Below are 136,776 nucleotides of genomic sequence, written 5' to 3'. Positions count from 1 at the left end.
TCTACAGACCCACAGCTAATAGAAAATCACCATGGTTTTCTCAGATACATGTCTCTGTCAAAACTGCTGCGGTTTATAGAGCACCTCCCATTCCCAGACTGGGACCGTGCAGTGATGGGCAGGGAGCAGTCTCACTCCCCTCCTGACCAAACAAACATTTGTGTCTCTCCAAAAATACCTAAAATCTACCCTATAGACCCTCAGCTAATAGTACATAACCATGGTTTTGTCATTATAAGTGTCTTTGTTAAAGTTGCTGGGGTTTAGAACACCACCTGCTGTTCCCAGACTGGGACGGTGCAATGATGGACAGGGAGTGGTCTCACTCCCCTCCCAACCAAACCAAAATTTGTGCCTCTTCAAAAATACCTCATATCTATTCTACAGACCCTTGGCTAATAGAAAATCACCGTGGTTTTCTCAGATTAGCATCTCTCTCAAAACTGCTGGGGTTTATATAGCACCTCCCATTCCCAGACTGGGACCGTGCAGCAATGGACAGGGAGTGGTCTCACTCCCCTCATGACCAAACAAACATTTGTGCCTCTCCAAAAGTGACTCAGATCTGTTCTACAGATCCTCAGTTAATAGTACATCACCGTGGTTTTGCCAGATGAGCGTCCTTTGCCAATATTGCTGGGGTTTATAGGGGCCTTTTAGTGGCCGATACTAGATTTGTTTCGAAGGGCATGTTATCGCAATGTGGGCATTGTTAACATTTCACCAGTGGATCATCCTTTCTGGTTTGAAATAAAGTGTCAATTTCACACTTTTTTATTAGAGTGTATTGAAACAGCCAAAATATTGAATAGGCCTTCAATGGTGATGTGTCTTTCCTGGGAAGGTGGCTCTGCCACAGACATGGTATGGAGCCTTTTTTATTTGACTGGTAGTGTGGAAACGATGGCTCACATGTTGCCCAAGTACCAGTTGATAATTGATTCCCCCCATGCGTTCCGATAGACTGGGAAGTAAAGATGCCTTGCAGGTGTTCTGCATCAAAACACTACAGACTTTCTCTTAAATCAGATCAGCTTTTATTATTTTGAGTGTAGAACTACTCAGACAGCATTCAAACGCTGCTTTAGCTGTCTGGCCTATTATCCTTTGGACACATACATTCTGCACAGCACAGGGGGGAGGAAAACCCTCATTTAACTGCAAGAAAACCTCTGGGAGTCCACAGCATGGGAGTTCAATTTTGGATGATAGAAGTTTCGTAAGAAATTCTCTAATATTAGATTCTATGTCAATTTTACCTGGTTCTGCATCTACTGGTACTTTTGGAAATCTGAACAGCTTTAGATCCCAGAAGGGTCTTGAAAGTCTTGTGTGTTGTTACAAGTAGGGCTGTCTGTTTCTTTGTCACTGATTGCAAGCTACCCAAATATTCTTTAAGTGCCTCTTTACTATGCAGTAGAGTTAATATGTAACTCTTCAGTAGCTCCAGATTTTTTTGTGTTTCATGAGTATTGGCATTCTCAACTGTGAATACATGGTTTGACCAACATATGTCTCTGTCTGATGTCTCCTTTATTTCTAGAAAACAAACACAACATTAGTTTAGTCTATGCTATGTGTTGGCTGTGTTGTGATGTTTTGATCATTTGGGAATCTGAATCACAATAGTTTGTTGACAAGAGCTAAATTGTTGCTTCCAGACCACTGTTTGCTTACACTTTGAGCAATTCTGTGTGACTATGTTCTCTAGTAAAGACTTGTGTATGAGGGTCAATTAACTCATGAAAAACTCAGCTCTTTGTGCAAGCAAAAAATGACTAACCACATATTTCGGTATGCAAGAAACTACAGTTTCAGCAAAAGTCTACATGGGAAGTAATAAAGGTACTGTTTACTTGGCCACAAACAACCCAGGACATAAGGGGAATTATTAAATCAGCTGGGCCAATTTCTCTCTTGAAATCTATTGAAGATATCACTTCGCATATCTCATCTAACACTGGCTTTGAAAAGTAGCTGCTAGGATTGTTGATGGCAGGTTTGACAAAATGTGTGATGGATGCACTACATGCAATATTACTTTCCACTTCTATGTCACCATTTACTGTAGCTTGACCTCCCTATCCTGGGAAACCATCTGTTTATTGTCTGTCTTACCACAATAAGCCCCCAAAATGAGATAATCCAGCGCTGTTTGAGCACCAATGCTGACGTGATACATCAATTTTACTTTTTTTTTGGTTACATCTAATTTATTATGCATTACACTGCTGATTGCTTCACATTTGTTCATGAAACTGAACCCAGTTTTTAATGCCGTGGCTTTAACATCACAATTTTCTGAGCAACACAGAAACCCTACAGATTCAATATATTTGTCATTCTGTGTCATACCTACTTAAACAAAGTTAATTTGCTCATTGCAAGCATCGCACTCCATCTTTGTTTTTTTTGGCTGATGGGTGGTTAACAGATGCATTATGGTTTTTGCCCTTTCAAAACATTGCCAGTCATCCACTCTATTACTAAGAATGGTTACTCCGTGTCACAGCTATGGTTTTGGTCGCAATACTATGATCTTCAGTGTCAGCATTACTTTGGTTGGGATCACGGTTGTTGTTTACACTTTTCCCTGTCCAACACTGCACAGTCCCAGTCTGGGAACAGCAAGCGATCCTATAAACCCCAGCAACTTTAGCAAAGACACTTATCTGACAAACCATGGTTATGTACTATTAGCTGAGGGTCTTTAGAGTAGATCTGAGGTATTTTTGAAGAGGCACAAATTTTGTTTTGTTCGGGAGGGGAGTGAGACCACTCCCTGTCCATCACTGCACGGTCCCAGTCTGGGAACAGCAAGTGGTTTTATAAACCCCAGCAACTTTAACAAAGACACTTATATGACAAAACCATGGTTATGTAATAATAATAATAATAATAATAATAATAAAAAACTTTATTTTATATAGCGCCTTTAAAGGTGGCTTCTCAAAGCGCTTTACAGGATGACAATAACAATAAATAAGAGAATACAACAATAAATAAGAAGAATACACAAGATAAAACACAATTACAATATATAGAGGAGACCGTGGATGGTGGTACTAAGAAGAGCAGAGGGGTGAAGAATGGAACGTTAAGTAAAGACTTTTCTGAAGAAGAGGGTTTTGAGTCTGGATTTGAAGGAGTTTAGAGAAGGTGACTCTCTGATATCCTTGGGCAGAGAGTTCCAGAGCTTGGGGGCATAACAGGAGAAGGCCCTGTCACCCATACATTGTAGACGGGCTTGGGGGACAGTAAGGAGAGCAGAATTAGAAGAGTGAAGGTTGCGAGGTGGGGAGTTGGGCGATAATAGTTCAGACAGGTACTGAGGTGCCAAGCCATGCAGAGCCTTATAGGTGAGCATGAGGATTTTAAAGTCTACACGGAATTTGACCGGAAGCCGGAAGACCAGAAGCTAATGTACTATTAGCTGAGTGTCTGTAGAGTAGATCTTAGGTATTCTTGGAGACGCACAAATTTTTGTTTGGTCGGGAGGGGAATTAGACCACTCCCTGTCCATCACTGCATGATCCCAGTCTGGGAACGGCAGGTGTTCTTATCAACCCCAGCAACATTAGCAAAGACACTTATCTGAAAAAATACAGTTATTTTCTTTTAGCCAAGGGTCTGTAGAATAGATCTGAGGTATTTTTGAAGAGGCACAAATTGTTCTTTGGTCGGGAGGGGACTGAGACCACTCCCTGTTCATCACTACATGGTCCCAGTCTGGGAATGGGAGGTGCTCTATAAACTCCAGCAGTTTTGACAGAGACACTTATCTGACAATGGGAGGTGCTCTATAAACCCCAGCAGCTTTAGAAAAGACCCTTATCTGACAAAAACATGGTGATTTACTATTAGCTGAGGATCTGTAGAATAGATTTGAGGGATTTCTGGAGAGGCACAAATTTTGGTTTGGTCGGGAGGAGAGTTAGACCACTCCCTGCACCATCACTGCATGGTCCCAGTCTGGGAATGGGAGGTGCTCTATAAACCCCAGCAGTTTTGACAGAGACACTTATCTGACAAAAACAAGGTGATTTTCTATTAGATTTCTATTATGCAATAGATTCCATCCACCTTTGGAGAGGCACAAATTTTCCCCATCCAATTCTGCACTGAAGTTTTTCTAGAGGGGATCCACCCAGACCAACAATATTAATAAAGACTTAAAACTGAATGAAGAAGGGTGATTTGCTATTGGCTGACTGTCTTAAAACTGTATGTTTCACCACTTTTTATGGTGCAAAAAATATGTTTTTGTCCCCGGTTATAGTTTAAAAAACTGATTGAATTAAATATAATAGAGAATTTGATTTAATTAGAAATTTCAGATACAGCTCCTTTAAAAGCTTGCATTTTAAATCTTTTTTCATTGAACAGACAAAAAACATTTATATGAAAAAATGTAGCAATGACAATTTTTACAGTAGTATAAATGGAAGAAATGTGCTGTAAAATTAATAAAAACTTCTAATAATCTGAGATTATCAAATTGGAGATTAGTGCAGGCGATTTAAAATTAAAAAGGACCCTCTCAAATTTTGGCAGAATGTTCAAGGAATTACATTTAACCACGAAGAAACAACAAAGCAGGTGTTTCAGCTGCTTGTCACTTCGCTTAATGTTGCTACAGTATACTCCTCATACGCTACTGTGGAAGCTGGAAACTTTTATTTTGATTGAAATTCGGCTATTTACATACACTTCCGGATCATTCATGTCGCTTAGTGTAACTAGCTTCACGCTACTAACAAGAGCACAGCTCCTTCTCACCCGGACGAAATTACCGGCTGTACCCAAACATGAACATGCGTAGTCCGATTGTTCCCCAGTTCCGGTTCATTGGTGGCGAAACCGCAGTTCGAGACGCTGGGTCGCAGCTTTGTGAGTCCTCGCAGGACTGCACACACCGGTTTAGTATGTCAGGAAAATAAAGTGGCATCCCTTGCAGCTCTATAAGCTGTATGTTGCAACTTTCTTTAGGGGAGAGTATTTCGCTGCGTATGACCAAACGTATAGAGCGACTTTCCTGTTTACATGAACCTAAAGCGCTGTACAAATAAACAGCATAAAATATCAACACTTAAATGAAAACAGAATGTAGTAAACACCAGAAATACAACGATAGGTTGTGAATGCTGGTTTCCCCACTGCCTACATTTCAATAAAGCAAAACTGAAGCCCGGATGACTCACAGTACTGTAAGGCTCTGTTAAAGCTGTGCAGAACTGTGCTAATGCAACTCATTGTTCCAGTTAAGTTTATGAAGTGCATGATACATCAGATGAATGATATTACATTTACATCTACAATGGCCTTGTTCGACCTATGGGTGTGTTCTGCTGCTAAAATTGATTACTTTTTAACGTTCTTATTGGATGCTCAGTTAAAATCTCACAAAGAACAAATATATAAGAAGTGCTCATTCACCCTATTCCTTTAACCTATTGAGGAGCTCCAGTCAAACATACTATACTACTGTAGGTACTTGAGTATAAAAGGATTCTTTATGTGGACAGCATGGTGGTGCAGTGGTTAACATTGCTGCATTGCAGTGCTGGGGCCCTGGCTTCAGGTCTGGATCTGGGGTGCTATCTGTGAAGAGTTTCTATGTTCTCCCAATGTTTGCATGGGTTTCCTCCAGGTGCTCTGGTTTCCTCCCACAGTCCAAGGACAGGTAAGGATAGGTTAAGTGGCTTCTGTGATAATTGGCCCTAAGTGTGAGTGTATGTGTTTGCCATGTGTTGGACTGAAGCCCTGCCTTGTGTCTGTTGCTTGCTGAGATGTCCCTGCCCCTGTTACCCAGAATTGGAAGAACCAGTTTGAAGATGGATGGATACTTTATTATGGCATGTTATTATCATCAAAAGAAGATTTTGATCCTCTGGATTCAAACCAAAGCAAGTGACAAGGTTTTGAACCTTTTTAGTTGTGAACAGGAAAGACTATGAGGGGACCTGATTCAAGTATTCAAAATCCTACATCAGTGACAAAGTCAAAGTGAATGTCTTTTGAATCTGCAATAGAACACATTTCAGACATCACAAGAGAAAATTATGGAGAAGTGCTTTTTAAAACTGAAAATAGGAAACATTCCTTAACAGAACAGGTGTAGGTTAGGTGTAGGTGCCTGGAATAAGCTAAATGAAGCTTTCATTTAAAAAAAGGCTGGATAAGATTCTCCAATCAAATAGTAACTAGCAACCACAGGAGCTTAATAGCCTTATTAAGCCATAATGTTCTTATGTTCTTTTGTTGTTGGCTTCACCTTGGGCAAAACCTGTTTTTAGCTACTGAGTTTTGTTTTATTTGGAAGGCTATGGAAATATGTAATGTATATATTATTATTATTATTATTATTATTATTATTATTATTATTATTATTATTATTATATCACTCACTGTACTTTGCATTATACATGTTAAAACTTTTATTGACATTGTAAATATATGTTGAAATAAGGTTTAATCATACAAAACCATCAGTTAACAAAAAATCGGTTAATAAGCAGTGAGTTTATAAATACTGTCTAGAACTCGGGAGTAGTGGCTCAAGAATATATATGGAAATATAATGATAATAATAATAAAATAATAATTCTTAAATTCACCAAAATGTAACCAGATTCCTCTGAAAACTTTTTAGTGAAATTTATTCTTAATTTTAACACAATGAGCAACTGACAACCTTGTGTATTAATTATATATTATATAATATATTATCTATATTGTGTTATTAATTTGATATTGGTATTTTTTCATATGAATAATTAATATGTTCATTGCAAACCATAGTCAACACTGAATGAGGTGCTATACACCTTTATCCTAAAATGATAATGTTTTTTATATCCTACCTTTTGATTTATAAAGATACAGTAGTAAGAGTTTTAAAGAAAGCCGAAGAGCTGTACTCTGAAACAGGTAGATACTGTATAAATCTTGTCATCAAACAGCCTTTATTTTTCAATCTGACCCTTTCTCTATCATCATAACTCCGTCACATTTTTCAGTGATAATGTGCAAAATTACTGTACTAAGGCATTAATGTTTAACGCTGCGCAGTTTTTTTTAATATACTGTTATCAATCTCTGACGGCACCAGATGCACACTAAAACTTAAAATACATTGATGATTGCTGGTGCTTTTATCTTATTCAGATTCTGTTTAACAAAGTCCTAGGTATAAAAGTCTTTATGAGATTAAGTTTGCTACCGGTACAATAACGTCTTTCACAGGTCGATGTCGGTCAAAAATATAATCTGAAATTATGCAAATATGGTTATTTGTTAATTGTTTGATCTGGCCACCTGCTTCATATAGCGTAGAAGTGAATATATACTGTACAGTGAGGTCGTAAAGGAAGCTGTATTTGCTATTCAAATTTACGACAAATATATCAGCTGTGTGTGAATAAAGACATTGTCAAAAGAAATAACGCACAAAATTAACAGTATAACGTATTTTTTAATTCGAAATTATTCATTAATCGAAAACAAACCTAAAAACAAATGTCAAATGGTATAAGAAGCACTCTGGTTTTGTGTAAGAACAAAACAGCAATTCAACCTAAGATCACATTTAAACGATTGCATTGTTCAAAGAAAAAAAAAGTAATGGATTTAGGTTTGGTTTACTTTCTAGTTAAGAATACTATTGCCCTAAAGGGATCTGCGTTTAGTTGTAAATGCAAATTGTAAAAAGCAAAACAGTGATCCGTAATCCCCACCTCCAGAATTCTCTCCCGTTGAGTGTCATACTTAAGCGGATATACAGTACTGGAGATCGTTCACTGGTTCCTGGCATTTGGGTGGACCGTAAATGCGTCTTTTTGTGTACTGATTAAGCCAGTTCCTCTTTAGTCACACAGTGTATTCTTTGGTGGCGCTCTCAAAGAGTGAAGGACGTGAAAACCTAAGAAACAGCTGTTATTTTGTAGGAGACGGCTTTGGAGAATTTGACCAATGCTAACTCAGTTATGAACATTATTTGTGGAAATGCTTATTCATATTCTTAATGTTTTAAGATGTGCCTATTTTCAGAACCTTGCGACTTGAGTTTTATTTTATACTGCATTTGGAAAAAAAAAACGAATCGGAAGATTTTACCAAGGTAAAGGTCTATTTAAGAGCTCTGGCAATATTACCTTTCAAGTTTAAACTGTACTTTTCTGTTTATGACACATCGAAGCAGACTGTGGTCTGTGAAGTACAAGGAAATATTCCAAGAAAAAACGCCTTCGAAAGTATGTGCGTAGTACAGTAATTACATTTGTGTTAAAAATTTTAAAGAAACAAAATAATATTTTAGTTCTATTCATATTTTCTTTAATATATATAGGTTACACAGAGAGAAAATGTTTAATCATATTAGACGACTATCGAACAATTTTAGACACGTCATATTTAGTTTCGTAATTTCCAAGACTCAGAGGTTCCCACAGAACTGCACTCGTTTAAACTGAATATTCGGTTAAGCAACATCGAAAATAAATACATAAAACTGTAGCTCAAAAGGAAGACATGTTTATACAGTAGGGGTACATGTTATTAGTGGTTCGTTAAATAATTATCCATTTTAACTTGTTTTTTATTTTGTAGACTTCGGGAAATAACATTTGTGCGGCTTTCCCTTGAGAAATTGTAACCTACTCTGCAAACATGAATTATATGGTTTTAGCGATTTTGATTCAGCTCACATACAGCCTGGTTCATGGTAAGAGGATTTATTTTTTAAAATACAGCGTGATGTAAAAAATGGGATGTGTAGTGATGTGTTGACCATGTCGTGGTAAGAAACTTTAGTGGATTCAATGTGGTAATAGTTTGCTTCATTACCTCTTGTATTTCTTCTAAACTTTGGGAGATTGTGCCTGTCTTGTATGTGTTACGGTTTCAGTTGGGTAATACTGTATGTGGTTAACACTACAACAATGAATCAACAAAGACAATCATCCGTGGACAATTGTACACGGACATGTTGGGTTTCCCCAGAATAATGTATGATTCTGCATGCATTTTATCTGAGGTGTGGTACATGTTTACTGTACTATATAGGGTTGTTTTAACCTACAGTATATTAGAATTATTGTTTGATATGGTAATTTTCTAAAATCTTTATGTCTCCAGAAGCAAGTTAACTTTCATTCTATTGAATTACTGTATGATAGTAAACACATTTCCTAGAAGAGTGCCAAATCTGTACTTATTAACCAACAGATGAGCTAATCATGTTTATGTACACAGATTTTTGTCTGTGTTAGGTGTTGTTGTTTTTAGTTACTTTGAAATTTGAAAGAAGTGGGGGTACTGTACAGTATAAACTGTGTGATTTTTTAATTATGAATTCACTTAAGAAATGTAGTGTCCCTATATTTCTATGTTTGGTTTGATTTAAATGAAACCATTTAATCGTTTGACTAAAATGTGTTATCAAGGATTTACACAGCTGAAAGAAACAATTGAATGTATTTGACTGATTTGCCTGTAGCACAAGAGAAGTGATTATACTAATTTATATGCATCTCTTCATTCATGTGTTGTATTTAACTCCTTACCCTATGATTTACAGAAGACATTTGTTGAATCTGTGTCTCATATTTTGTTGTCTGTTCTTTTAGCTGAACTGGATACAGAGAGCCTGAAGTGTCACAATGACTATGAGACAACAATGATTTGTGAGATTGACGCAGAAGGGCCTGAGGACTGTAACAATAGTTCTGCTTTAGTTTTTTCAGGAACTAATTCTGAAAAGTAAATGCATGTTGCTTTTTAAATAATTCTTTTTGTGTCCTTTGCTGTTAATGAGTAAGGGCATAGAGTATATAAATAAAAAATATAATAACACCAATCCATCCTGTGTTTTTACCTCTGTTTTCTTTTTTAATGATTAGTGAAGAACAGAGTACATGTATAACTTAATTTTAGGTCATTTTAATTAACTTATTCTAATAAAAGCTCTTAAGTGATATGTGATATGATACATGATATGTCTTTAATTCAATGAATAATGTTTAAACTTCTGTTTTCAGAAACTATACATGCACTCTGGTGTATAAAAATGCAGACTTCAGCTCCTTAAAAACACATTGTTGGTGCAAAACTCAGATGCCACGATTTGTTTATAATGACAATTATACGGTATACCTATTGACTGGGAAAATAAGTTCACGCTTAAAGAATATAATTCCCCGCAACAACAGTAAGTATGAACACAGCCTGAATGGAATTCATGTATTCTTGTAGTTTAAAATATTATTAAAAAATTCCTAGTAGTATACATTTGTGAAATAAAAACATATGTTTCTGTTTAGTGTGTAAATGTCTGGTATCTTTGGCTATATGAAAGTACCATTTAAATGACAACAAAATAATTAGTATAATAAAATATTTCTTTAATTGTATTAACTTAAAGCTTAGTTTCACAGATAAAATGTTTTTATCTGCATAGTGTCAGCAGAAACCGAATGACTTCTCATAGTTCTAAACAAATACATTTTGCACCTGTTATGACAAGTCTATCACTATAATTTTTAATTCACAATGACAAAACACATGATAAAGAGCACTTAAAATACCAGTGTAGATTCCAACAAAAACAATGTGTATACACACTTTAATGAGATAATTAATGGAAGTTGTGTGTAGTATCAAAAGACACAAACTCACTTTACTGATTTATAAGTGTTTATTGTTTTTCTATATAACAGAGTGCATATGGGCATTTAAAAAATACACTTTACAGTATGATTTTCAATTGAGGAAGTTCATGATAGCAATACAATATCAGTAAAGCAGAGGTATGTTTATTGATCTCCAAACCTCAAATATCAACTAAATTAAGACTGGCTTTCTGTTCACTGTAGTCAAACCAAGAGCTCCCCATATACTGAATGTGAAACAAGGAGAGAATGGAAATTTCCAAGTCACCTGGGAAAATAATTACTCTAATGAAAGCTTCTTATATGATAGCCTGAATTTGCAGCTGAGCTACTGGATAAAAGAGAAAGGAGATGAAGTAAGTGAGTGCTTAATTATTTTAAAAAACAAGTACTATAGCTTTATTGGACAAAGATAGCATTATTTTTAGTAGAGGTGCACCAGGTCTATTAAAGACAAATAATACTTAATAATTAGGGAATAACAGTAATCAGTACCTAACAAGGTGCATGTGAAGTGGCTGCTACTACCTCAGTTTTGGGGTTTGAGTGCAGGTTTGTGGAGTTTGCACATTCATCCTTTGTGCAGATTTTCAGGTGTTCTGGTTCATTCCCGTCCATGTGTGTCCTGTGAACTCACTCAGGAAGCAGATCTGTGTTATTCCAATATACTGTAGGCCTGGTCTGTCAATCACTTGGTGGAATCGAGCACCTTTTTGACAATGGATGGATGTTAACACCTAACAAAGTTGTACAGTATATGATGTCTGTTAATGATTCTTGTACTTATTAATCAAAATAATTTATAAAAACATTCATAGTGTGTGAATACTCATAGTAAATAATGATCCAACAATGATAATTCTTCTTCCAAAACAGGTTGCAACAGTATTAAATGTCAGTGATTTCTTCTATGAGATTTTAAAGAGCAGCCTAAACCCTGGGCGTGATTATGTTGTGAAAGTGAGGTCATACTCAAGCAAATACAAAACACAGTTCAGTGACTGGAGTCAGGAGCTGGAGTGGCACAACTGTGAGTCATATATATATAAACTGCATTAAAAAAAACCTGTCTGAGAGTCTGCCATTGTAAGCCTGTGTGGTGAAACCAGATCCTGATTCTTATCCATACAGTTAGCTCAATTAAGAACAGTTGTAGAAGGAAAGCCAGAGCATTCTAGCTCTTGAGTACTGGAGTTGTTCCATTCCTTTATTTCAGTATATTTAAAAGTCTGGCTTTTAGATTTCAGAGACTTTTTCAACCTGTATTAGAAGGTCTTTCTTCTTACCCCTTTACTTATTACTCTTAAAGTAATGCCCCATACTTCTCCTGAGTTGTCTGAGCTACAGGACTTACTTCATTATGTCCAAATTATAATAGAATCCATTGTGTGTCCAGGCAGGGGCAACATTGACATTGACCTGTATTTGGACTAAACATGAAACTCTCTGCTTACATCTGGTTTTTCCTGTTTACAACTGTTTTTTGTGCAATGTATTTTTATATTTATAATGTGCAATACAACTTTTTTTTTGTATATTCTGTACTGTGAGCAACTTTTTTTAAGTGCACTTCTTACTGACTGTACTGATGGTATTGTACATATTGTATTGTTGTATTATTTCATTACACTGTGCTGTGTTGACTGTGCTAAGCTGCTGTTGCACTGCAATTTCCCTCATGGGATCAATAAAGTATCCGTCCATCTAGAATAGTACAAGTACTTGTAGGAGTTTTCTGTATTTTTAAACTTGCTCCTGTCACACCTCTGTAAAACACATATAATATATAACTGTAAATGTATGAGATAAATCTAGACTAATATGCTATTAACTATAACTATAAAATAAATTATTTTAGTCATATGTAGAGTAACCTGCCAGTATATACTTTAGATTGTCTCAGAAACTAGAAACTGACACACATACAGTATGTCTAGAAGTTTTATTTTTCTAGAAGCATTCTACCAACAGGTAGTTTTCAAAGCTGCATACTTAAACGTTTGGTAGAAATATTACACAGTAAATGAGAAACCATTTTTCTAATTTCTCTGTTAGCTGTTACAGTATATAACTTTATTATGTTGTCCAGCTATGACTGTCCCTGACATACTGAAGGTGGGAATCCCAGTTCTTTGTATACTGCTTATTATCACCATTGTTTCTTCTTATCGATTCTACACTAGGTAAGTTTGATTTAAGTATCCCCTAATTTAAATAGTACTTTATAATATTAAGAAAACTGTTGGAAAACTAGAAACTTCTTCCCCTAATTAAATTCTAGAAAATAAAGATCAATGCTACAGTGGGTATAGAAAGTCACCACCCCTTTCTAGTTTTATTTACAAATTGTACCTTGCAGCATCCAAGTGAAAAAAGAAAGCAACATTTCTGAAAAAATAACAATAAAAAAGTAGAATAACTGGGTTGGATAAGAGAACACCTTTTGGTTGAATTACAGCCTTGAGTCTGTTTGGATACATCTCTACCAACTTTGCACACCTAGAGGGAAGGATATTTGCCCATTCCTCCTTACAGAATTGTTCAAGCTCAGTCAAACTAAGCGTCTTGGGGCAACCTTGTTGTGAAAGGGGCTATATAAAAATACATTGAATTGAAACTGCATGGTGACCGTTGTTGGACTGCCCTCTTAAACTCATTTCAAAGATCTTCAATAGAATTTAGGTCAGCACTCTGACTAGGCTACTCAAGGACACTCATGTTCTTGTCCTTCAGCCACTGTACAGTTGCTTTGGCGGTGTGCTTTGGGGCATTATCATGTTGAAAGGGGAACCATCTTCCCATTTTCAACTTCCTGGCTGAGGGCTGCAGGTTTTCTTTGCCTGTATTTTGCACCATCCATCTTCACTTCCATCCTGACAAGTGCCCCAGTTCTAGCTGAAGAGAAACACCCCCACAACATGATAATGCCACCACCATGCTTTACTGTAGGAATGGAGTTCTTTGGATGGTAAGATGTATTGGGTTTTCTCCAGACGTACCGTTTTGCATTTTGGCCAAAAAATTTGATTTTGGTCTCATCTGACCACAGCACCTTTTGACACTTGGCCACAGAATCTTTAAGGTGCTTTTTAGCAAAACATAAATGAGACTTGATATGGCTTTTTTTAAGGAGTGGCTCTTTTCTTGCCACTCTCTCATACAGGCCAGATTTGTGAAGCACTTGTGATAGCTGTCACATGCACACAATGGCCAGTCTTTGCCATAAAGGCCTGTAGCTCGTTCAAAGTCAATATCAGCCTCTTGGTAGTGTCTCTGATCAGTCTCCTTCTTGCTCAGTCATCCAGTTTGGAGGGATGGCCTGATCTAGGCAAGGTCTGGGTGGTGCCATACACCTTCCACTTCTTAATGATGGTCTTCACTGTGCTCCATGGGATACTTAAAGCCTTTGAAATCTTTTTATACCCATCTCCTGACTTGTGTCTTTCCACAACTTTATCTCAAAGTTCTTCTGAAAGCACCTTTCTGCCCATAGTGGGTTCTTTGCTTTGAAATGCACTTCCAAGCAGTGGAATCCTTTAGAAACAGCTTCTTTTATTCTGAACTAATCAAAATCACTGCAGTTGATCACAGGTGGGAACCAATTAGTTTGCTGTGTGATCTATAAGGTGATTTGTTATACCTGAGCAAGTTTACAAGTGCAATTGTAAGGGGGTGTTCACTTATCCAAATAAGGTATTTTACTGTTGTAATATCAATTAATTTTTAGAATGTTTTAGAATTTTATTTTCACTTGTCTAGTGTAGGTTACTGTGTGTAAATAAAAATGGAGGAAGCCTAATTTAATTTTTTATTTTCAGAGTGTCATAAAACAAAAGGTACAAATTGTGAAAGGGGGTGGTGTCTTTCTATACCCACTGTTTAAATCATTAACTTTATTTTACACAGTGCCTTTAAAAGTGGGTTCACAAAGCCCTTTTTAAGAAGAAAATCTAATTAGAGGAGGTAGCAGAATTGCACATGTTTGGAATACATGTTTGGGGTTTGGAATACAGTAGGAAAGCAAAGGGGCATACACAGAATCAGTTAAATGGCCTGTGACCTGTAGAGTGTAGACAGGCTTGGGGGACAGACAGGAGATAAGAATTAGTTGAACGAAGGTTGCATGGTGGGCAACAGGATGATAGTAACTTAGACAGGAACTGAAGTGCCAAGCCATGGCAGAGCCTTATAGATGGGCATGAGAAGTCGACACAAAACGTGAAGCCAGTACAAGGACTCCAGGATAGGAGTAATGTGATTACTTGCACTGGACCTGGTCTGGATTCTGGCTGCCGAATTCTGAACATATTGAAGTTTATTCAGAGTGGATTTAGGTACCCCAGTGAGTAGGGCATTATAGTAATCAGTTTGAGAGAAAACAAAAGTGTTGTACAGCTTTTCAGCAACAGTTAGTGACAACATAGAAAGTACTCTGGTAATATTTCTGAGGTGGAAAAATGATGTTTTTACAATATAATATTGTATTATTATAATCCTTGTCTTATTGTCATCGTAATATTTTTTCCTTTTGTTCCCAGACTGAAAAAGTCATGGTGGGATAAAATCCCCAGCCCTGGTAACAGTCGCATAAACCATGTGTACTCTGCAAATACCAAGGTACAGTAATTAAATCATCATTCGTGTTAAGTATTCTTTCCAAAAGAACGTGTCCAGAATGTCATGATTAAAATTCTGCAGTGGTGAGGCCTTTCCAAACTCGGAAAATAATAGTTCAACAGCAGTTAAGCTGTTAAGTGTATTAAAATCATAAACCTGGAGTGCAAAGCACTGAAGGAAACAAATACTTAAGCATACAAGTTAAAGTTTTAAGTCTAAGTTGCTAATCACAAATCGCAGTCACAAAATCTCAAATTGTGAAATGACCAGAGTCAGAGCACCGGCCTGTGTAGCTGGTGCAGATGTAAATAGTATAGTAAAGCCTGTGGCTTTCCCTGTGGCTGTGGCTTTCCCATTCCTTATGTAATGTACAGACCATGTACAAAATGTACAGACCATGAGTATATGATATACAGCAAGCCAGCTTACTGCTTTCAGCAGTTTTTCAGCTGTTTTTCAAACAAGCTGAAAATCCTGGATGGGGATGTGAAAGGTGGTGCACCAATGCTTTAAAATTCTGTGAAAGAAAACTCATATTCAAGGAAAACCTGTCTGACAGGTTTCTCACAGCAAATTTCTAAAATAAGGCATTGTGTTTGTCATAGTTAAATTAATAGAGTTCTGTTTAATTCTTCATTTTAAATTTCACTCTGGCAAAGTTAATTCAGCATTGTTGAATATGCAACAGTATAAAAGCATTTTAACATCTATTTTCTATCATTGTGACCAAAAATTAAAAGACTTTGGAATGCTCAATTTAAGAACAAGACCTGAATTAAATCAAAATGTTGTCCCACCTGTTCATTGCAAATTAAGCAGTAAATTTACAGACATCTTAGCTTGTTTCCACTAGGGTGAAGCAAAAGGCTATCAATATTTCTATTAAACATTAACACATTTGTTTTGGTAAGCTATCAGCTTCTACTTCTTTAGTACAATGTCTATATAGGCATTAAAAAAAGTGTGATATACCTGGGTGCTAGTAAAACATTAAATTAGTCTTTATTAGCAAAGATATCTATGGCCTTCATTACATGTGTTACCATTAGCATAGACAGATGTGTTTAAGTCTGATGTTACTGAGAACATCCTGGCTATACTCTGTATCAGTTTGCTACTGTTTTTAGAATTTGTATCTTTTTAAAATGTTGTATCATTGATTTTTGTTTTACATTTTCAGTTGGTGCTTTCCCCACTTTATTGCAAACCTATCATCAACAATTTAACACTGGACGTGCAGACATCTGGAATAATTGAAAAGCTATGGTGAGCCCTTTAAAATAAAGATTATACATTCAGAGAGGACTAGGTCATGTTTTGCTGGATTATTGATCACCATATCATATACCTACCTCGAGCAACTAAACCCTTCTGTTTTGTATTATATGTTTGAACTATAAAGTCACTTCTCACAGTTCATTTTTTATAATTACCAGGTTTTTACAGTTTTTCTAGTAGAGCTTTCTTGCATATTTTAACTCATAGCTGCCTTATATAAATTACATGGAATAATATTGTAAAGGAATGAAATGTAAAAGATTTGCTGTCTTATATGTGAGTGTTGGAATTCTTTGCATGTATTCTTATATAGACTAAACCAATTGTAATATATTTCCTGGACAGGCCAGCATTACTTGATGGAGATGCCACATTGGAAAAATGTAACTCTGTTATAAGCAAGACTGTTGAAGAAGACCAAAAAGTGGTTGTAACAGAATCTCCTTATCATGGCTGCTCCAGTTCGTGTGAGGCTGACTACCCTGATACAATCACCACCTATTCCCTGACTAAAGAGAGGGACACAGCTAACTCAGAGGTCATCACACAAACTCAGAATGCACTGCGTGCACTGTTTTGCCAGCATGATATATTTCACAGCCACCATTCTAAAGCCTTCATACCCACAAGTGTGCTACACAATAGCATGGATGTATGCAATGCATATAGTGGCAGTGACAACTGTGCATTAATGAAGAATAAGAATCTTGGATGTGGAGAGCTTAATGTTCTGCCTTTTACTACTGATGGCCAAGCTCAACATTTCCGGAGCTCTGTGAGCTCAACAGGTTCTTCAGAATCAGGGTACAAAAGCATTCCGTACTCTTGGATATCTCTTAAGGAGTATCCTGTTTTCAAAATGGAAAGTTCAAAAGAATTAGTTTTGAGTGAAAGACCACCAATGACTGCTCAGCCAGTGGTGTGGTGTGATCCTAGCTATCAAGGCCTCTGTCTAAACACATGCCTAAATAATAATGAGAAATGTCTTCTCTCCTCCATGAACACGGACTCTCTGAAAGGTCCTTTCTTACCAACACCTGTGCAAACCATCTCAGAGTATCAGTCCTATGATGGCAATGGAACCCTATTAACCAATGGAACAACAGTTTTGCTCTCTTCCAGATCTCTGCTTTGTGGAGCTGGTAATTTGCTGTCATCTCCAGGAGCTCTTCAATTAGCAGATGGGTATCAGAGCTTAAATGACACTAGAACCAAAAGGAACTCGGATGTAACTAATTTCAGTGTTGCAACTACAGAACAGACCCTTACAGACATTGATTGGCAACTTGAAACAAAGCTTATCTGCAATGTCAACCCTGCCTATGCAGATCTGAAAATCTCTGCCAGTAGTACATCATCTTGTGTAGAAGGATACCAACCTTTTCAAACCATGGTTGAAAAGATTGCTATTGATAAGCCACCTGTTCAACATTTAGAGCATGTTGTATCATCAAAGAGTTTGCAGGATTTACAGTTAAGCCGTTTCTCAGGCTTGAATCTCACAGAGATCCCAAAAGATGGACCCACCATATGTGTTTCAGATTACCATGGTCTGCAAAACCCACACACCAGAATTAATCCAGATAAAGACTCTCATCCTGGCTCTGTTATAGTTATTCCAGACATGACAATAATGCCTATAGATTCTACTTATAAAAAACTGTAAAAAAAATCCAAATAAAACAGATAACAAGTAATACATATGAATGCTGTAGATCCTATTAAGATGCATGTTTTATTGGAATGGTATCAAGTGACATATCGAGAAGGGAAAACTGGGGGCTCTCTGCATTCATAGGCTAACCTCTACAAACTGTGGGTCCATGTCACCAGCTGACTTTGACCAGGATGCCACATGAGTGTCATAGCAGTGCTGTGGGCATGGCTGAGATTAGTCAGCAGAGTCATTTTTATCTCCCAGTGACAACAGTGACTTCCCACCTCCACTTCCTGGTGACTGCAGGCATGCAGTGACATTGCTCTGGGATGCACCACTCAGGCATCCTGCATTAAAGCCTCCAGTACATCACGCCAGACCTTGTAGTGTATAGAAAGATAAATGACTTGATAATTAACTTTCTCTTTCTCCTCTCTGGAAGCTGAGACACAAAAACACAATTGGTAATTCCAGATTGGGTAGGTTTAGAAAAAAACATTTAAAGATTCTACATTTCAGAAAGAAAATAATGAAAGACTAAAGAAACATACCTTAATTAAAAATGTAAAAATAATGCTGAGTTATATTAAAAAAGAGAGATGACTCTTTCTCCTTTCTGCAAGCTGAGACACAAAGACACAAATGGCAGAGTGGCAGAAGTTGGCAGGTGGGATCCTCTTTTAAGGTTACCTTTCTTTATGTGGTTGGGAACTACCCCTACACCAGAATTTCAGACAGAGAAAATGTGCTCACTCCTTGTTTGCTAATTGTAACTTAAATCATAGTTTACAAGGCAGAAGGCCTTGTAAACTATGATTAAGGCAATATTGTAAAAGACTTGCCCATAACTATGAAAAAAATGTATATTTTTAATTGCAAGAAAGATAATGTTAATGTTAATCTCTATTTTCTATACTGTAAATAAATTCATTTTTTTGTTTGCTTACTTACCAGTGGAAAAACATGTTTAGAAGTCTGCAGCTTTTCCATATATGAAAATCATCCTCTGTGTATGTTAAGTGAAGTTTAATACTAAAAAATAAGGATACACAGTTTATGTGATCATGTCTTTATAAATCATTGTAAAAAATTGACAAAAAATCATGTCTTTATGAATCATTGTACAAATATGCTTGGTGGACTGTTCCATACACTGATATTTTTCACTTAATCATTTATTTTTAATTAGCTTGGAAGTGCTGTGTTTGCTGTCAGCTTTAGATATAAACTGTTGGTTTCATTGTGTTTCATTGTCTGATTTTGAAGATTTTGCATTTACCACCAAAATTGCATTTTTTGTAATTTGATTTATATATGAGCCATATCCAATTCATGTCAGTCACTTGTACTATAATTGCAGTGGTTTGGGGTGTTTCTTTAATGTAACTGTGGTCATTATACAATGGTTTGAAATGCACAGTTCAGTAAACATTTGCAGCTTTCTCAGTCTGTTGCTGTATTTTTATTTCTGTAATGGTTTGTGGTAATATTATCATGATTCTGAGAATTTCTGCAGATGAACACAGCTAAACAACACACTGTCACAAAGCGTAACTTCTTGATTACAAAACAATTGTTTCTCTTTACCGAACCACGTTTTGAATTCACAGTAAAAATATTTATTTTCCATAATACAGGATGTTAACATTCTGTTAAGTGAAACATTACTAACACTGTACTTCAGATTTATGGTTTATGACATTAGGCACAGTCTAACTTTTTTATGACTTAGGAGTTAATTCTCAGCTGAGGGAAGAGTGAGCATAATTCCAAGAAACTGCAGTAGTTCATAAACATTAACTGACACACTCTTTCAGATTCCAGTAATCTGAAGCAAGGGGAGGGAACAACAGGACCAAACTTGGTCTTGGAATGCATGTTTGCTTAAGCAAATATAAACATTTTTAAAGCTGTAGGTCATGAATGTTGTAGAAAGACACAATAAAAAATAGAATGAGAACATATTTGAGGTTTGAATATAACAAAATAAGAGTCTGTCTGGAATATTTAAAAACAAAATGCAAAGAAAGGATAGAAACAAGAAAAGACCATTCTAACTCACTGGGTTTCTAGTAGCTAAGTTATCAGAGAATTTCATTCAGGAATTTCTGACATTAGGGTATCAGCTTCAACAACATGGCTGGGTAGCTTGTTTCATTATACATAACATACTTCACAGCCATACCATAACCATATTCAGATCATAGATCTCTAATGGTTCACTTTTCCTTTCCTTATTCTATCTTGATTATTTGATAGAAATAGACTCCCTCTTTAGGTGCTTTGAGTAACAAAGCAGTTATTAGCCACGTCTATTGATTTTATCTGTTGATGACCCTGATAGGTTTTCCCAATCAACAGAAAATTTAAATAACCCAAGATAACCACTTTTTCCTTTAAACATGTATTCCTGGATTCACTGTAGTAGACAGCAATACAGTATATTTATACTCCCAACACTAAGCCTTTTGCATGTTTTTACTACAGACTCAATCACATGCTGTGCCAGCTATGTTCTGTTTTAAATTAGCTGAGTTTATGAACAAACTGCTCTTACACAAAATGTTAGAAAAAACTTTCACAAAACATTTTTTTTGTGTTGTGCTACCAAACTGACAGGGCACAGCAAAGGCTGAAAGAAAGTATAAGGAAATACAGTAAAGTTTCCGTTTGATCATAATTGTGAAAGGAGACAGACGTGGGCGTTGAACTATTGACGCAACTTACTTGGAACTTGTCTGATAAATGTCATAGGAAGCTTTTTTTTTAAAGCAGTGTTGAGCATACTTCAAGATTTGAATGCTTACATCATTATAGGGTCTGAAAGTGGTCTCTTCTTTTTATGAAAGATCACTGAGGAAAAACAAGAAGCTCCTGTTATCACTTAATCTTCTCCACCTTATGTGGTTTACCATAATGTGATAATCTTATAATGCGTTGTATTGTACAGTACCAGATGCATGTGTTTGTTCTTCGCAGTAGGGTGGAGTGATGTTGAATAAGAATTTACATTCTGTTTATGTGGCTGAAAGGGAGGATTAGTGAGTTGAGTTACATGGATGTTTCTTTTTATTTCCTGTCTTCAATGTTTGTAAGGAGTGAATTTACATACTAAAATTTTAACTTTATTATGCAATATATAATTAATAAACAGCAATATTAAAATCAGCAAACATCCTGATTAGTTTACAACTTTATAGAAATCCATGTGATACACGAGCCTTTGAAAAACTTTAGTCATAATAACCACCAGCATGGATCACAGGAGTTCCATGGATTGTGGAGATATTCCCGTACTGTAGTGTAACTAATCTGCGTTGTGTCCTGTCATTTTTCATAACATCCGTCCTGTTTATCCCAATTTAACTCTGTGGATAACTGATTAAGATATATGTTTGGAGGACATTCTGCAGTCTCTTGTTGCCTGGATATTTTTAAGTAATCGTGTTACTGTACAACGAAACCCTTATTTGTAAGTGGATAGTCACATGCAATGGTTTGTTCAGTACAGAAGCTCATTAGCGCCACGGAGAAAAAAATATTCTGTTTTTGGAGATAATTATTGCATTTAAGATAGAAAATTATTGCGACACTTTATTACTGCATATTACTATATTACTATTATTGAGATACTGTAGCTAACACATACTGTATGTGCAAAAAGGACTGCTTCATAACTGTGATTGTACTCTGTTGGCTAAAGCAGCATTTAGTGTTACATTCTGCAGTTGTTTCCTGGATTCTGAGGGTTGCATTCCCTTAAGCGTTTTCCACAGTACTTTCATTCTTTGTTGCCCATTTCATTATACACTGTAGATTAAAGGGAAAGCCCTTTTCAAAAACAACACAAAAAATAAGACATTTGTCTCTGCTTGACTCATCTAACTGTCGTAAGGTTTATTTTCACTCTTGGTACTTTGCCAAAAGGCTTAGGATTTCCATAGAACTATGGAAAATACCGTTGCGAATTCAATATTTTTCGTGGAAATCAACATCTCACGTGAGTCATATAGTGTGTTCTAGAACTCATGTAGTCTGGTGCATTACACGCAAGATACAGGTCTAAGCCATTCACCGTGGATTGGATTTGGGTGAAGGTATTCGACTGTACTTAATAGGATGCATGTCATTACATTCATGTGTAATGTTGTACAGTAGTTTCTGCTCAATTCACATTATGTTTCTTGTCTTTTGTTGTGTAAATTCAAGGTAAAATTCGATATTCGAATTTTTCGATAAGCATAGGCTGAAAGCGTGTGTTTTCATGATTAAATACTGTATACAACAATCGACTGTAAACCAGTAGTAGGCGAATGTCTTACTGTTAAATCTTCCTAATTGCTCAATGTTTAAAAATTAGGCAACAACTTGTCTACAAGTTACTGCTGTTGCACACACAAGGAAACCCGTGTCTTTTCTGCTTTACACAAAAATTGTGAAAATGATTTGTTAAACTCAAGAATGCTTAATTATAACGTTATAGTAGACCTAAACCCCCATTGTTAAGGAACATGTTCTACAGAACACAACTGAAAATGTAGATTTAAAAGTATAGAAAAATAAACTTATAAATATAATGATAAGTGTATACTGGTGTTAGTATTTCTTCTACTTGCTTGCTTACGCTTTTTCTTTTGCTGCACTCAACCATTTGTTTTAAGAAACTTCTCATGATAGGTAGTTTTAACAAACTCTCTTATGTTTCAGTTAGTCTAGTTATTGTGAGACACTCCCTAGAGTAAACTAGAATGTTAGAATTTGGCTGACCTGTAAATGGACACATTATAACGGTTTTAGTAAAAGTTACATCGCTTTTCCTGGTGTTATGTTCAACTGTGTTTAAGTTATATATAAAATAACCAAAAAAACACGACATGGTGTCAGAAGCGGTGCAGTTGAAGTAAACGTGTGGAGGAAATAATTGCTACAAACTAAAAAAAAAAAGAAATAGCTGTCTGATATGCCAAATCCACTAGATGGCGCTCCCTCTTACATCGCGCTGTCTCTTAGTTCCTGCCAGTTAATTTCAGCATTCTGCGCATGGGCAGTAGGGACTAGGAAGCAGTTACAGTTTAAAAAAATCCGAAATTGCTGCAGAGTTGTAACGGTAAATACTGTGTTGTTTTCCTATTTACACCCTAAATGAGGTCTGAAATCAAAAGTATTAACGAGTATAAAGGGGTATTTCATAGGATTAAGACAAGATTGGCAAGATGAATATTAGATTTTAACCGAGTGGACTGAGGCCGTAGCCAGTTTCTAGACATCTACTCGGGCTAGGAATATCTGTTTACTCATTTGTAAGTAATGTGTTTCACATGTTCCTTGTATTTTAAGTTCCTTTATTCTTTACAGAGACTTATGTTTAGTTGTGAAATTGGTATAGCACCATTTGTTGAGTGTATGCAATTGTAAGTATTGTACTAATTATTGTTGTAATTGTAGCATCCTCTCACGAGGCACCAGTAATGTAGGGGTTGTGCATTTACTGGGACAATTCTTAATTGTAGCAGTAAGTCACAAAATGATTCTTTTGATGGTATTAGAATCCAACTCTGCGGGATAACTCAAACAATGCACACACACAGGTACTAATACGTGAAAATACATTTATTAATACATAAAATGTGCATATAAACATAGCAGATCTTATCGTGAGGGTTAGCAGAATACAACAGGTATATTCATTCAGTCACGAAGAGTTACAAATACCAGGAGGGACATACATTCAGTATATCATTCATTTAGACCGTTTCTAAATGAACTTAGTTACAACTTCTACGCTAGATACTCAAAAGCAAGTACATCACTCATAGGAATTAAATTGATATCAACTCAGGTTGAGGTAACAATTGAATTGTTGATTGTTGAATACTCATCCAATTTCTGTGGATTCAGCTCTCCTGCGGACACAAAGAAGCAGTGGCAGGCTTGTTGCTGTCCAATTGGCGCTCTCTGGCTCGGTGCCAGGCAGTGGTGTTGCGGCGTGCGACGTGGTGGAGATTCCTGCGGCGATTCGCTACTGATGCTCTCTGAAAACCAGCTAGTTAGTGTTGGCTGAAACTAGCAAAGTTTTTGCACAGGAGAAAAGTGACTGCGGGTCCCAGCAGGTCAGGAAGAAGACCGGTTCGTTCCTGATGAAGCGCTAGTCCTGAATACTGATTCAGCTGTCCACAGTTCCGACCTGTTTACGAGGCTTGCTGCTGATGCTAACCTCGGGTGGGTCCTCTGGTTACGCGCTGGCTTCCTCCGTTCTCGACTCTTAGAACAAAGGAAAGTCCTGCATTCGGATACACTGGCCGTTACGTGGTGGTCCGGGCTGAGTCTGAGGATATTCAGGAGGAGCCCTGAGGCTGAATGTCCAGCAGGCGCGCTGCGAAAATGTCCTGCGCTTGGGAACTGTGTTCCACCCTTCGGAACTGTTCTGCAGGCGCTCTGTGTTGCCTGTTTTTACCTGGAGGAACTGCAGGTCGTTCATTGGTTAAAAGTTTCATGGGCATCAGAGACCCACGTGAGGTTAACCTGCCCTACCAGTTCCTGATTGGCTGATGATGAGTAACCATGCACTCTGACCTTAGGGTTGTAAACCAACTTTGAATTGAATAACACTTTCCCTTGGAATCTCCCAGACTTTGAGGCGCCAGATGACCATTTATTAAAGTTGCTGGAGAATATCAGCATTGGGAGTTGCTCCTTCTCAGGACACTCTATCAGCTAGAAAAACACCTTAGATGTGAACCAAATGGAATGGCCTCTCTGTATCAGGCACCACTGAGATGAAGGAGAGAGGGACTGGCAAGGGAACAGAAAGCTTAATTCCTGTATTTTAATAAGCCTCGCCGCTGCACAATGTAGTTCTCAGTGAGGGTAGAGCTTAGAGGTGACCTGCGCAGCCTGTGAGCGGCCTATTTCTGCATGCGCTGCGTGTTGTGTTGTTTAAATTTAAACTGTAATGTAATTTATTTTTTGTTCAGTATAGATACGATTTTGTAACGGTTAGATGGAATGTTGAAACCGTAAAACTAAAATGTGTTTTTTTATGTTTTCCCTCATGGTAGGAAGAGCCACTACTGTATTTTGTGTAGGCAAAAATATAATTATATGTCATTTCTTTTGTTTTTTTGTTATTTTCCAAACTAACAAAACAGGTCAGACACCATACTTACCTGGAAATAAAGAACCCCAAAAATATATTTGTGTCCTGTGCTGGTTATTCTTTGCCAGGCTACAGAAAGAAAAAAGAAAATGCCGGTGAAAATGGAGAAGTTACAGCCACCCCCAGTCTCCAGTTCTCAGGTAATCTTGCTGAAAACTGGAAGCGATTTAAACAGCGATTCAAAGTATATTTATCTGCAATAGGTGCGGATGTAAAAAGCGATACAACGAAAGCATCCATTTTATTACATATAATTGGAGAGGAAGTGCTGGAAATTTATAACAACTTTTAGTTCGAACCCGGAGAATATGTGAAGTTAGATGTTGTTATACTGGATAAATTTGCAAGATGCTGCATTCCGAAACTAAATGTGACTTATGAAGGACACAGATTCTTCACTTGTACGTGTACATAAACCAGGTGAAATGGTTGATCAATATCTTACTGAGTTACAAACACGGAGTAAAACATGAATTTGGAGAGTTAAGAGAATCCCTAAGAAAAGATAGGATTGTCTGCGGTATTCCAGATAACGCACTTAGGGAAAGGTTGCTAAGAGCAAGATTTGGATTTGGAAAAAGCAGTAAGTAGCGTGAACTAAAGCTGTAGAATATGCAAGGCAGCGGAAACAATAAAAACGCAAGTAAAAGAGAAAACTGTACACTTGGTGAACAAAAAAGAGAATAACAAAATGTGTGCAATTACTGAGAAAAATAAAAATGGAAATAAACACATAGCACAAAGCGTGCTTTTGGACGCTGTGGATCACAGCACGCTCCTAGAGAATGTCCAGCATATGGAAAAATTTGTAAAGAAATGTGGAACGAACATCCAATTTACACCCTGCTGTAAATTGCAAGGAAAACTAAGCCAGGTGCATATTGTAGTAGAGGAACCTGAAGTTGAGTAATTTTATGTAGATACATTGACTGAAGCGAAAGAAAGAGTGGATTCTCCTGGTACAAGTGAACAATACAGTAATTTCATTTAAACTAGATACAGGAGCACAAGTGAATATCATGCCTGAAAATGAATTTAGAAAACTGCAGCCCAGACCTACATGAAGCAAAAGTAAGTCACTGGATATTCAGGAGTGGAAATACCTTTTAAAAGGGCTAGTGTTCTGTATAAAAACAAAAAATACCCACTATCATTTGTAGTTGTGCCAAAAGATGTACAGGCAATTTTATGTTTGTCTGCATGTGAGAAAATGAACTTGATTGAGAGAGTGCTTACTATATTAATGTAGAGAGCAATGCAGAGTATGAATCACTGCTGCAAAAATATAGTATTCTATTTAAAGGACTCAGTTGTCTTCCCGGGGAGCAGAAGATAAGCATAGACAAAAATGTAACTCCTGTCATCTACCCCTGCTAAAAGGTTCCTTTCGCCCTAAAGGACAAACTGAAAGAGGAACTGGACAAAATGGAAAGCATGAATGTGATCAAGAAAGTTGAGGAACCAACTGAATAGGTGAGCTCTCTGGTTATTGTAGAAAAGAAGAATGGTAAATTAAGAATATGTTTAGATCCCAGAGACCTGAATCTAGCCATTAAGAGGGAACATTTTAAACTGCCAACAAGGGAAGAAATTATGGCACAGTTTGCAAATGCAAAATATTTCAGTAAATTAGATGCATCTTCTGAATTTTGGCAACTAAAATTAGTTCCAAGTTGTACACGTTTAATAATCCTTTTGGCAGATATCGATTTCTGAGATTGCCTTTTGGAATAGCATCAGCCCCAGAGGTCTACCACAAAACAATACATATGATTTTTGAACATCTGGATGGAGTTGACACATCCATAGATGACATCATTGTGTGGGGATCTTCAAAAGAAGAGCATGATGAAAGGCTGAAAAAAGTTCTGGATGCTACAAGAGCAGCAAATTTGAAGTTAAAGAAAATGTATGATAGGAGTAAAGGAACTGACAGTCATAGTTTTTCTGAGCAGTGAAGGAGTTCGTCCTGATAAAACAAAAGTATCTGCTATTGAAAATATACCACAATAAGGCCACAGTGCAAGAAATATGTGCAGAGATTCATGGGTTTGGTTAATTTTCTTGCAAAATGTATTCCTAATCTATCAGAAATATTAGCACCTCTTAGACAACTGACTGAGAAAAATGCTGAATGGAGTTGTAACCCTGAGCAAGAGATCTTCCTGACCCAGATGTTCTACAATCCACATAAGCCAATCAAGATTTCATCAGATGCCTCACAATATGGATTAGGAGCTGTACTATTACAAAACCATGAAGAAACATGGCAGCCAGTAGGATATGCATCTAGATCTCTTACTGGCGCAGAGACAAGATATGTGCAAATAGAAAAAGAATTATTGAGCATCACTTTCACTTGTGTAAGGTTTCATCCATTTGTGTTGGGATAAGCTGTGATGGTTGAAACAGACCACAAACCATTGATAGTTTTGTTTAAAAAACCTCTCAATGACTGCCACTATGTATTCAACACATGATGATTAAACTTCAGAGATACACCCTATATACCCTACACTCCAGGCAGATGGATGTTTACGACCGACACGCTGTCAAGGGCAGTAGATAAAAAATATAGACATCAAGAGAAGATCTCAGAGGCAGTAGAACCATATGTGGACATGCCAGTCCACATGCCAGTAACAGCGATACCAGTGTCAGCAAAACACAGCTTATCTGGAAAAAGAAAGGAGAAGACGAAGCAATGAAAAGGCTGAAAGAAGTAATCCTACAAGGATGGCCAGAAAACAAGCATACTGCCACCCACAAGTGACTGAGTACTGGAGCTGTCGGGCAGAACTGTTGTGGATGGAATCATATGCAAAAGTAGCAGAATTGTGATACCAATGTCATTAAGGAAGCAGATGCTACAGATAATTCATGAAGGGCATTTGGGAATTGAAAAGTGTAAGAAAAGGGCACGTGAGGTGATGTATTGGCCCAAGATTAATCAAGATATAACTAATGAAGTAGAAAGATGTACACTATGCTTGAAATATAGACCTTATAATGCTGCAGAGCCATTAAAACCACACCCTGTACCATGTAGGCCATATGAAAAAGTAGATATAGTTTTTTTTACTTGTCATGGAAAATAATTTTTGATTTCCTCAATCTAATGGACATGTAGAAAGATAAATTTAGACAATTAAACGTCTCATGAAAAAATCTAAAGAAAGTGGAGGTGATTTCTATAAGAGCCTTCTAATGTATCATAGTACACCACTTGAACATGGAGCTTCCCCAGCACAGCTGCTCATGGGAAACCAATTAAGATCAAACCTACCAATGAAGGAAGACCTGCTGAAGTCTGCAAAGGAAGAAGAAGTGCAAAGAAAATACAAAAATTAAAATAGTGACCTTGAATTGTAATAGACTGTAACAATTCTGATAGAGATCATTCAGATGTAATGGTAAACAGAATAACAACCCAACTATCTGACATTGTCAAATTTAAAAAATAACACAGCAAATCAAAATCAAAATACACTCTTATAACATTAATGGAAATAAATGGTGTTATTCAAAATTAAAATATGCAGAGTGACTGAGTTCAGTGGACTTTTCATTTAGTACCTCTTTTTTAGTTTACATCATGTCCATTACCCAAACACCAGACTTAAGGACAGCTAAAAACTCACTTTAAAATTCTGGATGACTTTGATAGTTCCAATGTGCACCCAAAGGTTTGAGATAGTGGACGTTGAGCTTGTCCTTCAAGTTTTGAGAATGTAATCTCAATCTGATCTATGTACAGTATAAACATGTACGGAATATCATCACCTGTGCAGGATCTGAAGAAAGAGGCCTAGTCTACATCATCTAGTCTCTCTACAAACTTCAGTAAGTAGCCAGACACATCTCTTTTTTTGCAGCAGCGATTCATACTCTGCAAGAACTTATGTACTCTTGAAAGCAAATTAGCTTCCTTACTTTTTTGGCATCTGGTGTAGAATCTTTATAAAGATAATTCTTGCCATGGTTTCCCACTTTAACTTTCCAAAATAATGACGCCGATGAAGCGATGAAGCTCCTTGAAGTTACCCCCCTACAGACAGCACAAACGATTAAACCCACCTCATTCTTTACTGCTACGTTTGTGCCAGTTTGTGCCGCTTTCATTTCCGAGATATAGCGCCTTGTTTTTTCGGGGTCGTGACATCACTCAGCCCCCCTACAATGTCTCAAGTTCAAGCGCTCTGTTACTGGTGCAAGAATAACAATTCTGCAGTTTTGTTTCTCTGTTTGCCCCGGTGGGTAGCAGCGGTTGATTTTGCTTTTAACACCAGTATCTTCTGTGCGTTTGTGTGAACAGGAAAATTTAAAATTGTCACTAATATCATACACTAATCAGAAGAGTTGCGGATGTAACCTTAAAAGGCAAACCTTAGCAAGCAGCAGCATGTTCTTACAAAGAGGCTTGAACAAGCACATCTCACTATTTAGTAGCTGTGTACTTAAAAATCTGAAGAAGTAATCGCTTGACCCAGGTAGCTCATAACTCAACTGCAAAACATTGGGAACTTTACTGTCTCACACATGCAGACCGTGGAATTTCTTTTTCAATTTTTATTTTATTTAAAATAACCGGACTCATCTAAGGTCTTAAAAGTCAGTCATTATCCATGTAGCGTTTTCAAGTTCTCACAGCACAAAGGACAAGTAGAGACGAGCTAGCAAAACAAGCAACTGCTTTTATTCTCCTATCAAAACCGCACAAAAACCAAACACAGGAGATACGTACACACTGTTAGGGTGGTAACTTGTTAACAACAGACTATACACTTTCAAAGCTACACAGGACACTAAAACTAATATAACACTATTTACATACGCAGGGTCAGCTGCTGGTCATCGTGCTGACCCTCAGACTCCCCCCTGGCTACAACTCCCAGCCTGCTTCGCGGTACCATGAGTGCCTAGGTGCGCTTCCTCCTCACCACCGGACGAGGGCGCTACATCCATGTCTTCTTATTTACAGTGGTCTTACATGCAAACATAACACGATTATGTCACAGTCCTTTTATTTGTGTATGTAACGCTCACGGCCACCATTGAGTGTGAAAGCCGGCTTACCAGAGCGGTGACGTCACTGCCCTTCCCTGTAATAGCAGGACCACAGCCGCTGGGCTGGGGGGAGATCTCTCTTTAGCTCACCAGGCTGGGTCCCTGTTGAGTGACACCGGAGGCCCGGGTTCGTGTCCCCGACGGTGGGGGGCCGACCTGTGTAGGCAGCAGGTGAGGGTGCCCACCTGAACCCTGAAGCGTTACATGTATTCCTGTACAATCCTTGGTGTAGAATATAGTGTGGGGTAGACCCTGACCTCTGAAGACACAGATTGAGTGCCTTTGTTAAGTCATCATATTTCTCCCAGCTGAAATCGTGTCTTTTGCAATGTGCAAAACTACCCAGGACGTGTTTGCTTGTCCGGCTCCGGGATCTCACCCCCTCAGCAAACAGCACAATTACTGAAACCCACTGCATCTGTTAGTGTTACGTCTGTGCAGGTTTGTGCTGTTGAAACTATCGTTTATGCTGCTTTCATTACCAAGATATAGCCCCTTGTTCTTTCGGGTGAGCACGTGACTGTCTACAAGAAAGTTTAAATGTACCAACCCACTTGGTACTTTTAATAACTCGATGTGATGAAAACAACAGGTGCAATTTGTTTCGGTGCAATCTTCTTCTCGCGATTTGCAATTGTGATCTATAGTTTTAAAATGTTCTCGACAAATGAAGTTTTCAAAGTGGTCTTTTTCTATATAGAAAATATATCAGAAATCAGTTCAACTCTGACGCTAGGGTCAACTTATCAAAGATCACATATGAAAGAGCTGGTGGTCTTTCTGTATTTACGTTATACTCTGAAAAGGGAGGAGCTATATTGAAATGCAAAACATCCACCTGTGTTGGTTAACTGCATGTCAGAAACAGTAGAGTTTCCAATGTTTTGCAGTTGCATTATGAACTACCTAGGTCAACTTAGTGCATAGTGCCCCCTTTAAAAAAATCCTGGTTCTGTTTCACATTTATTATTATTTTTTGCATAAGGAATATATTAAAACAATGGGCTTGTGATACAGGAAATTGCTAATCCTAACTTTTTTTAAAATATGTAGCTCGAAAGACGGTTTGAATCTTTAAGCGGCCCTTGATTTACATATTTAAAAACGACACAATGAGAAACCGATTACTTCTTCAGATTTTTAATAAAGGACACAGCTAAGAAATATTGAGACGTGTTAGTTAAAGCCTCTTTGTAAGCAGTATGCAGTTGCTTGCTAAGGTTCGCCTTTTAAGGCTACATCCGCAACTCTTCTGATTAGGGTATGATATTATTGGTAATTTTAATTTTCCTGTTTACACAAATGCACAGAAGATACTGGTATTAAAAGCAAAATCAACCACCGCCCCCAATCTGGGCAAACAGAGGAACAAAATTGCATAATTGTTACTCTCGCACCAGTAACAGAGCGCTTGAACTCACCAGACGGGGTCACTGGAGGTCAAAGTCACCGTGCATGGTCACGTGACCTCCCGAAAAACAAGGCGTTATACTGTATCTCAGGAACGAACACAGTACAAATGCTACTTTCAACAGCAAAAACCAGCACACACGTAGCACTAACGAATGAGGTGGTTTTAATCGTTTGTGCTGTTTGTAAGAGGGCCAACTTCACAGAGCTCGCAGACAAGGCGGCTTGTGGGTTTTCCGAAGTGTGCATCTGCTATAAAACTCCTACTAGACCTCTGCAATGTGTCTTGTCTTGTGAGACTCCACGCCGATTGTTTGCCTCAGGATCCCATTATTTATGACGTGTGGATGGTTTTCAAAAGCTTCCATCAGGTCATCCATTGCATTCCCACATTGTATCATAAGGTTGTGTTCAGTGAGACATGAGGGAGAGCTTGATGCTAAAGGAATGGTATCAGATAAATCATGTTTCATCAAAAACTTGATCACATTGCTGTCATTAAGCACTGATCAGGAAAATTTTTAGGCAATAAATCAGTATGTTATATTGGGACTTTCACAAGAAAACACAGAATAATTTTCTTCTCGCAACCAATTCTCACTTGATTTTGAAGTATGGGGGTTTTGATATATAGATACTTTATTGATCCCATGAGGGAAATTGCGGCTTAACACAGACAACACAGCAACAGTGTAATGAATGATACAATAATAATAATACAATACATACAATACAATCAGTACAGTGAGAAGTGCACTAAGAAGATCTTATCTGTTCTACTGGATCCCTCCTTTCATCTGTCAATGTGTGTGGACAGTCAGTTGTCCATGTCTCACAAGAAAGGTGCTCCTGATCAGGTGGGTCTCTTTTCTGCAGGTTTGTCACACCAAGTTACAAAATTACTGGATGCATCTTCTGAATCTGAAGATATTTCACATTGATTCTACATTCTGCAGGTAACAAGGTAAAACCCCAACATTGGAAGTTTTGTTCATTGGTATATTTGTGCAACACTTTCTCCCATTAAGGGGATTCTTTTGAAAATCAGTAACATAAAAAGTGAATTCATGCTCACATACACAAGCTGATTTTCCATTAGGTAAAAATATTTCCCTACCAGTCTTCAAAATTTCTGTATTCTTTGGAAACAGACAATCTGTCGCAGATGGCGTTAGGAGCACCAGGTTGGACCCTATTCGGCACTGAGACTCAAGGTGATTGAAACCAATTAGCATCTAAATTCCAAAAGGCAAAAGTTGAAACAAGAGAACTAAGTCAGGTAGCCAAAAGAGTCAGGTCAAGTGAATCCAAATCCAAGACGAGAAATGAGGTGAAGTCAAAGTAGGAAGAAACTAGGTCGGGTAGCCAAAAGTCAGGTCGAGAGTTATAGCACGCACCAGAGAAAGCCAAGGGTAATTCTCAATAGTGAGAGGGGACTGAATGGAGTGAGAGGGTATAGATAGGGAAGGGCGTGAGGAGGAATGACAATTGATTAATTAGTGTGTGGATGTTGGCAGTGAGAGGTGCTCCTAAATATGCGATTTGTGACATCCGGTATTGACATCAATATGGTCAGAAGGAGCACGTAAAAACGTTTCTGAAATAACCACATGTAAGACTTCGATGCTTAAAATGTTTAGGGAGAAATGGAATACTGGTGTGTATTTTTTGTTTAAACTACCAATACCAGCAATATACATTTTATATAATATGTATATATTCCTAAATTAATATCATTTATGAGCATGTGAAAGGCATGGTGAATCAGAGATTCTCAAAACTTACTTTGTATGATTGGAAACGAATATGTGATCGGATCAACAAAATGCTGTGGTGTTACTTTTTGTCAATGAAAAAATAAAGTATTTTCATTTACAAAGAATGTGAACTAGGGTAATACCTTGAGTTTACATCTTGTCCAAGGTCATTCATTATTAATACTATTAGTAATATCTTAGGTAAAGATTTTGATGCATAAAATATTTCTGCATAATTAAAATATGTATGATAAAGGTGGTAGGTTGTGTACTTTTATCCAACTGAGCAATCTTGCTTTCATAAAATATACCAACTTTTTAATGTATAATGATTAACATGCAGTAATACACAGTTTAAATTTAAAAGTCTAAGGAGCATGCAACTTAAATTCTTAATTGAATAAAGATTGTCCCTCAGCAGTGATCGGGATTTGAAACTGTGTTTTCTGATAACAGCTCAAATGCTGTACGAGAGGTTAAGCTTTATTAGATAGATAGATAAGACTTTATTAATCCAGTAGGGAAATTGATGTGTTACAGCAGTCCAGCCCAAGACAAGCAAAAACAGACATCAGAATAGTTATAAAAACAAAAGACAACAAAATAAACATAAAATACCTAAATAATAAATACATAGGTGTGTGCAAAATGTGATGACCATAGTCACTGTAGAAACAATAAAATTATGTGCAAAATAGGGCAGCGTTATACACCCTTACAGCCACTGGGAGGAAAGACCTGCGGAAACGTTCCCTTGAACACCGTAGCTGGAGCAGTCTGCTGCTAAAAGTGCTCCGCTGCCCAGTAACAGTCCCATGAAGCGGATGAGAGGCGTTGTTATGATGGCTGTGAGCTTGGTCAGCATTCTCCTCTCAGCCACCACCTCCAGGGGGTCAAGGTTCATCCCCAACACAGAGCCAGCCTTCTTGATAAGTTTATTGAGCCTATTTGCATCTTTTGTCATGATGCTGCTGCCCCAGCACACAACAGCGTAGAAGATGTCTGCCGCCACCACTGATTCATAAAAAATGTGTAGCAGTGTTCCACACACACCAAAGGACCTAAGCCTCCTAAGAAAATAGAGTTGGCTCTGACCTTTCTTGTACAGGACCACTCCATCTTATCATCCAGGTGTACCCCTAGTACTTGTAGGACTGTACCCCCTCTATGTCCTCACCATGGATGGAAACAGGGTTCACCAGAGACTTATTCCTTCGGAAGTCCAAGATCATTTCTTGGGTCTTGCTGGTGTTAAGCTGGAGATGGTTAAGATGACACCACTCCACAAAGTTGGTAATCAAGCTCCTATATTCCTCCTCCCTCCCCTCTCTAATACAGCCCACAATTGCAGAGTCATCCAAAAACTTCTGCAGATTACATGCCTCAGAGTTGTACCTGAAGTCAGAGGTGTAAAAGGTGAACAGGAATGGAGCAAGGACAGTCCCCTGTGGAGCCCCAGTACTGCTAACAACCTGTTCACTGTCCTGGTGGTCACTGGTTGCTGTAGTACAAGAGGCTTGTACAGAGGTAGGAGGTGAATAAGGTTGTGGTCAGATCTGCCAAGGGGGGAAAGTGATGTGGAGCTGTAGGCATTCTTGACATTAGTATACAGCATGTCCAAAGTCCACCTCCACCTGTTGGTTTCACAAGGTGATTCTGGATACTATTAACATTTAATTTTAAACATCTAATTTGCATTTGGTAAAACGCTGTAGGACGCAGCATACCCCGCTCGTTTTGAATGGCTGCATCTGTAGTTGTGTGTATTTATGTACATTAAACCCTGGCTGATATGTTAGTCCCCATTCGCTCCTAGACTGAGCCATTTTGAGGACATAACATGACCTTTTCCTGATTTTTTAAAAATCAGCCTTATCTCAAGGTGTTACACCTTGACTATTATTATAAAAACAGTATGAAATACTTTGAAAACAATTTTATGTGTAATATAATTGTTCAAATTTTAAAATAAGGAGATAAAATATCTGAGTGAGTACAAGACCATTTTTAATGGTGCAAGCATTTAAAATAACCACTATTACAGTAGAGGAGCGTTTCAACTGAAGCACGAGTATTTATTCTTTAAATGTATTTGAGCCATGACAGGCAACTAGTGGAAGATACTACATCATTGCTGTGGCTCTAGATATTAATTAAAAAGGTGTGAGCCTGGCCAGTACCTGGATGGTGGTGTTAGTGGGGCCAGTAGTGGGCGCTCATCCTGTGGTCTTTGTGGGTTCCAATGCCCCCAGCATAGTGATGGGGACACTATACTGTAAAAAGATGCTATCCTTCGGATGAGATGTAAAACCGAGGCCCTGACTCTCTGTGGTCATTAAAAATTCCAGGGCGTTTCTTGAAAAGTGTACGGGTGTTACCCCGGCATCCTCGCCAAAATTTCCCATTGGCCTTTACCAATCATGACCTCCTAATAATCCCCACCTCTGAATTGGCTTCATCACTCTGTTCTCCTCCCCACTGATAGCTGTTGTGTGGTGAGTATACTGGTGCACTATGGCTGCCGTCACATCATTGAGATGGGTGCTGCACATTTGTTGTGGAGGAGGGGAGTCTTCATTTCCTGTAAAGCCCTTTGAGTGTGGTGTCCAGTGCTATATAAGTGTAAGGAATTATCACTTTGCCAAATATCATAATTCTTAATTCAGATATATGATTTGTTGATGATTTTGATAGAAGTGTTACGGTTCCACCATCTCACCACCAGAGGGCACCCTAACCTCTAGCACCTACTCCAGCTGTGCAGCAGAGGTACAGGCCAAGCAGATGTCTGTAACCAGTCCCTAAGCCTAGTGTCCCTAGCTCACCATACCTCCCCTCCTCAGGCTTACAGTATTTAAACCCTGCTCTCTGACCATGATGTGTTTAATATTGTTTACTTCATATTGAGTGAGTGAACTCAAAAAAAAAAATCTTGTCTTTTTTTTAGTTTTTCCTAGTTATAGTATTTTCCCTCTTGTCTTGATTCCTTTCCTAGTTACCCTATTTCTTACTTTTGTTCTTTGGAATTGTTTCCTTTTTGCATATTTTTTTCCCCGTTTGTTGTTCTGTGCTTCTGGTGTTTTGTTTTTCTTCCTGGATTACTAACCTGGTTTTGGGATTTGGCCTGTTTCTCAACATTGTTTCTGGGTTGTGTTTTATTATCTTTCTGGATCTTCCTGGTTCTGGACTTTGGCTTGTTACAAGGGTGTGGATTGCACCTTATTTTCCTCATTTTGTTTGTGACAGTTGGAACACACATAGGGTCCATTTCTTGAATAGCTGAGCTGTCTGAGAGCCCTTACAAGAAGAGCACATAATATTCACCCTTTATGAACACTAACAAGAGGAGGTCATTTGTCCCATTTAGCTCAGATGTTTTTTAAGTTGTTAGTTGATTCAAAAATCTTATATAAATCTCATGAACTGACTTTTGCCACATTAATTTTAGTAGTACCTGATGAAACCACTGTTTAAGACCCTAAAAGAGCTTTAAAGAATGGTCATAGTAGATGGATACAGAAGGTACATAAAGGAAAACTAATAGTATGTGGAAGAACTACCCCCTGCTGGGAAATATGTATATTCTAGTTAAGGCTCTGGGCTGTACTTCAGTGTCCAATGCCTTCAAAACACCAGAAAAACAAAAACCTTGAATCAAGTTGCAGCCTGGCATTTTGGAAAGATGAAATTAGTACCGTATGTGGCTGCAGAACTAATAATTGCAAATTTAGTTAATATGCTGTAACTGCTTTTTGAATATTAACTTCAAACATTTTGGTCATTGTTGAAATATGTTTTTTAAACTTGTTAAGACTTATTTCTTACATAAATGTATCTTTAAAAACTGAAAAAAAGTTATTCACCCAAAGGAATTTCTTTTAGCATACACCAGCAAAGGTCAATTAGAACAACTCCAAACAAATGTTCAAAGAATTATGCTATCATCTCCATTTGATGTCTGCACAGAAGGAATAACAATTAGATTGTTTTATAAAGAAAACATGATACTTGTCAAGTGTGCATATGACAAAAAATAGTGAGAGTAGCGAAACGTTTCAGATACAGGAAATCAGTTGCTTTAGGCACCATCTGGGACTCCTGTATATACTCCTGTATATGTACATAAGTATGGAGTATTGTGTTGTGGTAATGATTATAAATATAAGATTTATAAATTCATAAAAATATTCATTTGATTATTTAAAATGAAATATTATGAAATCGCAAAACAGGTAGCACAGTTATCAGTAATTTTATTTTTCTGGTGGTATATCATTGAAAAATTGACCTATTCATAACATACAACAGTACGTATGAGTCATAACATATTAAATTGGGCAGAGCGGTGGCTCTGTGGCTAAGGATCTGTGCCTGTGGCTGATAGGGTGCTGGTTCAAATCCTGCAGCCAGCATAGGAATCCTACTCCGTTGGGCCCCTGAGCAAAGCCCTTAACCCAAACTGCTCCAGGGGCACTGTACAATGGCTGACCCTGTGCTCTGACCCCAAGCTTCTCTCTCTCTGTCTGTGTGTCTGTGTCTCATGGAGAGCAAGCTTGGGTATGCAGAAAGACAATCTCCTAATGCAAGAAATTGTATAGGGCTAATAAAGTGATGTTGCTGTTATGTTGTTAAACCAGCACTGTGTTTACTATTCCATACTGTACCTTATAGCCATAAGACCTGCATAAAAGACACCAGATATCAAACACAGAAAAGACAGACCAGAGGCTTACTTGATAACTATGTTTAATTAAGAACAACCACGCACGCACATTTTGTCAAGCAGACATCCTAAAAAAACTTTTTTTCTTAATTTCATGGGATTTGCACTGAGCCTACATCAGAGAGAAAAGCAGTGTAACCAGCTGATGTTATCAAAATGATAATAAAAAAGGGAACCTGGGAAGAGAAGCACAGGTAAAATGCAGAGTACAATATGCTTTGAGGTGATGTAAGGTTAAAGAAGCTGGAAAGTATACAGCTCAGTGCAGCAGTGAAACAACATAATTCTCAACATTTCTTTCTTAAAATACTTATGATGAATTCATAAATCATAATGTTACTTTAAATATGAGAGAATACAAACATCTAATCAGTGTGTGATGGTCCAGCTGTTTCAGACAGATTCTATGCAGGCAGCATAGCTCCTCCTGCAATCCTGCTCATTCTACAAACATTTCATTTAATGTCTGTATTATCCGTATTATCCTTTTATTGCACTTAAAATGCTATCCTTCCTTTTAATGCTAACATAATGTCCATGATTGTACGGCAGAGATACAGGCAGCATATGCTGTGTTCTTGCATATAATGATGTTTTGTATGCTGTGAGTATTGATAGAAAACAGAACATGATTACTTGCAGTTTGATCATTAATATTACATTTCCACCACTGTATTAATCAAATCACTGTAGCATTAGTTTGTATATCAATACAGAACTTTTTCAGACAAATTGTACTTGCCTAATCAAGCCCTGATCTTCTGCGATAACACAAATCTTTCATTGTTCTCAGGTGTGGGCACAGCAATTCTTATTCAATTTGATTAAAGACACTTCATAAGCATAAATAAAGACATCAGAAGCTACTGTCAAGGGATGTATCAATAGAAAAACAGCTGCTTCAGCTGAAGTGAGACAAGAGAATGGATTTTCACAACTGCCTGTACTTTGTAGCCAAAGAATAAACAGCAGTCATGAATTGAAAAGTGTCCTGCAGTTCTCCGTTTGCTGTATCACACCATAGACATAAATACTGTACATTGCTTTTCCAAGTTTCTCTTCCACTTGTTACCTCTGTAAGCACTAAACACAGACCTCACTGCACACGTTGCAAAACTGTCTCTGCTCACTGAGTGTCACACTTGCACATGGTAAGAATTTCCCCCTTCTGAGCAGTCCGAATCCAATTTAATAAGCCTCTTTCACATGCCTGTCCAGGAGCTCAAGTCAGGAAAGTTCTCTACCTCCCCCAGCTCACTCATCTTCTGGGTGCCATGAGTAAAGTTGAGCTTGTACCGTAATCGCACTTTACCCTGTAGGGAAAAAAGGCCATTAACGTTTTGACTGGAGAACACAACAACAGTAACAGATGTGGTTGACAGGTTTGATTGAGCTCTGTGATGACTGGTACAGAGCTACTGTGAACAAGTGTACAAGGTAGCAGAGACAAGAAACCTTCTATTTACAAAATGTAAGGTCTAAGACATTACCCACAGCTGTAGCTGCACTGAGGAAAAATCAAAATTCACTAGGAAAAAGTGAATTTAAAGGCAAAACCCAAATGTTAAATGATTATAATGTAACCTGTATTTATTATAGCTAAATAACCACAGTGCAAGGGCTACATGAGGTTAACCTTGCAAAACGTAAGACATGACATAATTTTCTTATCTAAAACTTGATTTAAAATGACTAAATTAAGTCACAGTAAAAACCTTCAAGAATATACTTCTGTTTATCCTGTTCAATGTTCAATGTTCATCCTGGCACTGTATTCTCAAAGTATTTCAGCACATATATACGTTCTGTGTGTATGACCAGAATCCTGGTATGGATTCAATGCATTTTAAGGACATGCCATTGCCCAGACAAGCAATAGAGATATCAAAAAGTCAGTCCTCTGATGCAGGAGGTCTGAAGGCTCTTGGGATCCTGGGAGAGTGACATCATTGCAACAGTCACAACTTTCACAAAGACACATGCAAGTGCATATAAAAAGCTGATTCTTAAATTATAATATGTGTTAAATGTTTGCTAAACATATTACAAGATACATGGAATGATTCAAAACTTATATCTGTGCTTCACCAGCACCAGCATTCAAATTCAGATAATGACATTACATTTTTTCTGACTTTCCCATTTAATATCCTTTAATACATCAAAATGTATTGACTATAAATCCTGAGAATACTGTTTAACTTCAATCTGACAGCCTGTAGAAATACATTGCTTATTTAATATGCACACGAAAATATATAGACTAGATTTACATAATTAACTTTTAATTGGCTCCCTATTGGTTTAGTTGTTATGTTAAAATAATATCAAAATTGTTTTGATATTGTTAACTACTGTTTTAAACCACCCCTGAATAGTTAATCAATTTATATGCTTTCAGAAGGGGAGAGAGGACTGTTCTGGAGGAGTTTTTCAGTGTTTCACCTGCAGGCTCATTTTGATTGGGATCTTCAGCTCATATCTGCACCCAGAAAAGCATTTTCTGCTTTTCCTTACTTGATAAAATAGAGTGTCTCATTCTATGTTTATCAACATTACAAATCCTTTAAAAGGGAAATCTGGTGCTAAACACAAGTCAAACAAACTATATAAACTGAATACAGAATATTGTTACCTACTGATTTGCTGGAAAACCGTTTAACTCTGTATGTGTTAAAGTTCAAAGCTGAGAGTTTGTCCTAATGGAAACATTCATTTGGCATCCTTAATAACTATACTGGGAAGACACAGTGTGGCATTAAAAACATGTTTGGGGAACACAATTACTGCATACTGTAATTATCTAATATTTTCTGATGTCCAATTTGGTGTAGCTTACTCTGCATCTTTGTTTTGCACTGGATTTCTGCTGTAAGAGCAGAATCATTGAAATAAGGCTCTAGTTAAAGGAACAGGAATCCATGCTGAATAACGAAGACTATTCAAGACAGCAGGTTGGTAAGGGGGCTCATTATGGCAATTCTGGCATGATCGAATCTAAATCTTGCCTTTGACAAATTCCACAATAATATGAATTCTATTTTGCTCTTGTAATAAACTCTTTGAATAAAGGTGTCAGCCAAATAAATAATAGTAGTGATATTGCAAAACTAACAACCAAAATCACAAAAAGGCCTCTTTTTGTCTGTAAACTTTCCAACATATTGATGTTCTAATAATAATTAAAGGATTTCTTTTTACAGTATGTCCTTTGAACTCATCTAAAAATATTGCTACATTTAAAGATCATATAGGTTAAGAATCACACCTGATCTACATAAGCTTCCAAAGGAAAGCCTACTCTTGTAAAGCAGAGAAATAAGTAAAGGATGTGTGCATAGTTGATACTCACTCTCTGTGGGTTGGACAGTAGCATGACCTGGGAGATCACAGCTGGGGGCAGAATGGGGTTATAGGCTGGAAGCTCAGATCCTGTTGCCGATTGCAACTTAACTCTCATTGTCTGAAAGACATGAGGGTGCTTTTAAAGACCAGGATGACCAAACCAAAGTGCAAACTGTATCATCATTTGGCGTCCAATATCATGAGCAAATTTTCTATTAAATAAACTGAACTACTGCACTGCAGATTTTATAGAACATATATTCTTCATTTAAAGGCCCTTTTAATTTTGTGGAAAGTAAAGAAAGACTGCATACTGGGACTGGCTCTGGTTCCCTCACGACCCTGTATTGGATGGATAAAGAAAAATCCTGAAAGAAAACCTGAAGGCAAGTCTAGCCAACTAGTTATATTTCCAATCTGCTCAACTAATATGCTTATTTATGTACCTGCTATTTAAAAGAATACTTTCATAATTAATACTAGTTAATAATTTCATAATGTATTTATTGTAGGTACTGCTAATTAGTGAGCTGGAGGAGTGCAATGTTGAAAAATCTGGTTTAGGGCACGCCTGGCTATATCAAAAGCCTCTGCCATGGAGGACTGCATTAAGTACATGAACTCCTATCAGTATAAACTCCTTGTGGCACATTTTGAAATGCAAACCTGACTGTCACCTCATTTTAAAACGTGAACTTCTTTCATTTCTCTAAAGAAATGCCCCAGACAGAGCCTAAAAGATTTAAACATATTTCTGGCTCATCTTTTTTTAAATTAATTTAAAGTATATGTTTTATTTAAGCTGTACTGATCTTGGTCTTGAAAGGCTATTTTCTCACCTTTGGTACAGCAGCTTGAAATACAATATCTTTCACGGGATAAGGGGAAGTGCTCAGCATGGAGATCACAATGAGAACAATATCTGGTCGTCCAACTGGCGCGTCTTTGGCAAAGTGAAGCATCACTCGCAATCCATTCTTATCGTAGGCAGTAAGTGGTGGAATATTACCTGTGCAACACAAGTCCCAACAATATTTTAAAATGCAGAATCAAATCTGATACTGTCACTGCATCCTAAACTGATATGACCTTGAGTGCTTAAATCCAATTTAAAATGCAAACTTCATGGCACAGATAATGGATTGACGCTTATTTATAAATTTTATATTTTTCACTTATGTAGCACACTACATCTTTCACAAAAAGTTCAAAATAACTTTTTAATACTGTTTACATCTCTTAAATAGCTGGAGAGCTCAAGTTATTTAGAAAATGTTGCAGCATCTCCACATTAAGAGCAGAAAAGTATTTAAACAGAGAAATTCCATTGATTATTAATTAAAACCTAATTTTAATTAAGACCACAACTGGAACAAAACCTAGAAGACAATGACGAAGAAGTGGGCTCAGAAAAACAAAAATGAAAACTATTTAAGATTAACTACCATATTTTTAAATTCTTTCAAATAATAGTCACAACATACAGTAAGTACGGTAGACTTACTTGGCGTTATAGAATCTAATGAGATAAAGATGTCTGAAAAGCTCATATCCTGAAGCTGGACTCCAGGACAGGGATGTGATCCTGAGTTCACAATGGGCTGATTCTCAGGAATCCTGGGGTGGAGAACTGACCTTTCATAGAAGGGAACTGTTTTAGTAAACTGCTAAACATGACAGGATTTGATACAGAAAGTAATAACTCGCATTTTTCTATGCAAAATAAGGGTTACAATAATCAAACTGTATATTCATTTTTCAGTGGGACATTCTGATTCTGTGAGATTTAATGACACATCTTTCCCTTTCTGTCCATTTGTATTGTATGAAGGTACTGATCAAATAAAAAATACTTTAAAATATCTTACATATGCATGTAAGTTAAAGTTATTTTCTTAGATTTCATTTAACCAGCTGAGAGACGTTGGCTTGCATCTCATTCTCTTACCAGTTGCTGTGTTGGGCTTCTGAAGTCAAAGATTTGGTTCTGTGGTCTCCCTGTCCCCTGGGTGCACTGTCTACATTGCAGCCTCTTGCAGTCAACATGCTGGCTGGTTTCCTCTTCTCCACCTTGTCATAGAACCTACCACACTGTTCCTGGAAGCTGAAAGCATCTTCCTTTAAAGGCTGGAAAAGACCATGAAAAAAAGAAAATGGACCTCTTAAATAAAACCTAGATACCACACCGGACAAAAAAGGACAAAAAAGATGATGAATGAAAGGGAGAACATTGAGCCATTTGTGCTTGCTAGGTTACTAGTAGCTATTTATATACTTTATATACTTTATTTATATACTTTTTGGACAATCAGTCTGTATAAACCTATGCACATTTTGCACATATTTTATTGCTTTTATAGTGACTATGATCATCACATTTTGCACACACCTATGTATTTATTTATTTTTTATTTATTTTTATTAATTTTGTTGTCTTTTGTTTTATAACTATTCTGATGTCTGTTTTTGCTTGTCTTGGGCTGGACTGCTGTAACACATCAATTTCCCTACGGGATTAATAAAGTCTGATCTATCTATCTATTTGAGCTTATTCTGCTCATTCTTGAAAGGTTTTTACACTGCTGAATGACCCGAATCTTGTGTACTGCTCAGGTTGTTGGAATAGATCATAAAGTTGCAAAACTATACAAACCAACTGATATCAAATACATTTACAAAAACATATTTTTTAATAGATAAAATGAAGACCCTACCTTAGCTAACTCCGTGCTGTTCGTTGTATGAATCTGTTGTGAAGTCTGTGGTACTGGTGGATCATTCAGCCCTACAAATAGCAGGATATAGGATGCATAGCAACATTAGAACATCTACAGCAATAATAAACCTGTAAATACCATATCACTTGCTTAACTAAACAGGACAGGCAGATGTTAGCATACACTAACAATGTACTCTCCTTTCAAGACGTCTGTGGGAGAATGTGCCTGACTAAATTTAGCATCACAAAATAATATTAACTACTGGAAAACTAGGTAAAGTTCCTTCAGACTAAAAGTAGCTTAGTATCCAACCTAAGGCATACTGAAGTGCAAGTCACAATCATTTAAACTTATTCTACATGTACTGATGACATAACAAAAATACCCAAATAAAACACCAACCTAATAACATAAATTCTTCATCCAGAAGTGACAAAGAGCTGCTCTCTTCCTGCCAAGAGCCTTTGTGTGGAGTGGAGCCAGTCTCCAGACAGTTTAGCTCATTGAAGTCTATAAGGTGATAACTTTTCATCTCTTTGGGGCCCTGAGGATCTGCACATGCCACAAGAAGTAGAAAGGAACAGAATTATGGAGGAATCCTTGTCGTAGAGATCCACTCTGGTTTGAAACCAGTCTGAACCGGAGCTCACAAGTGGCCCAGTCAATAATGCTGCAATAAACTCGTATGGACAGCATGTCCCATGGTCCAGATATCCTCAGTTCTTTCTGGTCCATGTCACTAGCTGTGACCAGGATTCCTAAGAGGTAGTGCACTGGCTGATGATGATGATAACAATAATACCCCCATCCACTTACAGGCCAGGCTTTGACCTACTAAGCTTCAGTGGGTCGCCTGCTGTTAATTGCAAGGTGATATAGCTACTGGCATACCCCGAATTGTTTGAATGGATGGACTGTGGCCAACAAAGGCATCCTTTTTCTAGGTCCTTCTTAGGTCCGTGTTTCCAGTTCCTGGGTCACTGGGACTTTAGTGCTGTGACCGTGTGCTCTTGCCAGAGAGAGATGTACCACTCCTCCAATTAGCACAATTACTCCTGCTATTGTGGAGATTGTAGCATGTACACTATGGCTAATGGCTGTGATACTGTAAGTGTGAGTGTCAGAGAAGTCCTCATTATGTCCAGGCCATGCAGGGAATCGACACTGAAAAATATCTGGTATAAGAATGTAAAAAAATTGACACACACTGCTTCATAAATTTGCTCCGGCAACATCTGTACAACATTGTTGTCAGTCAATGATTCATGTGATTAAAGAAGAGGACTGTAAGGTTGCAAAAGACACTTTGGATTATTTTAACCTCATTCAGTGCAGCGTATTTTAAGTTGATTTCTATTTGAGACATTAGATATGTATATGATTGATTTACTTCAGCAAGATGGAGCAATTTCAGTTGAACATCGGTTCAGGATTTGGTGAAATCCATTTCAATTTCTTTTAACACAAACTAACTCTTTTTTCCCCCATACATTCTGAAGAAAAATGCATACTGTACCTTTAACTCTGGAGTGCTCACTCAAGCTGTTTCCATTTAGTTCTTTTCTTTCCACTAGCTCTTGGTATGAATTTACCACCAAGGTCAGTTTATCGTTGGCTTGAAGAATCTCAGCTGGGAAAGAGGAAAAAAGAAATTCTAAATAAAACAAAATAAGTAGTAAATGCTTTGAATACCTAACATCTTGTAAAGTTTTACCCACTATTTTCCCATAGGTAATATGCACCAAATAAAATGAAAATAAAACTGTCGTGGAGGCTTGGTACACTCTTACTCTCTTGTTTTCCTAGAATTCAATTTATTTATCTCCTCCATAGCAACTACTGTAAAAGTGTAAATACAGTGAAGAATGTAGACCTAACTGGAAAAAAAATTAACTACATTTTAGGCCAAAACAGCCAAGTCCATAATTATCTATACATCATTCAAAAGCAGAATTTGTCCTTTAATGTTAATTGCAATTGTCTAATGCATAGCAAACTTAAAAAATAATTTTACTTTGTAATGAAAATTGAGTTGTATTTTAGGCATCTTAAAATTAGAAGAACTTGTAAATAATCTGCTGTTTGGGCTTCACTCTACGCAGTGATCATAATTCTCAAAAAACTTATTAAGACCCTTTAGTTCAGAGATCGCATGCTTACACTCTGTTATTGGATAATAATCCATCAATTAACATATAACACATTATTATAGATGGAATGAGTTACCTTCTGCAAAAACTCTTGGTTTAGGGTTAAGTTGGGTCTGATTAGGTTAGTTATTACATTTGTCATTCTATTAATACTTGACAGACCCAAATCTGAAGAGTTATATGCAAATATGGAATAATTAGTTACAAGTAAAAAATCCAACTTTTGCCTGACATCTGTACCTAATGCTTCATCATTATCAACAGTATCGCTGGCCAGACGAAAGAGGGTGGGTCTCAGTTTTTCACATTTCTCATACAGGTCCTGGAACAAAGCAGATTCAGATGCTTTATCTTCTTTTACAGTGAAACTTTCAAATTTGGAAAGCATTTAGATCTTTGGGCTCTGGCCTTGTCACTACATGACTGGAGACATTTCTTTTATATTGACCTTTTGTAACATAACATGTAGTTTTTGTAAAACCTCCTGTTTTCTTTTAGAAGTGTAACTATAAAAAGCATTTTTTTATTTGTATATATTGATTTTTTTTTCTGTTTTAAATCTGCAGCAGCCAATTCAATCTTTAGATCACTTATGAAACACTACTGTAAGCAAGACTGAGGAGCAGTGTGTGCCTGCATGTGTAATTGCTGAGTCTGCTTTCAGTTATCATTTTCATCAAGTCTTACAGAAATGGTGAACTTAGGTGGAAGAACTGTTGTGTTTTTCTAATGTGGCACAGGTAGCAAATACAGAGAAGAATTTCTACACTTAATGTTATGTGGGTGTGGATTACATTATAATTTCAGCATATCATAGTTCTAAAAAAAACTTAACTGGCTGGTCTTAGTTAGATAAAAGAATATGATCTCCTGTCAGCCTAAGGAACAAAAGTGAGTCACTCAAATAGTTACAATGTGTTTTTGTTGTAAATGGTTGGCAAATTTTTTATTGCTTTGACAAGACTGTAATTCACCTGCTTTGTCAATAAAGGTGAATTTGAATTTAAACAAAGTTAATCAACAAACCTCCAGAACTGTTTGTAATTTGTGATTAGTACATTTTCAGTTAATATAGGAACTCTAAACTGTGCATTTTGAAGTAAGCATATATTGGTTCTTATCTCCCTTAGCTCATCAGTTATCAGTTTCCGTTAACAGCAGAAGGTTATGTTCCAGAGTGAAGTTACAAGGGCGATTGTGAAATTCTACAAAGGCTTTAATATTCTTATTTTTAACTGGAGTTAAGGGCAATATTATCAAAGGTACTGTAATCTAATTTCATTCTAAACAGATCACACAGAGGGACAACACCCTCCACACAGGTCTGAGAATAGAGCAACTTATAAAAAAACTAAGAAGAGACTTTAGATATCCCAGCTACTGTTCAGTAATTATCAATCCATTAATTAGCAGCCATGAAGATCATCAAGTAGGTAGCTGTAGCTGTGTAGGTACCTGTAGGTGTGTAGGTAGCTGTGTCAGCATTCATAAGGTGCAAAGGAACAAGTCAGGTGCCACACCTGAAGAAGGCTCCACAGCCAAAATGTTGTGTTTTCTTTTCTTCTGTTTTCAGCATGGAATAAACTTTTACTTGTTCCTTTGAAGATCATCATACATTAAACACCCACAGCCTCTGTTGCTATTTCTTTTTTGATCCTCATTTCTCTTGTGTATATTCAACAGTTCTGCTACAATGTTGCTTATTCCTACAACATGCCTCTCAGGATGTACAGTACCTTCATGGTGTCTCTGTCGCTGCTTGACAATTGTTGCCTCCTGTAACTCTCCAGCAACTCTTTCAGAAGCTTTGTATTGTTCTCTACTTCTTCAATGGTAGCAATACGTTTAGATACTTTCTCCATCTTCTCTTGTTTCTGCAAAAAGTGAAACGATTAAAACTAAAAAGCACAGTGATTGCATTATCTAACTCTGAGGGGTGTTGCTTACTCAGGAACACGATTGTGACAAAACCAATTAGAAATTGGAGCTTTAGAAGATCAGCTTTTCATTTGAGCACTGAGATGCTCATGGAGAGTCTTAAGAGTCTGATATGATTAGCATCCTTGACATTTTTTCTTCATTTGGAACCTGGTTATTCTTTTTTATGCCCTTGTGACACCACAGGGGTGGCCTTGAGGATATTTAAAATAGGCAGGGTAAAGAGAAACACATGGAATCTGTCTCTTGTTCTGCACCCCAGCAAAGATCTGCTGTCTATACCTGCACTAAGAAATGTTAATCAGAATCCACAAGACAGCAACAAAACATACCCATTTTTGGAATAATATGTTTATGTTAGCAAAATAAATTGATGAATTGCCCAAGAACCCCCAGCAATTATATAAGATTTTTCCCTCATTTTGGTAGTGTACTCGATAGAACAGAAAACTGTTATCACATAGTAAATGATTCCTACTGGAACACCTGTAACTGTTTCAGTTGTAGAGGATGGTCCTGTAGCTGGGATTCGCCAGCAGCTCTGTGCATTCTCGAAGATCATTACTTTAGGCTATGTGCACCTGCTGTATAACAGCACAGACTCTCACACAGGCCTTCGGGAGGAAATGAGATTCCTAGCAGTTCCCAGAGGATAAAATGTTGTTGTGACACTAACAAATCCATTACTGGAGGCAGCTCTGAGCTATACCTATCCTCTAGTCCAATGAGACTTGAAAAACTAGAGTTCTGATGCTTTATATAATTTCAGTCAAGCATATTAATCAATGGCTAATTAACCAAAATCATATAGCGCTACACTGAATAAAAAAGAAGACAAAACTACAATGGAACCAAGGTATGGAACTTTTTTGTGATTTTTAACCACTCCATTTCAGCCAAGGAAGATGTCTAAATCCTGGACTTCTTCAGGGAATGGCTAGATGGAGTTTTATGTTCCTTTAGCCACTAAATTACTAAACAAGCTGGATGGGCCAGCCTGATGACCTCCTTCCATGTACAGCTTTTCTTTCGTTCTTATCTGCTATGAGACAAACCAAATGAACATAAGCCTGGCCATACAGCAATAAGGCCACCTAACAATGGAAGAGAAACATTCATGGGATAAATGGTGAGAACCTTCTACAGTCATTCCCTCTATCAGAGATCATACCTCTTTTATGGTGTTCTTAATAAGTCTGTTGGCTGCTTGGAGATCCTCAGGTTGTTTACTTGTCAGAAGCTTCTCCAGTAACTATAAAAATATCAGACCTTTTTAGCAAACTGTGGGTTGACACAGTTCTGGCAGATTCAGTTATGTTACTCACATGGTAAACCATCCCTGTGAAGCACGGTGAAACTTATCAATGGCTGTAAGGCAATTCTGTTGCAATTAAATTATCTTCCTCTGTAAACTATCAATGACTCCAGTGGAGACCTAAAAAGTAGGAAGAAGCTGAAGTGTTTTCTCCTTTCATATCATGCTCTGGCATTGGCAATATGAATTCCCAAACAGAACTGTTGTTGTTCCTCATGCCAGTTTCAAATTTGTTCATGTTGTTCTTAAGTCAACTAAGGCTGTATTTTCAAAAGGAACAGCTTCAATGATTAACTTTTAAGAAATAATTTCATCTTGAAAGTAAAAATCCTTTCTACTGTAATATATCACATGAACCTAAAGTTTAATTAAAACAATTCTTCTCCCAGGCCCTTTTCCAATTTCTTTTGTATGTGCTACCATAATCTACCTTGTGTGTAGGTTCCTTACCTCAGTCCACAGTGTGGAACCCTTAGGAACACATCTCTGTGCTTTGTTTTGGAAAAAAAATTACATAAAACCTTTTTCTAAAAAAGTGACTTCTTGACTTCTTCGTGTTTTAAGCGACAGTAGAGCAGAGTGAAATCTGTACCTTCAGCATACGCACTAATGTGTCGTAGGAGGATCAGCACAATTAAAAGGCAAGAGTGTGCAGCCACAGACTGAACACCTTCTATCTAAAAAGCAAGACAGCATTTTAAGGCTTATTGTCATTCTGGGAAGTGGTGCTCAACAAACCATACCAGTTTCACTACACAGATTGCAGACAACAGTAAACAGCAGTCTACCTACATGGCACACATGCAGACAAACCAACTAGAAAATAACATGTTTACTATATGTGTTACCAGGAATCCGGGCAGAAACAGGCTTCCATAGGGGGAATCAGATTCACTTAAAATCAATACCTTAATCAGGCAGTGTTATCTGCTGTGCTTGCCACTATATGTTTGTTAGCTAAAAATACCTTTGACTTGTCTTCGTCATCAAATACAGAGTCCTGTGCTCTTGGAGCAGGCGGTGGCATGACTATTTTGTCTGGTAACTTAGGATCCTTCTTTATAATGCCTGGGTGAGAGACACAAAATGCAAAGATTATTCATAGCACGTGATTCCTTTACTGAAACTTTAAACTATGTAAAAGTTAGCCTTTTCTTGTAGCTTAACTTCAAAAGTTTATCAGAGAGGTTTTTGATATGTAAGAAGTTGAATGACATCAAAATCTATTTAGAAATAAACAGAAATACATATACTTATGAATTTTCACTCATAGAGTTTTGCGTGGAGAACCCTCCATATTCAGCATTATTTATTTGTGGATACTACAAGAATACAGTAAACATTCTTATTAGATAACCAGATAACCTTAACAGTATGAATGAGTGCATGAATTGAACTACTTTAACACCTGAACCATTCTTGACTGCAGTGTCTGGGTTCTGAGAGACATTCAGGCTTAAACAGGACTTGCTGAAACTTTAGAAAGGACACTGCAACAGGAGGAAATCTCTCCCACAATCAAAAGGATAAGCTAATTCATTAAGTAAAGCAAATTCGATTAAACAGGAGACAGAAATCTGCTCATTGAATAACTTATTGTGCTCTACACACCTTGTTTCTTTAGCATGTGATAAGCCTCCTTCATCTTCACTTCATCAGGCAGCCACACGGTCCAGCCATATAAGACTTCTGCCACCCTGGACTTTACATTCTCTGCGCTGCACATTCCCAGATACTATCAGAGCAATGTACAAGAAGCGCCAAGAAAGAGAGAAAATATTTTAGCAAATGATACATGAAAAGCAGGGATAAGATACCACAATCCACAGTACGTAAAGTGCAGGAACACTTCAAGGATTTGCTTTGGGTTCAGGGATGATGTAGCCAAATGAGAAGGGCTCCTCATTATCCTGAATGTTGATTGAGTTTTGTTCTCCCAGCTGTAGAAGTTCAAGCTCAGCAAAACCACTTGTTTCTAGGGAGGAGTGGAGAAGACCGCTAAGTAATGATTCTTTTCTACTGGCCAAGCATCTTCAAGATTCCACTGGACACTGACACTGGAAACTGTATCAGTCCTCTAGCTGGCTCCTATGTCTCACTGTTCCTGTTCTGGACGTGAAATGTGCAGGGTGGAGTGACAGCAAAGGTCCTAAAGCAGAGATATTCACTCTTGGTCCACGAGGGCCACAGTACACTAGATTTTATTCTGCAGCTAACTTAAAATTAGCAGTGAGTGAAGATCTGGACTTCACTCCTGGTCCCAGAAGCACTGAGTAATCCAGACTGATGAAGTGAACAATGGATTCCAATCAAGTCGTGAAGGATCCATTGTAGAATGAAAAACAGAAGACAGGGTGACCCTATAGGACCAGGAGTGAATATCAGTGTTGTAAATTTATGTTTTCTTGGTCCTATGTGATCACTAATGCACTAAAGAGGTGTTGTACAGAACAGCAGAAGCCAATTCAAAATTAATTAAGGAACTGTAATTTCTGTTCTTTGGAAAAAAAAATAAAACCACATAAAATGTAGCAGAATTGCAAGAATGAATGTTATAGTAATAGAAGGCACTGCTGATCCCTCCAAAAAACTTTAAAAAGATGGATGACAACAACTGTTCATGATCCAGTTCAAACAACATCTGTATGTCTCTAATGTTACACTTTTAATTGATAGCTTTATTAGGACTTTCCAGCAAAACACTGATTATCCTACCTTTGGAGATAAAACTTTGATTAATTCATTCAGGAAACGGAACTTCCCAGCTTCATTGTGAAATCTCTTGCCACAGTTGTTCATGCAAGCCTCCAGCACCTAACAAGAATCGGAAATAAAATGGATTGGTTTGCACATAATTAATTACACGTATATCCTGACTCCCACATAAATACAAATAATGAAATTGCAATGGCAAGGTAGAGCTTAGAAATTCTACTGAGTTGCTTGATGAAACCTAGTGATACCTAGAAGGAGACTGTAAGAACAATTTTAAATAATTTATCTGTGACTTCCAGAAAAATCTCTTAGACTATATCTACTGCAGTGCTATTCCACATCTATATCTAAGAGAAGACATATTAGCTTATTAGCTATGCACAAACTCTGGTGCAGGAGGTGACTTAGGTGAAGAAGAACATTGCCCATTATCTGCATTAGGGAAAAAATAACTTTATTTACTCTTTAAACAGTTTCAGAGGTGAGGTTAGGTCTCAGAGAGTCTTTAAGCAAGAGACTATTATCCGTCTGTCTCATGTCAAGGAAGAATGTCCATCAAACAGTTCTGATTCTGCTCTGATTTCTGGTTAACAGTGGGCTGCTGGTAGGCATGGACTGTAATTAAAGAAACATTCCCATTTGCGCATCTCCCTGCTCTGTTCTGAAACCACAGATCAAAAAGATTCCTGTACTTCTGCACACTTGTATTTCTCTTCACTATGCACTCTTCATGCATTTTTCATTTTGGAGAATGTAAAACCAACACAAAAACTATACTCTCGTACTGGCTATACTCTGGTAGACTTGTTAGAAAACGTTTCTATTTTATAAAATATTCTGTTTCACATTTAGCAACTGAAATTCCCTATTCAACCAGGAAGTAACATTAGTCTCTCAAACAAAAAAGCTTTGTCGCAGCCAATGATTTTGGGCACTGTAGTTGGAGAAAACATGTGGGTTTTTGTCCTTCATGATTTTCCTTTATGTAGTACAATATGACAGAGGTCACAATGAGGTGGAACATTGACAAGTATGATATTGTGAGACCTCATGTAGTTTACTATACAGTACATGGTCTACAGCATATTCAAGAAAACATGCAACTCACATTTTCTTAAAATTCCATATTTGCTTCTTTCTTTTTAGTTCTCATTTCTTTCTCATTATTTTTTCTTGTTTGCATGTCGTATTCACACTGAAAGTTCTACTAAGAACATGAGAAGGGGTGGAGTCTTTCAAACCCTCTTGCTAATCTTATCCACTAGTTGCTATACAATATCAGACTCAAATCCAGCTGTATCTCGAAAGATTCCAGAGCATCCAATTCAGAGCTTTGGCTGGACAGCTTGTACCATATGCCTGTAAACAAAAAGTTTTGAATAGCTTATGCTAAACACCCCTGCTCTTAATTTTCACTTGTGACCTCGGGAAGTAATATATACTGTTTCGTGTCTAGATTTTAAGTCTATGCTTAATGCCATAGTTTCAGAAAAGCTTCCTTTAAGTTTGATTTCTTTGAAGAATTTTTCATTTTTCAATTCAAACAGCATTCTATTTTTTAAGTTTCAAATTGTGTATATTGTTGTTTAATATATACAGAATATGTTAATTCAGTGTATCAAATTCTATTTCAGATTCAAAGTTTGATCAAATAAAAAATAATCATTAAAATGTTGTATGTTTGTGTTTTAGCAGTGATTGAAAACTAGCTTTTGTGCTTTTTTATCTGTTCTTTTAAAATAAATGTAGCATTGTTGCTCTATATATACTGAGTAAGCCATCTTTTTTCTGTTTTAAATACTTTTGTTTGGGTGTTCATTTGTTTTTTTGTGTCTTGTGTACTTGTATCACACTCATATTGTCAGTTTACTGTATGTCCCTGATTATTGTACATGTCCATTCAAAACCCTCTCCCATATTATTGCTTTCAGGTACTGGTTTTTACTAGGAGTTACTAATAGATGGCATTTGTATGTCAGTCAAGATGCAGATACAGTACATCTTTGTCACAAAAGCTTCAATGCTCTACTTATGCCTTTCAGAACTTTGCTTTTCAGACTTTGATATTTCATTTAGTGCACAACAAATTTCACCGTCAGGGCCTGCAGGGCTTCCTTCTCCTGAGGAGACTGAATCTTGTGAGCCAAAAGCCGAAGAGCAATCTGTGGCCTGTGAGAAGAGAACATGCTATTAATTGCAGTTTTGCTCATTTCAGCTTTTGTCAAAATGCTTTCAAACCACTGTTAGACTTGCACCATACAACAAGACACTAAGAAAAACGAGATGAGTTATAAATCCTGAAACGTATTCTTACCCTGTGTTACCCTTCTTACCCTAAACTTTACAGACCTGCCTCAAAAAAAAAAACCAAAGAGAAAGGGCCCTATCCCAACATTTCAAATAATAATAAAATTATTATAACAAAAATAAAGCCATTCGATTCTGAATCAGTTCTTATACCATCCAGAGAAAAGCCTTTCAAAATATTATGACGAGCAATAACATGCAAGTATAGCAACTATTGGATTGATCTGAATTATTCTGATGTGACGTTTCTGAATAAGCACAAGAAGAATGACTTTCAATTTATCTTAGAACAATCTTTGCCAAAATGTCTTCTTTCTATTGTATACATTTGAAAGTACAGTAAGAGCACAGTGATCAATGTATTCAAGTCATGTCTACAGATGCTGTCTATCACATTGAATGAAGGTTGTAGTGAGTCAGAGCCTAGCTCTGAAGCACAGGCAGCAAGGTGGGACAGGACCACTGACAGTGCCCCCTCCCCCCCATCTGGTTGGGATACCAGTTCATTTCAGGACCATGGAAAAAGAGACAATTTAGAGAGCCTATAAAGGCTTTATGGGACACATGCAAACTACATACTGATCATGTTAGAACTACCTAATTATTTGGTGCTATTAAGTATCGGAAATCTGTAAAACTGTAACTCTCTCAGGATTAGATGAGAAACAGATCCTGTATGATTCTCTGTTATTGCTTTTGACGTGATTGTCAAATCTGCTGTAAAAGGGGGAACATAAAAACAGATCACAAATAAAGCTTCACAGGATGCACAATGGGTCCCTTATTCAATGGAGTTCATAACAAAAGTTTGGGAGGAATGACAACAACCAAGTTCAATTAGACTCATCTATCAGTAATTTGTAATCACTCCTGATGTCATTTCCTCACCTAAAACATTATAAATGCTGTATGTGTTTCCCTTCTCTCCCTCGCAAATGTCTTTTTGCATCCCACCTCTACCTTTGCAACTGCCTTGGTCACTCCTAACACTTCACGGGGGTCCCAGTCTCCTCATCCTATTAACATCGGGAGGTTAGCCCTCAGCTAAGCAGGTTGAGCCAAATTTTTGACTAAACACTCCATAATCCTTTTAGTACAGTTAATTCTTAGATGTTGTTAATCCTAGTGAAAAATTCTTAAGTGCTTAAATCCCCTTTGCTTCAGTGTTTTGAATATAGAACAATTAATGCTCATGATTTATCATTTTCTGTGTGTTTGTGGCCCGTCTTGGTGCAAGTTTTATCAGTGTCATTTGTTCCTGTTGAAATAATATGTCACATGTTGACTAACATCTCTGTGCTCTTATCTCCTTTCCTGATCAATGAAGCTGCAACCACCAGTTATGTTCTTTGAGACTTTTGTAAACATGGAAAAGCAGAAGTCTCGCATAAAACCTGTTTTAGGTTTTAGAAAACAGAGGAAATGATCAGGTGATCAGCAAACTGCTGTTGTTACAGAGCAACTGCCTTGCAGAGAGATCTTTCAGAAAATGTGGGGTACCCTACATGAGGATGTCTGACAGACAGTATTTTTATAGCACAATGACTAAAGCAAAGACAGCATGACAGTATACTGTATCTAAACACAGACAGAAAATTAAATCTGACAAACATTTCAAGAAAACACAATACCTTTTAATGTCCTGTTATACTTGTGATGCATAAACACAGAAAAATGCACCAGTACTATTGCAGTAATATTGTTGCCATTACATAAACATATATTCTAGAGTTCACTATTGATTTTAACATGTGCTCTAAGTATTTACTATCAGCAGGTGATTTATTGTTCTTTTATATACTCACCCTTCAAGTTCTTTGTTAATACTCTCATAAAATCCCTGTATACAGTCCCATCTCTCCCTCTCATTACTGGGGTTTGTGGCTTTATCTGGAAACAACGGAACACTCATGGGTTAAAATTTATATGGGCACAGACTGGCATTCTAAATCAAGATTAGGCAAGTGTTGCATACATAGTTTATTTGTGGCTGGTACAAAATCTGTCATCTCTCAGACATCTTCCAGACCCCTTAATCCGCACAGTGCACTAGCAGGAGAACTAATCCGGCGAATCCAAAGATTGGCAATGTAACCCAGTGGATCCGCAATGCTGTTCAAGCTCAAGCCATACAGGCATGCTCTAGTGTCCTCCCCAAAAGCACTATGTCTCACAAACTAAAGCTTGTAACCTGACAGGTCTTTGTATTTTTTATAACTCTGTAAAAAAGTAGCCTGCTTAACTGCCAAATCATGTACATGCAAATATCTAGCAACACTGTGTTATGGTAATAGAGTTCAGTGGCAAAGAACATACTGCAGATGTGATGTCACCCCCTTGAAACCCATACAATATGGAATTCTCCTACAGCAGAGGACCTGGGCTTTGAGTGTAGTAGGGTTCACTGCTGTCAAGGGTGTGGTGCTATGCATGCTCAGAACCCACCAGTGACTAAAGAACAGAGCAGAGCTGCACCAGTCACACTATCTAACAGACACATTTGAAGCAACAGGGCACAAGATCATCTTATCTACTGTATGCTCAAAAGATAAATGCCACAGTCATACATGATACTTTTTCTAAAAGCTTTACAAACAGTAGGTTACATTTTCACTGCAGCAATACATGAAAATTTCTCATCACGATCAGGCTAAAGGTTAGGTTGAGTAACACTTACTTTACAAATTGGAGTTTAACGATTCACAAGTATCTAACATTTTAAATACTCAAACTGTAAAAACTAAACAATATCGCAGCTTGAATGTAGAAATATGAAAGATGCAAAGACTAAGCAGGGACTAATTTCATGCTCAAAAGAAAAACAACCTAACATTACAGTTGTGGTGCCTTGTTCCTAAAGAAGAATCGCTGAAGAAGGATCCACAGCTGAAACATTGTGTTTTTTAAGCTTTATACTTTTCACAGTGGAACTGACCTCTACTTATTCCTTAACAAGACTCTCATTATAATACAGCATCCTTATAGCCACCGTCTTATACGGAACTGCTGTTGTATGGCTGAAGCGCTCTTTCATATATTGTTTTGCAGAGATCTCTCATTTTCCTGTGTTAACACGAAACAAAACTGCAGCCGGTACTGCAGCTCTGCAGTACTAACACCAATGAACATCAATAACTGGCAGTAATTTCTCCCATTAACACAAAAAAACATGTGCATAACGAAAACATAAATAATTAGCAGAGCGGTTGTCTTTGAGTTAACTACACTGATCCTTAATGTAACAAATCGAGTTTAAGAGGTTTTCCGCTTAGCCTGACCCAAAAATAAAGTATCAACGCATGACGACGTTTAGCGCAACAGCAGCAGGCTCTACTGTCTGCGGATACGAAGGGCTTTGCACAGACCCGTTTGAACACATGACAGCACCGTCTTTCTCTGAAACTTCCTGTTTTTGAAACTACACACTTTTTAATCTAAAGATGATACTAGAGTTTGCAATGGCAATCTTTATATTGTCATTGCGTGCTGTTATAAAATAAAAGCAGTTTTAACACACCACAAATCTCAATTCAACAGCGTAAACAATATGAAATAAACTTAAAAGCATTTATGAGATTCTACTGTCTCTATCTGAAAACATGAAAAAAATATAAATTTGAGACTGTAAACGACAGTAGTATTTAATTATAAATCTTCAGTTTTTAATTGTTGCTTTGACGTTTCCCAGCTGCATATTAATTTTTTAAAAGTTGGCATCGCACGTAAAACTGACATTACAAAAGGTAGGTTTCTCCGAGCAGGGACGTGCTCCACACACAACCCTTTGTTTTCAGTCACGTTAAAACTTACTGAGCCAAGATTCTAAAGTTTCTCCCCCTTCATCAGCCGCCATGTCCCTCACAGGCCACTGCTTACTGTGGACAAACCGTGCTGTACCTTTAATTCGGGCAGTGTCAGTTTGAACTCTAGAGACAGCCCGGAGGCACTTGACAGAACATGTGACGCTGAGTTCATACTTATCTAGTTGGGAAGTACCGGAAAAGCAATTTTTTCATATAAAAAAAAATCTTCGTTTGTTTGATGAAAGCTCTAATGGTTCTTGGCAATTTCTGTTGCTCGTAGGCATGAGGATGGATTTTAACACCTGTGTTGTGATGATAATGTGTGCAACAGCAATTATTTTTTAAAAAGAAAACCGTTCCCTTGATGATCTTTAAAGTGTGTAAAAGACAATGATAATACTATAAACGAGTCGCTTTCACACTGTTTTTGTCAGTTGTAAGTAGTGGAACAGGGTTTGAGTCTTAGACCACAGCGGGCATGTTTTTAAATTATGCAAATGACAACAAAAGACTCCAAAACTCACTAGGACTGCCCTAGCCACCCTCAGGATCTCCTAGTTCAGCTTCACTCATGGTCAGTCCAGGTCGGATGTATAAATCACTGACACCATTAATCCAGTGGAACTCTTTTGAATAAAACCGCAAAATACAAACCAGAGGTCACAAGTGGAAACTGCTGTATGTAGAAGTGTATATAAAACTAGGAATGTAAGGCACTTGTTTAACACAAAGGGTTTTGTAAGTGTGGAACAAGCTACCCAACCATATAGTTTAAGCCAAGACCCTGTCATCCTTCAAGAAACGGCTGGATGAGACCCTTAGCTCAATAATGTACTACCAAATGAGCTAAATGGGCCAAATGGCTTCCTCTCATTTGTTAACCATTCTTAAGACTTTTAAAAGCAACTGCCTATGGTCATATTCACCATTAAAAATGGGTTCCTTAGCAGACTATATCAAAAGAATAGTATCAAATGCCTTAATTTAGGTATTTGTAAAAAACAAAATTATTCTGTTATGCTTTAGTGTTCATAAAATATTTAATTCAAAATCTCAACAGCAAAAAATGCTGGGCATTAAGACTGCAGTTTATTTGCGGATATTATGGTTGCAAATTCACTGTCAAGCTGACCTTCTACTGAATGTAGGTTTACATGCTTGAGTATGACTGCTGTAACTGGTAAAACAGAGTACTGGCACACAGTTTTTGAAATACACAGAACTCAACCGCATTCATGAGCACAATCGTGTTTTTCTCTATAGTGATTTTTTTTAACAAACAACACAATCTGCATTTATTTTTCTTACAATTTTTATTTAAATACAGAAACTGGAGAATTTACATCTATTTACATCTTGTTATAATAAAAAATAAATTCAAAAGGAAATACTTGCAAAGCCTTACAGTATATACAGTATTAAACCAAAGGTGATGCTGTTAATCCATCCATCCATTTTCTAACTGCTTCATTCAGTTCATCTACCATGGCAGATACACACATAAAGACTCTTTCCAGAAGCCAATTAACGGACCAGTATGTTTTTGGACTGTGGGAGGAAACTTGAGCACCTCAACAAAACCAATGCAAATACTAACAGATGATATAGTCAGATACAAACTCCATTCAGCCAGCATCCTAGTCCAGGCTCCCAACGCTGTGAGGAAGCAATGCTAACCACTGTGCCACCATGCCGCCCATGAAGATGTTAATATTAATTCATTTTTGATGATACATACCCTGTATTATAAAAAAAAATCAAAGAGTACAAATTGATTTTTAATTCACACATTAATTTAATTTCAAAATGTCTGCAGAATTATTAAAAACTTCATAATACAAATCCCTTACATTAGGAGTTCAGTGCTTTCTGTAAACGGTGGCACACTTCTTTTGGTCCCAGAGAGACCATCATTTCAGCAACACTTGGTCCTTGCTACAAAAACATGGAACAAAGTATTGGAGAATTTACTCTCATTTTACAAGAAAAAATATATACAGATATTTACTGTATCACCAATATGAAATAATACATTTATTTAATCCAAGACACAAAAAACAACTTTGTTTTCAACTGCAATAGAAATCAGTAAAGCAGTGATTTTTCTAATGACAAACAAGAGGGCTTTTCCGACAATCATAACGAAACGTTTCATGCACCAAAACCAGTTCACTTGTTATTTAAACGTTGCCATGCTAAAAAAAACTTTCCAATATAAAATATAGCACTTTAAGTTAAGCTAACATTTACTCACACAGCCTGCTATGCACCAACACACTATAAAGCTACTGTATGGACTCAAAAATGAGCTACAGTACATATATACAGTGCCTTCCAGAATTATTGGCACCCTTGGTAAAGATGAGAAAAAAAGGCTATGAAAAAATGTCTTTTGTGTATCATCTTGATGTTACACTGAAAATATGAGAGAAATTTAACCTTTCAGAGAGGTAAAATTATTCAAAGAAAAAATTCCTTATAAAAAATAAACGTTTTTCTCAAAAACACGTCACAATTATTGGCACCCTCCCTTTGCCAAGATAACAGCACTGAGTCTTCCGTTATAATGATGAGGTGGGAGAACACATATAAAGGGATCTGAGACCATTCCTTCATACATACAGTAATCTCTCCAGATTCTTCAGAGTCCATGGTCCTCACTTGAGGACTCTCCTCTTCAGCTCACCCCACAGGTTTTCAATGGAGTTTAGGTCAGGGGACTGGGATGGCCACTGCAAAAACCTGATTATGTGGTTAGTGAAGAATTTTTGTGTGGATTTGGAGGTATGCTTTGGATCATTGTCCTGGTGCAAGGTCCAACCACGACCCAGTCTTAGCCTCCTGGTAAAGGCAGCCAGATTTTCATCTAAAATCCCTGGTATTTGATGGAGACCATGATGCCATGTATCCTAACAAGATTCCCAGGGCCTTTGGAAGAAAAACAGTCTCGCAACATAACAGATCCACGACCATACTTCACAGTGGGGATTAGGTTCTTTTCTGCAAGACCTTGACTCTTTTTACACCAAACCCACCTCTGGTGTTTGTTGCCAAAAAGCTCTATTTTTGTCTCATCTGACCATAGAACCCAGTTCCAATCCAAGTTCCAGTGATGTTTAGCGAACTGCAGTCGCTTACGTTTGTGTTTTGACGACAGCAGGGGCTTTCTTCTGGCAAGCCTTCCAAATAGTTTGTTGGCATGGAGGTGGCGTCTAATTGTTGTTTTGGAGACTTGGTGACCCCAGGATGCAACCAACTCCTGCAACTGTCCAACTGTGATCCTTGAAGAAAGTTTTGCCTCTCAAGCCATCCTTCTCACTGTGCGTGGGGGCAAAGTACACTTTCATCATAGCTCCAGTTGTTTGAAACTTCTTAATTATTGCCCTAATAGTGGAACTGGGTATTTTCAGGTGTGAAGCTTTTTGTTATAGCCATTGCCTGATTTATGAAGGTCAACAACCTTTTGTCTCATTTCATTTGTGTATTCTATGATCTTCACCATGTTGATGGATGACTAAGGGTGTTTGGCCTGTGTCTCACCTCATATTTACACTCCAGTGAAACAAGAAGTAATGAATTACAATTTAAGAGTTCCTAAAGACTCAGATGTGTTTAAAAAAGGTATAATATTAATGGGAATATATGTCAATTAGATTTTATTCATAGGAATTTCTAGGGGTGCCAATAATTGTGACACGTGTTTTTGAGAAAAAATGTTTATTTTTTCTTTGAATAATTTTACCTAATCTTTACCAAGGGTGCCAATAATTCTGGAGGGCACTGTATTTAGATTACATTTAAATATATATAAAAAAATATTATATATAAAATGTATTCTAAGTATGTTATCGATACCTTTTTAATAAATGGTTCACCAATACCTACACTAAAGATCAATTTATTAATAGAAACACCAGGTCACCTCGGGGAGATAATCAATAGAACATGCTTTTGAAATTACCTGTTGTCCACTAAGTGCTAGTCGGAGAAACTTCATCATAGCACTATATTTAGTTTCCTTTGTCCTTTTCTGCAATGCCTTCAATTCCAAGTTAAGGTGTTCTGGGCTAAAGTCTGCAGTCTGGTTCTGAATTAATCTGCCACAAAGCACAATACAGGAAACGCCACTTAACAGGATAGAAATGCAATAATACAGTAGAACTTTAAATTAACTGTGTGATAAAAGACCATCATTTTAATTCTTCAAACATGTTAATTTGAATAGAAGCCAGAAAAAACAATTTCTTCATAATCCATAAAACTACATTGATCTGAAAACATTTGATTACTGTTTATAAGCATTGTGTTGTTTGTTTTTTTCCACACTTCCTATTATTTATGTAATGTTTCCATCTAAGTGACGAATGGTTCTTAAAAGGCCCAGTTCACCAGTTTATAATACAAAAGAAAGGAAAGTTCCTGGGACAAACCAATCAATACTTAATTGCCTACAAGTGTACAAAATGACCAGCTAACTTTGTGGACTGGATTTCCTAATGCCCTGAGCAAACTTTTTCAGCTATTGACCTTATATTTTTGGATCCTAATGCTTCACTTAATAAAAATGTTATCTGTAGTGATGGAAGATTTCTAGAAATGGCACAACGTCACTGGAAGACAAAAATATTGCTCTGTCAGAAAGGAAAAGCAAGCAACAACTTTTAATCACCTCATTCATTTTTTGTAATTTGCACCAGCAAATACACTCAGAATCATCAGAATCAATTTTGTAGTTAAATTCCAAATAACTTTCAATAAAGAAGTTAAAACCTTTTATCCTGGAGGATACAAATAGGCAAAGTTTTAACACTATGCATGTGATTTGTCATGACCCAATGGAAGCACGCCACACATCCACAATGAGGCCATATAACACTTTAATAATGGCTGGCACTGTCAAACACTGACTGCTCCCTTCATACAACTGACCAATCTGAAAGAAGCCATTTGTTGAAAAAAGCCTAGATTACTGCATCAGGGTTTCATCTTGCTGCATGAGAATGCCAAGCCTGCCACTCCTCTGAATGTTAATGGCATTACAGATGGAAACTGTGGTGCCACCCACCTCACAGCCTGGATCTGATATTCACAAATGAAGGCAAAGTCTTGGCTCCAGGAGCTCGTTAAGGATTTCTGCCACGCTGGACTCAGGATGTTGGGGGTAATGGGACAAACAAGTGGAAGCCATGTGGATCTCTATCATTGTTTTTTTACTGGCTATACATGTAGCATACTATGATGTGTGCATGAACACATTTCCACCTCGTTACTCTGATTATTAAATAACTGTCATACAATTATTAAATAACTCAATAACAACTCTCATGCAATAGAATTATTGTAGGGTACAGCTCTGATTCCTGAAATTAAAGCCTGTGCTCGGGATCTGCTTTCTCATTCTATACTTACTCCAGAATTAGTGTGATAATACTTTCAGCTTCCACAGAAATACCCTGTAACTGTTCTCGTGAAACACAGGGCCGCAGCCACAGGTAGGAGTATGAGGGAGACACCAGGTCTTGAATACAGGTTATGTGTCCCTGAAAAAAATATAGAACAAAAAATATTGAATGATATTTATTTCTGAATATGAACATCACTGCTCAAACAAGCCTATTCACAAAGGCCTCATAACACATATCACTCAGAACAAACACATCACACAGAACAGGCAAGCATTAGACTGGTTCAAAATCCTAAAACCATCTCACAGATTCTTTGGAGGAACAGAATGGCAATAAATTGTTTTATCACTCCAAAGTAGCTTCTGTCTAAATCCTACAAATGTGGAGCTCCTCCTAAACACATGAGGAGGTTTCTAAGTTATGACAAGTGTATTATTACTACTTATGTAAGATATGCTGTAGGTACTTTTATGGAGCCTTTTAAAAGGCCATTTCTGAGGCTGTAATAGAAGCACAAATGAAAGTGCTTTGTTGCACAGACTTATGAAAATGAAGAAGTAACAGCAAAGATTGCAAATTGCTTCTCAGAGCATCCCTTCATCCATTTAAGAAAAACGTCTTTCAAACAATTAAAATGTACAGATTGCCCAATTTTCAACCAATGCAATATGTAGTGCAGAGTATATTAATATTAAAGTTTCATACATCTACTTAAACATTTTGATTTTGTCAAAGCTGTCTTCAATTGTCTTTCCCTACAGAAACAAAAGAAAACTAAAGGTCTGCATGCTTGAGAAGCCAAAACAAACTGTAGAATACTTAAAGGGCATCAGTGTAACTTTTTTTATAATGAAGAGGCAATGCTGCTTTTTATCATCTATTGTTAACTGTCAATAAAAACTACAGGGCTGGAAATGGTTCATGAAATACGTTCTTTACCTTCAGGTTCTCCGCCAGGATAAGGCTAGAAAAGGCATTTCAAAACAACTGAATAGAGCTCTGATGAAAACTCGAAAAAGAGCCTTTGTATTCACAATCAAGAGTCTTGGTACCAGTTATAACTACTGTGAAACTGTACTTCATTTTGGACTGAAAAACTGAAAAAGCAAATTCAGTACTGCTAGTACTGAATAGAAGAACTAAACATTCTTAATGCTGTGTCCACATTTATGTGCTGCACTTAATTACAAAAAAGCAGAAGCTAGCCTGTTAATCTCATGCTCATGATCTCATGATCTGATCTGTTCCCACATAGTAAGAAAAAAAATAATGAATTATAAAAACTACCACATTACATTGGAATGTTTTCTAAAAGCTAAAATACCACCAAAACAACTACAAATGGCCAGCAGCCATTTCACCCTGCAACTCACAACTAGCAGTCCATTGAAGCTAAGCAGGTGTGAGCCTGGTCAGTACCTGGATGGAGACCTCCTGGGAAAAACTAAGGTTGCTGCTGGAAGAGGTGTTAGTGGGGCCAGCAGGGGGCGCTCACCCTGCGGTCCATGTGGGTCCTAATGCCCCAGTATAGTGATGGGGACACTATACTGTAAACAGGCGCGTCCTTCGGATGAGACGTAAAACCGAGGTCCTGACTCTCTGTGTTCATTAAAAATCCCAGGGCGTTTCTCGAAAAGAGTAAGGGTGTAACCCCGGCATCCTGGCCAAATTTCCCAATGGCCCTTACCAATCACCTAATTATCCCCATCTATGAATTGGCTTCATTACTCAGCTCTCCTCCCCACTGATAGCTGGTGTGTGGTGAGCGTTCTGGCGCACTATGGCTGCTGTCACATCATCCAGGTGGATGCTGCACATTGGTGGTGGTAGAGGGGAGTCCGCATTACCTGTAAAGCGCTTTGAGTGGAGTGTCCAGAAAAGCGCTATATAAGTGTAAGCAATTATTATTATTATATTGCAAAGTAACTAACTCTGTCAGCCTTATGCACATGGCCTACATGTTGCTGACCACCTGACAAAAACTGCCCCCTGATTAATTTCACTAGACCAAGATTCTTGCTTCATTTAACTTTCGTTGATGCCTCTAATTATTAGTCATTATCACTCTAAAGCCTATTTTAATAAATAATATTTGTACTTTTGGTTGTTTATTTGCACACAGTTTCTTCAATGCATTATCAAGCATCAGCCCACTAACTTGCACAAGAGCCTAGGGCCCATAAAACTTTAAATGAATCAAAGTTCTGATGAATGGGATATATTTCAGATATGCTCATATTTAGTGAAAATAAGTCAATCACCTAAATACTGAAACAAAGTTCAATTTTCAAAGACTCACATGCCTGATCTGTTCTGTATTTGTATGCCACTACCTACTGTAATTTAAATCTCATCTTAGTCTGTTATCATTTGTGTCCTGGTAATTGCCAGTAACATCCCATGACTTTGTAAATTAAATCCAGAAATGTTCCAGAAAAGTTTTTCATTGCTATGAGGAATTCCCCAACAGCAGGCTACATTCTAAACCACTCTGTCACATTTGTAATTTGGTTTTATCAGAAAAGAAACAAATCTTTCACACCGCTTTCCAGAATTCAAAACTGTTTAACCGAATAATCTAAAAATATTAAAGCAATACTTAATAATATACTGTAACAACATATTAAAGCAAATAAAGGTTGTAAAAAGCTGTGCTGGAACTTTTCCACATAAAATCTACACCATTTCCCTTTTGTCATAGACAGCCACTGAATCATGAGACACAGCCCCCAGACTTAATTTCTGCAAAATGCAATTTCTCTGTTGCAGGCTTGTCCCTTCCAGGCATCTTTCTTTCCATTGTATATCTTGACCCAGAACTTTTTTTACTGTGATCGAAGACCTGAAGGAATCCTCTGTTTTTTCAGAGTTTATATTTAAAAAAATATAATTACAGTATGATTAAACACTAAAGACAACCAGACAGATTAAAAAAAAACCTTTCGCAACTGAAGAATGCGCTCAATGTATTCACTATCCAAAACATCCTTATCATGTATCTGCTCGCCATATGCCTGCATTAAGTAACTCTGTAGATCTTTAACAAGCTTGTGTTGCTTGTCATCATCACCGATTCTCCGGAACAGATGAATCCTGCAGAGAAAAAGGGAGAAATTTGTGGTTAAAATCAATTGTGAATGACCTAAATTATGAGGTATGCATTCTTTTCTCCAATGTGATACTGTATCAAAGTGATCAGGAGTCATGTATTACAAATTTAATTTATACAGTATCATGCAAATGCCATAGACATTTTGCATTGATCTGATCTTTTCACTGTTTGTCCTTCACGCAGAAATAATTCTCTGGTGATATAATGCAATTGTAGCCATTCAGTTTTAAGATAATTCTGATAGATCTATAATTTCTTTAGTACTAAGAATAACCTTTCATCTTTATGTATGTGTAGAAATAACTGACATTAATGATGGGTAACAAGAAATGTAGTGTCAGTTAGATCTGATTGGTTAATGTGATGGTTTAGCTTAAATAGGCTAAACACTTTATACAGGCTGCATGTGAACAGCTAACATTGAATTGTGATCAGATTTTTGAAGATTCTGTTAAATGTTCATTTACACACTACTGTGCAAAATCCATAGACATTCTACACTGATCTAATCTTCTCACTCACTGTGATGACTGTAATCTTTGATTAAATCAAGACTCCTAACTGACAAGCTTGTTTTTTTTATCCAAAAGTAAGATGTATTAATAACTGTCAAAGTCTTTACGTAAGTAGAAAATACTAGTGGAGACTTTTAGTAAACTGTTGATGGTCATGACACATAATGCCACCTATACTGTTATTCCTGACAATGTCTAAGACTTCAGCAGAATGATGAAACAATCTCACATACTTCTGGTAGTCCTCTATGAACACGAACAAGGTTTTAAAAGACCCTATATAAAACTTTTTTTGTTAAAAAGTGAATTAACTAATCCAAACAGTACACAAAAAGTGCAAGATAGCCATTTTAAATTTTAAGTCTCTGTAAAATGCATTATTAGTATTGAAAGACCCGATTACTAAATAAAATGTAGACAGTACTGTATGTACCTAACACAAAGAACTCAGGGTCAGATGGCACCTTGTTTTTAAATTAATGTTATTCCTCTCGCCAGAGGCCTTGAGAGATTGAGGCAGCAGTGTGGTCACACTTTTTTCCATCAAAAGCAGAAAGTAAGTTCTGATTCTTCTTTAAGTATCTATCACTGTTGAAATTAGCAATGCATTCACAGCAATTCTCATTTATAAACCATCCACACTGAAAATTAAATGGCGAAGTGTGTACTTTTAATAGCAGTAAAATATACTTGTCTAAATCCAACGATGCTACTCAACATTGCCGTCTACTTATCTCCTTGTTCATTACATGAGCATGGTTATCAATTCACTTTTGATTGAAGTTTGTACAGATTCTGCTGATGTAGTTCAAGTAGGTAGCTGCATCAGCAATACGTAGGCTGCAAAGGAACAAGTAAAGGTTTATTCCATGCTGAAAAGAGAAGAAAAAAAAACACTGGTGTATTTGACACCTGAAGAATGTTCCACAGCCGAAACAATGTTTCTTTTCTTCTCTTTTCAGCATGGAATAAAACTTTACAGATTCTGCTCATGTTGTCAATTTTTCTCACTAAATTTTAAATGAAAACATTAATAACATAAGCTCCTATTTGTACTCATTTTTTAACCAAAATTGCTATCTATAGTTTGATGTGAATGCTCTTAAAATATAAAGACCTACGGTGGAACAAGAATGGAGGAACACTGGGCATTTGAATGTGTGCGCCAAATATACTGCAACCAACTGCTCTTTTCTCACCACTTTCCCAGATTTACAAGATCCACCCAATCATTGAATATTGCTGTGGTATTGGGCCCTGTGCAATCTCAGTAAGGGCCTGTTTGGCACAAGGAGAAAAGTAAACATATAATAACGGAGCCCTGTGCTTGACTCCAGACAATGTTTGTTGCCCCTTTCATATGTACATTACATTTATAAACAATGTTATTGCATAGAAGGAATTTAACTGATACAATCAGTGTACATTTCTAAAGCAGAGAACTAAAGGAACGGAAAACTAGTAGCTTCCTCATCAATTCACACACCTATTAAATTCGGGAAGTTTCTCCAGATCCAGCAAAGCAGAATGGGTTGTTAGTTTTGTAGCATCAAATTCAGCAATCATTTCATCCAATGTTCTCCCCAGCCGATTTTCTGTAAAATCAGTAAGGAGATGGATAAAAATCTAAAAACTGAAGAAACTGCAAAGCTCTTTTAAAAAACTGTTTAGCTTTTCTAAAAGTATTACTACACCGCCTAGTGGCCAACCTGTAAGATGCAATTGGCTTAATTTTTAAATTCAAAATTATACATTATCCACTCCATTCCATACCATGTTACTTGCCACAAATATATATATATATTGTTATTAATATTACTAAATGTAATAATAATTGTATAACTGATTATGAATACTTACAATGCTTACAGATTGCATTCTATAAAAAGAAAAGCAGTTGAAAGATGGCACGTTTCTTAATCTAACATATTTCTTGCTACAAATTATGCATGAATTAAAAATGCAAAGTTGCGCAATTGAGAACTAAACCTTCTTCTCAAATGTGATTTTTTGTTGAATGTTTTTACTGCAGATTCTCAAGTAATAAAAATAATATATTCTACATCCAATGAGGAATAACATTTCACTACAGGCTAACTAGCATACCAAGGGTCACACTGTATAAAACTATGTGTCTTTCCTTTGGACAGATTACAGATCATAGAGAAAAACAAAATGGACGTACGCACAAATCCCGATCCACAATTTGTGATCATGTCAAGCAGAGCCTCAGGTAAATACCCTAACTTGGCAAAATGCTCTATAAAGATATCGCCCTGCCGCTTGGAGAGCTTGCTACCATCTTTGTTCAGCAGCAGAGGCAGGTGTGCAAAAGAAGGTGGCTCCCAGTTAAAAGCCTTGTAGAGCAGCAGATGTTTGGATGTGGAGATGAGCCACTCTGTCCCTCTCAGAATGTGGGTGATCATCATGTGATGGTCGTCCACTACATTGGCCAAATGGTAGGTGGGGAAGCCATCCGTTTTCAGGATCACCGGGTCCCCCTCCACGGCTGCTACCTCATGCCTGTTCCACCCAAACACCATGTCCTGGAAGGGCTCCACTCCCTCCTGCAGGCGGAACCTGATCACGTGAGGCTGCTTCTGCATAAGCTTTTCCTTTACCTGATCCGGATCCAGGTGTCTGCACCTGTTATCATACCTAAAACGAATACAAGCTATTACACAAGGCCTCCAAATATGCAGTCATTCCCAGCAGACCCACATGGATGCTACTAATATCCCATTCAGAATGTCCTGCTCTGATGTGCTCCTGTGCAAGGCAGTAGTACACACCCAAGCCTCACAGCTTCGCATCCCTGAGACCTAAAGAAACTCGTGGTCAATTTAAGGAATGCAATTCTTATGTTTTTGTTGATTTAAGGAGACTGATAAAACCTACTGTACTGTATTGCTTTCACAGCATCCGATATGCAATAAGCTACACTTACTTCTGTTAAACGTTTGACTTAACTGAAGCAAATGTAGCTTTGTACCATTTGATGAAATTAAAAAGATGTTGTTGGTGTCAGCTGCTCCAGCAAAAAACTGCACTTCAATTACCTCTGCATGTTTGTATTGTGATTTCTTCTTAAATAATATGCAGCGTCATTAATATAAATTCTTGTATATGAAGGGGGAAAAGATACATTTACATCCATTTCAAATTGCAGAAATTGCAAATAAAACTTTGTTGGTGAAAACGAAATGCCCTTATGGGGGGGTTATAAACCTTGTTCCCCATTTGTCTGCATTCATGTAAAGTAAAAGGTCCAGTTACCATTTCCCAATTACAGTATACAGTAGTTGTGGTATTTAGTAAGGAGATCATACATATGTATACAACCTTTGGGAGCAACATATGACAGACAAGAAGAATAGTGTCATATGGCGAGGGACTCCAAAAGTTCTCCAACATGGCTAAGTGTTCACAGGTGCTTATTCTTACTGTGCAGCACCCAAATGTCAAAGGTAAATCACTCCAAACTGGCGGATTAAGGTGATCAGAGGCCCCTAGGCTACACATTGTGTAGACCCCCCTACCCATCCAATTACCAGAAAAAAGCAAGAGAAAATACTGTAATAATTCAGTGACGCACTCGGAGTAAGAGCCTGCTACTGCCGATTCAAACGGAATATGACGTGGCACACACACTACTATAGCTTCTAATGTAAGTACAGCAATGCAACCAATAAATCGGATTCACAGCTGGCTTGTCATCATTATCAACGTTGTTGTGGTGTGCACCCAGCCTAGAGCTAGCTGCAGCTAACCTATCAACCATGGTTGTTGTAGCACTGGCTGCAACGTTAGCCATAAACCCGGGGTTGGGGTCCAGCTCAGGCTCACTGGATGACGATCCAGCAGACTTGAAATAATCAGTTAATTTGGGGATCTTTTTAAGATAAGATAAGATCACTTTATTAGCCCTATACAATTTCTTGCATTAGGAATTCGTCTTTTCGCATACCCCAACTTGCTTTCCAAGAGACACAGACGCACAGACAGGGAGAGAAGCCTGGGGTCAGAGCGCAGGGTCAGCCATTGTACAGCACCCCTAGAGCAGTTGGGGTTAAGAGCCTTGCTCAGGAGTACGGAGTCCAATGGAGTAGGATTCCTCTGCGGCCGCGGGATTTAAACCAGCAACCTTCCAGCCATCGGCGCAGATCCTTAGCCACAGTGCCGCCCCTCTGATCTTAAGTAGATCTTGCTTACGCTGCTCTTTTCACTGCCGTGCTTTTCGTTTTTGCGCCCCACTATTATATTGTAATGAATACGGACGACATACAGTTTGTACGAGCCGGTTGCTGCGTGACGGCACCGCCCTCTACTCCACTGCACATAACAGGGATGTTGGCCGCCCGGGCTGACGAAGGTCTTACCTCAGCTGGCAATACCCCTGTTGAGCGACAGCAGAGACCCTGGTTCGAGCCCATGCAGTGAGGGACGAACTGAGGTGGGAGCGGCGAGGGCACATGCCATAGAACCTGAACTCACTACAATATCTTCTATCACACATGTTGATGCTAGCCACCGTAAACTTGCACCAGAGATGACCCACTGAGTGATACAACAGTGATATAAAATCCGCCAAAATAAATTTGAACTGCGAGCCCATTGCGTCTAACCAATCATCAATCCACAAATTATTCACAAAAGTTTTTATGGACCAATGGGTCCATAAAATAATAACAATAATTCTGGCCAATCAGGACCCCTGTTCAATCTTGGCCCTAGGCTTCAGCCTATGACAGCCTGTTCGTTAATCTACTCCAGCCAACCTGCAAAGATAGAAAATAGAAAATAGAAAAATAACTGCTGACTCCTCAAGTTAAAAAAAAAAACTGATCTGTTCCCACCACTTACCGTGGGGTCTGTCTGTTCCTGATGGCCTCCTTTTTCAACAGCTCCAATCGCTGAGGGCTGCAGAAGCAGTAATAGGCGGATCCTTTTGCCACTAAGGCCTGTGCAGCCTCCTGATAGAGCTCCAGCCTCTGGGACTGCTGGTAAGGTCCGAATGGGCCTCCCTTATGTGGGCTCTCATCAGGTGGTATCCCTGCCCAACACAGGACACACATGCTACTGCATCTAGGGGTAAAGGAGGGCTTTGACTAAACAGCACAACTGCAGCGTGTCTGTAACGCCAGACATGCATTACCTGCCCACTCCAGCATGTCCTCGATCCTGTCCGCTGCCTCAGGGACCAGTCTGCTTTGATCTGTGTCTTCCAGTCTCAGCACAAACCTGCCCCCGTGCTTTTTAGCAAAGATGTAATTATAGAGAGCAGTGCGCAATCCTCCCAGGTGTAAGAAACCTGCAGCAGAAATTAAAGCTGATTGCGTCTGCATATCAGTGTCACACATAACCATAGCATGGTCTTAATTCTGTTTCCGTTTTCCATATAATGTAGGTATGCATATAACGGAACAATACGTACCACACTGCAGAGTGCAATTTAAATGTATGTAAGCAGCTTTATTTAAAGCATTTCACATACTCCAAGGTAATTAGTGGCTTATAAACAGGAATAAAACATATAAATGAGGCTGAAGTTGGCTTCTTATTCGTATTTTTTTCATTCCACCTTCTGTGTTATGTCGCCTTTCGCCTGTACATGGCTCTGTTCGGTCAGTACTAATCCGGATGGAATACTGTAGACATCCTCAGTGAAAGGGAATATCCAAATAAATGGTGACTGTCCAAATTGTATTTTTGTATGGAATATATTTAAGAAAATCGCAAACCAATTTTAAAAACTCACAGTAACACAAACTTACACTGGGAAAAGGTGATTGCACTTTCTGCTTATTACTATGGGCCCTCCCCGGATTATAAAAACATCTCACAATTCTAAAACCGAGGTGTGAGAGAGAATGTAACAGACTATCAAAATCCTGAATTACAGGAAAATTGACTGTACCATTTTTAAAATATGACCCTCTAAACATGGCATGTGAGAAGACACTGGCAAACTACCATATACTACCATAAACTACCAGCATATTTTATGTCATACTGAAGTGTCATAATCACCGAGAAAAAACATTTTTCATTCAGAAAGTAAGACAATGACAAATCACTATGAACTGCAGTTAGCCTGTTCTGATCTAGGTTTTCTATATACTTTAACATGTCATGTTCAGAATGTCACAATGCAGAAATGCAACAGTGAAATGTTGTAAATACAAATGTACATGATGAGTGATTTTGTCTCTCTTACCTTATTGTCGGAATATTAACATGTTTTGGTAATGAGAAAGGAGGGACAAAGCAAATCAGCAAAAGGTTCACTATTTTGTTGACTATAAATCCTCACATGCCATGTTCACAGGGTCATATTAAAAAATGGTACAGTCAATTTTCTTGTACTTCATGATTTTCATAGTCTGTTACATTGTGTCTCACACCTCAGTGTCAGAATTTTGAGACATCTTTAAAATCAGGAGAGAGGGCCATAGCAATACAGCAAAAAGTGCAATCACCATTTGCCAATGTCTTTTCACAAGCTGTGTTCAGAGGGTCGTATTTAAAAAACAGTACAGTAAGTTTTCTTGTACTTCAGGATTTTAAGAGTCATTTTTTATAATCAGGAGGGAGGGCCATAGCAAATAAGCAGAAAGTGCAATCACCATTTGAAAATGTATTCTCTCATGCCACGTTCAGAGGATTTAGTGTGTCACATTGTCTCTCACACCTCAGCGTCAGAATTGTGAGACGATTTTATAATCAGGAGGGAGGGCCATAACAATACAGCAGAAAGTGCAAACAACTGTTCCCAATGCATTCTCTCATGCCATGTTCAGAGGGTCATATTTAAAAAATGGTACAGTAAAAATTCCCATACTGAAGAATTGTGAGAGTCTGTTATATTGTCTCACACCTCAGTGTCAGAACTGTGAGACGATTTTATAATCAGGAGGGAGGGCCATTGCAATACAGCAGAAAGTGCAATCAGCTTTTCCCAATGCATTCTCACTTGCCATGTTCAGAGGGTCATATTTTAAAAAAATGGTACAGTAAAATTAACTTTAGTTCAGGATTTTGATAGTCTGTTACATTGTCTCATATCTTAGTGTCAGAATTTTGAGACTTTTTTATAACCAGGAGGTAAGTTCATAGCAATAAGCAGAAAGTGCGGTCACCCTTTGCTCATCCTCGGGTAACCATATATTCTCATATGCCATGTTCTAAATGTCCCATTTAATACATCTATATTAAAATGTCTTGTAAAATGCAAGATTTTGAGAATTTTAATGATCAGAAGGCAAGGTCGTAGTAAATATGCAGAAAGTACCAGTGAATTCACGTTTTGCCTTTGTCTTATTTATTTGTTGTCTAACATGCCAGTTTGTGTTATTGTGAGTTTTGAAAATTGGTTTTCGATGATCCACGATTTCGACAAAAATGCAATCTGGACAGTCACTATTTACCAGCAGCCATATCACCCTGCAACTCACAACTGGCAACCCACTAAAGCTAAGCATAGGTCAGTACCTAGATGGGAGACCTCCTGGGAAAAACTAAGGTTGCTGCTGGAAGAGGTGTTAGTGGGGCCAGCAGGGGGGTGCTCACCCTGTGGTCCATGTGGGTCCTGATGCCCCTATACTGTAAACAGGCACTGTCCTTCGGATGAGACGTAAAACTGAGGTCCTGACTCTCCGTGGTCATTAAAAATCCCAGGGCGTTTCTCGAAAAGAGTAGGGGTGTAACCCCGGCGTCCTGGCCACATTTCCCATTGGCCCTTACCAATCATGGCCTCCTAATAATCCCCATCTATGAATTGGCTTCATTACTCTGCTCTCCTCCCCACTAATAGCTGATGTGTGGTGAGTGTTCTGGTGCACTATGGCTGCCGTCGCATCATCCAGGTGGGGGCTGCACATTGGTGGTGGTGGAGGGGAGTCCCTATTACCTGTAAAGCGCTTTGAGTGGAGTGTCCAGAAAAGAGCTATATAAGTGTAATCAATTATTACTTATATTCCCCTTTACTGAGGATATGTAGAGAAATCCATCCGGATTAGTACATTTAAAAAAAGACTGTAAAGAGCCATCTACAGGCGAAAGGCTGGATGTAACATCATTTAAGGTGGAACGAAAAACGCGAATAACATTAGCCAACTTAAGCTTCGTAACATATAATACGTATTTTTTTGTTCTTGTTGCAAAATTCTCGTATCGTGGTTTCAGAAAAATTAATAACAACACTGAACGACATCAGGGCAAATGTTATTATAATAATCTGACCTTGGATCTACACATTTTTGTGATTAACAATAGAGCGTCACACATCCACTCGTTTACCTGTAGGACTTGGCGCAAACCGCACCCTCACTTCCCTGCTGTTGGTAGACAAAGACCTCGCGTAACCTCCAGCAGACCCTGCACTGTCGATTGCATCGCCTGCTTCACGCCGGGTTGAAGAGGCCTTGGATCCCAATCTTCTTCGGTGTTCTTTTGTCGTCCATATACCCTTCCCAGACACCGCGCAAGTGCATAAATTGCAGCGTTTTAAAACTGAATAATAACAAAGTGAACTGCAAAAACGCGTAATGTGTAAAACAATGCAATATGGTAACATATTATCAATGTACTGCTGGCACACTCCTCCATGTGTTCAAGAAAATGTTGCATAAAGGTTGGTGAAGCTGTTGGAAGTTAATGGGTCCTGATGCCGTCAATCACAAATACTACCCGCCTCTTAAAGGTAACGTCACGGTAAAAGCGCGTGTTAACACCACATCGTTCAATAATATCATTTCATTCAGCCTAGATTCAACACATCAAAACTAAATTAACATCTAGATTACAGAGTAAGAAATACAGTTTGTAGAATCAAACATATATACCCTAATCCATTGTGGGGTATTTTCAAAAAAGTTTTAACATTTTATAGCCAGTAGCTGCAAAAGTTTGGGCAGCCCTGGTTAAATTGCATATTTCACTGAATCTCTAAGTGAAAAGATGTTAACACAACCTCTGATGGATACAAACTTAAACATGACATATTTCTGCACATTTTAATGCTCAATTACTATTTATTTCCTAAATTTAACAGATTCTGTGAAACATGCAATTTATAATAATAATAATTGCTTACACTTATATAGCACTTTTCTGGACACTCCACTCAAAGCGCTTTACAGGTAATGGTGGTGGTTTACCCTCCACCACAAATGTGCAGCATCCACCTGGATGATGCGACAGCAGCCATAGTGCACCAGAACACTCACCACACATCAGCTATTAGTGGGGAGGAGAGCAGAGTAATGAAGCCAATTCATAGATGGGGATTATTAGGAGACCATGATTGGTAAGGGCCAATGGGAAATGTGGCCAGGACGCCGGGGTTACACCCCTACTCTTTTCGAGAAACGCCCTGGGATTTTTAATGACCACAGAGAGTCAGGACCTCAGTTTTACGTCTCATCCGAAGGGCGGCGCCTGTTAACAGTATAATGTCCCCGTCACTATACTAGGGCATTAGGACCCACATGGGCCACAGGGTGAGCTCCCCCTGCTGGCCCCACTAACACCTCTTCCAGCAGCAACCTTAGTTTTTCCCAGGAGGTCTCCCATCCAGGTACTGACCAGGCTCACACCTGCTTAGCTTCAGTGGGCTGCCAGTTGTGAGTTGCAGGGTGATATGGCTGCTGGCAATGGGTGTCAAATTACAACACATATACAACTGTATTTCACCCTGCAATTCACATCTGGCAACCCACTGACAATAAGCAGGTGCCCACCTGGCAGGATGGGAGATGGATGGAAGACCTCCTGGGAAAGGTTGCTGTTGGAAGAGGCGTTAATGAGGCAATTGGTGGTGGTGGAGGGGAGTCCCCATTACCTGTAAAGTGCTTTTAGATGAGTGTCCAGAAAAGTGCTACATATACATTTTAAATACAGACAGGTATTAGAGTAGGTTTACAAAACACTCAAACACAGGGATGTAATTTTTATTTTATAAAATGTACAAAAGGAAATGTTAAATGAAAATATGGACTTTCCACTCTTGCATGTTTGACAATTTTGAATGAAAGTCAAAACAGTTTATGTCCACTTTGTATGATGTTATCACATCTGAGCTAAATATATTAATAAAAAATATTCAGTTTCAAAAGCAAGCATGTAGTAAATGGTTTGTTAAAACATGTCATAAATATCCATCATTATATTGATTTTTCTATAAAAAATTTGTGTGATTACACCTTAGTGTTTTTCTAAACTTTTTTATATCGGTTTATGAAAACATTTTCTCTCAAATATAAAATTAAACAATTCAAATTTCCTGGGTGTACCAGAATTACAGAAAACTACTATCATTAATAAATATTGTGTATAAAACTTTAAAGATCAATAAATCAGTTGTCACTTCAGTGTTTGCCTGGTGACAGCCAGACAGTTCTTCAATAACATGCTTTTTCAATGAACACTGGGAGCTCCTAGGACTTTGTCTTGAATTTTCACAACCACTGAATTCAGATGAAGTGCAAATCAGTCAAGGGACCATGAAATTGAGAGAATCACTCAGATCCTCATCAGCAGCATGGGTAATTCATGGGTAATCACCTGCACAACTGTTAGGACTTCACAGAATATGCAGGGGAACATGTATCACTTGCAGAGAGCACCAGTAAAAGTTACAGCATAGGCATGGTGTTCATGGAGCCAACAGTATTCCACACAAGTGACTTCTAGTACTGTAGCATCAGGTGAAAACTTGCAAATACTATATATAATAGCCAGAAGTCCCAGAGCTCAAACTGAAACCCAGGAACCAAGAATTGTAAGGAAGAAAATGGCACTGTGCTACTAATTGTTAGACATATAATCAACAACTATTTTGCCAAGTATATTCATACTGATCAAAACTTAAGACCATTGTCTTGGTAGTCAGGAGACATTAAAAAGATGACTAGGTATTCATAGCACATAATGAGAATGATTGTAGACATTGAATTACATTCTAGGAAATAAAATCCACATACACAGCACTCAAATGAGACATTTCAACATAATAGCTTCTTAAAAGTTCTTGTATCATGATTGTTATTTCCAGATAGCATTGTAGTGTAAGGCTCTTCCTGCAATTATCAAGGGTGATTTAAGATATACAGGACATGTTTTTAAACCTAATATTATTTTTTTCAGATTTTTTTTAAAGCAACCCAAGTGCAACATACAGTAACAAAACTCACAGCACTGAAAATTGCACCCATGAAAAGTGTAATAACATTGATGAATATTCATGGCATTTCATCAGGCTATTCCAGAATTATGCATTGATTTGTACATATGATTGCCTTTCCTGGATTATCACACTTATAAATACAAATACTGTAGATACTTTATTATCATTGAAAAGCACTTGATGTTCATTAAACATCATTATACCATGTGAAAAATTATGTCCTAGAAATTAAGATCTAAATTAGTTTACCTTTATTAGCTGTAGTACACTGAATAATAAAAAAGGACAAGTTACATTTTACATAGAGCTTACTATTAAAAAATGGTCCAGCCTTCATGTACACGATTGCATTCCTTAAATTAATATTCCTGTAAATCTGCAGACATACCCTGTGTCTTCTCCACCAAGAAGAAGCACAGTGTTCCAGCAAAGCCCAAGATGACCATCAAGAGAAGCTGCCAGGAGAGCAGTAGGTAGTTGCTGTAGAAAAATGCTACTGCTGCACATACAGACTGTAAGAAACAAATGTTTATTAATATCAGTATTCAGAAGGCACAAACAAAACCATTGTCCGTAAGCTTTAACAACACAAATAAAGACACAAGAGTTACAAGGGTTTTAGAAAATCTAATGTCTGTGATCTTGATGAACCTTGATAAATGCATCTTAAAAGACATTTCAGTACAACTCCACTAAATGCACTGGAATCTGAACTGAGCAATAGTCTCTGCAATAGATCCACCACATTGTGCAGATTAGAGGTACTGAAGCTGTAACGCACTGCAGTATATTCACTAATATTTTGCAACTAAGGGTAGCCCTGTAAATTAGCTACTACAAAAGTCAATATAATAGTAATAGGTTAGTAATAGGTTAGTAAACCTAGTAATAGGTTTATTCCATGCTGAAAAGAGAAGAAAGCAGTTGTGTTTTCTTTCTTCTCTTTTCAGCATGGAATAAACCTATTACTAGTTCCTTTGCACCCTACGCATGCTGACACAGCTACCCACCTGAACTATGTCAATATAATAGTGCTGTTGTACATCAAATGTCTTGTTAAAAATACTGCATCTGTCCTGGACATGAGGGAAATAAAGCAAATTTCTATGTACAACAAAAGTTATTTAGGATTAGAAGTAGTAATAGACTATTAGGTACTCTTATTTTACTAGGTGAGCCAATTGATATATTCTCATTTACAATGATGACCTGGAGACCCATACACACTGGAGCTATTTAAGTGACGTATCTTGCTCAAGGGCACAACACAAATGTCTCACCCATATACCACTGATTATTAGTGCAGAACTCTAATCCCTACCCCATGTTACTATCTGAGAACTGAGCTGCAGCACAGGTGCCAAGGAGTGTCAGTACATGACTGTATTCATTACCTGTATGAATTTGAAGATGGCAAATGCAGGAGAGCTTTGCTCAGCATACAAACACCCCAGGAGGCTGTATATCTGGGTATTGAAACAGCTGTCTCCAAGCCCAAGTAAAAAACTGCACATCAAGGTAACAGGCACACTATAGAAAAGTAATAAAAAATTACCTTAGGAGAAACATCATCAATAATGGTTCAGTTTTAAAATGAGAATGATTACAATTCAGGGTATGAAACAAAACAGTTTAATGAGAATGAATCATACCTGGGGGTGAGGTAGGGTTCAAGCACAGTGACAGATTCAAAGACAATTGGGGCATCATCAGGGATGTTAAGGAAAATTAAATAAAATGAGATAAAATGCACCATCATTCCCAGGAAAACAACAGAGGTACGTCTGAACCGGCTGTTCTTACACAAAAGCCCAAATAAGCCACCACCTAAAAATAACAATAGATTTATGAACCAACTTTCAAAACAAAGTGCTTGACTCATGTGATCGTGCCTAGAACTGGAATGGATGTGGTCACCAATATTCTCACATGGAGAAGTATTTAATTCCTCATGACAGTGTTGTCAGCTGTTTTCTATAAATGATTGGTAAGAGAAGGCTCAATCAGATAACTATTACTATCAGGAAGACGGACACTTCCTATATATTCTAATTTCAATTAACTAGTTGGTGCAGTAACAAAGATAGTGTGCAGTCTCCTGCTCCCTTGGCAATAACATAATATACCAATACCTTAAGTTCTATAACAGAGTACCTACCGACAATCTCTCCGATTCCCACTAATATTCCAGAGAGCCCTATTAGGCCTTTGGCTGAAGTTCCAAATTGTGCTGTTGCTCCTATGCAGGTCCCATACACGCCACTATAAAATGTCAGTTCGAGGCCTACAAAATGATCAGATATAGAATATTGAACTGAAGATATCACTGAATTAGCAAGGCCTTTCAAAATTACTCAGTGAGTAAAAGAAACTGAAAAAAGAACATATAGGATTTTTGTGAAATGTCTTAACATAGTAATACTGCAGCTTTTCCAAAAGTGCAGTTTGTGGGCTTAAAGTAAGTATTGTTGTTTTGCTTTAATAATGCTGTTTTTAGATATTTACAGTACTTACCACTGTAAGCCATACAGAAACTTAGAAGAAATATGGTCTTAGTGCCAAACATGTTAATCATTGTTCCTAAAAAATCAAAAACAACATTACAGTCAACATACTAGTGTATCAACATGGTATGAACCAACACAAGGAAACATTGCAGTCAAGGAAATCCCAAAAATACTAATACAAACTAGGTAAAAACTTAACTGTTAACATTTAAGATGGATAAGTGCAGGGTGCCACACACAGGTAACAGAATAAAATACAAATAACATCTGGGAAACCCTAACCTTGAAGAAGCAACCTATGAAAAAGACTGTTCCTTAAGTTGATACAGTACATACAGTATATAGCATGCTATAACAAAGGTAACAGTTTGCTTAATTGGGATCTAGTAAAGACTCTAAAACTGATAATAGGAAGGAAGCAATTAGAAAATAAACATAGGCAGCAAAGAGTCATGAATGTAATGTTAATATTCTATTTATTTTTTATGACTTTGTCTCCACAAAAACTTGACAAACTGGTGCAGTTTTAAGTTGTACTTACTGAACTCTGTTGTGGCCTCTCTAACAGCAGAAAGTGCTCTTTGCTTGTAACTGTAGGAAAAGGAACAGTAACTTAAACAACATTAGTCAAAACCACTCAAGGGTAATGAAATCTTAGTAGTACTGTGAAGTCAGGTTTAAATCAATCTGCATCAGAGCCCCTGTTTCGCTCTAACAGTGGAATTTCAGAATTACTGAAATCTAGTGTCCCATTAACGTGTCCTGGAAGAAAGCTGTACAAAGTTAGAGATAAAATCCCATATGTATTTACATCATGCTTGCTGGAAGCAAGGAATCAATTTCTTCATTCGGGGCTTCATCTGGATCACAGTTCTTTCTCAGAACAATAAAGCTCAGTGTTCCCAGCAAAGAAAGGACCAACAGAACAACAAACACAGTCATTCTGTCTTTATCTGCAAAGACAAACAGCAATGTGAAAAAAATAGGACTATTGGATGAGTTTTGAAAATACTGTATCACAATATAATTTGAAGTAAAAGGGTATTTCACAACAGATACAAAGCAACACAAAATTTCACAACAGATACACAGCAGATGATTGAGCCAGAGCACATCCTGGTTTCTGTATTATTAAGAGGACTAGAGAACATGTGACTTTCCTCCTAAGATGGAACACAGATCCATCACAAGGAGTACTTCCCAGCACTGCTGGTCCCTATTGATACAGCTGGAGCAATTAGAGCAAATTCAAAGGTCAAGGGTAAAACATCTCAGTCAAGGGTACAACATCAGTGTCTGCAGAGATCTTGAACCCACAACCTGTTAGTTATGATCCAAAAGGTGTACGTATACTATGCCACCCACACTGAATGCAGTAAATTGAGAGCTATGGTGTGTCTGTGTGGCTGCTGATAATAAGATTAGCACCTGTACTTTATTGACAATGCATACACAGGTACTACTCTTTTACCTGCAAGGTGCAAAAAACATTTAACAAAAAAAAAAAGACAGGGTTAACTTCTCACTTCTAGCTAAGGGAAACTTGTTGTCATGAAATTAATCCTACAGGCTTCATAGCAGACATTAAGGCAAAGAGCCTTACCTGTTACTGTAATTTTTCCATTCCAATCGAAATAAATATATAGATTGCCGAACAGCATACTGGAATTGAGAAACATATGCTCAGTCTTTAAAAAACATTGAAAAAGTTCTCAATAGCAGGTAGCAAAGTCTGTATACTCTTAAGCATAATCTATTTAGACGCAAGCTTAACCTTTATATAATTCTGAAAAATCAATTGGATAACTCCAAAAACTGTATCAGCTTGCTACACTACTTTTCCTCTACCTTTCCTGAAAGAAAAAGCACGGCATATGTACAGTAACTGAACTGGATTTACATTCCACAGGCTATAACCTGTGTCTGTAATGGTAACAATGTTCCAAGGCTTACCTGCACTGCAGGAGAGCCCAAAACAGCCCAGTATTCTTGTTGATAGTGGAGGCATCAGAGTTCAATACCAGGAAATTTCCCTGAGCTGTCCACAACACTGTCAAAACACAAAAGCAGTCATAGCCCAACTTAATTTGTAGGAAATATACATCCACAGACTCCGTAACTAGTAGGACCATGTGAAAGAATGTCTCAGTTCAAAACTCAGTCCTATTTTTAGGACAGGGGCTATCTTTCAAATTTGGGGTATCCTGAGTGAAGATGACAAAAGTGTGTCATTTTCAGATTTGGGTGTGTATATCCTGCAATTCAAAATTTTGAAAAACAAATCATCACCAATGCACCAATGTAACTGTTCATGTCAAAAGGCCTGAACAGCTGTGATATTATGGATATAGCCGTGAGAAACATCACATTCCCTCAGGTCACAACTGTGTTAGGACAGATTGGGTTTGCGCTGTAAATCAAGGATTTTAAAACGTAGAGGTGTTAATGGATTTTGACCATTTTTAACACTGGATTAGAAATTGAATACCCTTATACCCCTGAATACCACTTCTTGTTCCCTCCTCCACGATCTCTCACATATTTATTGCCGTGTTCTGGTTCTCCAAAGTGATTCATTTATACACCAATTAGCAAATAAACATCAGCTACAGAAATTAGAACGGTGTCATGATATTAAACATGAAGCGGCCTACTGGACAAATTAAACAAATCAATGACAGGGCAGGTATGGATAGCATTTGCAACAAAACGTTAATATGGTTTAGCTTGGTAAATGTTTACTTTTTCACCATTTGTTACAATACTATTTTTTTCTTCTGTTTATACTGTGTGTTTATAAAAGATATGAAGATATTTTAATAAATTTGATAACATTATGTGGGTCAATATGTCCATAGACAAAGGTATTGATAATGGTTCTGATTACAAGGTCTCCATATCACCTTTCAATCACCTGACTTCGAAGTACCTGGCTCTCATCTCTGGCAAGCTGTCTAGATTGCTGCTAGCATGGCCTTGTATTTTCATCTTCTGTAAAATGTGTACAACAAAGATCAGCACTAAGATTTCAAAACAGTTATTATTCCAGTCCCGCTCTAGACTACTGAATGGATGATTTGGCTGTTGAAAGTCACATTTCTAAATGATGACTTGACCAAAAGATGCATTGTGTAAAGGTGTGTTGTTATGAAACAGCAGCACATTGCTGTCAGCACTGATAGTTTACTGCAATGGAACAATTAAAGGTTTATTCCATTTTATCCTCTGTTGCCATCTTATCTTTCTTGCTGCAATGATCCACCAATACTAAGGCAGATAATTATGTCATCCATGATGACATCAAGAGGGTATCCAGACTCCAGGACATCTTCAGTGGATACGCACTCACACTAAAGAGCAGCTGCCCACTGCCATTATCTAACACAATATGCAGGTTTTCCACTTTCTTGAGTGGGATTCATCTTGGGATTCCCTCTACTGGATGTGCCAAGATGCTAAACATTTTTTGTTGTGAAGAAATAATATTTGAATTGAGCCAGGTAATTGATAACTATGATTAAGTTAAATAACTTATTCTATGAACACATTAACCACCTGTTTGTGTGCATATAAATATAAATACTAAAAAGTTATATACTTTAATTACTATATTTTTAAGTACAGTATATATAAATATGTACACCACATCTGCAGTATGTGTGTACTGTATATGTTGTATAAATATGACAGATAAAATATTTTGAATTTTAAAAATTGAAACTGCTCAAATTACCAAGCTTATACAATTTGTGTACGCGCAGGTTAAATGAATATTTAGATAAAATCTACCGAATTCTAATTATTTGAAGATTATTACATTCTGTTTCTTGCTATACGGTTTGTCAGCATATTCCACCTACCTGTTGAGTTGACACCCTGTAATCTGAAAACAAACACATTTTATAGTATGCACTGAATTTCATAAACCACTACAACAGAAACAGATTAATTTGCTCCTCTAATAAAACAGTTTTTTTCACCAATACGTGAATTAATTTATCCATAAATCATCTGACTATAACATAATTTATGTAAGTTCCTTACATAAAACATCAATCAAATTAATAATTAGTTAATAAACCTAGCCAGTATGTCTTTGGGGAGTGGGAGAAAACTGGAGCACGTGGAGAAATGATGGAAATGAAACACAGTTTCAACAACAGAACATGACCCAGAGAACTAAGAGAAAGTGCATTTAAAACTAACAACAGGAGGGACTTCTTCCATAACAGGCTATGGGAGCATGGGAAAAGCTCATGTTGTTAAAACCAGTCCCCTGGCTTCTTTCAGGGAACGGCTGCATGAGATCCTCAGGTGAAATAACCTCTAGCTATCAAACAAGTGAGATGGGTCATTTGGCCTCTTCCTGTTTATAACCTTTCTTAAGTTCTTATGACAGACATCTGTGAGAGGAATCAAAACCTGGACCCTGCAGCTTCAAGGAGCAAGGAAGTTAACAATAATTATAAATTTCTCATTTCACAAATAAGTAGTTGTTGCCGCCAGAATTTATCAGTTATTCATTAAAAGCAGGTATCACACACCAGGAAGCAACACTGTAACCTTTGACCAGCAAGGGATTTCTTGCCAAGAAAACTCCAATACATAGTCCATAAAAGCTTAAAGCTTTTCCATAAAAGCTCGGTATCTTTAAAAACAAACATTTTGCATTACCAATGCTCTTGCTTTATTGTTTTAGCTTTATATAACATAATGTAAATAAAATAAAATGCAATTTTAAGCTACAGTATTTGAATAATTTCATTTCTAGAAGACACAATGACTACAATACCTTCCATTGTACTTTGATGTATTTAGACAAGATTTATAAATATTACCAGAAGACATTAAACCCACATGACTTTGATTTCCATTAAATTAAATGTTGGCTAGCTTTGCAATACGAAATGGGAACAGAGTAGAAGACTATTAAAGAAATATTAGTCCACATTGTGTGGCTTCCTTCCCTCCAAAACCTAAACATCAGTTCTGTAAAATAATACTGGGCCAAAAAAAAATGTAAGTGATAGAATGAATAACACAGATGTTAAACAGCTGTTTACTTACTAGCTGCAGCCACACCGATGAGAAACGAAGTCAAGTAAAAAGACCATGTTGCAGGAAGGATGAATGCAGCAATATACCCACTGTAGGGAAAAAAAAACTGACCACTGATTTATCAGTGCATGAATCATACCAAACAGCATCATTTTTTACAAACCTCACTTCTGTCTTCATTTCTGTTCATCCACCTGCTTTCTGGTAACTGGCCTATATTACTCCCAGTGCAATGTGCAGATAACACAGATAATTCATCAAATTCAAGCTATACATATTATAAAACATTAAGTCAGAGCAAACCAATAACTTGTGTCATATGGTCAACCTCAAGGCCCAACTTCAGCAATTATTATTCTGGCTGTGAAAATATGTGCTTTCACTCCAGCTACACTCCAGCACAGTGCAGAGCTGTGTACCGTACACACTGGCCCTGTAGAAATGGGTTGCTTGTTGTTCTTTTTGGAGGGTATGGCATTTTGAGACAATTACTATTTTCAAAGACACTGACCTGTACAATAGTCCACTAAGCATCATCGTCAGTTTAGGTCCAATTACTGCAATGACCGAGGGAGCTATAAAATTAGAACCTGCAAAAACTCCGTAGATAATAGCAAAACTACAAGGAGAGAAGATGACAAGGCTTGTTAGTCAGGCTATTCACCCCTGATTTTACAGTGTCTACCTTCAAAATAAATTAAAAACAAGCATGAGTCTTGCCTTACCTGTTGTAACCACTGCCCTCAAACGTAGTGTTGGCCAAACTCTTAATAACTGTTTGCTAAAAATAAAAGCTTAAAATAAATCAAAGAAGAACAAAAGCTTTCTCCTTAAAAAAATACAAATTCTACATGCTCTAAATGTCACACAATGGAATTAAAAGTTTCATTATGATGCTGTAATTTTGAGAATATGAAGATAACGTGTTTTAACATTTCAAATGCAGCTATGTTTTGAACTGAAAAACCTGTGGCTGGATATACACAAAACTAGGCTCTTGACACTGGCATGTCTTTGTGAAGAATTGATCTATGTGGAGAAAAGTTAAAAGTGTGTAATAAGATACCAAAAGAACATGGGGCAATGTGAGGAACAAAGGTCCCATTATTTGGCTTAAATCACATGATGTATTTAATTCCTTAAGCAGGAGATGCCGAGTTTATATTTCTGCAAGAAACCAAGTAGTAAATTAGATATCTTTAACTGTTTCACTTCGATTACTTCGAAAAAAGCAAATGCAAGTTTACATCGGAAGATTGTAAGGACCTTATTACACATTACAGTTTACCGCCGTCGCCTAATTAAAGAAAGATGACAAACATTTGCCATTTCAAAATAGAGTATACTGTAACTGTAGATTGAGTAAAGCGATCAAAATTTGAACTATTACGAAAACATTTAATTTTCATGTGACTTAAATGTAGTCCCGAAACTCAAAAGCTTACATTATATGTGATACAAACCCCAACACTTACTATAAGCATATAATCAATACAGTACATACGTTTTGTTTAAAGCTATCTAGGTAACTTTACGACTCCAGTAAAACCCTCGTAATGTCTTTAATAAGAAATCACGACTTACTTCAATGTTTCCACAAGTCGTAAAAGCAGTAAATATCAGCAGAAATCCTATTCCAAGAATGACAACATTAAAGGTCCTGAAGTCTGCCATAGTGGAAGTTGAAAAATATGTTATAAGCAAGATTAATCTTCAATTTAAGTTAAATAACAGTATTTTTAATGCAGAAAAGATCCGTCCTCGGATCTGCTTGTCATTGCTCCTTCATGTGGATACGCCAGCGTAGCTTTACTGCCGTATTCTGACAACAATCTGCGCCACCTGGACAAGATGAGGCGTACTGTATGTGTTATGGGGAATAGCACACTTGGACAGTTCATCCCTCTTTACCCCGCCTCTCCTTTCTTAAAACGACAGTGCGTTTCTAATTCACGTGTTGGACAGGGAGCTGTAGTTGACCAATCGAAAAGAAAGCCACTTATTTTACACTATTTTTAATTTTAAAGGTGCACACTAACCAATACAAGAGATGTTGTCAGTACATCTTTAACAAAGAGAGATTTGTAGACATGCTAATAAGATTGTAATACTAACAAATATACATCTTGAAAGCATTGCGTTGATTAAAAAATGTATAGAACTGCATCGTCATCGACTTCATAAAGGCTTTTTTATAATGTGCTTCTTTCCTTTATTAAGTTATTTTTACAGCAACATGCACATATCGAACAAAAATCAAACGCAATACTCTTAATCGTTGTTTTCGAGACGAATGCTTTGTTGTTGTAAATACACTGAAGAACGGTGAGTGATTTCTGACTTCTCCAACTTTTAAAAGCAGCGCCGGGTTGCTACGGAAGCCCGTCAGCTCGAGCTGGAGAGGCACGCAGGTTTCCCAGCAGGCTCGCCGCGTTATTGTACACAATCATCATGGCGTCGCAGGATGGTGGGTACAGAGAGAATATGGATTTTTATACTGTTACAACAACCCTAGCGGTTTCCTGCTTTTATTTGACATACGCGTAACGAAGTATAACTTATACCGGTTAGCCTGATGGGTGTGTAGCCAGCCAATCGTTTATCATGATAATTTTGGAGGCGATGTAACACTCTGTGGTCGCTTACGTTACAGAGCAGAAGGGGGTTATGTAAGTTCTTCACTAAAAAACAAAAAAAAAGAAACCACGGTCTCTCTCTATATCTTTCGAAGTGAAAATCTGTAGGTTGGACAGTTTGTCATGTCCTGTTGGTGTCATGTTGGAATGTTTTGTTTGAAAATCATGAGATTGATTTGAACAGGGTGCAGCTGTCATTGCTGAATGCAAGTGATACAAAAATACCCTTGTTAGTCATCGTAGCCCAAAGCCAGGCTGGCGGTGTTAATGAAACTGCAGTTTCTTTAGGTTAACCAAGAGTTATACATTCAGTCATACAGTAAATAAGGTTGTAATTTCAATGCAATATGACTTATTTTCTTAAAGGGGCAGGCAGTTACATGCTTCCAATATTGGGCTGGTTTTGATATGTTGTTTTTTAGTTCTAACTTTGTGTAAAAGTTTATACTTGGCAATACTGTCCAGGTGATGGAGGACACGCAAAAAGCGACGCCTCGCAGAAAAGACGAATTTTTCACCGAAGTTGTGAGTGAAAGGGCGTATATAGTATGTAGTTTTACGTTTTACGTATAACTGACAGGAAGGAGTATCAGTGCATATCAGTATCAACACGTTACATGCATGGAGCGAGTAAACTAGTGTTTTAAAATCCTGTAGAAAAAATAGAGCTGCGGGTTTCTGCAGCGGTTAGCTGCCTTGTGAATGAGTCTGCAGTACTGCTTAAGTTCAAGTTTAACTGCGGAAGCAGCAATGCAGTTCTGCTCAGTTCTTAGTTAAATGCTCATGTTTCTCTTTGCGTTGAAGGCGGTGAAAGTATGATGGAAACTGGAGCAAGTCCCAAAAAGGAGCCGGTGGCGTACGGAAAAGCCGGTGACGGGGATGCCGAGGCCGCTGAACAAGCATCGCAATCACATGGGGAAAACTCCACAGCTCAGGGCTCTGCCGTCAGCAACGGGAGCGACAACGATGATGGGAAAGAAATGGTAGAGTTGAAAATTATCTGGAACAAGAACAAGTACGATTTAAAAATTCCCCTCGATGGCACTGGAGCCAATCTAAAAGAGAGAATTCACTCGCTTACAGGTAAGCATTCCTCTACAAAAAGTCCTGTAGTATAGCTTTATGGTAAAGGACGTTATTTTGACAACAACTGCGGGGTGAATTTTTGAGGCTGTTACTGTATGCTGCGTTTCTTTTCACATTAAATATTTTGAGTAAAGATGAAGGTAAAAAGATACACATTTACATCTGCTTGATAATTTATCACCCTCAGTTATTACTAGTGTCCTCTCCAGTGACTTACCCTTCAAAACTTTTTTTTTCTGATTGGTTGCAGCTGTTTGGTTGTACTGTAATATTGCAGTCTGTCAGCTTCAGATTGTTCACGGAGCTTCCTTTTTAATGTGTGTTTATGAATTATTTTGTCTAATAGTGATTTGAGTTAAGAATCCCAAGTTAGTGCATGAAGTTCAGTACACCTTTTTTTTAAATGGTGTTTGTTTGTCTATGTAGGTCTTCCCCCTGCTATGCAAAAAGTGATGTATAAAGGACTGCTGCCAGAAGACAAGTCCCTGCGTGAAATTAAAGTAACAAATGGTGCAAAAATAATGGTAGTAGGATCTACCATAAATGATGTTTTAGCAGTGAATACACCTAAGGAAGTCATTCAGCAAGATGTAAAAGCCGAGGAAAATAAAAAGGAACCTTTGTGTCGGCAAAAGGTGAGTTTTTATAAAACAGCATCTCATTACATAAGGGGCTGAACCTTATTGGGTGGAAAAATAGTACAATTTAGTCTTTTTTGCACAGCAGTTTGGTCCATTTCAGGCTTTTCAAGCTGCATGTGTACTGATAGTAATGAACATACTTGATGTCTTTATTCAAGCATTAAAGCAATGTAGAACATCATAAATAAAAAATAAGTTGATGTACAGTACTACTAAAACATTGCATGATGCACAAATTGGAGTAGAATAGTATACAAAGATGTGGATATGGAGAAAAGTATAGTCTTTAAATGCACGGTGTTCAGTACGTGAAGAAAACAATGCAAAATACAAGACGCATAAGTTAAAGCACTATCATACGATCTCAAGGTGCTGTGTGATCTGGTAGGCCTTGATCTTGAACTTTTTAGTAGTGAAAGATCTGTAGACTAACTCTAACCACTGCCAAACTATGTATAAGTATAGGTTATGAACACCCTTTCGGATTGTTAATTGTTTTGCATCCCTCCCCACATCATCAACCTTTTGCTCACTCCATCTAATGGCAGAGTTCATCCCTAATTAGGTGGGTTAAACCAAATCTGGGTCTCAGATTGCTCACACTGTAACCTGCTCATTCTTAGCGTGAAGGTACTGAAATATTATTACAACTATCACATCTTGCAGTGCAAACTTCCTCAAAGTTCCATGCTTGAAGTATCAGATACAAGCTTATTGACAAGAACCAGCAGATTGTAAAACATTAAAATAAACTGCAGTGTGATCCAGTCCGTTTCCCATGGTTTCAAAAAGCACAATATTATTACTCCAAACAAATCAAGGTACAGTATTTTTCAGAGGATAGCAGTGCTTGATTATATTTATAGGCCGTATTATAAAGTGGTAAGATTGTGTGCACATCACGTAATGGAACAGTTAATGGTTCTATGTAGGATTTATGGCGGAGAACAGTCAGATGTACAATAAATGATCATTCACCCATTTTTTAACCACTTACTTCAGTTGAGGGTTGTGGTGGTAAATTACACAACTTTAAATAACTGTCCCCAATGTAATGTAACACAACTGTATGTTGTGTTTTGCTACATCCCTTTGGTTAGGGAAAAATTAACACCTGCCATTCTTTCAGCAACACAGAAAAGTGCTGGACAAAGGGAAACCGGAGGATATAATGCCATCCATAAAAGGAGCAAAGGTAAGTTGAAAAGAATTTGGAGTGCATCGTGAGCTATGTAAACTCCATATCTATAGTAAAATTGTTTTGGCTTTTTTTGTATGTTTGTAAGGGAGAAGTTTACTGATTTTAAAATAACTATCTCAGTACTAGAGCTGGTTTTCAGCTTCATTTTAATTTAATTGAAATGGAATTTTTAATTTAAGGAGATTTCTCGCTCTGGAGAGTAGATATACAGAATAAAGGCATGTTAGATTTGATATTTTGTGTAAGGATTATTTTTGTACTTTGCAAAATAGCAATAGATCAGCACTCTTTATGTCAGATGTTTAGAAGTGTTACAGAAAACTGGCTCTTATTCTGTTTCGTGGTGAGAGAAGCTGTATTATTGTTACAGTTACTTTACATTCTTAATTGATGAACAGCTGCTGATTCCTGGTCTGTTCCACAGGAGCGCTTGCCAACAGTGCCTTTATCTGGAATGTACAACAAATCAGGTGGAAAAGTGAGGCTCACGTTTAAACTTGAACAAGACCAGCTCTGGATTGGAACCAAGGGTGAGAACATCTTGTATGGCTGAGCTTCATTGCCCAGCAAGAGTCCTCAGTTTTACCTTGAAAATACTTTTTTTTGTAATATTAAAATTATCATAATCAGACAAACATATAAAGGGATTTTCTGTCAAGTGCATCTTAAAGAGCATTGATTACTTTCCTTGAGCTGGATTTGAAAGAAACGTAAGATGACATCCTGTTTGTATCTTACTGGAACGGCATTCTTTTGAGCACTTGTGGTAACACGTAAAATGATCTAAAATGCAGTTTTTTTAATGTTGGAGGCTGGGCAAGCTTTAGTGATAGTTTGCAGAAATAACTAATATTGTTTCTTCTGAATTTTAGAGATAATACATCAAATCTGCTTCAAATGTACTGCTGCTACAAACAGGCAACTGAGTTAGTGTTCCCTGTTTGTGATGCAGTGGTTTTGGGGAGGTAGTGGACTGCAGGTGATTTTTTTTGTCTTTGATATTTTTAAGTTGATGTATAATAATATCTAAATTTTAAATGTTGCTGCTGTAGGCTTTTCTGTTGCAACTGTAGTGCAAGAGGGTTTAAATCCAATGTTAATGTGTTCTTGTGGGGAACTCGCAACAAATATAAATACCATCTGAATAATGTCTGAGATTTACTGTGTGATTTAGAGTTGAAGCATGTTGGAAAGCTTACAGATGAGAGTTCATTTTTCTTCTTTCTGTCATTATGTGATTAGTCATTTATTGACCCAGGAATTCGATCCACACACCTCTTGAAAAATTTCAAAGAATCCAATTCTTCCCCAAAAGCCCCTTTCTGTTATGAAATACCCCTTATTTTAATTTCTAAATGCAGTTCTTCCTAAATTCTAATGCCTTTTCTGTATCATTGTCCAGCTGAGTCTGAAGTAGACCTCTGGAGTGATTGTGCCAGTACCATTTAATACTTCAAATATTTGATTTAAGATCCTTTGTCATCTCCTTTCTGTGAGACTAATACGGGACTGCTTTGTGAATTGCATGCATAATATGACCTGCGATATTACAAGCTTTGTAAGCTACTGTTAATTTTCCCACAGAGAGAACAGAGAAGATCCCAATGGGCTCAATCAAGAATGTGATTACTGAACCTATTGAAGGGCATGAAGACTATCACATGATGGTAAGTGTTTTATTTTGTTGACCTATCACTTTTGTTGACTAAAGCCTTAAGTTCTGAAATTGATTTTATCACTCAGTTTTAAATCCAGAGAGTCTTTTTATTTTTTATCTTGTATTTCTAATTTAAATGAGTACAGTAGACTCAACCAAATTAAGCACATTAAGAGCAAAGGAAAGCCCCATAAAACAGATGGGTCACTTGAGGAATGTGTCAAGGTGTCAGTTTAAATCTACAGTGTTCCATTATCTGACTGTGTCCATGTACTTGCTCATATTAATTTCGCATGTTGTGGTGTGCTTTTGGTAACTGGGATTGTAGGGGCTTGAATTGCCTTAGTGATTTGCTGGTTCCCTTCTAATCATACTGCTGTGTGAACAGGTAGCAATTCTAAGTTGGTGAGATAATAAGAAAAGTAATTGTTTACAACCTTTTTTTTAAAAAAAAGTTTAACCATTGACAGTTGTTCATAAAGTCTCCCTTTCAGCCAGTAAATCAACATTGTTTCAGATTCTGTAATTGAAATCCTACAACTCCCAAAGCTTTTTATTCAAGCATTTTAAGTCTGCATTAGCTGATAAGCATGATGTAAGTAATGGAACTATTCTTGGGTGCTTTTCCAAGAGAAATTTAGTGTCATAAGGATAGGAAGTGCTTAAACAATACCATGTGTTGTATCTGTGATTTCGAATTAAGGAAAACCACAATACTACTGTATCTCCAGCAGCCATATCACCCTGCAACTCACAACTGGCAACCCACTGAAGCTAAGCAGGTGTGAGCCTGGTCAGTACCTGGATGGGAGACCTCCTCTTCCAGCAGCAACCTTAGTTTTTCCCAGGGGTTGGTGGGGCCAGCTGGGGGAGCTCACCCTGCAGTCTATTTTGGTCCTAATGCCCCAGTATAGTGATGGGGACACTATACTGTAAAAAGGTGCCTTCCTTCGGATGAGACATAAAACCGAGGTCCTGACTCTGTGGTCATTAAAAATCCCAGAGTGTTTCTCGAAAAGAGTACGGGTGTTTCCCATTGGCCCTCACCTATCATGGCCTCCTAATAATCCCCATTGTGATGTGTGGTGAGCTTTCTGGCACACTATGGCTGCTGTCGCATCATCCAGGTGGATGCTGCACATTGGTAGTGGTGGAGGGGAGTCCCCATTACCTGTAAAGCGCTTTGAGTGGAGTGTGCAGAAAAGCGCTATATAAGTGTAAGCAATTATTATGATTATTATTATTATTCATTATTTCAGTGTAGTTTAAGTTGTGGGTCCATCAGTGATTGAATTCCAAGGACCCAAAAATAGATACAATTTTTCTGAAGAACTTTTACACTAAACTTTCAAGGTACCGAGAGAGTAGCTACTGTCACCTCTCAAACATATATTACTATTACAGAGAGAGTACAAAACATAAGGGACGTCATCCTAATATTGCGTTGTACCCCCTTTTGCCCTCAGAACAGTCTCAATTTGTTGGGGCATTGACTCAAAAGGTGTCGAAAGTATTCCACAAGGTTCCACCAAGACTTCCACAGTGGTGTTGAGTTGGCTGGTAGTGGATCCCTACTCCGAATAGCTTGTTCCATCTCGTCCCTCAGATGTTCAGTTGGTTTGCGATCTGGTGACTGGGCAGGCCATTGCATGTTCATAGAACAATTCCTGGACAATCTTTGCGTTATGGCACAGGACATTATCCTGCTGAAACAATCCATTCGCAGATGGATACACTGCTGCCATGAAGGGATGCACCTGATTGGCAATGATATTCAGATATCCTGTGCATCATCAGACCGTCTGCTGATTTGCTCATCAAATGAGCTGTTTTCCACCACTGACCTGCCATTGGCTGTATTTTGGGTGGTGGGCCATTCCAGATACACACAGGACACTGTTTAGCTTCAAAAAACCCAGCAGCAGTGCAGTTCTTGACACACTCAAACCAGTGCACCTGGTACCTACTATCATACCTTTTTCAAAGACACTTAAATATTTTTTTCTTGTCCGTTCTCCCTCACATGCGCAATCCATGTCTCAGTTGTCTCAAGAAAGAAAAGAAAAATCCTTCTTTAGCCTGTCTCCTCCCCCTCATCTACACTGTTTAAGTGGATTTAATAGTTTAATTCAATTAGGGATCATATCTTTAACCCTTTCAGTCTAATTTGTTTTAAGAATACATTTTTATTAAAATTAATTGCTGCCAATAATTACCAGTACCATTTCTGAAATAGTTAAAGGTTTTAATAAAAAAAAATTACTGCAGACATGGTTTTGTCACAAGCCGTGGAACAATAAGATATTACAACCATAAGACATTAAGTGTTGCAGTCACAGAAATTTCAAGGTACCTAAACTTTGTGAATACTGAGGTCTAATGGGATATAAGCCTATGTGGTAATCCTGCACAAACCAATACAATTACATGAAAAGGCTCCATTCTTTGGATGAAACAGAAAACTGAGGTCCTGACTCTCTTTAAACCCTTGCAAAGAGTCCTGGGTACATTTCCCCCTGGCCTTTACCAATCAGCACTGCCCCACGGGCAGACATCAAATTTCACTTAATGCTGATGATCATATATTGCTTTTTTCTGATATTTCAAGTTAAATTCTTAGGTCTTAAACCTGTTTGAGAACTCTAGTAGACTGTCTGTTAAATAAATTGGGTTTTAAAGTTTCCCTTACTTTTGAACAAATTTGTAAAGAGAATGTGAATGCTGGGAGTCCTGAATTAATTTAAAGCTTTTCTGACGAAATGGTTTTCTTTATAAATTATATACTTATGGTAGAATAATCATTAAAAAATACAAATACTTGGTCATATTAATTTCTAATTTTCTGCATTCCTCTAAAAATGTGCACACAAGGTAATCCATTTTAAATTGGCACCACAAATATACACAACACCATGCCAACAGCTCTCTTCCCTCTCTGATTTACCTGATTTCAGAGTATACCCGATAACTCCTTAGACATGTTTGTGGCATGTGATTTTTTTTTTAGACTGACTAGTAGGACTTTGTCATGAGTAATGATTTTCATGTTAATGTCAATCTTTATGCATTGTGTTGTTTCTAAGTAACTACAGCCAAAAACATGTTTTTTTACAGAGTTGGTTGAAGACTGATACCTTTAAATCACATTAAATCTCATTTATGTGCAGAATGTTTTCTGGTGGTACAAGTACAACTAAATTACATTTTGCTTGTGCAAAACTTGTTTGCTGTAGTCCAATGCCTTTTTTTGTATATAGAGTAGGGTCTCGAAATCTGCAAATTTAACAATAGCAAATTTGCTTTTTTGTGATTCAGTCTGACTGAAGGGGTCTTGTATAGAACAAGAGCAGAGCAGGATGAAAGCAAGCTGGAGATTTTTAACTGCAGCTTTCAAATAACTGTTAAGGATTGTGAGACGAATCTAACTAATGAGTGACCCTCTCCCTGCTTCCTGCTCAAGTACCCACTACCCAGCATCTTCAGCTCAACATGGCATTGCTTTTATATTGTAACAAAAACTCCAGATTTTGTGTTGGCGTTGAGGGACCTGACAGGCTGGAGATGACTTTACAGTCTCTCTGACAGTTTTGTAGTATGTCTCATTACAGTGGGGTGTGCTGATTATGGAGGCGGAGAAATCAAGTGCAGGAATCTGTTGGACACAGAGGAGGGATTCATGTTATTTATTTTAATTAATTAAAAAAAATAAATATTTTAGAGAACAAAACAAAACCATTATACATATAAACCATCATTATTCAGCCGTACTTTTACAGTACACGTTCGACTATACATCACAAGCACAAATTGTCTATTCCTGTTTGTTCCCCTAGTATTTTACAATTATATCACTTTTAAACAAAACTATATACATTCAAAATGAGGAAGATCTATACATTTATGAATATGAAAAGGGAGGAGACTATATAAATGTACCTTATTAACATTCAGTTATTTTGTATCTCAACAAATTCTGACCTTAAAGGTTTAAAGTACTGAATCCATCTAGACCAATATTTGACACATTTTTTCATTTGTAATTTTAGTGAAAATGTTATTTTTTCCATTATATATATTTCCTTTATTAATTCAATCCAATCATTCATTGTTGGTAAATCTGGGAGAAGCCACTTTCTTGTTATAACTTTCTTCCCTACTGATAAGGATTCCAAACAAATATTTGTCAGTTCCCCTCCAATCAAAATCCAGTTTGCCAAAATATAAAGCGTTAACTGTAAAGGGTACATTCCTTTCAAATATAGTTTCCAGGGCCTCATGTAACTCATTCCAGAAAAGCCTTATTTTAGGGCAGTTCCAGAATATATGCCAATGATCACCTTGGTTTCCGCACTGTCTCCAACATTGAAAGTTTTCCCCAGTATGGTGCGCCTTCTGACTCAGAGTAATGAAAAATCGAACAATGTTTTTCCAGCAAAACTCTCCATAAATGCGAGTTACTACATCTCCATTGAAATTCACAAATTTTAAGCCACTCTTCATTCGAAATTCTAACTTCACTTTCTTTCACCCATTTATCTTTTATATACTCTGTAGAATATAATTTCTTTTCCATAAAAACTTTATATAATCTAGATATAATATCTTTACTTAATTCTGATTTGTAGGCATCTGTAACTACTTTCACTACCCCATCGTTAACAATATCTAAATCTCCCCTTATAATCTCCTTATTAAAATAGTGGCGCATTTGAAGACTGATTCTTATCCATTATATTACAAAATGCAGCTATTCCATTTGTGATTCAAATTTTAAATCTATTATCCACTTTATTTGGTTTAAACTCTGTATCATAGGCGCGCCATCTGAGTATCCTTACCGCCTCACCTAAATGATACTCTTTTGTAATCATATTCCATGTCCTTAGTTGAAACTTTATTCATGGATTGAATATTTTTTCAGTAATTTTGTCTAAATTCCTATTACCTAATAATGCCTGAATTGGGGGGCTATTTACAAGGGATAATTCAATATCTTTCCACCTAGCTTGACATTCTGGATTACAAGAATTAATGAAAGGTTTAATTTGAGATGCATAATAATAATCTTTCAAATGTGGTAAAGCCATACCCCCTTTATCTTTTGAAAGTTGCAATGTTTTGAATCTAATTCTAGTTTTTCTCCCCTGCCAAATAAACCTAGAAATCATATTATCCCATTCTGTAAATTGTTTTGCAGAGACTTCTATGGGGAGAGCTTGAAATAGGAAGAGTAATCAAGGCAGTAGATTCATTTTTACAGATTCAATTCTAGAACTAAAACTCATAAAAGGGATTAGATTCCATTTCAATATATCTTCTTTAATTTTAGTTATAAGGGGTCCATAATTAATTGTTTCTAATGTAGAAATATCTTTTGGTAAATAGACTCCTTGATATCTCAATGAACTTTGGTCCCACTTAAGGTGGTATTTGCTTTTTAAAAAGATCAGAAGGGTTGTAATTAAAGGTTAGGAATTTGTGTTTTTTGAACATTTAACTTATAGCCTGCTAGCAAGCCAAAGCTATCTAAGAGTTTCATTAGTACTAGAAATGAACTAGTGGGATCCTCCAGATATAACAAAACATCATCTGCGTACAGTGCTGTCTTGTGTTCATTCCTTTTAGTTTACCTTTTAGTTTGCTATTTTGTCGTATCCACTGGGCTAGTGGCTCTATATATTGCAAAATTTTATATATATAAATATATTGCAAAAAGCAATGGAGACAAAGGGGAGCCTTGTCTAGTCTCTCGTTCTAAAGTTATACTATCAGATAAATAACCATTTATTTTAATTCGTGCCGTTGGTCTATCATATAAGGTTGGAATACCTTTGATAATATTTTCACAAAAACCAAACCTACCTAAGACCCTATAGAGGTATTTCCAACTAACAGAGTCAAAAGCTTTCTCAGCATCTAGGCTCATCAAATAAGCTTCTAAATTATATTGTTGAATATGGTTCATGATATGCAATGTGCGTTGAATGTTATCATGGGTTTGTCTATCTTGAATAAACCCTGTTTGATCATAGTGTATCAAATGAGGGAGAATCTTTTCGATTTGTTTAGCCAGTATTGCTGTATAAATTTTATAATCCACATTAAGGACTGAGATTGGTCTGAACGATCCACAATCTAATCTATCTTTCCCCTCTTTAGGGATAACTGAGATAATAGCCTCTCTCCATGATGGGGGCATTTTTCCATCAATTAATGCCCAGTTACAAGCATAAAGAAGATTTGGTATTAATTCTGCTTGGAAGGTTTTATACTATTCTGAATTAAAACCATCAGTACCAGGTGATTTATTAGCTCTGAGGCTCGTAATCACTTAATTCAATTCTTCTGGTGTTATCGTTGCTTTTTTAATATTATTTTGATCTTCCGTAAGAGTTGGTAAACCAAGAGATTCCAAAAAAGCATCCATCTTTTCTTCACTTTTTGAATGGGGTTGTGTATATAGTTTTCTGTAAATTTGTCATTTGTAAAAGTGTTTTGGATTTCTTCCCATTTATAGAATACACTATTACGGTTCTGGTCCCTTATTTTATATATTGTATTATCGGTCTGTTGTTTTTTTAATTTTCTTGCCAACAGCTTTAGTGTTTTTGACCCTGACTCGTAATATTTTTGTCTTGTAAATATAATTTTTAAAAAATTTCCTGTGACATCTATTTTGTTTCTAATCTTTATTTCTTGCATGGTTTTTGAATCCTGTTTTTCTTGATGTTTTTTTCTCCAACTCTTTTAACTTTATATTCAAATTAGATAATTGTAGTTGCTTTACCTTCTTCTTATGACTGCTCAGAGCAATACATTTCCCCCTTATAACTGCTTTTAATGTGTCCCATATCATCTCTGGTCCCACTTCCCCATTATCATTCTCCTCCAAAAATATTTTTATTTCTTGTTTTATCTGTGCTTTACATTGTGGATCATTCAAAAGACTGGAGTTCATCCTCCATGTTGTATTTCCACAACTATTACTTAATCGTACGGACAATGACATAGGAGCGTGGTCTGAAAAATCAGTTCTACCAATTTTACAATGTTGAATCCTATGTTGAATCCTTGAATCCTATCCTATATACTGAAAGACGGAAGGAATAGTCAGTGTAATCTCGCCCACTTGGATAGAAATCTCTCCAAAGATCTCTTATTCCCATTTCCCCCATCAGTACATTAATCTTTTTATGCAATGACTTAGCCTTCTGAGAAGATATATTTGTAGAATCAAGCCTGGAGTTAAGACACACATTCCAATCACCTCCACAAATCAGTATCCCTTGTGTATTAGCCATCAAGACTAACATTTTTTTATAAAAATTAAAATCACTACCAGGTTGGGCATATACATTAAGTAACGTTAGTAATTTCCCTTCCATTTTTCCCAATACTAATGCATATCTCCCCTCCTTGTCTTTAACTTCTGTAAGCAACTCAAATCAAACCTTTTGAGATATCAGTATAGCCACACCTCTCCTATGTCCAGATTTATATGAGGAGAAATAGATTTAATAGATAAAAAAAACAATATGAGCCCCTTGTTTCTTCATTTTAGACAAAATCTTACTTCTCTTAATAGGGTTAAGTACTCCATTAACATTAAATGTAGCTATTATAAGGTCTTGCTTGGACATATTTTATGTAAATGGTAGAACTTTCAAACTTTTTCCCATAAGACATATGTTTCATATTGTTAAACATCCTCTTCCCATCAATTTTCTCTAATAATGCATCACAAACAAAAAACACAATAAACAAAAACATTAACCAAACAATCTTAAACAAAGCTGTATACATCTCCATCTCATTCACAGTACTTTCTTCTAACTGGGGTTCTTTTAAAACGAACCCTGTATGGGCTTCTCTTTTTTTTTAAAAAAAAAAGGAAAGTCTGTTAGGGAAATCCTCCTTCTCTTCTGGAGGAGGGCCCTTAAGCAGGTGGCGTGATGGCAAATCCAAATTTTCCTAAACTTATCCGAAAGAAAAAAGAGTGTAACCAGAAAAATAAAAAAAGAAATAAGTTGCTCTAGTCGTAGTCACCAGATATCCCGACATTTACAAATTCTCTTAATTTGGAGGAAACTTATTCAAAATATAAATAAAGAAAAAACAACTAAACAATTAAATCCTGACTGAATTTTAACAACTCACTGTATCCATTTACTTCAGTCTTGCAAGGGGGATCTCCGCCTGAAACTCTGTAGTTTCTCCTTATATTGCTGTTTTGAGGACTGGTCTTTCCCAGGGCCACCCCGTCTGCCAGCCATCTGCCAAGTAAACAGTTGCTCAGTTGCTTCTTCCAATGTAGGCGCTGGCGGTATAACTTGAACTTTAAGTCACCACTCTGCCATGTCCTTTTTGGCTTCTACTGCTGAATCGTATAGACAGGTAACGTCTTCATAGAACACTCGTAGCCTCGCTGGAAATGAAGTCTGAAATTTAATTTTTTGCGATTTCAGCACCTTTTTTACCTCAGAATATTCCATACGTTTTTTGAGTACTGCCGGGGGGTAATCATCATCCACGTAAAATTGTTTGTTATTATGGAAAAGTTATTTCTATTGCAAGCTTTACGTAATACTTCTTTCATTTTGTAGCTTAAGAACTTGGCAACAATGGAGCGCGGTTTGGCGTCAGTGCCTCTAGGTTTCGGGCACTAACGCTCTATGCGCCTTTTCAATTCTCAGTTCCACATCCTTCGGTAAATCAAGTTCCCCCCCTCAGCAGATTTTCAAGGAAGGTGACCATGAAACGTCCCTCAGATTCTTCGAGCATTCTGTAAATCCGAATGTTTTTTCTGCTTGATCTTCCTTCCTGGTCTGTTAATTTCGTTTCCGAAGTATTTTGTTGTTGCAGGAGTTTCTTTATCACAGTTTCTGTTGTTAAGACCCTTGTTTCCACTTCTTCCTGTCCCTCTGCCTTATCCTGTCTCTTATTAACCTTGCTCAGCTCCTGTTTAATATCTGTAAGCTGCTGTTTATTGTCCCGTCTGAGGTCTTTAGATTCCTGTAATATTTTCTGAAGACTGGCCATCTTGTTCAGAACTCGCTGAGCTGCTCCGACTGCGGTCAGAAGTTGCAGTTTCGATATTTTCCACGGTCGGTAATTATCTCCTGCTTCTCCTGACAGCCCCTTCAGCCATAGTTATTATTTTTCAAACGTAATGTAAAAAAAACACATTTTCCAGGACTTTATTACAAAATTGTAGGGAGGTGATCCGTATTACGCTGCCATTCCCGCCCACATCCTAACTGGAAGTCTTTAACTGATTTTTATAAATTTATGATTACAGTTGTTTCTTTTAGTTGATCAGTGTTATGTTAAATAACTTCAAGCAAAGCATTAGCAATTTAATTATCATTTTTTTATTATTATCATATAAGGCAGGATTACTTATGTCTTTTAACTCTGCATACTATATACTGTATATATACTGTGGTACATTATGCAACTGTGGACTTGGTTATATGCAAATTGAGCTATTTTCGACGGTTCTCTGCACTGAACCGTCAAGTCCCTCTCAAGACCTTACTGTGACTTTTTTTAAGATTCTGTTTTGGTATGTTTTTAAGAAAAAAGTTCAAAATCTGAGCAGCACGGTGGTGTGGTGGTAAGCATTGCTTCCTCACAGTACTGGGGCCCTACATTCGATTCCTGGGGTGCTATCTGAATGCAGTTTGTGTTTTCTCCCGGTGTTTGCATGCCTTCCACAGTCCAAAGAGGTAGATTAATTGGCGTCTGTATAATTAGCCCTGGTGTGAGTGTGTGCTTGTCTGTGTTTGCCTTGTGATGGACTAGCATCCTATCCATGGTATGTCCTGACTTGCACTCGTTGCTTGTCAGGGAAAGCTCCTAATGCCAGTGTGACCTTGCAGAAAATAGATGGGTGGGTATTCAAAACAAAAACAAGCAAAATATTTAAATCTAGAAAGTTTGCAGTAAATTTCTCCTGGCAGCATCTCTACATTCTTCTACAGTATGAAATGCTTCTCTAGTCACAAAGAAGAATAATGAAACATCAAACAGCTGTTGTCTATATGTAGAGGGATCTTGTTACTGGAGAGCAATGTACTGTAAATGCTATTCTCAATATCCTCTTCGTGACTCCAGAGCTAGCCATGAGAATGAATGCATTCTTGAGGACCTGGACATTTTTATATTTCTTCATCACAAAAAATGTACCTTAGAGCATACTGAAGTAAACTAATGACCTGAGGATATTAAAGCATATGAACAAGAATATTTAATGGAGTGGTTTATTTTAATTTTCAAAGTTTAATGACTTTTTATCCTTTTTAATATAATGTGTTTGTTTATTTCAGGCATTTCAGCTGGGTCCCACAGAAGCATCTTACTATTGGGTTTACTGGGTGCCTGCACAGTATGTAGATGCAATCAAAGACACAGTCCTTGGAAAATGGCAGTATTTTTAAATGTGCCTCCTCCCTTGACAATGAAGAGCTGGGATTTCAGACAAAACAGAACAAGAAACAACAGAACCAAAGGACATTGTGAGGAGGGAGATAACAACCAGCCATCTGTAGACGGTGCCAGAGAACTTTCAAGTTGAAACAAAGTGATATTGTATGAATGGAAAGAAGAAGGACACAAATGGAATCCAGAGACAAAATGTCTTGTCTTAGGTTTAGTTTGAAGGTCTTTAAGTTGCAGTATCCCTTTTCTTGGACTGACTTCACCTTAGGCTTTATCTTTTTAGAGTAGCCCTGACTAAATACCAGTGAACCAACTGTATATAGACCACTGATTCATTTTTCTTCTCCCAGTCATTCTCAAAGTAATAAAACTATATTTAAGAAAAACATTGCCCAGGAAGATTTGTATTTACTTAAACACAGATTAAGAAAAACACAGAATAATTGCCCAAACTTGCCAAAGTTGTTTAAAAACTAGCATCTAATGTGGATGTTAGGTTTTGCACATTATCTGAGTACAGCATATTTACAGAGCAAAACAAATCTAAGTCCCAGCCATGTTATTATAACAGCCTGAATATTCTGTAAATATTCTTTCACTTACAGCTGTCAAAATAAATAGATGGGGTTAAAATACAGTATGACCAAATACACACATTGTAGGACATTGGGCAACACACCTTTCAAAATGGCCTAGATTTACTTGTTATTTCTTCTTTGAGTACAGGGATGCCCTGAATGATAAAAAAAAGTGATGAACACATTGAGGTGTTTGTACCCTAATTGGTCACTTATTTTTTTACTTTTACACCATGAGGCCAGATCCTGTTAAGGCCCGGGACAGGGTACAAGTATTGTACTGGTTCTGTCACCACAGGAAACACAACTAATGCTAAAATAAGAGTGCATTTTTCACATGCCCCTCATGAAGGCAGAATGTTCTTTTATGAAAATGTAGTTCCTGCAGTTTTGCATTCATCATGGCTGCCGTCGCATCATCCAGGTGGATGCTGCACATTGGTGGTGGTGGAAGGGAGTCCCCATTACCTGTAAAACGCTTTGAGTGGAGTGTCCAGAAAAGCGCTATATAAGTGTAAGCAATTATTATTATTATTATCATCATCCTTGTCTCATTTCATCTTAATAAGGAAAAATTGGCAATAAGATCTTTAGTGATGATCTCTATGAAGCTTCAAAAGTGTCAAGTGAAATACATCTTTGAGAAAACAGAACATTAATAATAGGACTGAACTTGACCCACACAAAGAAAAGTAAACTTAAAATGGATGACTTTAAGAATTAATTATTTGCTTTTCTGTGATAGTATGTGATTTTAATCTATTATTTAGTACAGTCTTTAGTACAGTCTGTATAGAATGGTTGCCACAAATACAGAATATGAAAAGTGGTGTAGTCAAATGTAGTCAAATTAAATCAAGGCTGTTGTCTTAAGACACTTAGTGAAGATGCGTGGCAGATATTTTTGTGCAGGGATCGGTAAAAGATGTGTGGCAGATATTTTTGTACAGGGATCGGTAAAAGATGTTTAAACATCTCTAAAAATGCTCATATTTACTGGAATTTCTGCAATTGAAATGTATTTACTAAGAAAGAGAAATCAGATCTATATGAAACCTAATGTTTAGCCTGTGACAAAAAGGGATATTGCAGCTTACATAGTATTGTAAACACTTAGGGAAAATAATTTTTTTGTGTCCATGCAATTATCTTTGAAGCTTTTTATTTAAAAAAAAAAACATGTAGCAGCATGAAATCCAAGAAAGCTGTTTTAATTGCTCAGTGTTTCACACCTGCAGGACTTTTTCTTTTAATAGGCCAAAGAGTAACGTCTGATTTGCCACATCTTATAAAGAAGTAAAGTTGCCATACTGTATGTGAGTGGTACAAGACCACTTTGTTTTCAGAACAAGGGCATTGAACCAACCTGAAAGGTCAGAGCCAGTTAATAATGTCATGGAAAATGATGCTTTCTTGTTTTTACACCTCTGATTCTAAAGTTTGCCTTCACAGAAGCAGTGTTTCATTGGCTTTTACAAAATAACAGGTAATGTCTTTCTGTTGGTTTGATCCAGTGCCACTAGATGCCAGGATCCTAAATGAAGTACATCATTGCAACTTAAATATTCATGTTGGCGTTGCTAGAAGGTCCTACCTGTAAAACAGGAAAATTTATTGTGGCTTAACAAACTTGTACTGCTGGATATTTTGGAATAAACTCCATTTGTGTTATTTTATTGATTTGTTTGGTAGAAAGCCTTGGTAATTAAAGTTTATAATTGACCTGCATTTTCCCTTTCAATCTCAGTTCTTGAATTTCAGTTCTCATATTAAATTTCACATCTTTAAATATGATTATTGACCGAGGTCAGTGTTAGTTTTATTAACTAACATCTTGGCTATGAAAATGGTTATCTTGGCTATGAAATATTAATATTTTATAGAATGACGTACAATCCTGTTTACAATTCCTACAGGTGGCTGAGGCTTATTGCTGCTTTAAAGGTAATTACGGCTTTTTTATCAACGTCATAACCAGTTACAATATTACATTATTACTTAGGGTTATATTAATAAAATTATTACTTGAAAATTACTTTAATTTTAAAATGTGAATATTAGTCATGTCTAGTTTATAGTGAAGTTGCTGAATATAACTGGTATTTATGGCATGCTTTGAGTTATGTATGTTCATAATTCTTACGAGGGATGAAATAATAACTGTTTTTTTAATTATTAGCTTGCAGTTAATGGTCTTTTGAAATTAAATGAATCTCTATATTGCACAGGTACTGTATAAGATGCAGAGGAAGGAACTGTGCTGGAGAATTAATGATACAAAGACCAAACTGCTACCTAAAGGTATTTGTTGGAGTTTTCTTACAGCATTGCAACAGCATTGCAACACTATGGGCTCTCAATAATGATCTAGGGAAAAGTGAGATATGTTACACAGCGTTCTGCCCAAACATTATTTCTGCACTGTGTATGAGGACAAGTCACGTACAGTACAATTCACATATGTAGTGAAACTACTTCTTAATAGGTGCATGCTGCATTTTGTATGGCTTAGTATGTAAAACTAGAGAGCTATGATGGGATTACTTCTTTTTCAGCTTTAGAAGCAATTTAGCCACATAGCTAGACTGTTCTTCAAAATATACAGTAAATGAGAAAAGTTAAGCCATTCATTGCTTTTCCTATATATTGAGCGATTATATCATACTTTTACACTTAGCTGTAAAAGATCCCAAAATCGTCCTCCACAGCATGTCTTAGCCATCTGTTCCATTTATTGAAACTTCTATAAAATGAGACTGTTGTAGTGCTCTAGATGTTCCCTAAAGCTTTTTGTGATTTTAGAGTCCAGAACTGTATGCAGATTTTCAGATGTGATCTAATAGCATATTGCCTAATGAACCAAATGCCCACTTTTAGCATTCTGCCTGGCATAGAAAAGCGTAGAAAAATAGCAAAGCGTAATTTGCCTCTTTTGTGATGATTGCAAAGGTCTTGCAAATTCATTAAGTAGCCTGTTAATTTCCAGCAGGCTGTCAAAAACTTGCTTAACAAGTTTAAAGAATCTGCTCCAACCCTTAACTATTTTCCCACAGTTCACTATTTCTATGCTACCCATGGTATAGTCACTGACCCGAACGTTAAAATCCACCATGGAATGGCACGTTAGAGCTCTGTGAGCAGCAGTTTGAACAGGTCTTAGCATGTATTCCATAGGATAGCTTGGTTGTATCATTCTTTCAAGGACTTGAGGTAGTGATGCGATTAACGGTGTGTGGGACTGAACTTTGTCATATGTCCACAAGCTGTCAGTGGAATTGAGATCTGAGTTTTTTTTTGTCAGCTCTGGTAAGAGAAGTCTTCATCAGCTAAAACTGATTTGCTGTTAATGCCTTTATTTTTGTCTTCATATGCATGAAGAAGCACGGTGACTCAGCCCCAAATATTACTGAACTCTATCACCTACATTACCATATCCGGGTGCTTTACACATTAATATTTAATTCCCGTGTCAAATACAAAAGTAAATTGTGAATCCTTCCTGATTCCCACAATTTTAAGCTAAAGCATAAATTGCTAACAAATCCTTCTTGAAAAACAGAGACAATATTATAATCCCTATACATGTCTAGTTTGTGTGATTTTTTTAAATAAACCATATTTTTATATGTTTTTGTTAAGATCTTAAGTAATGGAAGTTACACAGTAACCCTGGAATTTCCTCAGTATTTGGTGACCAGTAAAGAAATGGCTGTAAATGTTCTCACTGTTTTTTTAATAATCCTGGGATAAACAGTGGGTATATCCCACCCCCTTTCAAAATTTGTACCTTTTGTTGTATGACACTCTTAAAATAAAAACAAATTAAATTAGGCTTGTTCCATATTTATTTACACACAGTAACCCACATAAGACAAGTGAAAATAAAATTCTAAAACATTCTGAAAATTATTTAATATTACAACAATAAAATACTTTATTTGGATAAGCGAACACCCCCCTTACAATTGCATTTGTAAACTTTCTCAGGTATAACCAATCACCTTACAGATCGCACAACAAACTAATTGGCTCCCACCTGTGATCAATTGTGGTGATTTTGATTAGTTCAGAATAAAAGCAGCTGTTTCTAGAGAATTCCACTGCTTGGAAGTGCATTTCAAAGCAAAGAATTCACTATGGTTAGAAAGGTGCTTTCAAAAGAACTTTGAGTTGTGAAAAAGCACAAGTTGGGAGCTGGGTATAAAAAGATTTCAAATGCTTTAAGTATCCCATGGAGCACAGTGAAGACCATCATTAAGAAGTGGAAGGCGTATGGCACCACCCAGACCTTGCCTAGATCAGGCCGTCTCTCCAAACCTGATGACTGAGGAAGAAGGAGAGTGATCAGAGAGACTACCAAGAGGCCGATATCAACTTTAAAAGAGCTACAGCCCTTTAAGATAAGATAAGATCACTTTATTAGCTATATACAGTTTCTTGCATAAGGAATTTGTCTTTTCGCATACCCCAGCTTGCTCTCCATGAGACACACAGATAGGGAGAGAGTGGCCCTGGAGCAGTTGGGGTTAAGGGCCTTGCTCAGGCGCCCAACGCGGTAGGATTCCTCTTCTGGCCACGGGATTTGAACCTGCAACCTTCCAGCCACAGGCGCAGATCCTTAGCCTCAGTGCCACCGCTCCGCCCTTTATGGCAAAGAATGGTCATTGTATGCATGTGACAATATCACAAGCGCTCCACAAATCTGGCCTGTATGGGAGGGTGGCAAGAAAAAAGCCACTCCTTAAAAAAAGCCACATCAAGTCTTGTTTATGTTTTGCTAAAAAGCACCTTAAAGATTCTGTGGCCAAGTGGCAAAAGGTGCTGTGGTTAGATGAAAACAAATTTGATTTTTTTGACTGGAATGGAAAACGGTATCTCTGGCGAAAACCCAATACATCTTACCATCCAAAGAACACCATTCCTACAGTAAAGCATGGTTGTGGCAGCATCCTGTTGTGGGGGTGTTTCTCTTCAGCTGTGACTTGGGGACTTGTTCACTTGGGAACATGGATGGTGCAAAATACAGGCAAATTCTTAATAAAACCTGCAGCCCTCAGCCAGGAAGTTGCAAATGGAAAGATGGTTCACCTTTCAACATGACAATGACCCAAAGCACACCGCCAAAGCAACCGCACAATGGCTGAAGAACAGGAAGATGAATGTCTGTGAGTGGCCTAGTCAGAGCCCCAACTTAATTCCATTGAAAATCTTTGGAATGACTTGAAGAGGGCAGTCCAACAACGGTCACTATGCAGTTTGACTGAGTTTGAACAATTCGGTAAGGAGGAATTGGCAAATATTCCTCCCTCTAGGTGTACAAAGTTGGTAGAGATGTATCCAAACAGACTCAAGGCTGTAACTCAAGCATAAGGTGCTTCCGCCAAGTTACTCAGGGGGATGTTCTCTTATCCAACCAGAAGTTTTGCTTTCTGTTTTCACTTGGATGTTACAATATACAATTTGTAAATAAAACTCGAAGAAGTCTGATTTTTTTATCTTCTTTTTGGCATTTAGGGCAATAAAAGGTGAACATTTTGAAAGGGGGACTTTCTATACCCACTATATATTAACAGGACCTGGTGACATCTGTGTCTTTTTATTCTTTAATTAATACAACTGAAAAGCATTTTGGCATTACTATAAGAAATATTCCTTTCATATCCCCTCTTCACAGTTCTTGCTTTCCAGAGCAAAGCACTTTTATGTTCTTTTTAATCCTCTGAACTTTCTTGTTCTATTGATTTAATTTTTTTTCTTTATAAATCCCTTACAAAAGCATTCATGTACTGTTGTGACAAAAATATTTTTGTTATCCTAATTTTTAGAATATAATGTTTCTGCAAATAGTAGTTGATTTTCCCATTTTGCCGGTAGCTGAGCATAGTTCATGTCCTGAAGGATCAATCTCTCTGAAAATTCTCTCCCTTTTTCACAGTTCCTTCAGCTATGACGATTATGCAGCGACGACATTGACTTCCAAAACCAAGCCCTCAAAATGTACTTCATCAACAGAGAATACCCCAGCAGTGTTATTGACAGGGCCTTGCCCGAGCCAAAAACACCCCTCGGACCATCAACTCAATCAGGAACTCCCGCCGTAACAACCGCATTCCTTTGGTGCTTCCCTGTCACCACAACACACTTCCTATTCCCAGGACTATTAACGACAACTTTTTCATCCTACAGGATGATCCCTCCATGGGGGCCCTCTTTTCTGACCACCCCATCATCTCATATCGCCGACCACCTAATCTGCGCAACCTTCTTGTTCACAGTTCCCTTGACCGCCCTCAGCAATCATCCACACCAGGCACTTTCCCTTGCAACAGAGCTCGCTGTATCACCTGCAAGTACACATCTAACACCACACTCATTCAAGGCCCCTCAGGACAATTCCGGATAACCCAGATGGCATCTTGTACCTCCAGCAACCTTATTTACTGCATTGCAGTAAATGCCCAGCCATCTACATTGGAGAAATAGGAAGGAGACTCGGAGACCGCTTCAGAGAACATGTTAGGGCTGTGAAGATTAAAGATCTCTCCAAGCCCATTATTTCCCATTTCGCTTCTGACGGCCATGACCACTCTAATCTCTCTGTCTGTGTTCTCCAAGATGGTTTTCCGAACTCATACATCAGAAAGACTACAGAAACCAAAATTATCCTGCAGCTAGGATCACACCTTCCCCCTTCTCTTAACGACAGACTACTTTTCTTCTAAATTTTCTCCATTCAGTGGAGGTTTCATTTCACACTTCTCTACACCTATTCTGACTTCACACCTTTTGATTGGCCTCTCTTTCTGTCCCCTGCTCCTGCCTCTAGCTCCTCCTCTCTCCCAGCCTTTGTTTTCCTGCTACATTACCTTTGCTTACTGCCTTGTCTTTCTCACACCTGAAGAAGGCTCCACGGCTGAAACTTTGTTTTCTTTCTTCTTTTTTTCAGCATGGAATAAACCTATTACTTGTTCCAATGTGTATGCATGCACATTAAACATAATCACAGTTTTCTCAATTGCTTAGACACTTTTAATAAAACTGGGGTCAACTTCTATCTTAACCTGAGAACATCAGTATGCTTTTTTGCCAAAAAGTAAGTAATTTCTCATTGCTTTCACACACAATGCAAGAGCTAAGTACATTTTTGCAAAACAGTAAACAACTCTACAAAAGACAATCAGCTGAGTAAATCATGTCAAACCAAACTGAAACATTTGGTCACAACTGATACAAATTACTCCCATGATTATGAACCTCTACGCATCTGTGCAAAACTTTGCACAATTGGTCAAACAACAATAAACTCTTATACATGTATAAAAGAGGCATCATCTGAGTTGCTGTGTGCAAGATTAGACCAAGAGACCAAGGCTGAGAGCAAGGACAAAAAAGAGGTAAGGGAGCCCACAGAGGAAGAGGGGTTCTGATGCATGGTGGAGTAACTCAAAGGGAAATACAAAGAGCTGATATTTCAGATGAAATTTGTGCCACAGTTATTGACCATGTTGTCAATCGTGCCTTTCCATGAGAGGCTGGACAGCGGGTCCAGCCTAATCTCAGTAGATCAACTGTGGCATCAATAGGATTCAAGAATGAGAATAAATTACAATGATATAATGTACTGAAAAGTATTTCAGTAATACTATAAACAATACAATAGATGTGTGAAACAGTCCTTCATGTGAGTGTCAAAATGTGAATTTTATTGTATTTAAAGGAATCAAAGACAACCACATGCAGGTGTCAGAGGTAAAATAAAATTGTAAAAAATAGAGGTAAAAAATAAAATTGTAAGAAATTCAGACAGAAGTCGTTCACAATATATCCAGAAATGTCAACAGTATGAGTTTGGCCGGTATTGCTCGGTTCCTTACAAGACATAACGTACAAATGAAACAACTTTGCAAGGTCCTGTTCCAAAGAAAAGAATAAAGGAGACTAGACTCCAGTATGTACAGGTAAGGGTTTGTCACCATAATCCCTTTTATTATGGGGTGATGGAATATTGCACAACATATTTATAGTGTGTTTACATGAAGAAGTTCTTGCGTCAGCACGCATACACTGCAAAGGAACAAGTAAAGGTTCATTCCATGCTGAAAGGTAAAGAAAGGAAACACAAAGCCTTTTTCAGGTGTGAAGGAGAGAGGGAAAGTAACAGTACATGTACTGTATAAGGCACAGGAAAACAAAATAATAGTTTACGGGGAATTGCAGACCCAATTTCTTAAGCGGGTTATTAAATCTTGGTAACAAATTAAATTAATTTACTGTATTGCAAACTTTTACGAATTCCGAATTAAGGACAAAATCATGAACTTTGTGAATGTGTGTATGGTCCCCATGTTGTCTGAAACACCCGGTCTTGCCACGGGTGACAGCAAGAGTTGTGACTTAAAACGGCTCTTCCTGCTCACTGGTCACCATAATTACAAATTGAATGTAATTTACGAGTGAATACGTACAGGTTGTGTAGCTGACATTTCACTGGAGGAATGTTTTAACATAATCTGCATGCAGAATTAACAAGTAAGTAATGTTTGTCAGCAAAACCATCTAGAAATTGAGAGCAATATTTCTATTGGATTGAAAGAGATGTATTCCCAAACCGCTTGTTTACAATGTAATAGGCCGCTTCACCTCACCGGACGTTTTGTTGCCTCGTTCTGACTCATACATAGACAATGACGGCAATAAGGCAATGTGCATACTTATGAATTCCGTCTATATTGTGATGTAAATGAGAGGTTTTACAAGTGCCGATTCTTTCGAACCCCGAAATATAGAAGTAGCGTTGCAGTTCCCCTTTAAGAAGGAATTAGGAGCATGTGTAACGGACTACAGATCTAATCGTCCACTGAATTACGAAATGAGTTGTAACGGGTTTGTTGTGAAGGAGAGTGTCCCAGGCACGGCGGGGAAGGTACCACTATAGGTTTCCCGGTAGGGGTGGGAAGAAAATATAATTAGTATTAGTGAATGCACTATGTAAGTGACTTTGTGGTGGATGTTAATTTTAATAGATGTAGTTATTGTCCCTATGACAGAGATTAGAGAGTAAATTTCTAAATTATGTCCTTATTAGAAACTGGACCTGCTGCCAAATTAGTGGTACGTGCGGGACAGATGTGAAAAGAGCTCGTTTCCCGAGGATTTTTCTCTGTCCCGCCTGGGAGCGCTCTCCTGGTAAGATCGTCGTTTTTGTTGTGTGCTGATTTGGTTATGTAGATCTGTTATTAATTAATATTTTTGGTTATAATGAGATTGTGAAGTGAAAGCAGTAGGCATATGAGATGGGAGTCATAAATTGTGTGTTTTAAAGTAAGTTTTGTTATATACAGTATGGTGTTTTTACTTTATGTTTTTCGGTTCTTTAGATTGATTGTTGTAATAAGAAGAACCTTTGGATGGACCTGTTTCATGTGAGTTTTATTTTCCTGTATAGGTACGTTTGCTTTATTTGTTCTTATTTTTCAATAATCAGTGCACAACGAGTCATATGTGATAAGACTTTTCTGATGTTTTTCTGTTGGCTGAATTGTTCTATGTTTGTAGTTGTATCTGTAATTAATGCTCCTTTTACTGTATGTATTGTTTCTGTCCTGCCTGGGAGCGCTCTCCTGGTTGATTGTTGTAATAAGAAGAACCTTTGGATGGACCTGTTTCAAATGAGTTTTGTTTTCCTGTATAGCGCTTCCTGCTGGTTTCATCACATCACAACACAATGCAGAGAAAGGACGGTGATTGTGGTGGGTTTACGCCCACTACACATGTAGGAAATTGGCATGATGGAGGAGAGAATGACTATTCAAACTCGGGGAGAACAGGAGAGATGTGAAAAATCAAAATCTGCAAATGAATAGAGAAGATTTAGAAAGAGATGGGTCTGTCATTGGGGAAGGGGGAAGTTATCCACGTTTAGATAGATAGATACTTTATTGATCCCGTGAGGGAAATTGCAGTGCAACAGCAGCTTAACACACACAACACAGCCACAGTGTAACGAATTATATAATAATAGTACAATACATACAATACAATACAAGAGTTACTCACAGTCCGGACGCACAAGAACAAACTAGAACAGAACAGTACACAGAAAATCGTATCACACTCATATCACACATATGAATATAAATATAGATGTAACTATAGATATAAATATAAATGTATTGCACAGGTCCCTGGCATATATTGCACAAAAAGTGGTTGTAAACGGGAAAAAGAAAAAGAAAAAGAAAGAGAACAGATATAGCAGTAGATGTGTAGATGCGTTTAGTCCAGAAACAGGTCACTGTCGATGTTGCCTCTGCCAAGACGCAAGGTGGATGCGTTGTACAGTCTTATGGCAGACGGCAAGAATGACCTCCTGTAGCGCTCCCTGTCGCACCGTGGATGAATCAGTCTATTGCTGAACGTGCTCTTCATTCCTGCCAGCCTGTCAAAGAGGGGATGGGAGAAGTTGTCCATGATGGCCTCTAGTTTGGACCTCATTCTCCTCTCAGCCACTACCTCCAAGGAGTCCAGGTCAAACCCAATGACAGAGCTTGCTCTCCTGATGAGCTTGTTCAGCCTTTTGGAATCTACTGCTCTAATCCCAGAGCCCCAGCACACCACTGCGTAGAAAATGGCACTCGCTACCACCGACTGATAGAACATGTGTAGCATCTTACTACACACATTGAAGGACCTGAGCCTCCTCAAGAAGTAGAGTCGGCTCTGTCCCTTCTTATAGATGGCCTCGATGTTCTTAGACCATTCCAGTCTATCGTCGATGTGCACTCCCAGGTACTTGTACGAGTCCACCATCTCCACGCCACTCCCATGGATGTAGACAGGAGTAGGTTTGACCTTTTTCCTCCTGAAATCTACCACCAGTTCCTTTGTCTTCGTCACATTCAGTTCCAAGTGGTTCACCCCACACCACTCCACAAAGCTGCTGACCAGTCCTCTGTACTCCTCCTCCTGCTCACCCTTGATACATCCCACAATTGCAGAGTCATCTGAGAACTTCTGCAGGTGGCATGACTTTGAGTTGTACTTAAAGTCCGAAGTATAGAGGGTGAAGAGGAATGGAGAAAGAACTGTCCCTTGAGGTGCCCCTGTGTTACTCACTACCTGTTCAGACACACAGTTCTGAAGTCTCACAGACTGTGGTCTGCCTGTCAGGTAGTCAGTGATCCACGAGGTCGTGGAGGCATCGACTTGCATCTCCTCCAGCTTCCTCCTTAGAAGTAAGGGCTGGATGGTATTGAAGGCACTGGAGAAGTCGAAAAACATGATCCTTACAGTGTTGCCAGCCCTGTCCAGGTGTGAGTAGGCCCTTTGCAGCATGTAGATGATCGCATCCTCCACACCAACACTGGGCTGGTAGGCAAACTGTAGGGTGTCCAGTGATGAGCTGACCAGGGGTCTCAGGTGGGATAAGACCAGCCTCTCCAGTGTCTTCATGATGTGAGAAGTCAGTGCAACTGGTCTGTAGTCGTTGAGGACAGAGGGGCGCCCTTTCTTTGGTACCGGGACCAGGCATGATGTCTTCCAGAGCACCGGGACTCTTTCCAAGCGCAGGCTCAGGTTGAACAGTCGCTGGAGCACTCCGCTCAGCTGATCAGCACAGGCCCTCAGAACTCTGGGGCAGATGTTATCTGGTCCTGTGGCCTTACCCTCGTGCAGCCTCTTCAGCTCCTTCTTCACCTGGTCAGCTGTGATGGTCAGCCTGGCCTGGGGGATGGTGCTCATACTGCTTTCAGTGCTGCAGGTGTTAATGGCGGAGGTGTTGGAGAGTGGCAGCTGTGGGGGATGGGTGGGTGAGTAGCCGTCGGGGGTTGTGGCTGTAGGCGGCCATGTTTGTGGGGGGATGGAGGAGGTATTGGGCAGTCGCAGCTGTGAAGGGTTAGGGAGCGTGTGGCAGTGGGGGGATGGGTGTTGCGCCACAGAGGACCCAGAATCAAACCTGTTAAAGAACTGGTTCAACTCGTTGGCCATCTCCAGGTTCCCTTCTGTTGCACCCCCAGCCTGTTTGAAGCCAGTGATCTCTCTCATGCTGCTCCATACATCTCTCACCCTATTCCTTTGCAGCTTGTCCTCTATCTTCTTTCTGTATGCGTCCTTGCTCTCTCTTAACTTCTGCTTTAGCTCCCTCTGTACACGCTTGACCTCTTCCTTATCTCCCCTCCTAAAGGCTCTCTTCTTGTCATTCAGAAGAGCCTTCAGGTCGCTGGTGATCCAGGGTTTGTTATTGGAAAAGCAGTGTACGTCTTTGGTGGGGATGGTGTTATCTACGCAGAAGTTAATATAGTCAGTGACACAGTCCACCATACTGTCTATGTCGTCCCCATGTGGTTCGCACAGCACATCCCAGTCGGTGGCCTCCAAAGCACCACGTAGATCCTCCATAGCCTCCTGAGACCATCTCCTCACAGTCCTCATGGTCACAGGTTGGCGCTGGACAATAGGCGTGTACAGTGGTGTAAGCAAGACAAGGTTGTGATCTGATCTGCCAAGGGGGGGAAGGGCTGTGGAACTATATGCATCCTTAGCATTGGCATATAATATGGAATCTGATAATATGGAATCTGAATCTGATATGAAATCAGATTCCATATAATATGGAATCTGATTTCAGATGTCTTTCTGTAATAGTAGTTGTAAAACCCCTCTGTGAGTATCCAGATGGAGATGTCAGAAATATTAATGGCCATTGAAGGTGAAAAGGGGAACTATTGGTTTGGAGGGAATCTTTGATCCTCACAGCTCTGACATGTTCCCTGAAACAGTCTGCAATTCTTCTTCCTGTTTCACCAATGTAATTGTGTGGGCATTTTCTGCAAGGGATGCAGTTAATGGGGCTGCTAGAAATGATGTGAGCTGGACAGCTGATGTCATCCTGTATGCCACCATCTCCAGTGCTGGGGCTCCTCTTCACGTTCCTAAAATTGGCCCATACAGTACTGAACATACTGTATACTAACATTTCTTGATGCATTGCACCAGGAAGTGGTACTACCATAAGAGAGGGCTCTCCTAGGCCTGACATGTCTAATTTCATCATCATATGGGGCAGAAAAGCACTTGACTCTGGTAAATCCACAACGAGCTTATCACTCAGGTTGATTCATATAAGTACTTAGGTGTACACATAGACAGTAACCTGTGCTGGTCTACTCATGTTGAGAGTGTTTGCTCAAAGTTCAGCAGCTCTTATATTTCCTGTGAAGACTAAGAGTGTTTGGGGTTCGACAGGAAGTAATGCTACTCTTTTACCATGCTGTAATCGAGAACATTATCAGATATGGAATTTTAAGTGTGGTTTGGTAATCTATCAGTTCATTTTAAATTGCAAATTAACCACCTCATCCAGACAGCTTTGAAGGTCATTGGAGTGAAACAGCACCCCTCCCTGCAGACAATCTTTGAAAAATCCATAATCAACCAGGCAGGAAAAATTATATTAGATGCTTCCCACATCCTCAACTCTGAATATCAACTTCTTCCTTCTGGCAAACATTTTAGCGTTCCCAAATGTAAGTCAAACAGATAGAAACATTCCTTTGTTCCACTATCCATTAAAGCTGTCAACCCAAATGTCAAGGATAAACACAATTTTCATTCTTGCAACCCACTTGAGTGCAATATGTTTTGTGATGTGTTACATTTTGTTATGTGTTATACTCTACATGTGCAATAGAATGATGTGCAATGTTTTTCTATTTTTTTGTAATAGAATAATGTGAAATGTTTTTCTTTTCTTCTCTTTTTTTGCATTCTGTTTAAATGTACAGGAGTACTGGGTGTCCATAAAAGATTTCCCTCAGGGGAAAATAAAAATCTTATCTAAATCAAGCTGGATATTTATTTATTGCAAAAAGCAAGGAGAGCAGAGAAAGTTAACAGGAAAACCTCATCTCTCACTCACTTTTCTTATTAAAGCAACAGGCATTTATTAATGAAAATGAACAAAAATTCCATGCAAATACATTTATTATTGGTCTGTAACAGCCTGTTACCATATAAGGTGTAAACAAGGTAAAAACGTTAGGCAGTTAGGTTAGCCCTCTGGGCACATAAGCAAGACCCTAATAGGCTAAAATCCCCTGTTCCCTTTCGTGTTCCTAAATAGATTACAACTCCACTCAAAAGACCTACCTTGGAGGAATGTAGGCCAGCTGAGAATGTACAAAACAATAAAACCGTTCTTGAATGCTTTTTAACGTATCACAGGCATAAGGTCCTTTATTTTCTACCACTCCTGTCTGAATGGCTAAAGCCTACAAATGATGATTGACTCTCTCCCTCATTACTTTTTTTCTCAATCCAGTTGAGGAATTCTTCTTTGCATGGAGGTGGAAAGTTTATGATAACTTTCTGCATGACCTACATGTCTCTTAGATGCATGAATAATAATAATTGCTTACACTTATATAACGCTTTTCTGGACACTCCACTCAAAGCGCTTTACAGGTAATGGGGACTCCCCTCCACCACCACCAATGTGCAGCATCCACCTGGATGATGCGACGGCAGCCATAGTGCGCCAGAACACTCACCCCACATCAGCTACTGCTCATCCCGACGGCTTTGTCATTGTTGCCGGCGGCTTTAATCACGCAGATCTTAAGTCAGTTCTCCCTAAATTTGATCAATATGTTAACTTTGCAACCAGAGGGGTGAGCACACTAGACTTAGTTTATACAAACATCTGTGATGCATATAAGGCTATTCCCCGCCCCCACCTGGGCTACTCTGACCACATCTCTGTTATACTAATCCCAGCATACAGACCGCTGCTCAAACGTGCCAAACCAGTTGTGAAACAGATCAGAGTATGGCCAGATGGGGCCATCTTAGCATTACAGGACTGTTTTGACCACAGAGACTGAAATATGTTCAGGCAGGCTGCTACCTATGAGCATCTTATCAATTTAGAGGAGTATGCAGCATCTGTGACTGGCTACATCAGTAAGTGTATAGACGACGTCACTGTCTCCAAATCCACCATCACACGGGCCAACCAGAAGTCATGGCTGACTGCAGAGGTCCATGCACTGCTAAGAACCCATGATGCTGCATTCAGATCAGGCAACAAGGCAGCCCTCATGACTGTCTACAATGCCTATGTCAGTGTCCTGTCTGTCCTGCCTGTATTTGCACCGTGGACAAGGAGGAACAATATTTCATTCCACTGTGGACTATATGGCCGGAATGACAAATAAACGTGAACTTGAACGAGTCTTTCTGCATGATTCATCTTTGTTAAAATCATTTTAGGGAAAGAGAATACAGCCCATGCTGTGATAATATGTTTACTTGCTATTTATGGTACAATATCAACAAATGGAAGAAACATACAGCAAAAGAGGGTTAACCATGCTGAGGTGTATTGCTTGATTGAAATGTAACCTTTTAGTTGTATATTTTGATGGAAGTAGTTGATTCTCTGTTGTGTATGTAAAGCTTTTTTTAGAGTCTATTTTTTAATGTAATGTCATTTTGTCTCAGTCTGGGGCTGCGTGTTATTTATTTTGAAGAATTGAATTCTGTTTGAACAAATTTGTAATCGAAAAAAAAAAACTAAACAACTGACTATTCTTACCCTAAAAATATTGTTGCACACTAAAAATTAAAAACTAGGAATTAAAATTTTCCATCTTTCCAATGGATTAGACTGAGTAAAATTAAATATATATTAATTTAGCTATAAATAGTAATAGCAAGTAAGAAAGACTTCTAAAGAGTAATAAACGTGTTAGGAATAAATTAATTCACCCAAATGTTTACCTACCTAATATGTGTTTTAATGAGCTGCAGTTAAGACAAAACTACACAAATGTTGCAAGTTTGTTTTGTCTTGCAGTTTTATTATCTTTACTGGTGGTGGGGAGGTCTTGGGAAGTACCAAAACCAGAACTTGGCACTTAGACCCATGGCAGGGAAATTCCTGAGTATATCCATTCACTGCAATTTCTGCAATCAACTCAAAGGGCTCTGTGCTTGAAAAGTGATTGACTATGCTCTTCCTTTTCCTGAGGCAAAATTCTCTCATGATGAGTACTATAACAAATATCAATGTATAATTATGTACCATATCAAATATCAAATGTATAATTTTCCTTTTTTTTAAAATGAATGATGAAAAATTGTGTATTTCAACTCATGTTTGTCTTTCTGCTCTTTTCCTGAGACAAACGGGCTAGACTTAAGCAAATTCACATTACACCCTGATACCCTGAAAATGAATCAAACATTGAAAATGAATTGATGCAGAAAGCATCATTAAGTGAAAACTGCAAAGCTAATTTCATTCAATGTGTACTGTACAGCTGTTGTAGAATCCTATGGTTTCATATTGTTTGTGGCAAAAGTAATGATTTTTTAGTTATTGATATTTTCATTTAAATGTTAGTGCACATGTCATGCCCTCTGCAGCCAGAGGGCGCTCCTACTCTGTCCTGTCCCTAGTTTCCTGTGCTTTGCTGTTCTTCCAGTGTCTCCCTCTCTGGGGTTATATATTTCCGGGTCACTCATTCACCTTCGCTCAGCATTGACGTTCGGATGTCTTGAGACCTGCCTAGCACCAGGTCGCCCCACGTCCGCAGCCAGAGGGCATTGGTTTCTATATGGCATTTCCTGAACAGCTGAGCCTGGGCTAAACCCCGTCTCGCTGCTACGCATAGGGTCTTTTTCGCTCTCCTGCCATTCCACAGTTTGTCCCTTCCGACATCCGTGACAGCACTTAGATCTAATTATTATTAAAAAAACTCCTGGGTTGTAGTGCATATAAAATTTATCAAAATTGCTTTGTTTGATCATTATAAGACAACCATTTTATCATTGATTTGCCAATGTCTCTCAACTCAATTTAGTTGTTAAACTTAGCAGCTAAGTCAAACTTCAAACACTTGGAGCTTAATATTATGTTTTGCATGGTACAGTGCTATGAAAAAGTGTTTGCCCCTTTCCCGATTTCCTCTATTATTGCATATTTGTCACACTGGATGTTTTCAGATCTTTAGACAAAATCTAATATTAGATAAAGGGATCCTGAGTGAACAAATAACACTTATTATTTCATTTATTTAATAAAGTTATCCAAAACCCATATCCCCTGAAGTAATTGCCCCCTTACACTTAATAACTGGTTGTGCCAACTTCTGCTGCAATGACTGCAACCAAACGCTTCTTATAATTCAATATCAATTCAATATAATTCAATATCAGTCTTTCACATCACTGTGGAGGAATTTTAGCCCACTCTTCCATGCAGAACTGCTTTAATTCAGAAACATTGGTACTGTAGGTTTTAGACCATGAACTACTCCTTTCAAGTCCTGCCACAGCAAATCTATTGGGTTTAGGTCTGGACTTTGACTTTAATTTTGCTTCTTTTTAGCCATTCTGATGTGGACTTTTGTGTTTTGGATAGTTGTTTTGGAAAGAAACAAGTAATAGGTTTATTCCATGCTACAAAAAGAAGAAAGAAAACATTTTGGCCTTGGGGCCTTCTTCAGGTGTGAGAAAGACAGGGCAGTCGTTTTGGAAAGCCTCTTTTGCCTTAACTCCCACTTAAATGATCTGCTGGATGAAGTACCACCAGTTTAATTTTTTCGTTTTGTTTTTGAGACTTTGGGTGACATATGGGATGTGGAGCATTAAGAGCAAGAGAATGATGTAGAACAAGATTCCTTTCTTTTTCATATGGTACAATTTGTGTAGTTGATAGGAAGATGTGGATGGCAGGTTGCAATTCTAACCAAGCCTGTTTGTACAGTTGACTCAGTTTTGTGCATAGCAGCACTCATAAGGTGCAGTGACAGGACCTGGATAATGTACTTAAAAAAATTCCATAGTTCATGCTTCTAGCAACAAGACAATATAAGAATCAAAACCGGTTTCAATAGTGGGTAATGTTGAGACACCCCTATGTGTTCCTTTAGAACCGATATCCTACTTTATTTCTTTGACTATACATCAATTAATTTTCTAATAATCAATAAACTGTAATGTTTATTTATCCCCCTTCATCACATTTACATGAAATGCAAATATTTGTTAATACCTTTGAAGCTTTTTTTAAATATTGATCTTGAAACATGGAACTAGTGAAACTGTGTATGAGGCAGCTTTATTCCCCTTAAACCTGTGACTAATGTGATGCGTGTTAGAAAGGTTTTAAGCACAAATTAATGGTTGTATGGTTGTTCAAAACAATCTAATTGAGCAGTTAAGCATGTTTTGTTGAGTTCTGATGATTTCTGACAAATTCTGAATATGAATTTTTTTAAATACTAGTCACGTTGGGGAGACAGAATGTGCATAAAAATGTTAGTTTGAGCAGATAAGCATGTTTTGTTGAGTTCTGAAGATTTTTGACATATTCTGAATGTCTATGAACATCTTGAAACACTAGTCACTTTGGGAAGACAGAATGCGTGTACTAGTTTTAGATTGGGCAGTTAATCATGTTTTGTTGATTTCTGATGATTTCTGACAACTACTGAATGTCTATGAACTTATCGAAACACTAGTCACATTGGGGAGTGTTAGATTGAGCAGTTAACCATGTTTTGATGAGTTCTGAATGTTTATGGACTTTTTGAAACACTAGCCACATTGGGGAGACAATGGGCTGAAGAAACATTGACAGAATTCGGATGTTGGTGAAAGAAGAGGTGTTTATTCGTGTGCACACGGGAGAGAAGCTTGCAAAAGCTAGTCTCTCCGATAGACATTGCTCAGCACTTTTTATACACAGTAACAGACAAACTTCCTACCTTTAACATAGATTACCTAATCCCTTAAATGAAACATCAGGTTTTTAGTCAAGCATGGGTAGTGGAAAACAACTCCTTATTAAGATTTTCTTTATTGCTTACTTTTGCAATACATGGCATTCGACTTCCCTTTTTACTATATTTTAAGACATGATCTGTACTTTTCCACTGACCTATAGATGCCCCCTGGTACGTTTCCACTTGCCAGAGTTATAAGCAGTTAGGAAGCTAAAAGATAAGCAGTTTGTGAGCTTTTATAAATTTTTTAACATTCCTTTAGTCACTCCTTTAGAACATATTTGTTTTCATACCACTATGTTCTAAACAATGAGATTCTTGTCTTCCTCATGATTATATTGAATTATCATAACAGAGTTAGTTACTTTGGTACATACAGGTTTAAGACAGTGAATACATAAAATAAAAATGATCAGTAGTATTAGGCCATAAAGTTATATTGTACCAGTGATCCTCCCCAGGCTCCGAACACAGACTGCAGCCACTTTCCCACTCATCATTATAGTCGTGACATTTTTGTCCTACATCATGGATGTGCTGTGCTAAGTCCATGATATATTCAGAATTGTCTGGAATATGAGTACTACATACAGCTGCTTATCACCCTAGTAGAGGATGGCCTAAAACTGTGGTTATAGCGGGGAGCATATGGTTAGTTCCATTCTAATACATTTGAGGTACACTCAAACGAAAAGCAGAACTATTTACCCATGCCAATAAACCTAAATAATCACCTCTATCAAAGGGGATTACTCCTATGTGCATCTTGTACAGCAGTACAAACCCAACATGGGCTCTGATTATTATTTGTAGCTGATAGATATGACAACACCAAGAAGGTATTGTTTCCATATTCCCCATTATTAGTGTAACGTTCCTTATGTTCTCCCCCCAAGGAAGCCTGCAGACAGAAACAGTAACAACATAATTATTTCTGTTCACTCAGTCTCTGGTGCAGTGGCTCGGTGGCAGCGATCTCATCCTGTTACTCGGATGGCAGAGTTGGTAGTCAGTAGTACTTGATATGGTCCCTCCTCAGCAGAGTTGCAACATCTGGCAGGGTATCTTCTTCACCCACACCCACTCGCCAGGTATCAGGTCATGTCTTCCCTCTACTGGAGGTCCCCAAGTGTCCAGCACCTGTTCACCAGCCCCATGTACCGCTTCATTTAACAACCTACAATTCTACAATAAAGAATTAGCAAATTCAACTATCCATTAGCCAAATTTGGCCCTCCAGGAAGTTTCATTGGTTGGCCCGAGATGATGTTTGATCCACCCCAAAGGCAGAGCATCTACCCACGGTGTTCCTTCAGTCTGATGTTTCAGTGATCTTTCAGAGTTCTGTTCCTGTAGACTGAGGGTAATGGGGGCAATGTAGGCCCCATCTCACCCCGAACAACACAGCCACAGCCTGACACACCTTCCCTGTGAAGTGTGTCCCTTTTTCATAATACAAGCGGCAGGCAAGTCCCCACCGAGGGCTTCAAGTGTTTGGCAATCACAGATCCAGTGGCCTCAACCCACTGGGAAAACAGATCCACCATCTCTCAGGCCCTCAGGAGCAGGCCTTTGGAGCTGTAGCACCTATACCTTTGACAAGCATTACATCAAGATACCATATAGGTGGCTACTGCTCAAACCCGGTCCCCACCCCTACCTAGTTTTGGGAAAACTGGCACACCATTTGACTTACATCAGAGACTTAGGACATGCTAGCCTTCCAGTGCTCTGATGTCACCATAATCCATCAGCTCCTAGCCCAATTCCTTTTTCAAGCCGGGCCCACTTTTCCTCTTTGGGTGCCTCTGTCTGTATGTGCTGTAATTGTCTGTCTTGTACAGCTGGCCTAAACCTCAGGTTCCTGTTTTTGCTGTTTTTCTTTTAAGGCTGCTTGTCTGGCTCCTGCGTCAGCAAGGGCATTGCCTTTAGCCACAGCTGAGTCCTCTTTGGTGTGTCGTTTACATTTAACAACTGCTATCTGTTTTGGGAGGGCCAGAACTTCTAACAATTCTGCTACCAACTCAGCATTTTTTACTGGAGTCCCTGTAGCTGTTAGAAAATCCCTGTTTCTCCACAATCTCCCAAAATCATGGCATACCCCAAATGCATACCGTGAATCCGTATAAATTGAAACAGTTTGAACCTTTAGCATATTTACAAGTTTCAATTAAGTCTTTTCATTTGATCTGCTGGTTCAACACCAGATTATTCATAGTTTATACAGCCAGGCAGGTAGCCTGTACAACACATAACCACAGCCCCTTGGCCACCACATCGAGGGGTCCTGAATAATAACCTACCAGACGATGTCTACCTCCATGCTGCTGCGCCATCACAGCAGCTCACAACCCATTTCATTCACTTACATACAGATTATATACAGATGATCCGTCTGAGAGAATCCAGCCCAGGGCCAGTGCCTGCAAGAAAGCTTGTTTCAAATCATTAAAAACGGTCGGTTGCTGCTGCAGAGGTCAAGGCAATTTTGTCTTTAGACTGTACTACCCTCCTTAAGCCAATTCGTCACCAGGTGAGCTCGTTTAGTGAAGGAATTCACCCTGGTTTTATTATATAGCTGGTTATATACCTTTTTTTCCCCGTCAGAAGATCTAATACGTGGAATAACCCGGCCTTATGAATTCCCTCATCAGGTAAAACGATCACAATACCTGAGAAATCTATTGAGGTAGTTCACATAAATGCTATCTCATACAGTAATTCCTTATAAATGCCGCAGGGCATCCCAGCCCAATAGGTCTGGTGTGTCCCCCACCCACATCTCTAGTTGAAACTGTACATCTTTTCCCAAGCATATTGTGATAGCTTGTATCTCCTTTAAACTCAACCCTCCTGTACTCCTGTAGCCTCCTGCCACCTGTTAGAAAACTTTATATCACATCTTTTTGCTGTTTTAGTCGATAGGACAACTGTGCTCCTGTGTCCCCCAGTATGGGAACCCTGACACCATTTACTGTATTTTGTAAGATTATTACTCTTTTATTTAAATGCTGAGATAAATTTAGGGAGGCTACAAAGGAGTTTCCTAGTTTAAATCTATTATTTCACTCAAGGCTCTCGTTTCATCTTCTGACATATTCTTAACTGTGAAATCCAGCCTTCTTCTTACAATTTCTCCAAAAGCCCCTGTTTTTTTACACTAACTGCACACCAGCTTATTAGTAGTTTTATCTTGGAGTTTTGTCTTCCTTTTCCCACAGGGCTAGTTAACACACCCCCCATCTGGATATGCTCAATCAGGATATTTTATCCCAGTCCTCATTATTCTTTGAAGGGGTCTTATATCTGGGTATAATTTTGGGGTCGCACTATAATTGTGGTGGCTCCTTTTTCTCCTCCATAGGAGTCTTTTTACCTCCCATTTGCAACGCTCACACTTTTGCATACATGCTTCGGGAGTTATTAAATCAAATCTGTCTCCACTCTCCGTAATATCAGGAAAGCATAGTTGTACATTTTTGGCAACATCAGATTTCAACCCACTCAAGTAAATTTATTTCATTACTGTGGAAGTATCTTCATTCACTTCCTTTTCATCAGCTAACCCCGAGGATAGTATCCATAAAGTCATAAACCTTTCTGTCAAATCTGAAACATCCTCACTTTCCTTCTGCTGACATGCTGTTACTTTTCTCCAATCTGTGTTTGGTGGGTAATGCTCTTTCAAAAATCTCCACACTAATTCCCACCCTTCTCCCAGATTCTCTTAATACGTTCTATTTCTTCTCTTGTTTTTCTTTTTTTCTGCATATATAACTTCGTTTCTTTTCAGTTAAATATTTGTTAAACTTCTGTGCCCGATTTTATTTGAATGTTTCATCCTGGTTCTGTCCACGTTCCGTCAGACAGACCATATTTCTTTTTCAGCTTTTCTTCTACATCTTTTAACTTCTTTTTCTCTGACACCCAGTCATAACTCTCCGTTAACTTGTCTTTACACCAACTCATTTTCCCAGACCCACGCACTCCCGTTTGGCTTTACTGCGTGTTTCCGTCTTCAGACGGGTGGGATATTATCTGAAACCCCTCTATCTCAACCCGCCTGGCCCTGATACACAAACCACATCTGGCTTTACTGCGCACCACAAAACACTGCACAAACCAGTGGAGTCCTGGCTTTACTGCACAGTCACACAAGTACCTCAAATAGACCCCCGTCGACAACATCCAATCATTTGCGGTCCTTGCTACAGCATTGAGAAAATCCCATTCAGTGGTGTGGAGAGGAGAAGGGACTTTTTAGAAAAAAGTTTAATTTTAATTTAGAGTCCATTTAATAATGGCGCCTAACTTTTTCTCTCCACCAACCAACGGGAGTTCCCTTCTGCTTGGAGGACCCTGCTCACAACGCCAAATAAAGAAACATTAAAATGAAAGAATTCAGATGTTGGTGAAAGAAGAGCTGTTTATTCATGTGCACACGGGAGAGAAGCTTGCAAATCTAATTTCTCTGATAGACGTTGCTCAGCACTTTTTATACACAGTAACAGACAAACTTCCTACCTTTAACAAAGATTACCTAATCCCTAAAACGAACCATCAGATTTTTAGTCAAGCTTGGGTAGCAGAAAACAACTTCTTATTAAGACTTTCGTTATTGCTTACTTTTGCAAAACACAACATTCGACTACCATTTTTACTACATTTAAGACATGGGCTGTACTTTTCCACTGACCTATAGATGCCCCTTGGTACAGATGCAGCCATTCAAGTGCACGGTACAGACACGTACCGGAGGTAATTGACCGACAGGGGCACTAGTGGTCCGTTGGTCTGTTGTAGAAAGATTTACAGTAAATGTCTTTACTGTGCCCGTTTTAGTATTGAATATTTATATGGAATTTTACCACTGAAGGGAAATCTTAGTAGCTGAGCATAAAAAGAATAGGAGCATACTGTAACGCGTGTGAAGGCCATAAACGATATTAATTTTGGAACTTAAACATACAGTATATGGCTGGTCTTGGTACTTTAAAGAAAAAATACACACCAGTAATCCATTTCTCCCTAAACATTTTAAGCATCGAAGTCTTTAACTAACGAGATACCGGAGTCAACAAGCATACTTTCAGAATTTGATTAAAAGGGAATATAATATGGAATCACGTATCTAAAGAAATTAATAACGATATAATTATATTCATGTACCGCAACACAAGAATAGTACACGCTGTACACTGTCTGTTGATAATGTTTCTGTAGTGCTTTTTCAGCATTCTGCATGCGACCTTGCCGGTGGCGCTGTGGGTTAGGTTCCTGACTCCCACGTCACATGGTCGAATCCCACTGGAACCATGACTTTTTTTTTAACAAACATTTCTTTGAAAAAATGAAACGTTTCCCTTGGTCAGAGATTAAATAAAACCTCACTTGCACCAAACAAATTTATATTTCTAAATATCACAACATGATCGAATTTAAGTCATTTTAATAACAATGAATAGTCACCTATGCGTTACAATATAAACATTTATATTGATTTAAATCGCATTTTGATTTAAATCGTAAACACGTGTTTAAATATATGTGTTTTTTGATTCACAATCAGACAAATGCAACATAAATTGATATCTTTGTCTTCTAAGTATCTTAATAAACTTTCAGCATAACTTTCTCCCCGTTTAGATTTATTTTTCTTGGGATCTTGGAATCAAACGTGGAAAGATTAGATTGTAATTGTTTTTATTTTTTAAATACATTTTATAAAAGTGTAATCTATGCTAAAAAGTTGTACACCACCTGCTATAAAGATACATATTGTAATACTTTCGGGTTCGGATAGGACAGACACGAGAACTCAGACTTGCGGAGTTAAAGCAAGTTAAAGCCTTGATTTTATATATCACCTTTAAAAGTGGAATCTCAAAGCAAAGTAAATACCCAACACTGATTGTACCCATCTGTCATGCTAATAAAGCACCTTGAATTGAACTGAACTGAGGGAGAGAGGGGGGGAGGGCGAGCGAAAGAGCCAGGACAGACAGGCAAATAAGATACACTCCACAGACATTCACAACAGCGACATATCATAAAACGTTTGCACATATAGTTAAGGTATTACTTGGTTTTCAAAGTGCAATGAAATACAATATTGTTGTTGTTGGGATTATTGTTGTTTTTATCCTGTAAAGCGTTTTGAGAAGCCACCTTTAAAGGCGATATATAAAAGCGCTGATTCTTATGGAATGTGTTCCGCTGGGGATTCAAACATTTTTTTATTTTTTTTTAATCGCGTATCTAAGGAAATAGCAGTATAACTTTGTTCATGCACAAACAGTGGCATGTTACATTATTAATTTGGGTGTCTCCTCTTGCCAGAAAGCTCTAAATTGCATTTTGAGTGCGGTTTTTGACTTTTTCTAAATTGCAACCCATAAATAAAGCTGATACAGTTTAGACTTTGAATTATTTTAAACTGTATTACAGCAGCACAATGGACAATGCAACGTAAATTGCAAAAATGCACTTGGAATCTGTCCAAGCCCTACTTTGTCAGGCATTTTCTTTTACTGCAACGGACATAAAAACTCCCTTGCTTTTAACAGAGCGTTTCATAATTTCTAACTACGAAAATTATTTAAACTGCAACACTTATCATTCAACCAGAGCTCGAAATATCACAAGGACCCTCAAGAGCACAGCAAAGACTGTATTAAAAGAATCGCGTATCTAAAGAAATTAATAAGATATAATTATATTCGTGTACTGCGACAGGGCTGTGCAGGGCTGTTTCACCTCTCTCTTCATGTGACTCTATTCAAAAGCCATTTAGCAGAGAGGGGATGAGAAGAGTGACAAACTAGTATACTTTAGATCTTTTTTTCTGAACCGGGGAAAATCTGATCATGTTTCTCTATAACAATAATAAAAAACATTATTTTACATATCACCTTTAAAAGTGGCATCTCAAAGCAATACAGTAGATGGAAAAACAGTTAAAAGGACCAAAGTAAATACCAGACAAACGCAAACGCGTTTTTAATAAAATGCTTTTATGCATTCAGCAGAGAGTGAGAGGGACATCCAGCAGAGAGAGACACACACACCGGTTTTCATTGACAAAAAGTAATTGTTTTTTTACATTCCTCTTGTCTAACAGGAATGTTTTGTTTGTGGACAGACTGTTAGACTAGAGGAAAAGAGCGCCTCCTTCTACGGAGCATTCCGTTGATCCGATCACGAATTCTTTTCCAGTCGCACGAAGTAAGGGTTGAGAATCTCCGATTCACCATGCTACTAATGGTTTCCTGGAGATTGCAAGGCAAGGCACTTTTGCCTCTGGACCCATCGGAATTTACAGACGTGGTCCACCCCCAGTAAATTTCAAAAGTCACAAGATTTCGAAACACGAGGGCGGCGTAGCGGTCGGCTCTTGCTTTCCCGTCCAATGAAAGGCAGGTTCCTTTTGCCGAAGTCGGGAGACATCAGAGGCTTGCCACACCCGGACTGTTAAACCAACGCATTAGCACGTCAAAGCCCATTGAGGAGCCGGGAGCAACAATTGTTTTGTCCCTTGATTTACTGATCTGCATTAATTACAGAAATCGAGTTCCTGCTCTTTGCAGACGACCTGGTCCTGCTGTCGCTCAAAGAACAGAGGCTGTGGCAGAACCTGTCACTGCTGGAGCAGCACTGTCAGACCTGGGCGCTGACAGTCAATCTGGACAAAACCAGAGTTATGGTTTTCCAGAAAAAAAGCCAGACCTCAGGGAAACAGGTACAAATTCACACTTAACAACAACACATTAACACCTAACAACGGGAGCAGGGCCGAATTAGGCCAGCACCCACTATTGTTAAACATACTGTACAGAAAAGAATATTAAAGTATTGGCTTTAGTATTAGCCATACAGAACATTAAAGTGCCCCTTTCCATTCAGCGGGTGTCTGAGCCGCTGTGTCCTATCTTCTGACAGTCGCTGTTGTGAATGTCTGTAGAGTGTATCTTATTTTTAGTACTATATTTTTATATTATATTCCCTATTAATCAAACTCTAAGAGTATGTATCGGCTTGTCCCCCCCTCCCGCCCCTCTCTGTGTACAGTAGAGCCTCCTGTCCAGCCAGCACATGTCCACAGACATTCACAACAGCGACATATCATAAAACATTTGCACATATGGTTAAATTATTAGTTGTTTTTCAGGAAGTTAAAAAAAACATTTGAATTACTTATCCAGTCTCTCAAAATAAAGTTATTTTTCAAGCAATGCAACAAACGTCGGGCAATGTGTTTTTTTTAATCCAACATTGACAGCCACATCTTAAATCTTGTCAGTCAGCTCTTTTTTCTCTATTTGAATTGTGGCGATTCAAACAACCTGGGATAACAAGTGGTCTCAAAGTCACCGAGCTCACAGAGCTTCAACAACAGATGACAATTCCCTTAGTCCTTCCTTAGTCTTCCTGAAATTGTCGGATTATGAGTGAATAAAAGCATCTTATTAAAAACACGTTTGCGTTTGTTTGGGAGCTATATTATGTATTTTTCATATGTAAGATATAATGATGTGTTCCCGCTTACACATCGCACGACTTTAAAAGCTAGAAAAACAGGTTTCGATTCACATTATCTGGCGAGCCTTGTTTTGTCAAAGGACAGCACAAAAAAAACAGACAATACACAGGGGGGGGGGGGGGGCAAGCGAGAGAGAGTTTTTTGCCCTCTGTCAAAAAAACCCAAATCACCCGGGGCAGAGACTCTGGGGTGATCATTGTGTGTTACAGAGCGGAGCTCAGTCACTCCAAACAATTAGTAAAGAGAGAAGAGTCAACAGTTGATTTAAGGACGCTCTGTCAAAGTGCAATGAAATACAATATTGTTGTTGTTTCTGTTATTGTTGTTTTTATCCTGTAAAGCGTTTTGAGAAGCCACCTTTAAAGGCGATATATAAAAGCGCTGATTCTTATGGAATGTGTTCCGCCGGGGATTCAAAATTTTTTAAATTTTTTTTTAATTGCGTATCCAATTAAATAGAAATATAACCTTTATGTGATATCACATTAAGGACAGCACATACAAGGGTTAATTGCACAAGAAATTTAAAATAGTCTTCTTTAGGTGTGAGGGTAGGAGTGGATCGCAGCAGGCATAATCGGCAAATTAGGAAAACAAAGAACAGGACAGGTGAGACGTGTATCCAGAGAGCGAGTGATCAGAAAAAGGGACAGCTGTTACGCCCAGGTTTTTGACGCAATTGTTTTAACTTGCTAATGCATCAGACACATTTCCTGGTGTCCTGGTATTAGCTCATCGGTATGGTGTAAGTTTTATCTGTACCATACCATACAGTATATACTGCAGGTACAGAATTCAAGCTGCACCACTGTATCGCTTTGGTAAGGAGATGGACAATGGCCAAAATCACGAAGACTCTCTCACACCAAATAATGAAGATGAAAAGAAACGGGAAGTCAACACGGGACATTGTACAGCATTTGGCTTCGATGGACATCTTCGTTTCTGAAAGCACAGTGAGATGACATTATAAAGGGGAGAGGAGGCAAAGAGAATCTAAACCGAGGACGATTTAAAGGTAAATAACTTTCTAAAAATACTTTTCTTGCATGTAAATACGACTACGCACATTATTTTTAAAACTAACTGTTGATCTCTTTTTTTTCAAGTCCTATTGTGCGAGCTATCGATAAACTGACTGATGAAAATGGTGAGCTACCGGCGATGCAAGTCCAAAGACGGCTATGGGCTGACCTCGGTGAGACCGTTAGTCCGACATCGATAAGAAGAGTGCGCAGGAGGCTTGGATGGAGATACAGAAAAACCAACACATGCCCCACGATAAGACTAAAAAACAAAGAGGAAAGACTCAAGCGCTCCAATGGATTGAACAGGGGGAGGCATTTCAGGATGTACTTTTCACCGACGAAACAACAGTGGCTCTGGAACAGTTTTCAACAATGTCATTTTGCAAAAAGGGGAGATATGTGGACAAGCCAAAGCCCAAACATCCACTGAAGGTTCACGTCTGGGGGGGTATATCTAGAAGAGGCCCGGGACCACTTCTTATTTTCGAAGGAATTATGGACCGTGAATTCTTCGAGGAAGTCGTGGTCACACAGCATGCCGCCCCATATATCAGGGGGCACTTTGGATCATGGCACCGTCTCTTTCAAGACAACGATCCAAAACACATAGCAGCAAGGGCGAGGCTTGTAGCAGAAGGAGTGAACTGGGTGAAAACTCCAGCCGAATCCCCAAATCTAAATCCGATAGAGATGGTTTGGCATTCGCTGAAAGACTATGTTCGGAAAACTGCTAAGCCCGTCACAAAGCAGGAACTGATCGATGCGATCTATAAATTCTGGGAGGAAGAACTGACTGAACAAAATTGTAACAATTTTATTAACAGGCTGTTTCGTGTTCTTCCTAGGATTGTTGACCGGGGCGGGAGACATTCGGGACTGTGAGTCTGAGAAAGACAGTCTCACGTTTGTGGACAGTCTGTCCACAAACAAAACATTCCTGTTAGACAAGAGGAATGTAAAAAAAACAATTGCTCTTTGTCAATGAAAACCTGTGTGTGTGTCTCTCTCTGCTGGATGTCTCTCTCTCTCTCTCTTTGCTGAATGAATAAAAGCATTTTATTAAAAACGCGTTTGTGTTTGTCTGGGTATTTACTTTGTAATCTGTGGTTTACATCTACTGTATTGCTTTGAGATACCACTTTTAAAGGTAATATGTAAAATAAAGTTTTTTATTATTGTTATAGAGAAACATGATCAGATTTTCCCTGGTTCAGAAAAAAAGATCTAAAGTGCTACACCTAACTTTCTTAATTCGATGTATTTAAAGCAGTGAACTACTGTAGGTGTAACATAACATTCAGAAATACAATCGAGAATAGTTTTGTGGTGTTTGTATAGATGAAACGTTCCTAAAACGTATAACGTAACAAAATTAAAGATGATTAAAATCTGTAATCTTTCCACTTGTACTGTATGTCATCGGAAAATACAAGAAGTTTCTGCTTTGTGTAAGGATGGTATCAAAAAGTAATCTAAGTGGTGCGAAAGCTGTGCTCAATGTATTTAAGGAGATGCTTCATATTGCTTGACTAATTTTAAAAACTAAGTTATAAATGCAGACGCTCCCTCGGTACCGCGCCGGGTGTAAATATCTAAATATACATGCGTCCCGGGCAGAGGCCGAAGAGCGCCCGGCTGGGGTGCGCGGGGAAGAGCAGGACAGAAGTGAAAGTGGTCAGGGCGGGGTTTAGGAAGGCCACCGACCAGTGCGGCTGTCCCACAGTGAAGCGGGCGTACAGTCTGGGCAGGTATAGATTACACTTTTCTAAAACGTATTTGAAAAATAAAAACGATTACAATCTAATCCTTCCACGTTTAATGCCAACATCCCAAGAAAAATAAATCTAAACGGGGAGAAAGCTATGCTGAAAGTTTATTAAGATACTTAGAAGACAAAGATACTGTATCAATTTATGTTGCATTTGTCTGATTATGATTAAAAAAAACACATATAATTAAACACGCGTTTGCGATTTAAATCAAAACGCGATTTAAATCAATATAAATGTTTATATTTAAACGCATACTGTCCAGCCTCCATTTCTCTATAAAAATTTACTCTATTACAAATTTACAATTTGTTGATAATAGAAATGTTAGGTTCTCTAAAGCTTTGTGATAGTTGACCCACCCAGGCAGCAAAAGATCAGCTGCACTGGTAAGATGTGACACCGAAGATATGATTAATAACCTTTTAAATCTGAAGGGAGATGTGAAGGGATCCCCCCCCCCCCACACACACACACAATAGAAGCAGGAAGCAGAAGCAGGGACCGTTGTCAGAAGGGAAGAAGGTGACTATTCATTGTTATCAAAAATGACTTAGATTCGATCATGTTGTGATATTTTGAAATATAAAATATTATAATATTGCTATTCTATTTTTTCGAAGAAATGTTTGTTAAAAGAAAAGTCACAGCGCCAGCTGGATTTGAACACACAACCTGTGAGTTGGTAATCAGGCATGTAGACCAGTGGACTACAAGGGAAGTCGCATGAAGAGAGAGGCGAAACAGCCCTGTCGCAGTACACGAATATAATTATATCTTATTAATTTCTTTAGATATGCAATTCTTTTAATACAGTCTTTGCTGTGCTCTTGGGGATCCTTGTGATATTTCGAGCTCTGGTTGAATGATAAGTGTCGCAGTTTAAATAATTTTCGTAGTTAGAAATTATGGAACGCTCTGTTAAAAGCAAGGGAGTTTTTATGTCCGTTGCAGTTTTTTTGCAACATGAATATAATTATATCATTATTAATTTCTTTAGATACGCGATTCCATATTATATTCCCTTTTAATCAAATTCTAAAAGTATGCTTGTTGACTCCGGTATCACGTTAGTTAAAGACTTCGATGCTTAAAATGTTTAGGGAGAAATGGAATACTGGTGTGTATGTTTTCTTTAAAGTACCGAGACCAGCCATATACCGTATGTTTAAGTTCCAAAATTAATATCGTTTATGGCCTTCACACGCGTTACACTATGCTCCTATTCTTTTTATGCTCAGGTACTAAGATTTCCCTTCAGTGGTAAAATTCCATATAAATATTCAATACTTAAACGGGCACAGTTAAGACATTAAATATACATATACATACTGTATACAGTACTGTTTGCATACGGTAATATGTTTATGTTCCTAAATCAATCTCTTTTATGAGCATGTGAAAGGCATGGTGAATCGATTCTCAAAAATTACTCTACTTTGCATGATTGGAAACAAATGCATGATTGCGAAATGCTGTGGTGTTACTTTTACAAAGACGGTCAATGAAACCAGGACCAGGGCAATACTTTGAGTTTACAGCTTGTCCAAGGTCATTCATTATTAATACTATTAGTAATATCTTCGTTAAAGACTTTGATGGCGACAGCTCAAACATGAGAGGTTGAGCTTTATTAGCTCCACCTTGCGGAAATTCCAGATACTATTATTTTGCTTGCGGTATTATAGGAGAATTTACGGTAACTCGCGGTAGACTGCGTAAAGCGCACCGCAAAATAATGCGGTATCGCCCGCGCATTTTGAATGGCTGCATCTGTACGTTTCCACTTGCCAGGGTTATAAGCAGTTTGGAAGCTAAAAGATAAGCAGTTTGTTAGCTTTTATAAAATTTATACCATTCCTTCAGCGCATACAAGCATTAGTGTGAGCAGATAATGTTTTGTTGAGTTTTGAATATTTCTGACACACTCTGAATGTCTATGTACTCTTTGAAACACGAGTCATATTGGGAAGACAGAATGAGCCTTAGTTTGAGCAGGTAAGCAT

The 136,776-nt window shown here is 37.9% G+C and overlaps 5 protein-coding genes and 1 long non-coding RNA gene across 8 annotated transcripts; 3 read left to right on the top strand and 3 right to left on the bottom strand.

The window, feature by feature from the left end:
* Positions 1–7,781: 7,781 nt before the first annotated feature.
* Positions 7,782–19,668, top strand: il4r.1 (interleukin 4 receptor, tandem duplicate 1). The gene is made up of 10 exons (XM_088936492.1): positions 7,782–8,119; positions 8,608–8,722; positions 9,627–9,759; positions 10,038–10,207; positions 10,872–11,023; positions 11,544–11,697; positions 12,757–12,850; positions 15,206–15,284; positions 16,465–16,550; positions 16,908–19,668. Exons 2-10 carry the CDS (start codon positions 8,668–8,670, stop codon positions 18,226–18,228), a joined length of 2,244 nt encoding a protein of 747 aa, XP_088792618.1. The 5' UTR covers positions 7,782–8,119; positions 8,608–8,667; the 3' UTR covers positions 18,229–19,668.
* A 3,582-nt stretch (positions 19,669–23,250) lies between these two features.
* Positions 23,251–25,408, top strand: LOC148818553 (uncharacterized). The gene is made up of 2 exons (XR_016094410.1): positions 23,251–23,326; positions 24,118–25,408. It is a non-coding gene; the product is annotated as an uncharacterized LOC148818553 (long non-coding RNA).
* Positions 25,409–38,338: 12,930 nt separating this feature from the next.
* On the bottom strand, positions 38,339–58,744 carry LOC148818552 (ADP-ribosylation factor-binding protein GGA1-like). Of its 3 annotated transcripts, none has more exons than XM_088936326.1 (17): positions 58,633–58,744; positions 56,628–56,712; positions 54,609–54,684; positions 52,516–52,614; positions 51,412–51,535; positions 50,768–50,868; positions 49,657–49,737; positions 48,284–48,421; positions 46,788–46,869; positions 45,914–46,027; positions 44,800–44,949; positions 44,392–44,462; positions 43,626–43,804; positions 43,182–43,312; positions 42,517–42,686; positions 41,685–41,795; positions 38,339–39,645 (listed from the first exon to the last, which is right to left on the bottom strand). In XM_088936326.1, exons 1-17 carry the CDS (start codon positions 58,673–58,675, stop codon positions 39,535–39,537), a joined length of 1,866 nt encoding a protein of 621 aa, XP_088792452.1. In that variant the 5' UTR covers positions 58,676–58,744; the 3' UTR covers positions 38,339–39,534. The 3 variants fall into 3 exon arrangements, with proteins under 3 accessions (XP_088792452.1, XP_088792454.1, XP_088792453.1); XM_088936328.1 differs by having other exon boundaries at positions 51,412–51,775; positions 58,633–58,735; XM_088936327.1 differs by lacking the exon at positions 41,685–41,795.
* A 1,175-nt stretch (positions 58,745–59,919) lies between these two features.
* ears2 (glutamyl-tRNA synthetase 2, mitochondrial) lies at positions 59,920–76,294 on the bottom strand. The gene is made up of 10 exons (XM_088936329.1): positions 75,956–76,294; positions 72,813–72,968; positions 72,521–72,710; positions 69,843–70,315; positions 69,144–69,252; positions 66,970–67,123; positions 64,035–64,165; positions 62,587–62,722; positions 60,476–60,560; positions 59,920–60,364 (listed from the first exon to the last, which is right to left on the bottom strand). Exons 1-9 carry the CDS (start codon positions 76,230–76,232, stop codon positions 60,477–60,479), a joined length of 1,710 nt encoding a protein of 569 aa, XP_088792455.1. The 5' UTR covers positions 76,233–76,294; the 3' UTR covers positions 59,920–60,364; position 60,476.
* A 1,299-nt stretch (positions 76,295–77,593) lies between these two features.
* Positions 77,594–88,251, bottom strand: LOC148818550 (UNC93-like protein MFSD11). The gene is made up of 13 exons (XM_088936330.1): positions 87,992–88,251; positions 87,133–87,188; positions 86,919–87,026; positions 86,417–86,496; positions 83,303–83,399; positions 82,953–83,011; positions 82,161–82,302; positions 81,891–81,940; positions 81,357–81,422; positions 81,001–81,126; positions 80,495–80,669; positions 80,237–80,372; positions 77,594–79,354 (listed from the first exon to the last, which is right to left on the bottom strand). The coding sequence occupies exons 1-13, from the start codon at positions 88,079–88,081 to the stop codon at positions 79,202–79,204; spliced, it is 1,338 nt and encodes a 445-aa protein (XP_088792456.1). The 5' UTR covers positions 88,082–88,251; the 3' UTR covers positions 77,594–79,201.
* Positions 88,252–88,797: 546 nt separating this feature from the next.
* ubfd1 (ubiquitin family domain containing 1) lies at positions 88,798–106,374 on the top strand. Its single transcript, XM_088936752.1, has 7 exons — positions 88,798–88,874; positions 89,848–90,126; positions 90,556–90,764; positions 91,900–91,965; positions 92,396–92,501; positions 93,556–93,638; positions 103,957–106,374. Exons 1-7 carry the CDS (start codon positions 88,859–88,861, stop codon positions 104,065–104,067), a joined length of 870 nt encoding a protein of 289 aa, XP_088792878.1. The 5' UTR covers positions 88,798–88,858; the 3' UTR covers positions 104,068–106,374.
* Positions 106,375–136,776: the final 30,402 nt, after the last annotated feature.

This window comes from Atractosteus spatula, chromosome 18 (genome assembly GCF_055471065.1).
Source record: "Atractosteus spatula isolate fAtrSpa1 chromosome 18, fAtrSpa1.hap1, whole genome shotgun sequence".
Taxonomy (NCBI): Eukaryota; Metazoa; Chordata; class Actinopteri; order Semionotiformes; family Lepisosteidae; genus Atractosteus; species Atractosteus spatula.
Note: the sequence above shows the minus strand (reverse complement) of the source record. Positions and strands in the feature narration are given on the sequence as shown.

Excerpts from the sequence above, each read along its gene's own strand:
- ubfd1 (XM_088936752.1), top strand. Across the intron at positions 91,966-92,395 it reads CATCCATAAAAGGAGCAAAG|GAGCGCTTGCCAACAGTGCC; the intron begins GTAAGTTGAAAA and ends TCTGTTCCACAG. Across the intron at positions 92,502-93,555 it reads GCTCTGGATTGGAACCAAGG|AGAGAACAGAGAAGATCCCA; the intron begins GTGAGAACATCT and ends ATTTTCCCACAG.
- ears2 (XM_088936329.1), bottom strand. The coding sequence starts at position 76,232 with ATGTTACCATATTGCATTGTTTTACACATTACGCGTTTTTGCAGTTCA. Across the intron at positions 64,166-66,969 it reads GCATTCTTCAGTTGCGAAAG|GGACACATAACCTGTATTCA; the intron begins GTTTTTTTTTAA and ends TATTTTTTTCAG. Across the intron at positions 62,723-64,034 it reads ATTATCACACTAATTCTGGA|ATTAATTCAGAACCAGACTG; the intron begins GTAAGTATAGAA and ends GCTTTGTGGCAG.
- LOC148818550 (XM_088936330.1), bottom strand. The coding sequence starts at position 88,081 with ATGGCAGACTTCAGGACCTTTAATGTTGTCATTCTTGGAATAGGATTT. Across the intron at positions 87,027-87,132 it reads GAGGGCAGTGGTTACAACAG|TTTTGCTATTATCTACGGAG; the intron begins GTAAGGCAAGAC and ends CTCTCCTTGTAG. Across the intron at positions 80,670-81,000 it reads GGGAATCGGAGAGATTGTCG|GTGGTGGCTTATTTGGGCTT; the intron begins GTAGGTACTCTG and ends TGTTATTTTTAG.
- LOC148818552 (XM_088936326.1), bottom strand. The coding sequence starts at position 58,675 with ATGGCGGCTGATGAAGGGGGAGAAACTTTAGAATCTTGGCTCA. Across the intron at positions 56,713-58,632 it reads AACTTTAGAATCTTGGCTCA|ATAAAGCCACAAACCCCAGT; the intron begins GTAAGTTTTAAC and ends CGTTGTTTCCAG. Across the intron at positions 48,422-49,656 it reads TTAAGAACACCATAAAAGAG|AAACAAGAGAAGATGGAGAA; the intron begins GTATGATCTCTG and ends CACTTTTTGCAG.
- il4r.1 (XM_088936492.1), top strand. The coding sequence starts at position 8,668 with ATGAATTATATGGTTTTAGCGATTTTGATTCAGCTCACATACAGCCTG. Across the intron at positions 10,208-10,871 it reads TATAATTCCCCGCAACAACA|TCAAACCAAGAGCTCCCCAT; the intron begins GTAAGTATGAAC and ends TGTTCACTGTAG. Across the intron at positions 15,285-16,464 it reads TGTACTCTGCAAATACCAAG|TTGGTGCTTTCCCCACTTTA; the intron begins GTACAGTAATTA and ends TTACATTTTCAG.